The 109500-nt window shown below is 40.9% G+C and overlaps 7 protein-coding genes across 9 annotated transcripts; 6 read left to right on the plus strand and 1 right to left on the minus strand.

The window, feature by feature from the left end:
* Nucleotides 1-4739: 4739 nt before the first annotated feature.
* LOC130167306 (claudin-3-like) lies at nt 4740-26309 on the plus strand. 2 transcript variants are annotated; one of them, XM_056373322.1, is made up of 2 exons: nt 4740-5102; nt 24253-26309. In XM_056373322.1, exon 2 carries the CDS (start codon nt 24279-24281, stop codon nt 24912-24914), a length of 636 nt encoding a protein of 211 aa, XP_056229297.1. In that variant the 5' UTR covers nt 4740-5102; nt 24253-24278; the 3' UTR covers nt 24915-26309. The 2 variants fall into 2 exon arrangements, with proteins under 2 accessions (XP_056229297.1, XP_056229298.1); XM_056373323.1 differs by lacking the exon at nt 4740-5102 and adding an exon at nt 20599-21155 and having other exon boundaries at nt 24291-26309.
* Nucleotides 6402-11448, plus strand: LOC130167807 (uncharacterized). The gene is made up of 2 exons (XM_056374302.1): nt 6402-7143; nt 10020-11448. The coding sequence occupies exons 1-2, from the start codon at nt 6522-6524 to the stop codon at nt 10673-10675; spliced, it is 1278 nt and encodes a 425-aa protein (XP_056230277.1). The 5' UTR covers nt 6402-6521; the 3' UTR covers nt 10676-11448.
* On the plus strand, nt 13614-14869 carry cldnf (claudin f). Its single transcript, XM_056373319.1, has one exon. It carries the CDS (start codon nt 13702-13704, stop codon nt 14461-14463), a length of 762 nt encoding a protein of 253 aa, XP_056229294.1. The 5' UTR covers nt 13614-13701; the 3' UTR covers nt 14464-14869.
* On the plus strand, nt 15718-17029 carry cldne (claudin e). The gene has a single exon (XM_056373324.1). It carries the CDS (start codon nt 15884-15886, stop codon nt 16514-16516), a length of 633 nt encoding a protein of 210 aa, XP_056229299.1. The 5' UTR covers nt 15718-15883; the 3' UTR covers nt 16517-17029.
* A 144-nt stretch (nt 26310-26453) lies between the features above and the next one.
* Nucleotides 26454-28216, plus strand: LOC130167305 (claudin-3-like). Its single transcript, XM_056373321.1, has one exon. It carries the CDS (start codon nt 26953-26955, stop codon nt 27625-27627), a length of 675 nt encoding a protein of 224 aa, XP_056229296.1. The 5' UTR covers nt 26454-26952; the 3' UTR covers nt 27628-28216.
* Nucleotides 28217-28923: 707 nt separating this feature from the next.
* Nucleotides 28924-31620, minus strand: sbds (SBDS ribosome maturation factor). Its single transcript, XM_056373320.1, has 5 exons — nt 31407-31620; nt 31061-31190; nt 30733-30933; nt 29862-30026; nt 28924-29518 (listed from the first exon to the last, which is right to left on the minus strand). The coding sequence occupies exons 1-5, from the start codon at nt 31532-31534 to the stop codon at nt 29393-29395; spliced, it is 750 nt and encodes a 249-aa protein (XP_056229295.1). The 5' UTR covers nt 31535-31620; the 3' UTR covers nt 28924-29392.
* A 248-nt stretch (nt 31621-31868) lies between these two features.
* tyw1 (tRNA-yW synthesizing protein 1 homolog (S. cerevisiae)) lies at nt 31869-91656 on the plus strand. 2 transcript variants are annotated; one of them, XM_056374512.1, is made up of 17 exons: nt 31869-31986; nt 32281-32408; nt 32568-32699; nt 32942-33043; nt 34365-34559; nt 34836-35126; nt 37212-37334; nt 45895-46027; nt 50012-50064; nt 50156-50274; nt 52115-52224; nt 56226-56403; nt 58485-58620; nt 65037-65147; nt 81627-81794; nt 89979-90235; nt 90712-91656. In XM_056374512.1, the coding sequence occupies exons 1-16, from the start codon at nt 31923-31925 to the stop codon at nt 90198-90200; spliced, it is 2265 nt and encodes a 754-aa protein (XP_056230487.1). In that variant the 5' UTR covers nt 31869-31922; the 3' UTR covers nt 90201-90235; nt 90712-91656. The 2 variants fall into 2 exon arrangements, with proteins under 2 accessions (XP_056230487.1, XP_056230486.1); XM_056374511.1 differs by having other exon boundaries at nt 89979-91656.
* The last annotated feature ends 17844 nt before the right edge of the window (nt 91657-109500 follow it).

Raw genomic sequence — 109500 nt, forward strand, 5'->3', positions numbered from 1 at the left:
CCCTCTGTCATTACAGGCTTTTCTCTAATTAACAGGGGTCACCGGGGGTCAGCGGTCAGAATGAGCATCCCTGCTATCTTGCGGTCAACCTCCTCCACAGACACACATGTACACACACACACACACACACACACACACACACACACACACCCTCCCATCCTCCCACTCAAACTTAGACAAACACACCGGACGGGATCTTTGGTATCTAGATCATTTTGATTGCAAATGACATAATATTGCAATATTGTACATCAGTAAGAAGAATAATAGGCTGTCAAAAACGTTCTTCCATCAGCTTGAATATTTTCCCTCAGTTTAGAAAATTAGGCTTTTTAAAGCTTCAGCAAGAGTTCTGGTAAAAACACTTCCTGCAGGTGTTATTAACCTGTTGAGAAAAGACCTCAGTGCATCAGACGACAGAGATGACATCGCTATGACATCTGTTTATTTTAAAGAGCTTTGCTGAGCCGAAGAGGAAGAAGAGGACGAAGGTTAACACATCTGCTCAGAAACGCCGCAGGCTAGACTTCACTTCAACACAATCATTTGATAAGATTGTTTATGTGCATCATAATGTAGGTGTATGCTTTTACAGGCAGGGGGAGCCACTATTGCATTATACCTTTGTGTTGTTGACCATGTTTGACTGGATTTGCAGGAGACGCCCTGCATTAGGATTTTGGTTGTATCTGCTTGGTTCGTGTTGATTAGCATGTGTGCAATTCTGATATCTGAAAGTTTTACTGTTTCCTCACAGAAATCAGGTCGACTGAGACAGTAACATCTTTTAAAACATTTTTAAATCACTGGAATTGTTTGTTTGTCAGTTGAATCTGATAATTTTAAAATGTGTTTAATTGTTGCCTTGTGTGAAGCACTTTGTAACTTGGGGTTTGAAAAGTGATTTTCGAAGTCGATTTATTTCCTCAGTTACTTGTGAAATGAATCAAATGTTGTTTTCTCTCTTTGACTTTAGTTTGCACCTGGCAGCAGTCCTTGTGCAAGGAGTGCAAGGAGCAGTGTTAGGGAGTTCCTGCTTCCAAGGAAAAGTATTTGAATGCTGACCGGTGGAACGTGATGCAGCTCTGTGGATTACCAGATAAAGTCAGAAATAAACAGATACAGCTTGTGTGATTGGCTAATGCATCTGAAAACCACTAAGATTTGGTGTCTCCAGAGGTGTGCTCTGCTTTTTTAACCTTTTATGCAGGAGCAGTTTCTCACACCCTGATAACATGTTCCCCACAATGTATCTAAATACATAGGAATGCAAAAACAAGTATGCAAATGACCTGCTATCAGTGGTAAGACATGTAAAACAATAAACAAAATATCATAATTGACCTTTAAATCAGAGATGCATTTTAAATGAGGCTGGCAAGTAATGATAATAATAATAATAATGATCTTTATTATAGAGCCCTTTTCTAAACCCACGTTACAAAGTGATTTACAGAGGGCAGTAAAATCAAACATGCAGGTCATAATTAAAACAAGCAATCAGAAATACAACCAAAACTCAAGTGTCTCTGTGCAAATAGACCAAAGGCAGTGTCACCAGCAAGAGGGCGATCGGCGAAAATCATTAAAACCAAATAAAAAAATAAAAAGTTGTCAATAAAAGCAAAAGTAAAATGAAGTAATACCGGGAAAAGCTCTACGATAAAAGTATGTAGAGATTAAAAAGAGGCCACTGACTCTGCTGACCTGATTTCTTCAGGCAGCTTGTTCCAGAGTTTTGGGGCTCTGACTGTGAACCTGTCACCTCTGGTTTTTAGCTTTGGCTCAGGAACATCTAAAAGACCTCTGCCCGAGGATCTCAGGCTACGAGCTGGTTCATAAGCTGTTTAAAGGTCAGATGTAGCACGGAGAGAGGCCGTCAAGAGCTTTAAAAGTCAACAGTAGGATCTTAAAATCAATTCTGAAACATACTGGGAGCCAGAGCAAGGAGGCTAAAAGTGGGAGGAGTGGGAGTAAACCTCTCTCACTGTATCCTTACCATAGACCACTCATCATTATGAAACATATGATACAAACATACTGTGTGCATAACAAGTGGAGTGTGTAGTTACTCTGTAATAGGAAGGCAGAAAAGCACTTGTGCAACACACATTCTGCCTGAGGCCAGACATTTGGATGTTGCTAAGGACAACTGATAGTTTCAAAAACACACTGATAACCTCCCACTAACACTGCCTTTTTACTGAGAGTGATGAATGTTTGAGTTTCAAAATAAATCTGTCCACACACACTTCACTATAACACTTCTAACACATGTAAAATAGTGCAACTGGATTTGTGTTACATCTTGTGTGGCTGTAAGATTTGACTTTTAATTGGTATTATTTCTTCTGCTGTCAGGGTTTTGATTTGCACCTTCATACAACTTATTGTGTATGAAGTATAAAAAAAAAAAAAGACACTAGATTTACCCACATTATTATGTTCAAGGAGGCTGCTTTTGTTTTTGTTCGTATAAAGTTTCAGGAACAGCCTGTTGCATTGTTACATTAACTTCCCTTAATGTAATTTTGCATAAACAAAATCAAAACAAATTTATGCACAAATGTATTTACATTTTAAGTAGACCACAGTTAATGTTCACTGATTGTCATACTATATTCACTGTGAGTCATCTCGTGCACGTGCTGTTTGCTGGATACAACAGATTTATACAGTGAAGCTCTTTGTCCCTGAACAACAGGCCATTGTCTGATGTTCTGATCCACACCAAACATGACCATTACCGAGGGACTTCCCCACACCTACAGCAGGTGCACCTGGGACTATTACTTGCAGATATACATGTAGCTACTTGCAGAGCACCTTGCTAAATATTCACTTTTTTTCCCACTGTGTGGGAGTGCGAACAGGTCTGACCAGTTTCCATTAAGTACTGCTGTCTACTGTAGGTTGTTGTTTCTTCACAGTCCTGACTACTACTAACATTTTCTTTCTGACCTGTTGTGTCTTCATTTAATTCACACCTTTCTTTCTTTAGATTTTGTAATATAGTCGTTTGGCATTTGTGGTTGTTTCACCACTGATCTCGAAGAGTACAGGACAAGTTATTAAAGCCCACAGAGGGAAGTCCAATTACGAATGTCAATAACGACATGTATTAGGAAGTAAGACAATAATTAATTAATAAGTAAGCGAAACTTGCTTCTGTGTTTTGTTCAAAGACAGCAAAGCTCCGGTCCCTGCTGCTCGCAGTGCACACAGATGAAGCTCAAAGTTTCCACAGGCCAAAAAACAAACCCTCAGTCACTCCCTATTTAACAACCAGAACGGCTTGTATCCTGACTTGTGGGTGGCTTATGTTAGCCCATATTACAAGTAGACCGCTCGACTTTCACATATTATATGGCACTCTCATTAAGAAAAGCATCCAAATGAGATTTGCAGATGAGGAGTCCTCCATCAGAAAAATAACAATAAAAACAAGAGCATTAAGAGAATGATCTGAGCCAACGTGTTTTCAGAGAAAAAAGAACAAAACAGATCAGAAAGTGACACTATGTTGTTTGATATGTGGAGATGTTTTACAGTCTTGATGCTACTTCTCTAAAATATCTCTAAAACTCTCTCTAATCACTTCTGCAGACTCAGATTCTGGTTCCTGTTTTTGTCATTTGACCATGTGTCATGACTCACTGAGGATCCCACAGAGATACTTACTGTGCCTAAACCACCCACTGAAACTGTGACTGTGCCTGAACACTGGCCTCAGGGCTCACAGTGATGACATCACACACACACACATACTTCCCAATCTGCTACATGAAACTACAGCTTTTTTTTTCATATTTCTTAAAAAAAAAACGAACAATGTAGGAGGAAGATTTTCATTACATCACTAAATAATATTATTTCCATAGAGAACTGGAGGCACAGTTATGTTTCAAAACAGGATGTTCTTATAACTTTCCTTCTTTTAATTAATCAATTAATGAACAAAACATTACATTTTGTAAACTTAAGTTTCCTGCCCTGAACATTCAAAATAACTGGTGTGTTTCTGTATGTATGTGCAGTACTGTATATACACACATATTTCATTCATATCTGTTGATTAACGTTATATATATATTTAACCACGGGAAACTCAATAAACGTGGCTTATGTGGACAAAGCTAAACGGCCAAAATTATAACTTTGTATTGATATATGTACTGACCCAGCCAGTTTAACTGAAGGGTTGGACATCTGAGCAAAAGTCAAAGCCAGCCGTTACTGAGCAGTCTGGGCTTGCCTCAGACTACCTGTTGACACTTGTCACCTCTCCTCCCTCTGGCACTTTCTCATGGCTGCTGGAGTCAAGTCTTTTTCCTGCTTCTGTGAAGTTTGTCCTGCTCCCTTTTGCAACGTTGCCTCAGTGAGGAATGAATGCAGCATCAGCTCAACGTGACACTATCATTGACTTTCAAAAATGCAAACACTCTCACACAGTCACCTACATTCAGCCTTTAAGACTTTTTCTTTTTTGTACTTCATTGGTCTGAGTAAGAAAAAAGATTATTCAGTATCTGATATGCAAGGCCACAGAAGTTGTTGCATGTATATGAGCAACATGTTTACTGTATATGCATTTTCTTTTTAAAACATGAGGCATGTTCCCGTCTGAGGCCGATCAGGACCTTCCCATCAGGACTAATCTCACCCTGAGACCATCTCTCCTCAGAGTCTTAATTGTGGAAATTCCTCCCTGCTTCCTTGTGTGTGGAACCCAATCTCCATAGCCAGGCCACAGTAGCTTTAATGATCTTACCTTGGATAAAATAGAGGCATTATAGTCCTAACGGCCGTTTTGGCTCTTAAACACTGCCTCTATTCATTTCTGAAACAATCTGATTCTCTCTCTACCTCTCTTTGCCCCCTCTCACCATTCCCTCTTTTTGCAACTGTTTGTCGAATGGAATCACTTGGCATGGTGTTTGCCTTTTCTCCAACATCTCCCTCCTGATGTCTTCTCACTGCCGTGGAAAACTTTCAATAATTCAAGTGGGACCTGGGCTGCAGAGTGCACAATCTTCTCCAAAGACAACCTGTCAGAGAAGGGAGCAAAACATTCAGACTTTAAGGACTGACATCGCTGAAAGGTCAGTTTTGTTTTCTCTTTATTTTCTCCTACACTACATCTTTTTAAGTATAATTCTGTGATTGGTATCGATATATAAACTGGGTTTATATGGAAACAACAACTCATTTTATTGTTGTTTTCCTTTTTAATAGCATCATTATTAAATATCTTGCGGTCTGTTTTCTATTTATAAAAATATTTTCATGGGCATGTCCTTCGGCTGTGCCGTTGATGCGGTTCTGTTTCACTACTGTATGATAGGCCTGTTTAAACCAGTGCAGTCCGAACAGGATGTACTTCATTAGTTGTGCAATAAATACCTGAGGATACTGGGATTCATTAATACCAGAATGGTATGAGCAGGGATCCAACCAGCTGCACTTTTCTATTTTATAGTTTAATAAAGTCACTTATTTATGACGAACAATATGAGAACTTTAACAATGTGCTGGTTGTGGGAGCTGACATCGACAGTTATTCGACATATATAAGTCATTTTTTTAAAAATGTTTGCAGTAGAAGACTTTAGCTTCAACTACTCTTATCTTTTTCATAACATTGAGCCTGACTAAAATTCTGTGTATTTAATTCTAAAACCAAGAAACAGTGCAGTAAGGAAGAGAATGGTGTTGTTATACACTTATTCTACACTTTCGGATGGATACATATTTTCACTCGCACACCAGAAACTCCCTGAGCTGAGACCAAAGGTCAAATGTCGACAGACATAAGAAGCAAAATCCCAACAAGAACTTCTTTTGGTCGACAAAAAAACTAAACTTCAGATTGTTTTATGAGCAGCTTTTTTTCAGATCACAAATATGGAAACTATGGAAACGACAGGTAACTTGAAATAAGCATCGACTGTTTGTTTCAAGTTTCAGTTGGAAGAGCAATTTGCATTTTTAGGAAACTTTTTAAAGGAACTAAAAAAAAGCAAAGTAATCAATCAAAGGGTTCCTCATTGTTCCGGAAAAGCTAACATTTAATGCACGCATGATTTTCAGCTGATATTCAAGCAATGTCATGTCACCTTAAATTACAAAAAACATTTTGGAAAACAGGACCAAATAAGATATAATGGCCTACATCATCATTTTGAGGGTGTGGCTGATGGTATTTTGTAAAATCTCAATACCTGTTAGTCACAGTGTGGCTGATCCACCTGTAACGATTACCTGGCTGAGACAAAAACTGACATGATGACACATGTCCAGGCAGGGAGTGGGGGTGGTGAGGGAGGTCATTACGTCACAGCTCTATGTGACAGTGTGTGTGTCTCAAGCCCCTCCTGGCTTAAGTGTATAAAAGACCTGCTCCAACCTTGCCCAAACATTAACTCTTGGGCATCAACCAAGCAAGATTTTACTGACTTCCAGAGACACAACTTTTGGACCTTTTTTTTTTTACATCTGAGCAAGAAGCTTTTTGAGGAAACATGGTGTCAGCCAGCTGTCAGATGTTGGGCACTGCCCTGTGCATTATTGGCTGGATTGGGGTTATCGTTACCTGCGCTCTGCCCCAGTGGAAAGTAACAGCCTTCATCGGCCAGAGCATCGTCACCGCTCAAACCACTTGGGAAGGCATCTGGATGACCTGTGTGATCCAGAGCACAGGCCAGATGCAGTGCAAGGTTTATGACTCCATGTTGGCCCTTTCCCGGGACCTCCAGGCTGCTCGTGCCCTCGTCATCATCTCTGTCCTGATTGGCATCGTCGGCATCCTCCTGTCCATGGCAGGGGGCAAGTGCACCAACTGCGTGGAGGACGAGAGCTCCAAAATCAAGATTGGCATAGCATCTGGAGTGGTCTTCATTGTTGCTGGTGTTTTGTGCCTGATCCCAGTGTCCTGGACAGCAAACACCACCATAAGGGACTTCTACAACCCACTAGTGCCCCAGGCTCAGAAGAGGGAGCTGGGAGTTTCACTCTTCATCGGCTGGGGGGCCTCAGCCCTCCTCATCATGGGAGGTGCGATCCTCTGTGCCAACTGTCCTCCCAAGGATAACTACTCTGCCAAGTACTCGGCTGCCCGCTCATCTGCACCCAAGGACTACGTCTGAGGAGAGAGAAGCCAAACGAGGAACCCAGAGACTGTAAAACGGACTTGAATCAAAGGCTTTGTGATCAATGATACTGATCCATATCGCCACATTTAGTATGATTTGAATTTCACACTGATGTCATGGAGCTCACAGTTTGGTTTGATGCTGTCATGTTGAGTTACTGCACTTCTGGATTTGTTTCGTCCGTGCCAAGAAGAAGAGATGTGAACCACACCCAGACAACTGATCCTGAGACAGAAAAGATCAACATTTAACATCATGATTACTTTGATGGATTTTCTTTTCCTTTTACATATCATTTCATTTTAAAATGTGTTTTATACTTGATTGTCTAAAACTGTAAATAAAGATTTTTTTTATCAATAGTGAATCATCATGTTTCGTGTGTCCTTTGAAATTATTACATACATACATCTTAAACTAAAATTGAGCCTTCAGAAAGAAGACGAGGTTTGGCTCTGATATACACAACAAATATAATTAGCTGATTAATATCCAATTAGTAGTGATACAAAGTTCTATACATCAACTGGTCCCAAAATAAATCCTTATTATGATTGCCATTATCATTACTATACTCCTTTACTCATCAGCTCTGAATAATTTCCTTTTTGATGTTAGAAAAATTTGACTTTTTATTAAAAGTTATTTTATGATAAAACATAATCATTGAAAAAGCAATAAAAATAGACTCAATACAACAATATTACAATGTTGGTGGGAAAACAGTCTGTATGAAAAACATGTAATGAATATAGTCTCTCTCTCTCTCTCTCTCTCTCTCTCTCTCTCCCTCTGTCTCTCTCTCTCACACACACACATATATATATATACATGTATACATATACATATACATGTTAGCTCTGAAATGGGAACTAAAGTTCTCTTAGCAATTTAGTGAAGCGCTTCCTGTCTAAGCGATGTCCTGTTCAACACTGCCCCCTGCTGTTAAAAAGAAACACACACACACACACACACACACACACACACACACACACACACACACACACACACACACACACACACACACACACAGACATACACACACAAATCCTGCTGCTTCCTTTTCATTTCATTGTACTATGAACCAATATCTGTATTTTCATTTACAATTATGAGAATGTGGAAGTTGTCCTGGTTCCCCTTTTCTGGCAGATCTTGTGGTTTGTCTTCACGTCTGACGAGCTTTTGCACTTGGGCTCAATGCTGCAGTTTTCAGAATATTTAGAAGCCTGTTCTTTATCACATGCTCATGTAGGTAACAGTATTTTTTAAATCAATCAATCTTAAATGTTGGTCGGAAAACAGTCTGTATGAAAAACATGTAATGAATATAGTCTCTCTCTCTCTCTCTCTTCCTCTGTCTCTCTCTCACACACACACACACATATATATATATATATATATATATATATATATATATATATATATATATATATATACATACGTTGAAGAAGCATATGAAAGGAAAAAGCTCAGGTATGCAGAGTTAGGGGCAGAAGCAGAGCAGCGAGGATGGAAAGTTAGGATTTGTCCAGTGGAAGTAGGATGTAGAGGATTTGTAGCAAGGTCTGTTGTCTCTTTGGTAAGGGAGTTAGGAGCAAGTGGACAGAGTGTGAGGAAAATTGTAAAGGACATGTCAGATGAGGCAGCAAGATCCAGTCAGTGGATTGGATGAGAAGGAGTAATGGTAGCTGGGGGCCCAGCAGGGGGAGCACTTAGGATAGACAGACTCTTAGGAGAAGCAAGGAAGAAATCCAGGAAGAGGAAGTGTTTTTAAGTGGGGGTGTGGCCTGTGTGAGCCTCTTTGAGACCATGCGGTTAGTCCAGGTGAGGTGGCCTGTATTGTTTGTTTGTATTGAATTGGTTTGTAGTGTGTCTTTGGCTGTTTAGGTGAGTTTGATTGTTTGTGTAATGACTTGGGTTCAACTAAATTAACCTAAGCCACGGTGAGGGGCTGCTATCGGGATGCGTAGTTGACGCGTCGTCATGAGGTGGCTCCATATGATAAATCAAAACATCCGACTTGTGCTTCCGATTATGATGTATTTATTTACCGTGTAACAAAACAGCCTTTGGTCTTCACTCACATACGTTGTACCAATAACTAACATGAAAATAAACAAAAGGCTTAAACATTGGGCTCTAAACGGCGACGGTCAAAAACTGTGTGCTTCTCCCCGGTAAGCAACACACCTGAGGAGTAATTGCCTCCTCTTCTACTTATACATTTCATGTGTTGCCATTCAATACGCCACCTACTGTGGCAACCAGTGCATTACTCTAACACACACAAATACAAATGGCTCTAACAGTTTGTTTGTTTGATTGTTTGATGTCTTGGAGACTGGGGGAGTAGGGTAGGGTTCTGACTGAGCTGTTGCACTTGGGCTCAATGCTGCAGTTTTCAGAATATTTAGAAGCCTTTTCTTTATCACATGCTCATGTAGGTAACAGTATTTTTTAAATCAAGTTTAATTGTTTTATAATTAGAATTAAACTACAATTAAACCATAATCAAACTTGAATCCATAATTGGCTATCCGTGTTGATGGACAAAGTTATTAAATGTTTCTTTTTTCTGGTGAAAGTGGGTTAGTTATTCATCCATCACATGCCTGAATAAATTCAGTTCCTGGATAAGGAACCAGTATTTTTTTTTGTATCTGACCTTGAAGCTTTGGATTTCTAGCAGGTCAGCACAACTAAAGGTCACTGGGTCTCTGTTTGTGTGTAAACTCCTTCCAGCCAATAGGAGCTGAGGACTGTGGTATCACATACCCTCATGTCTCTGTACCTTGTTCTCACACATCAGCCTATAAATATGAGCTCACACCACTCCACTCGTCTTTCTCTCTGGATTCTAACTTGTGAGGAGCAAAACCGCCGAGATGGTTTCTCAGGGGATTCAGATCATCGGCATTTCGATGGCTTTGATTGGCTGGTTCATGGTCATCGTGGTGTGCGCCTTGCCCATGTGGAAGGTCACCGCTTTCGTTGGCGCCAACATCATCACGGCTCAGACCATCTGGCAGGGCATGTGGATGAACTGTGTGGTGCAGAGCACGGGCCAGATGCAGTGCAAGGTGTACGACTCCATGCTGGCTCTGCCTCAGGACCTGCAGGCCGCCCGCGCCATGATCATCATCTCCATCCTGACTGGAATCTTTGGAGTGGTCTTGTCAATCGCTGGTGGGAAATGCACCAACTGCATCGAGGAGGAGCGGTCCAAGTCAAAGACTTGCATCCTGGCTGGAATTTTGTTCATCGTCTCTGGGTTGCTCTGTCTCATTCCGGTCTCCTGGTCCGCCAACACCATCATCACCAACTTCTACAACCCGCTGCTGATCGAAGCTCAGAGGTACGAGCTAGGAGCGGCGCTGTATATCGGCTGGGCGGCCGCTGCACTGCTGCTGATGGGAGGGGGACTGCTGTGTTGGAACTGCCCGCCAAAACATGAACACCCCCACTATGTACCCACATTCACACCTGTGAAGTCAGCCTCCACATCAAGAGAATACGTATAAGATGGTTTGCCCCTCTACATGGACTCTCAAGTTCACAGGAATAGCAAGAGGGAAACTTCACAAACATATATTCACATGTGAAGTAAATATGGCATGAGTCCGACAAGCTGACCCATGAGGTTCTATTGCGGTTAGTGTTTCTCACGTTTTGTCTTTCAAAGCAGCGGTAACTAACGGCTGCATTCTGTTTAGCTGTGTCAGCGCCCTGGGACTGTGCATGCTGCTTGCCACATCTAAATGGAACAGCTGATGTTTTATAACTGATGTTACCACTGTGCTTTTCCTGCTTTTCTAATTCAAAACCAAAACAGGAACTTGGCTTATGATTATGTTTTATTTAAATATCTAAAATCTAAAACTGAAATAGCCTTTTGAAATTTTGCATTCACTGTACTCCTTGATGAATTACTAGGATTTGTATTGTGATGATAATTAATTTGTGTAAATATTTATTCAGATTGTTCCACAGTGTAACTATCTTGATTGTCATTTAATATCTTAACAAATAATGACAGAATAAATATCGCTTCCTTCATGTAGAACTTAAGCTACTTAAGCAGGATGAGTGATTACATCTGCCTGAATAACAAAAGAGGGTGTCAGTAATTGCTCTCTTTGTAAAACACTGTGCTTAGCATTTTTATTTATTGTTCGTTTGCAAATTCCATATTTAGGTCTATGAACCTCTGAATGCTTAATATACTGTATCTGTGTTTGCTTGTGAAAGTTGTAATTTTCTATCACTGTAAATAAAGCACATTTGTAATGGAAGGTTATTGTTTGCCTCATATTATTCTATTCAACACCATGCAAGGAGCAGGTTAGATAAGCCATCAATACAATAGTTTCCAAAGGAAACAGGATGCATGCACATGTACATTAAATATCCATCTTTCTTATGTCAGTGTTCACTGCTAATGGGCTTCTTGTTTTTGAAAGAGGAAACATTTAACACAATTGTGCTTCTCAGTATGAATTATCCTCCAGTTAAATGCAGGAATGGAAACAGTATCTTATATATTTATAATTTCTCCTCCATGAAAATTTAATTTAAGCTTTTAACAATCTGCTCTTTAAAGGTCTTTAAGGAGCCATCATGGGTTCTGTCCCCGTCATCAACAGATTTCACAAAACAACTTTAAATAACTTTCCTTACTGGACCTGAATGTGGAAATGATTGTTGGCACAGTATCAGGTTACTGATACTCACTGAGTAAGGCGTGTGAAAGTGTCACCAGTCTGTTTACACAACAAAGGTATCTATCATGGGATGTAGGAAGTGTTTTTGAAATGCAAATTCACAGTCTGAGTTTCATTTTATGCGACTGGCTTCATGTGTCTCATCACTCCATTAAGGTTTCTGTGTTTGTCCACAGTGTGATTCTACCTCACACATTACTTTTTACTTTTTGCACATTTGCATTTGTAAATCTTTTGGCAGGACCACAACAGTAGGGCCCGTCCTATAATCTGGAAGGTTCCTGACTGAGTGAGTGACTGATCATATTTCCACAGTCAGCTGAGTGCCACGTCACTGGAAGTTTCTGGTGCAATCAGACTCTATAAAGGGGTTTTTTACAGCCTGCATTGTTGTCAACTTAGCACATTGTTGCTTAATTTAAAGACTAACCGCTGTCTCCAGTGGTGTTGGTCGACCTAGCAGCAGCACCAAACAAAAAGTCAGTCATTTTGACAATTTGCTGCACCTGCCTGGAGCGACTTCTTTTTCTTCTCTTTCAACTTTTCAGTTCAACCCTTGCTTCATAGCATGTTTTTCATCCATGTTTTTTATGCACTGATACACGGACTAGGGGTTGGGTCCATGTTTTATCTGATTCATCATGTTCTGATGTGGAGCGCCTGATTGACAAAAACTGTTGCAATCATTTTACAAGTAAATATAGCCGAGACAACGCTGCAGTAATCAGGATTTGACCACAGGTGGTCCTAGGTTTATTATTATTACTACTTTATTGTAATTTTTGCTTTTTATTTATTTACTTCCACTTTGTACTAACTTTACTTGTTCATAAGGATTTCAGAAGTGTTGATCCATAAGAAGATATATTTGTGGTTTTAAGAACCAAAAACCATCTCAGTTTATTTTTACATCTCCTCTCTCAACAACAGGTCAGTGAGCCTGACTCTTTATTGAGTGATCCAATAAAAATACAGCAGATTTCAGGTAAACACTCAGAAAAACCAAATACTGCAAGGTTGTATGTGGGTCCAGGTGGGCGGGGCTAGGGATATGGATGAGGATGGTACCTGCTTTGTTGTGACATCACAAAGTTCTAGAAGTCCTGATGGCCGGTTTTAAGGCTCAGTTTCTGAATACACGCTGTGTGCATTTCTCTGTGGACTGAGGCTTTGATACTTTCACAGTATTAATATAGAACCTAGACCTGCTTTATAATCAAACAACACATGGACATCTACCTTTATACCATAAAAAAAAAATCTAACTTAGCCAGTGTTTCAAAAGCCTCTGCTCTGATTGTAGTAAAGTAAAGAATAGTAAATTATTGCATGAACTTTGCAGAACTTGAACTTTATAGTGAAATAATCTCATTAGCATTTTGTGGTACTTCATCAGCTGTGTGTGGAGGTTCAGTGTAATCTTAAACCACCACAATTACCACTACTCTCATTTCAAATTGGCACAGCAAAGAGCCTGTTTGACAAAAAAACAACTATTCACAATTTGATTATTTGAAGCTCTGAGGTGGTTTCAGGACCTTTGAAGTCACTGATTTGTTGTATCTCCATCCAATTACCACATCCACCCTGCAGAAATAGTGCATTCGTTTTTTCGAGAACAAAAGGAAGAGTTAGTGTGAAAAGGGATGCCACTCCTCTCGCTCAGCAGGAATCTTGTTTGGCCAGAAGAACCCGACGATGGGCCAGCCCACCTCCTATACGGTCTCTGACAAACAACAAGTCAGAGAGCTGTGTCACTCTGAAAGAAAAACGGACCTCTGCGCTGAAACACTTCTCTCTCCTGCCGCAGACAAAGCCTCTTCGCCATGGGGAGGATTGGCAAGGAAGTGGCAGGTCAGGTCATCAGCTTCATAGGCCTGATTGGAGTGGCGGTGACCTGCGGGATCCCCATGTGGAGAGTGACCACTTTCATCGGAGCCAACATCGTGACTGGCCAGATAGTGTGGGATGGTCTGTGGATGAACTGTGTGATGCAGAGCACGGGACAGATGCAGTGCAGCCTGAATGAGTCTGTGCTGAGGTTGTCCCCGGATCTGCAATCCGCCCGAGCTCTGGTCATCATCTCCCTCGTCTTCGGCTTCATCGGCTTCATGATCACCTTCATTGGAGCCAAGTGCACCGGCTGCCTGAATAAAGATTCATCAAAGGCCAAGGTGGTGATCATAGGCGGCTGTCTCATCATTCTTTCTGCCGTCCTGGTCCTGATCCCCGTCTGCTGGTCTGCAGCCATCACCATCTCAGACTTCGAGAGCCCCTTGACGGTCGAGACGCAGAAGAGGGAACTCGGAGCATCCATCTACATTGGCTGGGCCTCTGCTGTACTTCTTCTTATCGGTGGGATCATCTTAACCACGTCATGCCCTCCTCAAAAACCCATGTATGGATACCCAAGCTACCCACCAGCACCAATGTACCCATATGCAGGCCGAGTGGCAAACCCAGCAACATACGGTCCTATCTACGCTCCCCCATCCAGCCGACCATATACAGGGACAGGGACAGGGACATATGTACCCAACAAACCGTATGCAGCACCAGCCGCATATTCCCCTGCACAGTACCTATAGAGACTGAGAGGACGCACAGAGGAGAAAAGACTGAAATTTCTGCCACGATGGCTTCAGGAACTTGTTGTGCCACTAGAAATCAAAAATTGCACCAAAATACACATTGTATTAATAGAGAATGGTATGTATTCCAATACATTGCTGGAATGTAAAAGTAATTCACTCACAAACAATCGTTGTGATCTTTGATTTTAATGAATCTTTTATAAAATGTTTTTCTTTTGGTTGATTTATTGACATAAGAGGAATATTGTGTCATCATGGCTTTGTGCATTGCTTTTCATGAGGAAGTTTCTCTTAATATATTTATTTCCTTGTTATACAGAGCATATTTTGTAAATAGTGATGATATGTGATGTGTCTGTTTTCTGTAAATGCCACTTTACTTTTGAGATTATTCAAATACTTTCAATAAAATGTTTGTAGTATATTCACTTGTCTGTCTGTGGAGTCATTATCGCAACATGTTTTATGAAATATTGTCAAATATTATCTATAAAGATGAGCTCAGGCAAGGCAGAGCCCATCTGGTGATCGAGAAGCAGGGAATGGTAAATGGACTTGCACTTATACAGCGCCTTTCTAGTCTGACCACTCATAGCGCTTTGCAATACTTCACATCCACTCACATTCATACATCACACTCATACGCACAGTCATACACTGATGGAACAGCCATCAGGAGCAGTGTGGGGTTCAGTATCTTGCCCAAAGACACTCGACATGCGGCCTGGATCGAACCACTGACCTTCTAAATAGTGGACGACCCGCTCTACCTCCTGAGCCGCAGCCGCCCTTTTATTGAATCTTAATCATGATCCCAGCTGTGAACCATAAACAGCTCTAAATGCGGTTTTTGTTGTGATCCAATCAACTGCAACATTGATCAGTGTGAGTACTTTCATTCTGACAGGAAAAAAAAACAAATCATTTCCTTTAATAGCTTCGTAAATATGTGGTGACGGTTACACGGAAGTCATGTGTAAAACTGTGATGGCCCCCTTCTGTCAACGTCTGACATCCGGTGATACTCCGCTTCCCATGTTGCTGCTGTTTTTGAAGCTGAAACCAGTGACCGGACCTGATCTTCCAGTAAACCTGTCCAATCAAAGGACGGCCACTGGCAGAGCATTGTTTGAATGAGGAATGTAGAGCCTCATTTACATAGAGTCCTTCAAGACTGATGTTCATCTCATCGATACTACTCCCTGTCACACTCTTGATAAGTTGAAGAATCTGGTTGGATGAGTAAGTCGTTCAACGCGCTGGGTTTCAGCTCAGAGGGTACGGCATTCTGACTCCACCTTCAAGAACGACGTCCTTATAACTGAGGAAAGTGTGCCACGGTCTTCACTCAACTTTACAACCTGAGCTAAGCTGACCTCCTGAAACCTCCAAGTGACTCAAACAAGACCTGATCATGGTGTCTATGGGACGACAGATGCTGGGCTTTGCCCTGGCCATCATCGGCTTCCTGGGGACCATCATTGTGTGTGCCCTGCCCATGTGGAAGGTCACGGCCTTTATTGGCGCCAACATTGTGACAGCGCAGGTCATCTGGGAAGGCTTATGGATGAACTGTGTAATGCAGAGCACAGGCCAGATGCAGTGCAAGATCTATGATTCTCTTCTGGCTCTGCCTCAGGACCTCCAGGCCGCCAGAGCTCTCGTGGTCGTCGCCATCATTGTCGCAGCCTTTGGGATCCTCCTGGGCATCGCTGGGGGAAAGTGCACCAACTTTTTGGAGGACAAAAATGCCAAAGCCAAGGTGGCCATCGCTGCTGGAATTGTCTTCATTTGTGCCGGAGTCCTCGTCCTCATCCCCGTCTGCTGGTCTGCCAACACCATCATCAGGGATTTCTACAACCCAGTCATAATCAACGCCCAGAGGAGAGAGCTGGGGGCTGCGCTCTACATCGGCTGGGGCACGGCTGCGATTCTCATCCTGGGTGGTGCCCTCCTCTGCAGCTCCTGCCCACCAAAGGAAAGCCCAGAGTATCCAGTCAAATACGCCGGCGCCAGGTCCGCAGCCACCAGCCGAGCCTACGTCTGAGAACGCCACTCTCCTGAGAAAGACTGCAAACTGTTTTACTTTTCTTGAGCAACCCTCCTTCAATGTGAGTTTGTGAAAGCGCCAAAAGTTTATGTCTCGCTTTTTTAAAAAGTGAGGCAGAGTGAGAACTGGTTTTCTGAGTAACTCAGAATTCTCTGGTGGAAGCGGGAGAGAAAGTGTTTCTTGAAAAATGAGAAGCACTTCACAGAGAGGTGGTGAGAAACTACAGTACAAACAAGAAAGTCTCCCGGCAGCATGATGACTGGACTGAATGAAAGCTGTTCTATATTAAGCTTGTTACAAAGCTCATTTTCCTCTGAATGTTTGGCAAATCTCAGCTGTGCTAGAAGGTTAATGGTGAGCAAAAGCTAGGAAAACTTGTACAGTACCACTAATATATTGTGAATTTCTTGTATAAAATAGATTACAAATATGTTTGTTTCATTGCAATGTCAAATGATTACTTTTGTTTATTGAAATCACTGATTTTTAATAAAACTTTTATCAACCTGATATTCATGTGTCTTTTAATTCATCCAGTGATGTTCAAAAAGGAGTTGGTCTGTTTTCTGTTGTTTATATTCACAAGATCGACTTAAAATAAATGCAGCAGTAGAATAAAGTAGGTCAGCAACAAGTAATAACATAGAGATTCATAAGAGATATGAGAAAATATTTCTTTAATACAATGATTATGTTTTTAGTAAGTTCAGGGTATAGGCAACTTTAAAATAAAAGAAATAAATAGTATAGTATATGTAATATTTGTGATCTCATATAATGAGTGGTGATTGTGAGCAGTAGCTTTGTAAGGGCTGTCTCTTTTGTACATGTTAGACTGAAACTATAAGTTTCTACTTTGTTTTGTCAAAAGCTGATGCTGCCTGTCAGAACGGAAACCAAGCTGTCTGTTTCTGACTGGTTGCATTTATTTGAGAAACACTTGTACTAACAAAGTGTAGTGACAGTCTATTTAAAACCATACAGTTTATTTGATCCCTTCATGCAGCCATCTAACTGGTTCAACCAGTTATACAGTGCGGCGTGCCCATCAATGCTTTTCCTTACAACTGGTAACTATGTGTTAGTTTGAATAAACTGAGAGGAGCTTTACACACATACCAACAGTACAATCTGAATTTAAAAAAAAAATCTGGTAATAAACATCTTTTATTACTGTACAACACTTGCTTCTCCCATAGAAATCCTGTCTCGTTAAAGTATGTTTCTAAATAACTAGACTCCAAAAGCAAATATGTTTTGAAGCAAATGTAACTTCTGGAACTTTGTGATGTCACAACAAAGCAGTCACTGCTCTCAGCCACGCCCCAAGCCCCGCCCACCTGGACCCACCATCTCACCTTGCAGGATTTGGTTTCTCTGAGTGTTGTTACCTGAAATCTGCTATATTTTTATTGGATCACTCAGAAACAGTCAGCCAATCAGAAGAGAGGCTCAGAGCCTCTAAACAGAACCATGAAAAGGTTCAATAACAGTGTAGTAACTACAAATGGATATTATTCTGCAGGATCTGATATTTTGGCAGAAAACAAAGACGTGTGAGAAGTTTTAGGTGACATGTTCAAATTAACAACATGCCCATGTTATAGAAAACATTATGTTTCCTACAATATGTATTTGCTGTTACACGTTAGTTGTAGACAGGGTTATATTTGTATTTGGATGCTGATTTTGTTTGTGTGTGTGTGTGCGTGTGCGTGTGTGTGTGTGTGTGTGTGTGTTTGGGCTCTGCACTGACGCACACTGGTGCTGAAATTCAACAATGACTGATGTATAATGATGAGGATAAGGATGGTGTTGTTCTTTCTGTTCCATGAAAAGACCAAGACCGACACCATCTCGTAACACTATGACTTCCCTTCTCTGTCTCTGACTCTCAGGCCCAACTGATGTCATGAATCTCAAAAATGTACACTTTACTTACATTTACTAAAGGTTTGCTTAGCTAGTTGGGCTCTGTAGTTTTTAACAAATCTTCTCAAACATGAATAAATTGTGCATTTATTTTCAGTGGTGAATTAATACATATTTAGTGCTTTGAGCATTTAAGGTGGCAGGTCAGTGTGTAACTCAAAATCATTTTCAGTATTCCCATTCATAATAATGAAGAAATATGTCACCCATATCAGTGTGGCTCACTGATATTATATCATATATATATAGATGTATATATCATTGTTATGTCATGTCACTTCCAATGTGAAAAGAGTTACACAGAAAATGTATCACTGTCCCAAGAAAACAAACCTTGGTTATTCCACATGGTCATTATTATGACGTCCCCTTAACCTAACCAAACCTTGACCAGATTATTGTGACATCATAAATTCTGTTTATTTTACAATAGTGATTAGAAACGGAAGACTTCAGAAAAAAAGGTAGTTACACCTGATGTTTTTTATCTTCTACTTCGGATGAGTTGTTTACAAACACTTATGGTTTCACATCTAGGAAATGACCTCTGCATTTTCCCTCTGCTGTGAGTCACAACATGATGTCAGCACAGCATTGCAGGTTGTTTTACCGGTGTTGAACACACCCTGTTCTGTTTCTACTTTTGACCTGGTATCACATTCCTGAGCTGCCTGCTGCAATTACAGAGAGAGTATACTCACAGCTGTGAGATGAGGCAGCGGAGCAACGTCATCACACTCTAGTGCATCAGTGACCAAGCAGAGATGGAAAAACTGGTTTCGGTAAATGAATCATTTCAAAGTATTTTTCTACTTTCAGCATGAAATGCCATTCCTAACTAGGTTATACCTGGTCATATAATGTTTCAACAGTTACATTTGCAAATGTAATATATGTATACTATGTATTTCCATACATGAAATATATTTACATATAAAATAAAAACATAAATGTAAAAATTATATGTGAAACCCATTAGAAATTTGATCTATTTCATGTATTGACATCTCTAGCACATACAAATATGTATGTTTATGTAAGTATGTTGATACTTTAAACATGTTTTACAGAAATATATATCCATCATGTCAATATACTGTATGTTTATATTACAAACAGTAGAGTCCAAAAGTCTGAGACCACTTTCCTAGAATGTGAAGATAGACATGTTTAATATTAATGAGAAATCAATAAGAAAAACATATATAAGCATATAGAATTTTTATATGTATGTTATTTTGATAAACTTGCATTTATAAATTAAATACATATCTTTAACATATGTGGTTGCAACATATTATACCATATAAAAAAACATCAGATGTTTTTAATATATGTACATATACGAATTTTACTGCGTATTTCATACATGTTATTAACTTATATCGTCATATGTTGTAATTGATATATATGGCAACATCACTCTTGATATAGGGACATATACAGGTATGTAATATATTACATTTCTGTATACTTCTTCCACCAGTGGACCTACATGAAGAGACAGACATTTACACTATCGCTTCTGAGGTTGGACTAGTCGGCACAGAACAACACGTTACGATTCTCTTAAAGCCAGACAGTTATAAAGCACAATATGAGATGATTTCTGTAGATATACATGTGCATATACGGTAAACCTCCAAAGTGCATTTCCTTTTATTCTTCATATTTGTGTCCCTGATAATATTTCAGTGAGTTTAAGATGATACCTCTCCAAATATCTACAGTATGATTCACAACCAGGAGTGATTTATTCCCACTCACTCTCATCACATTGTGCACATAGACGTGTGTACATACAGAGACAGATCACTGTTTGCCTTGACTCATTTCATTCTCACAGTTTGCAGACTTGTGGCCTTGTCTTTTGTGTAATCACTGAATATACACTACCTACATTTGCAAGTTGGTGTCTTTTCTGTTACATACATCCTTTTCCTAGTTGAGAGTACAAACTAATCCTTGTGAAACACAATCTTCATATCCGTGCAGAAGAATAGTTGAAACCCCAACCTCCATTGTCCTTTCACACAAAGAATCCTGCATGGCTGGTATTCTTTGGCAGGGCCTTTAATATGTCCTTAATAGTTTGGTTTTCACGCCTCCTATTCTTCATTCTCCTTCTGCCTCAGATGCACATTAACACCTGATCAGCTCTTGATATTGTCTCTGAGACGCTCAGAGAAAGGAGACGATGGCCTCCATGGGGATGCAGATGGCAGGCTGCGCTCTGGCCCTGTTAGGTTGGATTGGGTCGATCATTGTCTGCGCTTCACCCATGTGGCGGGTCTCTGCCTTCATTGGCAGCAACATTGTGACATCACAGATCATCTGGGAGGGCATCTGGATGAACTGCGTGGTCCAGAGCACAGGCCAGATGCAGTGTAAGGTGTACGACTCCATGCTGTCTCTGGGTGCAGACCTCCAGGCGGCCCGTGCTCTGACAGTGGCCTCCATCATCACAGGCATCGTAGGGCTCCTCATAACTTTCGCTGGCGGAAAATGCACCAACTTCATTCCAGAGGAGAGGGCCAAGGCGAGGGCCTCAGTGGCAGCAGGTGTGATTCTGATCATCAGTGGATTCCTCTGCCTCATCCCTGTGTCCTGGACTGCCAGCGTTATCATAAGGGACTTTTACAGCCCTCTGCTAGTGGACGCCCAGAAGAGAGAGCTCGGGGCCTCTCTTTACATCGGCTGGGGGGCCGGGGGACTGCTGGTCTTGGGAGGGGCGCTTCTGTGTGCCAATTGTCCCCCCAAGGAAGATAGGAACCACTCTGTGAACTACCTGCTGAACAAGTCAGGAGGATACAGCAAAGACGCCTCATTGCGAGCTTCTACACCATCAAAGACGTATATTTGAGTTCCTTAAAGAGGCAAATGGAAATCTGGATGATGATTGTCTGATTTTGTCTTCATGAAGTAAGAAAAGGACACGCACAGAAAACTCACAATGAAGGAAATATGCACATCGTCCTCATAAAGGAATCAAACTTTGGATGTATGAAGATTGCTTTAAATCTGAATGTCAGCCTCAGTGATGAAGTAGATCTATATCAGGACTGTTTGAACTATAGAAACTCTGTTTTACATGTGGGAATATGGGAACTAATTTGTTTCAGCTGAAGAAAAGGTCTCTTTTTTTTGATATCTGTGATTCTATTTTTGCACAATAAATGAATTTTTTTTCTTCTCTCACGCTTCTTGTTTATATACATTTCAAAAAATGCTCTCGTGGTTATTTAATCCAAACACTGGGGGAACCTGTTTGTCAGGTACTTACCACTGATCACTATCCAGGAAACAAACAGGGTGACTCAGGGAATTGGACTGCTGCTGTCTAACGTGTTTAGTAATGCATGACATTCTTGTTTTTGTTTTTTTTTCGTCCAACAATTCAGCACAAATATTCTGCCTCTGTAGGAAGGAAATAGATTGGTTAATTAAAAGGTTGGTTTTTCCATAAAAGGCATGAATGTTAATAACAATCTCAAATTAAAGAGTTGGCTTTGATTTGTTTTTGAAAGATGTCAACACCAACAACAACATGGGAGTGTTGTATTTTCTCATGTTATTATGCTGCAGATCAGAGACAAGTGTGTGTGTGTGTGTGTGTGTGTGTGTGTGTGTGTGTGTGTGTGTGTGTGTGAGTGGGGGGGGGTCAAATGACTCAGATGTCACAGGAAGAGTCTGAAGAGCTTGAAATGTTCAAAACAACAAATTGCCCCACTAAGCATTCCTGCTTCTGTCTCACTGGTTTTGTTTCCTCTACAATTACTTTCTGTACTGTGAGTGCAACAGAGGGATAAAGATGGAGTATCTCCAAGGCCTACACTGATTCTTCCAACCAGTGACTTTAAGAGAAATTAAACATGTTGTTTGCCAAGGTGTTAATATTAATGTTACAATAATATTTTCAGTGTTTAACTTCTGTCTGGCTTGGATGTGGAGGTCAGACATGACTCCCACCTTTTCATTCTGTTAGTGGAGTAGTGAGACTTTACCTTGTAACATGTAAGACACATGTAAAAAGCTAAAAGGATGATACATCCCTCCAACACAAATGTTAAATCTGCAACACCGTGTAAACATTGGGATTTTTAAAAAAAGTTGACGCCATTTCAACACTGACTACTCACAAACACCAGATCTACTTGTGAGCGTCGGTCTAAACTTAAATGGTATATTCAACAGTTATTCTGTATCAGAAGATGAGAGGTTCTCTTCAGTTCCTCTTCCCAGATTCCTCATCTCAACTCAAGTCATCGAGTCTTTTGTTACTGTGAGCAGATTAAACCTTGTCATTGTTTTTTATCTTTTGTGACATGCTGCTGCCTAGTGGCCATTTGCTTCCATAGATTTTTATCTTACAACATCTGTTACAGGAAACAACTTTTCAAATTTTTTTTCCCACAATCCCTTGTTGTAGATTGAAGTGAAAAGCCACACATGCCTGTGTGTTGAAATGATGCAGAAGAACAAATTTCAGTTTTATACAGTGAACAAAAATATAAACGTAACGGTTTTGTTTGGGCTCCCGTTTTTCATGAGTTGAAATTTATCAAGATAATCCGTCCACCTGACAGGTAAATCAAATCAAGATGCTGATTACACAGCATGATTACTGCGCAGGTGTGCCTCGGGCTGGTCGCAATAAAAGGCCACTCTAAAATGAGCAGGTTTATTTTGAAACTAGAATTACAGCCTTGCAGTTTTTGCCTCCAACAACAACCAAGTTTCAGGAAATATGGTCGCAATCAAGTTCCTGACTTACAGCTCGAGCGTTTTTGCAGAACAATATGATGTCACAGTGAAGTTTACCTTTGACCAATTGGAAAGCCTATAAAATGTCATCATTTGATTTTATCCTCATAGACATTTGATTTGAATTGTGTCATTATTAGTGTATGAATTCATGAATTATGGCTAAAAACATGCTTTGTGAGATCACAGTGACATTTGACCTCTGAACAACAAATTCTCATCGGTTCATCCTTGAGTCCAAATGAATATTTGTGCCAGATGTAATCAAATTCCCTCTGGATGTTGATATGATATGATATATTGCATTCACAAGAATGTGAGATCACTGTCACTGACCGTTTCCCACAACAATCAAATCAGTTCATCTTTAATTCCAAGTTAATTCCCTCAAGGTGGTTTTTAGATTACTATATTCAAGAGGCCAAAACCGTGTTTTGTGAGGTCACAGCGACCTCAACCTTTGACCTTTGACGACCAAAGCCTAATCAGTTCATCTCTGAGGCCATGTGGACAATTTGTGCCAAATTTGAAGAAATTCCCTCAAAATGAGATATTGCAGCATTAACAGACATTTATTAGGTACTGAACTGTGTGACTTGTGGGGCTGCGGATCACAAAGTGAGTCAGTATCTGGTGTGACCACCATTTGCCTCATGGAGTGCAGCACATGTCCTTTGTACAGAGTTGATCAGTTGCCTGGGGAATTTTAGACTGCTCCTCTTCAATGGTTGTGCAAAGTTGCTGGATATTGGCAGGAACTGGAACATGCTCTTGTACACGCAGGGCTGGAGCATCCCAAACATGCTCAATGGGTGACATGTCTGGACATGTCCTGTGACCACACAGGACATGCAAGAACTGCGATATTTTAAGCTTTATTATTATTAAGCTTTTTTATTAAGGAATGAAAAAGATCACAGAGCAAAATGCCGTGTCCTGTTAACTGTTCACTTCTACCAGCAAAGCGTCAGGATGTGATAAAAGGTCAGATCACATCTGTCGATTCTGAATAAAACCTTGATCTGTTTTTGTTCCAGGGTGTGAGAGAGTCTGCTCACTGTCCATGGCTCTGCAGGAGCTGGGCATCAGCCTCTCCATGATAGGTGTTGCTGGGACCATCCTGATCTGCGCGCTGCCAATGTGGAAGGTGACGGCATTCATCGGCACCCATCTGGTGGTCATGCAGGTGTTCTGGGAGGGTCTGTGGATGACCTGTGTCAGTGAGTACACAGGTCAGCTGCAGTGCAAGCTTTACGACGCCCTGCTGGACCTGTCACCAGACCTGCAGGCAGCCCGCGGCCTCATCTGCATCAGCCTGGTTCTGGGATGTTTGGGATTCCTCATCTTCCTCCTGGGCGCACGCTGCACCAACTGCCTGAGCCACCCGGGTATAAAAGCTCGGGTGGTGCTGAGCTCTGGGGCCATCTTCTGCCTGGCGTCCTTCACCACCATAGTCGCTGTTTCCTGGACGGCCAACTCCATCATCAGTGACTTCCACAACCCGCGTGTTCCTGAGGTGCTGAAGAGAGAGCTTGGAGCAGCCATATATATTGGCTTTGTGACCTCTGGGCTGCTGTTCTGTGGGGGAGCCATTCTGTGCACGAGCTGCCCCCCACAGAGGGCCAGGTTCCCCTCCAGTGGGTACACACGGGCCAGGATCCCCACACACAACAGCTATGCCATCAAGAACTATGTGTGAAGTGAGGATCGAGGGTGGAACACACACATCTTACACTGTGTGATGTAATGCAATTGGCCATAAAGATATTGAAAAACATAAAGCAATATATTAAAGATCCCATATTTTATAAAGGTAGATGTCCATGTGTTGTTTGATTATGGATCAGGTCTAAGTTCTATATTAATACTGTGAAAGTATCAAAGCCTCAGTCCACAGAGAAAAGCACACAGCCTGTATTCAGAAACTGAGCCTTAAAACCAGCCGTCAGGACTGTAACTTTGTGATGTCACAACAAAGTAGTCACCACACTCAGCCACGCCCCAAGCCTCGACCACCTGAACCCACCATCCACCATTGCGGTAATTGGTTCCTCTGAGTGTTTACCTGAAATCTGCTATATTTTTATTTGATTTCTGAAAACCCAGTCAGCCAATCAGAAGAAAGGCTCAGAGCTTCCTCTCTTCTGATTGGCTCACTGACCAGTAGTTACTAGAGCTCCAGAGAGAACCCTGACAGAGGAGACGTTAAACTACATTAAGTAAAACGTGGGACCTTTAACATTTGCATACAATGAAAAGGATTGCAAAGGTATGCTTTACAATACATTCCAATATGTTTTCAGTTTCCTGCAGGATGGGACACAAGGATATGAACACAGTTACTTTAATTCTGTCCACAGTTGTTTCAACACCAGCCATTTGAAGATGTTTGTAAAAAAAATTTAAAGTGTTGTTATGATGTGCAGATGAATTATTCATATAAGGGAAATTTACAGTGGCCCTGAGAGCTCAACACACTGCAACGTAAGAAAACACAAGCAAACAGACAAAACACAAACAAATTCAGAAAACATCTTCATCAATTTGACAACACATGTGCTGCACATACTCACAATACAACAGAAGTGTTTCCAGGGGACACAACAAAGTGATGAACTTGGCTGGGATGCACTAGATGTCAAGTCAAAAGCATTGAACAACAATTGTGTCTGGATGTATTATAATACATTCATGCCTTCAAGGTGCGCAATCTACAAGCTGAGACCCTGAGGCGCCCCCTCAACACTTTTATGTGACTCTGTCGTGTTGTGAGTATTTGCAGAACATGTGTTGTCAAATTGATGACAATGTTCTCTGAATTTGTTTGTGTTTTGTCTGTCTATATGTGTTTTCTGAAGCGGCAGGGCGTTGAGCTGTCAGGGCCACTGCAGAAATATATTTCACTGTAAGTCTGATACAGCTATGATTAACTGGCAGCTTCTGAAATAGCTACAGTCTGTCCCAGTGACTCATCAGATGGACTTTCCTCATCTCATGAAATATGCATTTATTCCTTTCACAAAGAAAACTAATGAATAGCTTTGTAGCTCAATGTGCATGCATTTCGATTCAGTATTAAACTACATTAATCATGTTTTAGTCACCGTTCTTTTATGTGAAATTATTAGCAGCCAACATTTGCCGCTCTAAAATCTTGTGTGCTTATGAATTGCATCTTAGATTTCAAAATAAATGCTGCAGTGTAAATATGTGCCAGTTAATGACTATTCTGCTTTGAGAACTCCAGTAGTCATCAACACTCCTACATGTGAGAACATGACTTTATATCAGTAAGAACTTGAGGCTCTTTAAATCAAATTTTCTCTCAGAAAGACGACCCAGTGGCTGAAAAATCGCAGCACAGTGGAACCTTTGTTTTCCTCCGGGAGAAAAGGGATTGTTTTGAAACCATGGCAAACAGAGGGACTTCCCTCCTCCACCCAGCTACAGCCGTACCCTGCCTTCTTCTCTTCATGAATACCAAAGAACCGGTTTGTCCTTTCTGAACAGACATGCAAAATGGACAGGCACAGACACACACACAAACACACAAACACACACACACACACACACACACACACACACACACACGCACACACACGCGCAAATTGTCTGTGCCTCACTCATGCACACACGTTAAAATAACACCCCACCCCAGTGCGTTGTGCTGCCAGCTGTTTCTGGTTAGGCAGTTGGGCCTGCAGTGAAGAGGAGGAGCAGAGAGGCCGGCCGGAGTCATGGAGCGGCAGCTGGAGCTCGCTGCCCTCGGTCTGGCCTTCGCAGGGTGGCTTTGTGCCATTCTGACACGCTGTCTGGCCCTGTGGAAGGTGAGCGGCACCCTGGACAACACCACGGCCTCTCTGCCTGCCTACTGGGACGGGGTGTGGCTGGAATGGGATCACTGGGACTTGGCCCACGATGGCAGCCTGCACTGCTCTTTCTACCAGTCTCTCATGTCTCTTTCTGGAAGTTTTCGGACGTGGAGAGCCCTCATCATGGCCGCCATTGGAGCTGGGGCTTTCGCTGCGGTGATTGCTGCGGTGGGGGCAGTGTGGTTCCCTAAGCGTGGCCAGATCAAAGTGTTTTCTGGTGCTCTTTTTGTTTTGTCTGGAATCCTGCTGCTGGTTCCCACAGCATGGACGTGCCATCATAGCAGTCAGCCACTGGAGGGTGCTGTGCTGCTGAGAAGAGACTGGGGACCTGCTCTCTACCTCGGCTGGATCTCCTTTGCTTTGATGCTGGTCGGAGGGGTGTTTCTCACCACCAGATGCCCCACCAGTGAGAGGCAGGTACAGCAGCATGAAGGGAGCAGGTGCACGAATCTAGAGGAGGAGGCTAACCACCCACTGAACAGGATCAACAGGACTACGTTCACACACAGCCAGTATGAACGCAGATCAGAGCCCATCTGAGGGGGCTGTTTTGTAATATAGAACTGAGTGTGACTGATTAGACTGGAATATCATCAATATGTGAAATGGCTGTGGATGGATTTAACAGCAGAGGAAAAATATTGAGTAATGATGCACTGCTTTAATAAAGTGTGGATTTAACATTAGAGAGCACAGTAACGTGTTATTTAACTAGTTGTATTGATAAAGGTGTGTGTAGGACTTTGATTTGAAGTGTTTGTTTCATTTCTGTTGAAGCTAACACACTATTTATGCTGCGTAGCATTGCTTTGCATTCAATTCTCATTTCCCAATTCAATACCACTGCAACATGAAACTTCTGAGCTTGTTTGACTTGATGCAATAATTGATATTGAACTGATTCCCATATTACTGTCTACTGACACATGACATTACTGTTTGAGTGAGTTCATACTGTTCCTAGAACTAAATACTGTAAATATGTTACACTACATTATAGTATATTATATATATATACATATATATAGTACAGCAGTTTCCTATTTGTTTGGTTTGTTGAGCAGCAAATGTGTTTACAACTGAGATGAGACTGATGAGTCTGTGGAATAAAGCTTTGAAATGAATCAGGGTTATTTGTTTAGAAGTTATTTGACGTTACGCCACAGAGCACTTGGGGAGGAAATATGGTGATCAGTAATTTTGACTGATACTGTTACTGAGTATTCTTCTTGGAAAAAAACTTATCAGATGTGAAGCTGGACTTTACAGAATTCTATTTACATATCTTCACCAATTTCTAACAGGTATTTCATGAGATAGTCAGAACGATGCACTTTACAGGCTGAGGAACGCAGCACACTTTGTCCAGTGAGAATTTACAGTGGAAGTCCAAGTTAAACCCTGAGAGGGAAACATCTGTTTTTCCTGTTTCCTTCTATTTTTGGAACATATTTGGTCATGGTGTCCTGCGAAACTGTACTGTACAGTTGTAGCATTAAAATGCAGAATTTAACTCCACAACATCTGCAGGCTAAAACAACAAGGTCAGTAACGCTTGTAATTCATTATTCATGTTGCTTTCCCCACTGGTTGTCGAAGCTGATGAGAACCAATCAGGGAGCGACTGTGGGAACCTACGTCATCAATTCCAAAGGTCTCAGTTTCTGCCCATCCACACTAAAACCCAACCCTGGAGTTTTCAAACTAAAACATTTCCAAAAGTCTCTGTTTTAGGTGCTGGACAAGTAGTGTGGATGTAGCCTGTGATCTCATTTGTTTTCAAAACAGCTGTGTGCATATCAAGAAAAATCACATGTGCATATAGAAAACAGAAAATATTTTGTTATATATTTATTTGCTACAGAGCAAACCTATTCATTATGACAAAATATGTATTATTAGGTTGAAGAAATTAGCCATAAAATTGTGATATAGAGCATAGCTGCATGGCACACAACGTCTGATGAGAAAGCAGAAACGACCTTGTCCAGAAGTACTGCTAATGGTGCAGAGGTACTAGCATAAAAGCTATAATAAATAAGTCAGTGCAGGCCATCTGATCTGTTTACTGACCTAAAAGTTTAGGTATAAATGTTCAAACGCATTTTCAAAATACATTCCACCCAGATTACAAATAGAAAAAAAACTCTATATAGTCAAATAAATCCTTTAAACAAAGAGAAGCTGGGAAATAGGAATGCCTGAAATTAGCCTGAATCTGATCGTATATATAGTCTCTTGAATGAGTTTGCAGTGTGTGTGCTTATAGTGTGATTAAGGTGCAGAGTCCTGACTTGTTGGGTTACTATAATTTCTCATCTCCCTCCTCCACATCCCTCAGACTGAGCACCTCCAGAGAGCCTCTGCCTTTAGTCTCACAGCGGATCAGCTCATCGATCTCCCTGAAGCAGCCGGGATCCACCAGACACACCTGAGGGGGAGGAGGAGGAAGGAGGCGCAGAAGAGGAACCAAGGCGTCAGTTCAGTTTAGGCATCAGGGAAGATTTTACATAACAGGTGGTAGAGAAAGTAAAAGGTATGCAAAGGTCACATTGGATTTCATGATTTTAGAAAAAAACACAACTTTAATGTCATGGCTGGATAAAAAAAGTCAAGTTTTAAATTTAGCAGAATTTAGCTAATGTCTGATTGTAACTCCCACTGCAGAGATCCACAGTCTTAAACGTCTGTTTGTATTATTCAGTGACTGGAGAGATTACTCAATCACACTCACGAACACACTGCCATTTTAAAAAAACCTCCCTGCTCCTCACCATTTCCAGATTCTCATCAAAGTCTTCACTCTCCACGACCTGCAGTAGCGGCTTCAGCTTCTCCTTCAGCCTCTTGGCCTCTTTGGCTGGCAGCATCAGCCGCAGCCTCATGTGGGCTCTCTGGATCTCCATGGTCTCCTTCAGCTGCCGGATCACTTCCAGAGCCTGGGAACAGGACAAGAGTACAGTAAGATCATCATTCCCTGTAATGAAGGCCTGAATAAAGTGAAGGGAAAAACATCACAGACTCTCACAGTCTGATTTCTGCTGCAGAATCAAAACCTATGTCAGTAATAATAAACGCCATCTCAAGAGTGTTGAATTAAAGGCATCACTGCCGACTGTAATTACAAGAGCAGTCACATTACTATCTGATTTTTCCAGGTTTAGACACCAACAAGAAGTACTCTGTCACATTCAATTAATTATCAGATTTTGATTTTGAAGTAGATATATTATTGTGCTTTGAGACTCATAAATCAAATGTCATTGGGATCCACTAATCTGGAGTGAGCTACAACTAATATCTTCGCAGCTAACTAACTAGAAAAATCACACTCCAGGTGAGACAGATGATATATTTTATTGTATTCATTCATTTATGGACATAGTTCAATGTGTCTATTTATTGTTGGCAGTGTCTCCAACGGACTGAAAATGTATCTGGTCAAAAGCATTGGACACCATCGTCATATTCCCAAGCTAATTTAACAAAAAAAATCATTGTACCATGCTACAAACTTCAATGCACCTTCTCAGTGGACATTTCAAGCAGTTGGCATATTTGAGTGCAGACATACTGTTAAAACAAAATATAATAAATATATTAATACATTAAAATATAATAAAAATAAATCTCAGGTCTCTTCACCTGCTGCTTAGTGCTCTTATTGGCCTTGACAGAGTAGTGGATGTCCTTCATCGCCCGCTCAATGAGATTGACTGTGTAGGGCCTCTTGGTCTCAGGATTTACACACTTTTCTGCCACGGTAGTTGCAATGTCCCTGAACATGGTCTCCAGCTGGGACTGCCTCTCCTTGTCGGACACTTGAAGCTCTCCTTTGGTCAGGATCTGTCCAATAAATAAATAAGTAAATAAGTAGAGGAAGTAAAAAAACAGCAGATAAAATGTGACGGAGTGACAATGAATATTGTACAGGTCCGTGTTGCCAGGGAAACATTTAGGAACAGGTTCTTACCTGTTTACAGATTTCTGTCAGATCATCTGTCTCAAAAGCGTTAGTCAAATCGTCCTTCTTTGCCACCTGACCTTTGGACACATTAACAAAAACAGAGTGTGTCTGCAAAACCTCATCCAGGTCTTTCTCTCTGGAAGAAAAAACACAATGTTTGGACATTCAGACCTTTGCTCTCGCTGGTATTCGAGAGGCACTAAACTGACAGACTAGTGGATTTGATTGGTTATTTATAAAGCAAAACAGTAAATGTCAGTTCAATCGGACGAATAATAAACAAGATAATCTAGTAACTCATGTTAGTAAAATCATGTTAACCGTGCGGGTGTTGACATTTAACGTTACTCACGCTCCTGATCTCCAGCTCATCACTTTATTCTTGTAGCAGGCGATTTCAAACCGCTTCCCTCCTTTTTTCATCCTAACCACCGCCACATTTGTCAGCCGTATTTGATTTGTTGGCGTAAATATAGACATATTTCTGTTTATCGATAGAAAACTCTGCCCAGGTTTCTGCTGCCAAGAAATATCCAAGTGCGCTCCCAATGAGTGTCCCCTGTGAAACAGCAAAGATAAACAAGTGTTCCGTTAGTAACTTGTGATGATTAGAAATAGTAGAAATTATTTATAAAACGATTTCATTTTTTTTAAGAAAAAAAATGCGGGAATCAAAAAACTGATGGGTATGTGAATTTTGGCAATGTATCGATATATATTGTTTGTCCTAAGTCTGCTTTGAATGTCGCATTGACTGCTACTACATCGACATTACAAAAGACTACACTTCCCAGCATGCTCAGTGGCCAAAAAACATGGTTGCACACAACATCAAGTGCATAGGACTGTGTACATAGTATCTGCAGCAATGCTAAATTTCTTCTTAGTTATTTTGCTTTTCTTAAGACACGTATCTACCTCGGATACTAAAGGTGAGCCTATTTGTTGTTTTAACGTAACCTCACGTTTACGTTATATTTTAACTAACGTTAGTAACACTGCTAGCTAGCATGTATTGCTAGCCAGTCACCCGCCTTTGGTTTGCTGCAGGTGACCTAAGTTTGGGGTTTAACCCTGTTGTCTTGTCGCTTGTTGGTGCTTTGGGATTAGCCACTGTCTGGTACAACTGTTCCTGCGTTGCAATACACGTAGCGGTGTTAGCGAACCTTTATAGTTCATCACTCCTCTGTAAAGACGACTTGGTTTGATGCATCTCCTCTCTCCAGTCTCTCAGAATGAACACAGACCCAGTGAGAGCTATTTCATGTCGATATGGCACAACAGGCTGTACCTGTACTCAGCTGCTGCCCTTGTCTTCGGGATCTGGTTCTCCCTGAAGATGGCACTGAAGAAGGTGAGTGGTCTCTTGCTGATATCCCCCTTCACTCCTTTGTGGTCTGTTAGACATATTGTATTGTTATTCTTCTTATAAGTGCAGATTTCTGTCTTTCAATTTAGGAAGTGTTCATGTTTCCAAAATGTAAAATACATGTCTTCCTCTTTATGCTTTTAGAAAAGCTTCTCCAAGGATATTGGCCCCTGGGTCTACAAAGCTGTGAAGAACAATGACAGCTCTGACAGAGACACTGCAGTTCATGTGTCAGGAGTTAAAATCTTCTACGGCTCACAAACTGGAACAGCAAAGGTGCAGATGTTGTTTCCTGAATACTTGAACATCCTCACTGGCCCATAGTGTTAATATGGACACAAGATGATGCTATAGTTTGATGTAAAATCCAGAGATACAGACTAACAGTGTTATGTAAAGATTTGTAATTCAAAATTGCACACATTATATGAAATTGAAATGACTGACTGCTCACACATAGTAAATGTACCATTCTGAGATGTCTGATAAGCATCAAATGAGACTCTTCACTTGTCCAGGCCTTTGCAAAAGAACTGTCAGAGGAGGTGAAGAACTTGGGGATACCAGCTGAAGTGACTGACATGAAAGACTACGATCCAGATGATCAACTTGCTGATGAGGTGAGCCAAGTCCAAACAAAAGATGCTTTTTCATCTAATTAAGGGCAGAAAGATGGGAAAAAATAAAGCAGTGTGTGGAGACATATGTTTCTCAACTTGAGAGTGTCAGTTTCAAAAATCATGTCCCCATACAGGAGCCTAAACACCTGCAAACGTTAGAGCTGCTCCTCAGTGACGAACCCATAACTTTGTCATTGTATAAATTAAGCGACTAATTTATGCATCAGTTAATTGTTGCAGGAAGTGTATTATATATACTGTCCTCAGATGTTTCTCGGGACTGTTAATTAAATCCCTGAAATGTAACTTTAAGCCAATAAGATTTTGCACTGTGCGCAAGGCAAGGCTTAATTAGAACAGAATTAATCAAAGTATAATAAATCATAACTGTTATTTATTGAGAGCTTGACAACAAACAGTACAGTAATCCTGGACTTCTGTTGCAGCTCAGCCTTTTCTTTCATTTTTCACTGATTCAATTCTTCAGACGGCTGGCACAGGAGACAAATGTGTTACACTTATCCTGCTCAGCTGTAGAAAGATGGATTATTTTCATCAGTGTTCCCTTTTTATTTTGTGGGCACAGGCGCTGTGTAGTGCATTGAGAGATGAATAGGAGATTGGTTGGCTGGCACACAACAGGAGATAAAATAGCTATTTATTCAACAAGACAGTGATACAGTTTTCACAGTGATGGAAAATCTCCACAAGAGGAATGACCACAGGCACCAGTCGGTCCCTAGATTCAGCTGTTCCTCAGTGCATTGACTCTCACTGGCTAGCCATCAGTCAAGAAGGCAGTATGTGTCTGGCAGCTTACACCCTGTTAGACATGAGACAAGGCAGCTGTCTCACTCCTGAACTTTGCTGTTTATATCCACAGGGCTAACTAAACAATGTGTGTGTGTACGTATTTTAAATTTAATCTAAATGGATTTTTTTGCTGACTTTGTGCATTAAATTTTAGTCTTGGGGACCAGTTAGCAAAATTAATGTTGTGTAATTATTTATCTATTAGCTTCTATAAGTAATAATTGCTGAAAACATGGTAAGTCGCCTGTCCTGGAGCAGCTTGTTCATGGTGCTCTAGTGCATTGCAAGATTTGTCTTTGGTTATGACTTAAAGTAGGCGTGGACATTTTTTCTGAAGTTTCCAAATGATTTAATCATTTTGTTTCTCAAGTCCAGATTACCATTGGTGTTTAACATTGTTCAAAACATCCAGGAAAAGGTCTGAGTTCAAGAAACACTACATGTAAAGTGTATCCTTCTCTGACATCCTCTTACTTCACTTTTCCACTGTCTTCCATTGTTCATTCAGTGCACCAGTAAGTCAGTCTGTGTGTTTCTGGTGGCAACATACACTGACGGACAACCCACAGAGAACGCTGAGTGGTTCTGTAAGTGGCTGGAAGAGGCATCCACTGACTTCAGATATGGCAAGACCTACCTGAAAGGCCTCAGATATGCAGTGTTCGGTCTTGGAAACTCTGTTTATGTTGGCCACTATAACACGGTGAGAAATGGTTTCCATATTAAGTTTTGTCAGTTAATATAATAATTATAATAATAATAATGTAATACTGCTACGTTGTATTATTAGAATCAGTTGAAGAGTATCCAAAGCCACAAGTTTGACAGCTGTAGCCTGGCTGTGGGAAACATGATCTGTATCTAAACTTGACTTCACATGCAGCTCACGCAGCATTCAGTAACTAGTACAAAAGCCAAGAATGACCAAACTTTATTTGTTTAAACCCTGTTCAACCATATTTTCTTTTTCCTTCTCCAGGTGGGTAAAAATGTGGACAAGTGGCTTTGGATGCTGAGTGGCATGCGAGTCATGACCAGGGGAGAGGGTGACTGTAATGTGGTGAAGAGCCGTAACGGCAGCATCCAGGCAGATTTCCAGGCCTGGAAGGTCAAGTTCCTCAACCGCCTGCAGGCCCTGGCCAAGGGTGAGAAGAAGAGCTGCAGCGGGAACTGTAAAACTGGAGGCTCTTGTAAGAATAAGAGGAAAGACGGACACATGGAGGAGGAGGAGGAGGAGGAAAAGGCAGCTCCACAGAATCCCAGCCCTGAGGTAATGACAAAAAGAAACTGAAACTGAATTTAGATCTCTATTCTGTTTTACCTGGCGCACTATAAACATCTTAATGGGGCAGTAGGTTGACTTATTGTTTAAAAAGACTCCTTCAAGTTGAATAACTAACGTTCAGCCCCCTTTGTTGGCAAGTATTTGTCCTGCCGAAGTGTCCTTGAGTAAAACGTTGAAAGCTTTCAAGCTCTTGGATCAGTGTCCTGGCTTTTGATGATGATGATGATGATGATGATGATGATGATGATGATGATGATGATGATGATGATGATGATTATTTCTTGCCAACTGTACGTTGCTTATCATACATCAGCTGATGAATATTGCTGATCTAGTTTAAGTCTATAGTTTAGTTTAACTAATGACAATGTTTTTTGACATAGTGTTCTGATCAACTTAACATGGACGCAACAATTCAGTAACAAAATTTAAACAGTAAAATCCATGACGGCTGCATCACAGATCTGATGAAAAGTAGTTGCATTTTGTCACTGACTGGCCCCAGAACTACGTGTATTACTCTAGTGTACTGTGTGTGTCCATGTGTTCAGAAAAATGGATGATAGAAGGTCAGAGGTCAGCATAGTTAGTACTGTCCATGAGTGGTCCTAGATTTGGTATGTTGTTCTTTCTGTTTTCATGTAGTTTCCTTGACATTCTCCTGATTGTACATTTCACACAGAAAACAACTTTATAGATGATAGGACATCGGTGAGTTGTGTGTCCATTCTGGTCTTGGACAGAGAACCTTTCTAAAATGTTCCCCTGACGTCTGCCTAAAGTTGTAATCATTTACAATTTTGATAACATAGTGTTTGCTGTTCAATAAATACCGTCTTCCAATACATATATATGTATAAAATGCATTAAAAGCTCTATTTTAATAAAAAAGGATTTAGTAGCTTCTCAGCAGCAATAAAACACAAAACAAAACTATGTTCATCAGGATTTGAACAGAATTAATTCTTTAATTCATTCACCACACACTATCACAAGAATCCATAGCTCTGTTCTTGAAGGATATGATACAACATGGCCTTACTCCTTCCCACCGCACTGTTAGATATAGACTCTGGGCTCGTCCCCTTGTGAATACAAGAAGAAGAAGAAAGTGTGAGAAAGTGTGTAGCTGATATCTAATTACAAAAACGTCCCCTGGCTTATGATGATGCCTCTTAAAAGCAGAGGGGCACTTTAGATATCCAAGCAGCTCTTATCACTGGACATGGACTGGCTGAGCTTACGGCTTCATGTTGTACTCCCAGCAATGTGATTAAAATCAGATAAGGACTCTAAATGCCTCAGGAAGAGGAGTGTTACTCACAGTTCATCAAGTCTGTGTTTAGTGGCACAGATGTTGTGCATTTTGCATCGTTTCAAGAAAATGTTCTTCATGGCTTACATGCAATTTGTCATCTCTGTCAGTCACGTCGAAAAATGAAAATAGCTCCTTCATTTTTAACTAATTACTGAAATTAGAGATTTCTCTAGAAGACACGTACAAACACAGACATATAATATATACACACACACTCACACACTAACAGCTTTCGTACGCATCACAGCACACACAGATGACCAGTTGTCATGGTAGCGGGCACCTCAGAGCCAACTCTAGCTGAGACTCCGTCCCCTCTGTCTGCAGCACTCAGTGCACTCAGCAGAGGTGACATTCAACCGGAACCAAGAGCAGCTGAGGACTGTGGCGAGCGGACCATCATCTGTGATTTATCCACCCAGTGTAACGCTCATGCATTTCTATCCTGCAGCCGCACACGTGGGCAGAAGCTTCAACACTGGGCACACATTGTGATAAATCCTCTGAAACACCATAAACATGCATATGGTTTTCTTATTTAATCAGGCAGAGGATAATGATGTGCACTAAATTCTTTCCATATGGGCTCCCCCGCTTGAGTACGGACAAGTTTATAATTGGTTATGGGCTGGAACATATGTGAATCTCTTTGGAGAATCATTTACATTTTCCATTCAATCGTCTGTCTCATCGTACCCTTGACCCCTTTTTTTTTTTTTTATTCGAATAATTTTTTGTGGTTTTTGTTTCAGGACGCTCTGATAGAATCCAGCAGTGATGAGGATGAGTCCGGCCTGCAAGATGAGAAGAAATCAGGTTCAGTGGTGGACATGGAGGATCTGGGCAACATCATGAACAGCGCAAAGAAAGCCAAGGTCAGACTCCATCCACACATGCATATGCTTATTTCTCATTACACATTACCCAAGTCATCATGTTCCTTTACAGGTAAATTAGCTGATAATCTTGTACAAAAGGGACCTAGAATGAATTCATACCACCTTAACTTAGCCTCAGAAAACCACTACTACTGAAGGAGTCACAGGAACTCTTATACAACTGAGCATTCATAGAAATACGGTACCGTTCTACTTGTAAACATGAGGTCGACATACAGTACTTAGCTGCCTGCTTCACAGTGTTACAGTTCTGGAGTTCTCGCCTCATCATCCAGCAGGTTTATTTTCGGCGTTTCCGCTTCAAGGTCTACAAACGGACCCCATTGTAGCATTAAGCTTCCGCCCCCCCAGACAAATCTAAGTGTGTTGAGTAAAGAGAAAAAAGTGGTGTCACTGGAGGAGAAATGGCAGATGGGTTGATAGACACCAGACCCCGGCAGGCGAGAAGCAGAGGCTTGCGTAATAGCGAGGACGCCCACTTCACAGACTTGTGAGGAACGAGTGACTCAAAAAAAGCAGAAGAAAATGAGAAGGAAGAGGCATTATCAGCCCCTCTTTTTATAGGCTGTCATAGAAGGAGTTGGGCAAAGAAGTGAGGACTGAGAGGAATAGAAATGTATATATCCAACCCTGTCATGTACCTGTTGTTTTGAGTGGCAGATCCTCTTGTGTTTTAGATCAGAGTGAAATTACAATCACTAGTTTCATGTTGCATTAACGAAGGTAGAACTCAAACAGTCAAAGGAAACATCCGCAGGTGCGGTTAAGATAAGATGACTTTATTAATCCCAAAGGGAAATTGGAGTGTTCCAGCACCTTGCATTCAAAATAAACAGATACCAATAGAAACAAGAAAACAAGATAAAATAGAATAATAATAATATTACAATGGTAATAAAATAAATAGAGATCAAATGGAAATGTATTTACAATGGGATTATAAACAGATGGTATATAGTGTGTGTGTGATAGCATATGTTTACATGTACAAGTACAGTAGAAATGTAGGTTGGATTGACCACAGCAGTAAAGTGCCTGTGCAGTGTCACACAGTACAGTACAGCCTCTGCCACAGTCTGGTTTATACTACAGGTTGGAAAAAAATATAATTCTAATCTTGGTTGGTAATTTTCTTTTTAATACCAAAACATTTTTTTAATCTTTGGTGTTCTTGAATGTGTAATAGGAGTTCAATTAAAAACAGTCCCAGTGAACATCAAGCCTCACCTATCCACGTCTGTGTGTCTCTGATGGATATAATGAGTGTCCTATTACTTTACATCATTTGCTACTTTTAAATAATCTCTGTCTGCATTTTGTCCAACTGCAAACTTTTCTCTCAGTTGGAAATGTTAGGTCCTTACAATAAGATGCTCACAAAATGATGTTTTATTGTGGCTGCAACAAAAGAACATGAACAGCTTCTGACAAACGAAATCAAACGTTTGAGGAGGCGGCGCCCCCCCCCCCCCCCCCCCTTTCTGACAAACAAGCGAGTGAATATTTTCTCTTCTGTTCCGATTTGACAGGTGTGAAATTATTTTGATCTGTTATTCAGTAACTCAAGGGAACACCGAAGACAATACATTCGGTTTGACTGTAGCTGACGAGCCGTTCTGGTTCCTTAAATTTTATTTTCAAGTTAATGTTGTGGTTACAGTGCTGGAGAGGAGATGAAGTGTCCGTGTCTCACATAGACGTGGAACATAAGAATCAGAACATGAAAACAACAGATTCTCCCAGACTTGTCCCTTCTTTTGTCACATTAATATTAGTGTATTGTGTGTAAGCTGTGGGAGGCTTGGACAGACTCCTGCATGATGTGTTTACACATCACGGCTGGCTTGTTAAAGAGACATCAGCTGATGATTTAAGTTTCCTGGGAAGCTCAGAATTTAACAGTCATGTCTGCCACGGTGGGAAGAGCCAGACTTTGTTTTAAAATTACATATAGTGTTTTCCTCTAGTTTTTATTAGGAAGTCATGGGTTCCTATTGTCATTCTCAAAATCAGGATATTCCAATGCATATTTGTGATGGCCCATTGACCTCCATACTTCTATTTCTCCTGCTGCAAATGTATTTTAGTATTATTCAGTCTAACTTGTCTTGTATTATTGACGTATAATTATAATTATTTGCTGCAGTGACTTGTATCATCACACTTGCTGTGTGTCTGTGGTAACAAATTAGTGTTGTTAGCATAATTTGGTCACACAGAGCAGGCATTGTGAGATGTAATTAGTTTCTTTACATTAAACATTTGCTATTGCCATGAGACGGCTAGTATTTAGCCGAGCTGCAAATTAAGTGTGAACAAAGAGACTCCCCTCTTGGAATATGTTAGTTAGCTAATTTACAATGAAAAGTCAGCTGAGATCCAGAAGTTTAATATCTGTTTTATATGACTCCCTGTTAATAAGCTGAATATGTTGTAGGACCTTTTAAACTGAAGTCTCAGGTTATAAAGGCTGAATAAAATTTGCTCTCGGTGTTGCTGTGTTTAAAAAAAGGAGCTGGAGATCAACCATGTCACTAACCTGGTTTTTATCTGCTCTCGACGCCCCTCATTATAACTGCTGTTGGAAGCTCACTTGTTCGGCCACTAGGTGATGGCAGAGACTCTCAGTTGAAGGCAGCTCAAGTCTCTGAGTGAACCGCTGGTCCATGGCAGAGCTGCAGCTTCTGATATTTAACACCATACTGTTATTTCACTTCCTGAGCTTTTTGCATGGATTCTCTTGGCACATTAGGAAGACAGACCCTTAACAGATTTCATTACATTCCCAGTCTTTTCTCAAACTTACTTACTATCTTAGGCTGTATTCAAGTTCTTTGAGTCAGTCATGGTAATTGTTTTTAAGTGAATTAATCAGGATTTTGTCAGGATGTGCTCACATTGGTCAAAAAAATGAAGTGAAGACTCGTCGTGCTTATGTCCACATAGCATACATCACTGGCTTTTACTGCACCACTGGTATCTCTGAGTACTGTGTGCTTTCTTCTGTGGCTGCCTTCAAGACAAAATGGAGACGGGTCCGTTTTCACATTCTGTATTTTACATGTTACCACAGTGATTGATCATATCGTTTATATTTTTTTAATATTCATTACACAGCTATGTAAGCCCCCAGGCATGCACAGAACATGACCTCGCAGTAAACCTTAGCACATTTGCATTCCACCAGTGGTATTATGAAATAATTGTATATTTGTATTACAGCCAGATTGATAAATTGGCCGGGCCAGTATATCAGCTGTTAGCGGCTCATTGCAGATATAATGGTGTCGGTGCATATTTCAGCCATTACATGACAAGAAATTGAAATACAGAAATGCAAAAGATATTTTTTGAAACTGTGTCACCATCCCATGATTTATCCATAATAGAGTAGTGGAGACGGTCGCCCACCCTGAGTCTGGTTCTCTTGGAGGTTTCTTCCCGTTAAAAAGAATTTTGCTCTCCACTGTCACCAAGTGCTGCTCATGGTGGGAACTGTTGGGTTCCTCTCTATAACATTGTAATGTCTTAACCTTACCATGTAAAGTACCTTGAGACAATGTATGTTATGTATGTTTAATTTTTCAAATGTAAGATTTCCTGCTCACTCAAATATTGATATTGGCCTCAAGAAAAAAAATCAGTCTGGCTAATTTGTGAAATATCTTTCATCATTCTTCTTTTATTACAAGGGTCAGTCTTGACTGAACTCGATTCTCTTTAAAATTCTGACCAAAAAGGTGTCTGAGGTCATGTGGCATTAACTGTTGAAATGTCATTAAATTATTAAAAAGAGGAATGATTTTAGGGCTTTTATATCCTAAACTGAGGACTCATTCTTTCACTGAAGAAAAGATGGATTTTAAAAACAATTGTGATCAGTCAGAGATATGGGCTGCTTTCTCTCACTAATGAGTTTCACTGGTTGTGGATTTCATGGTCTCACACCCATCACACATAAATGTCTATTTTTTCTTAAATAAACCGTCTGTTTTCTTCAGGAATAATCTCTCACTTGGATAAGTAAGTCACCTCATCCATGCCTGTCGGTTGATGGAGACCAGCCCATACACAGCAGAATGCTGCTGAGCTAAATGTGGCACAGATGGATTTGTCTGTGTTGATGTCAGTGGTGCTTGTGGCCAGGCAGGACTGAGAATGACTGGATCACTGCTGAACTTGATGATGAGTACATCTTTCCCGCAACAGTTTTTCTTCAAATGTACTCGATAATAGACTGGCAGGCAGGCAGGCTGTGATTGGCTGCCAGATTGCAGTGCTCATATCGCCCAATTTTAGTCTATATCAGTCTTTGGCTGTAGTTCTGTTTGTATTCTGCCAAGTGCCAGTAAGCTTGATTTTCATTGTTGCTCTGATTGATTTTGCACCTTTCGAATTGGCTTCTCAACTTTGTCCTAGGAGGCTTCTGTTTCTGCCAGAGTGGTGTACTTCATGCTGTGGGACTGTTGCCAGATAGGAGTTAGTGTGGTACGGATCATTAACCTGAGCGGCTGCGTGGCTTTCTGGGCTGAGCTTTGATGTTTTTAACTTAGTGTCCAGATGAAAGAAGCAGAGGAGATGTTCCTACGAGGGCTTTTGTATTAACTCACAAGTTTAAAATGACAGGATCATGTGATGTGGCTAAGCCAGTCCTTTGTTTGCTGAATATGTGTCATTTAAGGGAGTTTGTCAGTCCGCTTACATACTGACCATCACATCTTCTACACAACAATGTAATACAACAACAAATATGATCTTTATTTAAAATGTAAACTGTTTCTATTGAGACACTACTTTAGCTGAGTGAATTTTGTGGTGAGTTTTGAGACTCTGATTTGTTGATAATGTATTAGTTTCCTTCTACAGTATTAAACAGATTTAGATCCTACAGTTAAGTCTCGCAAATATAGAACTTGTGTTTATTATCTTGTTTTTTTTTATATTTTATTTATTTTTCCCCAAGTCTTTTTTTTCTTTTTCTACTCGATCCCTCTTTTTTTCGTGCCTCTGCACGCTCATTTACTTCCATGTTTTCCTGTTTGCCCTGCGTGTTATTACTGCACTGTCCGTCGGCATCAGCCCCATGTTGTGTCATGGTTCCAGAGCACAACACGATGCTGTGAGATGTCCCAGTTCTGTTAGTCCAGACAGGCCCGGGCATGACTGTGAGCTCTCGAGCGAGGGTGAAAGCCGAGCAGTGGGGACCAGAGACCGGGGCCAGATGACTCGCTAGGGCTGCACGCAAACACCACAGGGACAGATTGTAACACTGTCGGCTACATGTTGCGTGTGCTTTCAGAATTTTGCATGTCAAGGATGCCATATGTGAAGGTGGACATTTGTACTGGCTGAGCGTGGTAAACTAGTCTTCGCCCATTATGGGGTTTAAAGTGCAGGTTACAGAATTTCCATCTGTGGTTTAGATATGTGGTGAACCTAAAGCTGACAGGTCGGCAGGTGCTGTCCCTAACTGACTGGTTACACCTGCACCGATAAGTGGAATAGAGCACCATTCATCGCATCCTTTAAACCACCCATAGGAAAGCAGCACATAATTTGCAGGGAGGTAAATTAAGTTTCAGAATGTCATCCAACACAATACCTAATCTTTTTTCCACCTGACAATGAGATGTCGGAGGACTCTGACACATCACAGTGGCTTGCTTATTCACATATCACCTGTCGACAAAGGACCTGCTCCTCTGAGGGTCCGCTGCTGCTGCTGTCAGGATGTTGAATCTCTACTCTACATGGCCTCAGCTGCATAGAGCTGATAGAGCTGATAGATATATACATGGGCTTACTTTTTTCCAGGTGGAAGGTGAAAAGACACCATTGTCAGTCGCGTCAGCAAAAACATGAGTGCTAAACAGCTGAGGTCATGGTCAGATTCACAGTGGACGGGCTGTGTATTTATTACACAGCTCATGTTAGAGCCTGGTCTGTTCTAGGTGATGTTATTACTTACTTACTTACGTTTGTGGGGTTCCTAAAGCTTTTACATTTTAGTTTACATTTTAGTGTCTTTGTTGTATTTTTAGTTTTTCCCATTAGATATTGATAGGGCTGGGCCTAATGATTATTTTCATTATCAGTTAATCTGACTGTTCTTTTCTCCATCAATTAGTTGAACTGTCCATGAATTGCAAGAAAATAATGAAAAAGCGAATCCTCACATTTGTGAAGCTCAAGCTAGTAACTGGTTGGCATTTTTACTTGAAAAATTACTTGAACAAAAAAATATCTAATGCGGATAATGCTTTTGTTCTTTTTTTTCCTCAGTAATGTTTTTAAAATATGAAGGACAAAGTACACAGGAGTAATAATGTTATCAAAACTACAAACTTTCTGAAAAAGATCTTTTCAATTTGGCTATAAAACAGCAATTTAATGACTATAAAATACTTAAAGTTGCTATAACAGGTATGTTTTTAATTACTAAAGTAACAATGTTTTGCATGACAAAGTGAAAACAATGTGAAAGGAGTTGCTCGTCTTGATGAACCTAGAGATTTAACACCTGAATCTGCAGCTCCCCTCGGCTTTACAGGACTTTATGCTGAGTTTCAGCTCGTTGTTTGGCTGTCTGGCAGCAACTTTACTGTTTTGGTTCATTCTCACTGCTTTCATAACTTCATTTTTGTCTGCAGCAAGCTGCTGTTTTCAACAAAATACCCACTCTACCCGACCTGCTCAGCACCTAACAGCAAACAGACACAGTTAGCAACTAGCCGAACCAAACATTTCCCTCAGGAGTCGGTCAGAGTAGAGAGGAAAAGGAAGGTGAATATTGGACTGCTAATGTTGGAAGCAACTGTTAACAAGGTCACCATATCAAATTAAAAGGTGTAAAAGGTGGCAGAAGTAACAGGAGCTCAGTTTGCTCTGGAGATGACTGACTCCAAACACACAGATCAGTGGGGAGTTATTTGGAAAAGATGGGAATTATGACACAAGATAACCCAGTCAAGTAAACATGGATGATGTTCTCACTACTTTAAATCCAATAGTGACCAGACTGGCTCGGCTGAAGTACATAGAGCCTATTTGCCCACTGTACTCAGAGCCATTATTAAGACTCCGTGGCACATTTCTATAACATTTAGAGCTGTGCGATTGATGAACAAGTGTTAGTGCCCCACAGTGAGCTACATAGCAGGAACCTCGGTTCTTCACGTATCAGCCTCTTACGAGTGCTGCTGTGCTGAGAAGGCGACATAGATCCCTATAGACAAGCTGAAGCAGTGGCAGCAGTACAGTTATTGGGTGGAGCTGTCACTTAACATGGTTAATTTCAAAGGCACCTCTTCTATCACGCCTTTCTCAAAAGTAATACCCTTTCCCATGCCCTGGGCAACTTTTCTAGCAGGACTTAATCAATCCTCAGTTGTATATGTAAACACCATATCTCTAAAATATTAAGATTTACATATAAATGCTGTACACTGCAATAATGTAATCCTAGCCTGAAGGAGGTCTTTAATCTTTAAGACAAATAGGCTGCAGCTGCTCAAGCATCAAAGACGCCGATGTGTAAAATAAAGTCCAACAATTCTCTTATTAGCTTTAGACCTTTTTTTTGCATTTCACCGGGCCCCTGAAGGGCCTTAAACCAACTTAAACTGCACCGTTTGGACTGGACGATGCCCATTTGTTCAAAAATGATCATGCCGTGCAGTATTAAATGGTCAAAAACATCATTGTACAGTGCAGTTTCTGTTAAAGTCTTTGTTCCATTGACCGTCTCTGTTGCTGTTAAAGTTTTGACATTTCAGAACCCTAACCCTAATCACTATCGGAAACACATTTATTGCAGTGGTGGGTGTGATTATTGCAGAGCAATGTCGTAACACATCTCCCCATTTGTTAGCCTTCCTCTGTGGGAATCCCTTGAATCATTCATTGATTCATTCCCATAATCATGGTTCTTGACCAGGAAAGCAGAGGACCAGTGAAGTGCTCTATCACCAGGTCTGCCCACATGAAACTGTATAGCCTGGACTCAGTGTGGTGACGGGTGATGACGGTGTTTTACTCTTTAATAACTCTTATACATTACTGTTGGGGGCAGCTGTGAGAGCACATAGATGCACAATTGACTCTAAAATGTATTTCTGACACCAAGATAGTAAATATGAATGTGTGTCACTTAAGTAAATGAATTGGTGTAACTCACACATTCAAAGTAGACTTTAAATATTACTCATTTTCACTTTCTCTGTCTTTTTGTTGTTCTTGTTCTAGTATTGTCCCCAAGTGTCCTCATGAAGTGATGTCAGTGTTTTTGTCTTTTCAAGTTCTTGTCATGTGGTTGATCTATGATTTTGTATTTATGGTCGTCTTAAAGATTTTGGTTTTTAGTGTTAAATTTTCCAACAAGAATTCTTTTTTCCCTCATAATAAAATTTTTAACATTGTATTCTATTGATTTGTAGTTATGACGAATGTCAGTCATAACACAACAACACAGCTTAATATTTTAAGATGCAACAGATGGTGGTTATAAACAGTAACTGACTCTGAGTGTCTGCCACAGAGCAAAGAGGAGGGTCGAGGAGACGGCCAGACAGTGAAGCTCTCCAAGTTGAATGGAGTGAAGAAGATTGGGGATGAAGAGGAACGACGAGAGATGATCACCCCGGCCCTTAGGGAAGCACTGACGAAGCAAGGTGAGGAAGAATAGGACAAGTTTTACATTTGAGAGCTGACACGAACTAAAACTGAATTAGAAAAATTTATGAATCTTTGACTTGTATGAGTAAAATGCAGAGCCAGTTCCAAAAGAACATCTGCCTCGTGTCACTGGTGACTGTGGATAATATATTCATATTATCTAGCCGCATTGCTCGGCAATAAAAAAATCACTTTACAGAACTAGCACACCAGCTGCTTGTCGGCGTATCCTTAACCTTGCTGATTCCACAAGGGCAGCAAAGTTGTAATTCACCTCAGAACATAAATTATGAGTCATGTCATTTTTTAAATTTCAGCAGTAAATCTAACAAACACACACAAATTGCCAGAAGAGAAGTCAAGTTAGTTTTTTTTTTTTTTTTGCTTAAATGTGTCCGGCCATAAGTCACTGACGGAGCTGTCGTTATTCTCAAACTCATGTTACCTGAGGGACTCAATGACGTCTTTTGTAAATCATCAAGCGTCCTCTGGCCTCAAATAATAATTACTTTGGCGTACCACGCAGAAAGAAGTAATATGCTGGAACCTCAGTTTGGATTGTGTTAACGTTAATTAGCAGCTGAAATTGCATCCTGTTCCGGTCTTTTTTCAAACATCCTGATGGAGAAATTGGTTAGTTAAAGCTGGTCATAGGTGCTGCATGAGGAGAGGCGTGAAGCTGAAGAGTGTGTGTCTTCTAATGTCACTGAATGATACAGCGCCGTTCAATTATCCTCTCTGCCTCCTCCTGTCCTCACTGTGCAGTATTCTTAAAGATCTGTGACCACACCATGTAGTTCAACTTACGTGCTTATCTTATTGTATTGGTACAAGTATAATAAATGTTATGTTTTCTGCTTATTTCATTTGGAAAAAACTTTGCTCATCTCAGACATTAACTCAGTGAAACGCCTCTGATTACGCATTCACACCTGATAATCACAATGTACGGGCAATATCACTTTCAATACAGTGTTTTTAAAATTGGATATCAGATTTGAATTGGATCAAGACAGTGTGAAAATATCCAGTGGGGATATCGTCTAAGAATAGTGCTGCCTGTGTGAAAGATTTGTGTTATGTTACTATTGTCTGAAGCGGAGCTCTGTCTCAATGCTTTCAGTTGATTATAGTTCAATATTCATATTCTGATATTGGAGCCTGTGCTTGGGTAAACGGGTGTTAAATGAAGCCACAGAGTCTCAGCTGTTGACTCATTATCTCTGAAACATTTTACTATTCTACCCTTCTACTATTTAGTTCATTCACTAGTATAACACAGGCCAGTCATTTTCAGGCAATGACCCCCCACTGTCAACTTACACAACACTCTATAAATAGGACTGTGTGAGCAAGACTTCACTTCATTTGACCAAATGTTGACCTATTTCGTGGTGTTGATGTTGGCAACCGTCGGTCCTGGTGGACACTTTGTTTCATTTGGAATAAAAGGATGAAGGATGAAAGTTTTGGCTTTGTTTTAATGATATTGGGTCTTGGATGGCTGCGTTTCCTGTATAGCCGCTTCCTGGCATGACATGGATGCAAAAGACACACACTATTGAAACTCTTGCATAAAGTCCAATAAAGTTTTACCACAGAGCTCCATATTTAAGCAAATCATGTTCCATCAACACGGCCCAGGAGAGTAGACCTTTCAAATGGACTCGGGATTGTATACCTGCATCTAAAATCTGATTCTGTACGGAAAGAATCAGATTTATGGTTAGGGTACATATATCTTGTCAACTTTAATCACTAGCAAGAACTGTATTTGTTTCTCACGATAGAAGAACTTGCACATCTGCTGTGTGTCATTTAATACTTGTCAGTGTTTGTCTGCAACAACAGATGAACAACAATACCAGGTTAATGGTCTGGAGTTGTGTTGTAGCAGGATTACACACAATCTAAGATATCCGTGACATGGTTGTAGAGTTTTAAGTGAAGGGACAACTAAATATTGGAAAAATGTTATTTCTCATTAGACTATTCAGACGAGTGCTGTTGAAATATTGAAAGACACTTTAGTTTTGATTAGTACATGGAAAATTTGTACCTGCAAGATCCTGAAAAAGAAGCTGCAAATGCCTCCAAACAAATTAGATGGATTTTTTTCCAACTCTTTGATTAAACAAGTCCCCTCCCTCCTCATTTTATTTCCCTCCGGGTCGAGTATCACAGATCAAAGTATAAATTGTTTGCAGAGTTGTCAATAATGTTTTACCCAAAAAGCTTGTATTTCAAGTTATTTAAGCCCTCAGTTTCTCACTAGGGAGACCATCACTGAATTTTGTGCTATACGGATTGAAAGCCTTATGGGTAAGTTTCTGTTTCGCAGCAGCAGAGTTTCTGTAAGCTTTCAGTTCATTAGCTCTGGTGCCAAATTTAAGTCCTCTTTAAAGAGCTGGTTGAGAAGCAGGTGGTCACTAATATAATCATAGAAACAGATGTTTGAGTAACGGGCTTCAATCTGTTAATTTTTTTTATTTTCTAATTTGAATGTAGTTTAATTTTTTAATTTTGATCCAGACTGATGTTGTCTCCTTACGCTCTTTTTTTCCTCTAAGACATTGCACAGGAACACACACATGCATTTTGATTAATATCTGTGCGTGTGGCCATGAACTTATTGTTAAAATGCCTCCTGGCGAAGCTTTGGGACATTTTCCCTTCGTCTCAACTACTGATGCCTCCAACATCTAAGTATGAGTATTCATAGCACATGTTGTACTTTTTCGGCAGATACATTTCTCCTCCTCCTCACCTTGGCTCAGTCTTCTCCACCGACACATTTAAGGACATGGAGGCATTGAAAATCCATTTCCCCAACAAACACAAGAGGGGAAACTTTGCTCACGTTAAAATTATTAATAGTTAAATAAACTGTCAGCAGGTCCAGGTCTTGTAGGCCTGGGACTATATAGTTTTATGTGTTATGCAGTTGCCAGGAGCGAGGTTAGAGGAGGACATGTGCTCTAAAGGTATTTTCAGGGTGGATGTCAACATGTTTTTGCCCAGCGAGAAAACCACAGCAAACATTTGGTGTTTAACCAAAAAAACAAAAAGAAATTGAATTGTTTGTGTGTTCGGAAGTAGAGAGATTTTTCTACTTATTAAAGGAACATACCTGATGAATGGCAAGCTGTTTCCATCAGTTGGTAAATCAAAAATGAGTATTTTTACCACTCAGCCTTTTCTACAAATATACGCATAAATAGGCTTGATGAATAACATTTGTATTTGACTCATCTAGCATCAAACCTGAGATCTGTTGAAGCAGTGAGAGCTCATTTCCACCCTGATACAAATTTCCTGCTGTGTTTTAATTAGATATTTCACTTACAACACATAAAGGGTTTCAAAAATAAAAAAGTCACTACCTGACTTCAACATCAGGCTCTTCAGCTGCTCTATGGCTGAAGTAGAAAGTATCTTTAAACGTTGCGGCTTTAAAAGTGAGCCATCCTTGACTCCCCTAGAAGCAACCTAAATATCATCCTCTGGCATTTCATGAGCAGATGAAATGATACAGATAAAAGCATTCTCTTTGACAGACATCACAGAGAAGGATGTGTAACGCCTGCAAGGACTTATCCAGTTTGTATCCAGTGGTATGAGGCCGTGATAGAGAGGCGGACTTGTAAAGAAAAGTGAATTTGAAACACTTTAGCCTCCTTTTGTGCAGCAAAAAGAATTGGAAATACTTTCCCATCCTTGCTGCCGTTGCCGTGTCCTTAAGCAGTCACTAGTGGCTTTATAAGAGATGTTCAGCAGCCTTTAGCAGACGACTGTGACTATATGACTTTGTGAATGCTGAGCGTCGCTTCATTGATGTACCACTCAAAGAAAATGAAATGGCCGCTTTCCTCTATATTAAGTATCTGCTGAATGTGGCCTACGTGGTTGTGGGTGGAAGAAGTGTATACTGAGTGAGAGCGTTATTCTTCTCACATGTTGTTCTTTATCTTTCTGCGCAGGGTACAAACTAATTGGAAGTCATTCAGGAGTGAAGCTTTGTCGATGGACCAAGGTAATCGAATTTACGCCTCTTAGTAGAGCATTAGATTCTCTGTCAAAGTGAATGCATGAATCACATTAAAAGGTTTGTTTCCTTTGGTTAGTCTATGTTGCGTGGGAGAGGAGGCTGTTACAAGCACACTTTCTATGGTATTGAGTCCCACCGGTGCATGGAAACTACCCCCAGCCTCGCCTGTGCCAACAAGTGTGTCTTCTGCTGGAGGTATGTACCTGACAAATAAAGCCACTGTGTAGCTCAGGTCTTAAAACGTCTGTGGACGATCGTCACCGCCTCTAGATGTCACACCAGACCACCAGCGTCTCAGACCATAACAAATGCTTCGTGGGCCTCCCTTCATGTTCTCAGTCAGCAAGGTGTTAGAAGCCCGGCCACTAAACACAACAAGAAGCAGAACTGAATTAAGTTACCGTGCACACCAGAGCCAGCAAAAATAAATAAACAGTCTAGCCACAACCATCAGCCCACACTAGCACTGCCGTGAAATGCTCCATGGCAGTGCTGACAGTTAGCCAGCTAGTGATAGCAACATTTGCCGGTAACAGCAAGTTAGCTAACATTATCATGCCTTCTGTGGCCGGTCACTAATGAAAACAGACATGTAACATTATGTAGTCTTCAAGTTACTTACACATGAAGGAGAAGAAAGGCCCGTTCCCAGTCCAGCTGGAGCCATTCTGGGAGCGGCAGCATGTACGACACTGACAGAGCTGATAGAAACTTTAAAAACTTTATGGATGTTTTGATGGTCCACCGGCGGACGGGGATTTCAGCCGGTAGTCCCCATCGCCAGTCCGCCTGTTCTCTGGTCTCATCTCTTTCTATGTCAGAGACATTTATAGCGGTTTCTTCAGTGGAAGAAATTCTGGCAGGTTGTTTTCACCTGAAGTCTGTAATGCAATATGTCATGTCGCATGTGCGCATATAAACGTGGGGAGGGCCAACGGTCTACCGAAACAAAGAACAGACAAACTCAGATTACAACACACACAGAGCGTTCTGTGCTCAGGACGCCATTAGTCCTCTACAGCTTTACATAGAAAATAGATGTTTGCTGCTATATTATTGTTAAAAATCTTGTTAACAGGACCTTTAATTATCTTTCTAGAAAACACTGGAATCTATCTCAGGTACACAGGGAATCTATTTTCATAGCATGTTGGGATTATTTCCCACATCTTTACTTGTCGCCTTGTCTAAAACTAACTTGTTTACCTCATTAGTCAAGACCACTCCCTGACATTGAGCAGTGATCTTTCCATGGCAAACAAGTTAATGATTTATGTGCAGAAGACTAATAGCCAGTATAACTGCGAGGCCTAAAAGGTGGACACTGATTCATGATGACATTGGCGAGAGACTGGGCTTTCTGCTCCCCTCAAGTTCCTTTTGAAAAGGCGACTGTGTTGAGCACTGAAAGGTCGCTGTCACAATGTGCTGCTGCGGTGAACTGCTTCCCTGTCAGCGCAGATATGCCAGTCTCTACTTAAGGCCGCTATGTGAGATGACGGGAAGTAAGCAGTTTCAGGGCACAGCTGTATTTCTGAAGCCGTCCTCACCATCCACCTCTGTGCAGCAACAGGTGGAATTAGATTTGATGGGCAAGGCCACTATGTGTGGTGTGAGTGTGTGCATATGCATGCAACAGACTGTCTGATGCAACAGACTGCGATGCCTCCGGATTTGTTGTTGCACCTAGACATCACACTTAGACGGTGAGAAGGTGTTATCAGCGCCCACAGGAGGTACAGTTTTTACAGGAGGATGCATTCTTTCACTTGATATGTTTTTCATGGTGAGAATACACATGATCCACCTTCCTCTTGATCTAGTGAAATATGTAACTGTGTTATTTGTGTTAATGACTTGATCTAATGGCCTAAATCTGTCTAAATCAGAGTAATGCCTTAGATCCATACTGGCGGTCAGTTGATGTTGTCCTCCTGCAGGCAGTGAAGAAGTTGTATAGTAGCGTTCCTGACCGACTGGTAACAGTTTTTCTGCTGTTCTTCCTTATCTGTTTATCCGTCTGCCCCACTAACAGACATCACACCAACCCTGTGGGCACGGAGTGGCGCTGGAAGATGGACCCTGCAGAGAAGATCCTGCAGGACGCCGTAGAGAAGCACCAGAACATGATTCGACAGTTCAGAGGTTGGTGACACATGCAAACATGAGTGTTCACTCCTGTCTCTCCACTTCTGTGTATATGTCTGTATCTCTTGCGCTCTGTTTATCTATCAATCAGTTATCCTCTTGAGTGCACATTATACATCTGAATTATTGCTGGAGAGATAAACACGGACACGGAACAACCATCTTCGCCATGCGCACTTTTGTTGGCTCCAGCTTACTGATAACGACCCCTTGTAACCCTTTGTGTAATGAAGCAGAGTGAAGATCAAAATGCTGATGGTTTGTCTGTTTGTTCATCACACCCTTGCTATAGTAGCCCATCTCATCAATCACTTCTCAACCCCCCCCCCCCCCCCCCAACACACACTCCACACACACACAATTTAATTTCCCCATCTGGCACGTTCACGTTTGTCACAACTTCACTCTCTTTATCTTCCCAAAACTTATTTGTGCTGTACCCTCACTGAGGGTCCGTCAGATATCCAGATAAACTGGAATTACACTATGTAATGGTTTGTAATAGAGAATTAACCCCGTCTCTACCCACATTTTTGGGCTCAGCTTGTACTACTTGTACTAATACTGCTGGCATGTGGGACTTATTTCTCTGGCTGCTAGCAGCATTGGCTGAGGACGACTGGTCAGACGCCCAAAGCTCAGTCAAAACAGAATTTAGTGATCATCCTGTGAGTATTCCCTAAGCAGATTTTCTTTGAGAAATATTGTCAAAACAAGACATTTATTAAAGCAAACAAGAACTGATTGGAAAATTGTTTGTATTCCACATGGATTTAAATGTTTAAAACAAGATCTTCACCTCATTAGAATTAGTACTTAAACAGCAGTTATCTCATAGATTAATTTATTGGTAACTTTTTCAAATAAACAATTAATCATTAAAGCTATAACATGTCAAAAAGTAACGACAGCACAGTTTCTCAGAACCTCAGTAGATTGTCTTCGGCTGTTGGACTGTTGGTCGGACAAAACACGCATTCAATTTACAGCGGTATAAAACAGAAAAGCAATACGCTCTCACATTGTTTGATCCTGCGACCTAACAGTCACATGGCTGCCTCTCTAACCTCAAAGCCACTGCTGATCCCATTATAAAACAGTACAGCTATTGTACTCAGGAAACGATACAGATGTTAATGTCAAATGCTAAAAACTTCTGAGACATATCCTCTTCAAAGCGCCACTTTATAGCTAACATCATTCTCAGAGCAGCAACTCATGATGTATTATAATGCAGGTCATTATTGAAAATGTAATTTCCTGACATGATAACAATGGAACAATAGTGCACATAAGGTTATGTTGACAGTAAGCTGCTTTTTAGTTCACTTAGTGATTGAAAAAACACATTTGTTGCTAAAGAGAATACAGTTATAATGTTATGTGCTGAAAATAAAGAAAAGTACATTTTAAAATGCTGTAACAAAGAAAATCTTTGCAATTCTAATTAGAAACATAGTTTAGCAAAACGCAGTCCTATATGGTTATTATCATCCATAATTTTCTTTCCAGTTGCACTATAAAATCAAATTAGGCAGCCCTCAACTCCATTTACCATCGACTGATACATTTTACAAGGTCTGGTCCAATGAACTCTCCAGACATTGCCTCTGAAAACTCTCTGTTTGATTAAACAGATTGCTTTCTGCTCTGACCACCTGATAATCTACTGTCTAAAAGGTCTCTTCAAATAGCAGTTTTAAATGTCATGCAACTGTTTATAATGAAAAGTTATTAGTCACCCTTTAAATGTAAAAGAATATGCAGTTTATTACCCTGCCAGCTGTCACATAAGTTTTGTTTGTCAGGTTCTAACTGTAAAAAGTTGAGTGTGTTTTCTTTTTTCTTTTTTTTGATGACTGGACAAGTCATCTAGGAACTAGGAACAAATATCTGAATCCCACGGCCTGACTGTAGGAGTCCAGCCTGGACCAGCTGATCGTCTTGGGTTGTTCAATGGAGTGCTGTGTCCATGATTTTCTTGTCTGTTGATTTATAACTTGAAAAAAAAAAAAAAATTGTAATGTCATTTTCTGTGCAACAACAACACAGCACTTTTAATTTTTAAAATGACTCACTCCTGTCATGCATTCTGTGAGCCTGCACTGCACCCTTTCGTCCAAGCACCTATGCACTTGTTTAATTTTGACCGAGTGAATTCATAGACACCACTGTAGACACCAAACACTTCCACCGGGAAGTGTTAAGTTTGTTTCTTAAATCACACAGACTAAGAAGTTTAACAGGGAGAAGTAGTCTGCAAACCAGAGATTGATGATTTGTTAACCATTTTCCATGAGTGTTGGTGTCACAACAAAGACAGTGCAGGTCAAGTCCAGAGGAAATTAAAGGTCTTTGATAATAGCTGTCATTTCTTGAATCAATTCTGTGGCTTCTAATTCAGTAACAATAATTATACTAAAGCTCGACCGATACTGGACTTTTGTGACCGATGCCGATACTGATATTAGGGAGTAAAAAAAATTCAGATATTGATATATTGGCCGATATATATATATATATATATATATATATATATATATATATAAATATGTATATAAAAATAAAGCTGTGTAATGAAAGCAGGATATTTTACAGTTTAACAATAAACTTTATTGTCCAAAATGACATCAATGCACTGAAATGGTAAATTTCACTGGGAATTAAATAAAATAACTATAAAAATAAATAACTATTAATAAAAACATAAGAACAAATATTGCATGTATATATATATATATATATATATATATATATATAACTTGAATGAAAAGAAAAGATCAAATATACATAAAATGCTGCCTATATAACTTGACTTGACCCAGGCATTTCCACTGCATTATTGCTTCATAATAAAAGTATTCATGTCAGCGCATATCGGAGAATATATGTGACGATACTGATATATCTGTGATAGGCCAATATCAGCTGATAACTCTAAATTATACATTCTGTAAGTCCCATTTCCTTGCTGATAGACTCAATTTTATCTGAGTGATCGACTTGATCCCACTTCACCCCCCAAGAGAGTGAACCATGTTAGAATTTAATGGAATTTCACATTGCCAAACTGTAAGATACATACGTCTAATGAGATTTCAGACACTTCAGTCTTCTCACACACACACACACACACACACACACACCTCATCCTTCATCCTCCTCAGCTGCCTTTTATGAACAGAGCTAAGTGGGATTTCTCCTGGGGGACAGCTTGCTTTTTGATGCCTTTGCATCTGTTGTGGGATGTAATTTGTCCTTGAAAGGCAGCGAAGTCACAGTTGCTGTTGTTCAACTATAGAGAATGTTGCAAACTTATCAATAATTCATAGACAGTTTTATAAAGCATATAAAGGCAACAGTCCAAAGTTTAATTTAATTAAGATTCACTGCATGTACTCTTAAATTCAATGGCATCTGCTGTAGCTCCAGCGATATCACATTAAATCCCTATCTATTCACCTGTTATGTATAATAAGTTGTTGTCTTTTTTTATTTAGTAATCTTAAATATTAAAAGCAATAGTCAATTAAACTTCATAGCATTAATCCCTCATATCTTTGTCCTTCTACTTAACCTTCCCATTTGAACTAATGTTAAGTAAAATTTTACAGCGTCCTGTAGTTTGTGGATCCACTGAACAGTGGGAGAGGCCAAGACCACCCAGTGGAAAGTAGGAGAGAGCGAGTGGAAGAGGGATGAACTGGGCTCTGGGCCGAACTCCCAAAGCTCATACTTAATATACTGTCTCTTCTCTCCCTCCCTCCCTTCCTCTCCCCTCTTTATTTTTCATGAGCAGCAACCGTCTCTCTTCTTTTCTGTTTGGTTGTGTGTAATTACTCAGTTTGACATCAGTTTTTTAACTTTGCATTGGTTGTTCTTTGATTTATGCCTCTGTGTGTGAGCTCCTCCATTTTATTGTTGGGAGACACAGATTAAGTCAAAGGTGGAATTGAATTCAAAACTATCTATTCAGCCACTGACCTCTCTCCCCTCAGGCGTTCCTGGAGTGAAGCCAGAGCGGTATGAGGAGGGCTTAGCAGTCAAGCACTGTGCCCTGTCCCTGGTGGGTGAGCCAATCATGTACCCTGAAATCAACACCTTCATCCGCCTCCTCCACTCTCAACAAATCTCCAGTTTCCTGGTCACCAATGCACAGTTCCCACAGGAAATCAGGTAGGGACATACCTTTGTTTCTGTGGATGTCACTATTTCTATCTTACTCTGAAAAATGTATTCCAGTCAGTTTATTTTGGCTATTTTTTTTGTAGTGTATTTTCGTTCACTGTCTTCACAAACCTTTCTCTTTGAAGTCTGGGGGGATGAATTAGAAAGTTGGGAGCTTGAGTGTGTCTGAGCAGTTACATTGTTGCCTAGCAGGAAGGATCAAAGGTTCAGTTTCTCAAAGAATAAGTGCTTGATGTCCTTTAACAAGGAGGGTACAGAACAGTGGTGTTGGGTTTGTGTGCTTTGAGCAACACAAACAAAATTCCATTAACTTCATCTGTGTTTGGGTGACGTCAGAAGTTTCAGAGGAGGACGTATCAAAAACTTGGCACATCAAACCAAAATTGTTTGCATGAGATGATACTAAGAATTAATGAGATGCCTTCTCTGTAATTTGGATGAACTGTTTCTTTAAACCAGTGTTTCTCAAACTCAGACCAAGGACTTTACCAATCAAATAAAACTCATGGATCACCTAACTCCCCAAACATGACAAACCAACAGGATGTTAAAACAGACATCAACTGTATTATTAATGACGTTAGCTCACACACTTTGCGCTTAGGTTTTATTCAGGAATGAATTAGTCAATTATATGTAGAATAATCCTAGTAACTTGTTTATTTCCAACAGATCATCAGTTACTAGACTGACATTTTAGGTTTTTTCATTTTATTTAACCAGTTGTTCAATAAAATGATTGTGAACAATCTTAAAAATACCTTGGAACAATTATTGACACCAACTGAAATGTGAGGCAAATTGTGAAGCTGTGTGCAAGAAGGGGCGTTAACATTTGTTTGTTGTGTCTGAGGAAACTGTTCAGTTTCCACATTGACAAGACCATGATAACCTTGTTCCACTTTTGTTGAATTGATTTTTATCTTTTTCTCTGGCGTCATGGTTTGGAAATCTGTCCTTATAGAGCAGGAATTCTCTGAATCAAATTGTTAAATGGTCCAGTGAGCTGATTGGTGAGTCACAACTTAACCAGACAGCTACGGCGGATAGCTTCTTCCTTCTGGACGAAGGTTCATAGTCCCAAAGAACAAAACAGTGTAAAGAGAGCTTTGCCAGTTTCCACCTATGTCTCTTCACCTTTTTGATATAAACATTAAGTTTTCATGTCCACATGTTTACCCTGGTGTCTGTCACTCTCCGTGCCCTTTCCCCCTCACATCTAGAGATGCCACTCTGTCTAGAGGCCTTGTCATGAAGACATACTGTGACATATCTGATATGTCAGCTAACTAGCCTGTCACAGGCTGACTTATTATACACTCATCGAACAGGTTGAAGGCAAGAACAGCAGGCATCAGTCATTTTTCTTCCTGTCTGCCAGAGCCACCTGGTTGGCGATGAGCTGTTTCAGTTGATTGAGTCTCTATTTCAGCACTGCTTCTGCAACTTCTTGAACTCAATTTCCTGACTTTCTGTCTCATTGCTCATTTAGCTAATCGTTTATTTTTGCATCTTTACATAATTGTCTCTCTTGTACAGCAGATACTTTATCTACCATCTAAAGTGCTCCTCTCGTTTCAGTCGTGTGAATCTTTTACAGTTTTCTGGTTGTGTTTACTACTCTGCTGCATCCTGCTTTTACAGCTTGTGTTAGAGTGTAGCTACACGCAAATAAGTTAATGTGTAATTATTATGAAGGAGAAGCACTTTTTAGTTTACCACAACTTCCTGTTGTCTTCCTATCTTCTGTCTGTACAATTAGTCTGTTGCTTTGTGAATGTTTGACGTGTTTTTGCAGGTTATTGTTCCTATTGAATAATCTGAGAGGAGCTGATTTATATTCAGCGCAAGTGTTTTCTGTCTTCTGTGATACTGAACTTCAGCTTCTTACAGAAATGCACTCATGTTTTCTGATAAATATGTTAAGGTTTAATGACATTGAGGGAGACCAAGATTTAAGAAAAAGAGAGTGATACCTCTAGGGTTTGTACCACATTTCTTGTTTCTTTCTCAAACTGGATCATTCTTATCCTCATTTCTTCTCATTTCTTCACTCCTATAATTTCCAGGAGCCTGGTCCCAGTTACCCAGTTGTATGTGAGTGTGGATGCGAGCACCAAAGACAGTCTGAAGAAGATTGACCGGCCACTTTTCAAGGACTTCTGGCCACGCTTCCTGGATAGCCTCAAGGCCCTGGGAGAGAAGGTAAACTGTCCCCTGAGCAAGGTTTAGTTTCCAGTCAAGAGTTTAGAAAAGTGAGCTTGTGAAAAAGAGGCTATGGTGCTACTCAAAAAGATACTGAAAAAAGTAGCACACTGGGTTAAAACTACATTTTTGAAATTATAGACTGTAAATAAAGATGGTTTCTCAAGAGTGGTTTTGAAGCTCAGAGTGAGCTGCCCTGGCGTCGCCATCTTGGCAGAGCCTGACTCCACCTAACTCCCAGCTAATCCAAAACTGGGCAAAGACTTTGGTACATGCCGTGTTGTGGCAAGCATACGCTCACCCACCTGTCACTCAAAGTGGCACACCCTCAATTATGCATATATTTAAGCCTCTATAGAAATTAAATGGGGGAATTATATAAAAATTCACCCCCTGTATAGTTGCCATGAAAGAGGAAATTAGCTATAAACCAAAAACAGTTTTTTATACCAGGCTGTAATCATGATTATTTCTGCTGTAAAGTTGGGCATTTTAACATGGAGTCTATGGAGACAGACTCACTTTTGGATACAGACTCTAGTGGTCGTTTGCTCCACTTTTTAGCCCTGGAGGATGTTGCTTGGTTGAAATACATTGTTCGTACACTGTTTATGTGTTTCAGGCCCCAGCCAGCCCACAGGGTTTTCCCATTTTACTTTAAAAAATGTAAACATGCAGTATTTGTTTCATTCTATGCTTTTCTAGCTGGGCAGTGACAATTTGCCAAATGTGCAAAAAGCAGGACTTGATCTTTACAGGAAAAGAAGAGCTGAAAGTTTGAACGATCTGAGCTCTTTTGTCAGGCATCTCACTGTTAAACACACTTGTGATGATAATTGGCAGTTTTGCTCTGTGTTAACAATAACAGTAATGGAGGTTATGCCAGGTTTACCGTCTATGCAATTAACCTAACTTCAGCATCAATGAAAATAAGACTTCTGTGATTGTTTCAGTGCCAATAAAGCTCTAACTATTGTGTTCCCATAGCTTGTTATTACCTCAAGCTTAATCAAGTCAATTTAATTATCTCGCCTTCGTAATTCTGCATCACAAATGCACAAATTGCACTGAATGATGATACTTGGAATATTTTCTGAGTGCATAATTAAAAGTAAAACTAATTCTCCCTTGGAAATGTTTGCGTGCTTCATTACTTGCATTCATTTTCTAACTGGGTATTTTCCTGTTATCATCATGTCACTGTTTGTGCCGAATTATTTTCAGAATTGGCGTACCTGTAAAAGGAAAGCCTCATAATATATTGATATGAAATTGATTTCATGATTGCTGTCAATGAAATGTCAAATTAAACCCTTTTCATTGAATGGATACACTGCAAGTGCATGTTGTTTATCTTGCTACATCATGAGGGGATGTGTTAAGCCTGTATGTATCAGCCATAAATGGGAAGCATGACCTCGATATTTTGTGGATTTTCTGCACTTAATGGCCTGCGTTTGTCACAGTTTCTTGTTCTTTCAGCTCTAAGAGAAAAGCTCTGGCCTGTGCTGGGCACTGGCTTAGCTTGATGTATGGTTGTTGATAAGCAGACGAGGGATGCTGCTCACCACCACAGTGTCTCAGTACTCTTAGTCCTGATAAGTACTAAAAAAACAGTAATTATTGTTTCATTTTTATCTGCATCTCTAGATCTGGGGGGAAGTAATATTAAACCTTTGAATAGAAAAGAAACTTGTATTCCTATCCACTTTGACTCTCTCCTGTGTCACCTCAAATGTAATCTCTTATATCCAACTCTGACGGATTGAGTCTTCTCAGAAATCACAGATCGAGATGTCCTCTGTATTTACCAAATTCCTATGTAATAACAGCAAGATACCAATAAATGAGAGAGACCACTTCAGCCCTTTACCACTTTACTCGAGTGTGGAAGAGTGGCTTTTCATTGATTCTTGAAACTTCTAACATCTTGGCTTCATCAGAGTTGATAATGCCACTGCCACGACCACAAGAGTGAAAACATCCAAAGGTGTACTTGTGTATTAAGTGCATGATCTGTGTCCACAGATACCCCTGCAGCAGTTAAAAATAGTGCATTCCATAACCTTGCAGGCCTTCTCATCATCTGTGAGTGAGGGAAAGTCCATTATCACTACCTCCATCTAGCCACTACTCCGCTTGTGTAAATCAATTCTTTTCTCTTCGTGTGTTTCCTAATAAGCTAAAGTGATGAGAAGAATGGTGCTTAGGTAACCCGCCAGACGACCTTGAGAAAGATGTGGGCTGTGAAGTCTCTCAGAGGAGCCTCTGTTACACCTCTGTGTAATGGGTCGGCTTCCTCTTGTTTAATGCCTTAGCAAACAATGAACAAATTCATTACCACTCAGCTTGAGGTGTTGGTGACTGCACAGCTCGAGGCAAATCACCAGCGACGGATCATTGCACTCTAATTGCATCCAGATCACCATTTTCACCACATGCCAACAAGCAAATATCAATGTGGGGTAACTGCAGGGTGGGCAAAATAATAGGAACATCTTAGAACTAAATTAAAGAAAAGCCTACAATAAACACCAACCACTGTGAAGTTAAGATGTTCAATTTCTGTCAGCACTATGTCAAGTCTGACATTTTTAAGGTCATTAGAGTAAAGGATCCACTCACCACATTAAATCATGAACTCTCCGCTTCCAACAGCCTCCTCAATCTTCTACCTTCTCTAATATAATATTATTAACATGTTTTATCATTTCAAGGATAATATCGGCTGTAATAAATAACTACATAACAGGGCTTTTGAAAAATGATAATGAAGTGTTTGATTTTACTAAATGAAATGAAAATTGCAGTTTGACTTTCTGTTTTTCTTCTTTATGGTTAACTCTCAATAGTTAACCAACAGTCTCAAGCATTTTTATAACAAACGATCTCAACACATTGTAACAACTGAATAGATTTAACACGTCCTTTTCTCTTTCTTTACCTCTTCGTCCCACTTTCTCCACTTATTGAGACAGCGAGTCTCACCGTGTGTGTCGCAGTGATTGGCTGAGTAGCGTCACGTGACCAGTGCCTTAAAGGCTTGAAAAGCATCAAAATTTTATAAAATGTATAGGTTGTACATCCAGGTCCAGATAGGCCAGTGTCTGTGCCTATTAATGACCTCTGATCTAGACTATAATTACTGTATGTGATATTCTCTGAGATAAAACATTATGACCATAATGTTGTCATTCTTTTAACTCGGTCAAGTTCTCTATCTCTGTCTGACTATTTATGGAAAACATAACAACAACTAAACACAACTTGTGGTCATTAAAAGTATCTAACGTACAGTGGGATGCTGGTAATGATGGCGATGTCGGTATCACTGGTTTCTCACTGTCTACTGTGACTGCAGGATCAGTCCATTTTAGGACAGATGAGTGACAGAAGAGTCCTGCTGGACCACATAATGACACTTTTACCCACCGGCACATTTACCACTTACTACCTAGAATCTCATTAATTTGAATTCTGCTTCACAGTCAGTCAGAGGAGCCATCAATCTCTTGAATTACTTTTCAACTTAGTGTCAGAAAATGTCCAATGATATCAAGATTTCACACATTCTCATTTGAGACATATTGAGGATGACACCCAATTTAAAAACTCTGTTTTATGAAAACATTAGCAGAAACAATCATTTTCAAAACTATATGGACATGTTATACAGCTTCTTTTCTCTAGAATGGATTTCTGGCATGAAAGTATCATGTCCATATATTTAAAAGTAAACACTTCCAAAGAAACGAGACACCACTGCAAGGTTGGGTGGCGGGTCCAGGTGGGCTGGTCTTGGGGCATGGCTGAGGATGGCAACTGCCTTGTTGTGACATCACAAAGTTACAGAAGTCCTGACAGCCGGTTTTAAGGCTCAGTTTCTGAATACAGGCTGTGTGCATTTCTCTGTGGACTGAGCACTTTGATACTTTCACAGTATTAATAAAGAACCTAGACCTGATCTATGATAAAAAAAAGACATGGAAATCTACCATTATAAATATGGGAAACTTTAAGTGTTGTGTGTTGGCAAAGCAGTTTTTGCCTTTGATCTGTCAGTGGGACAGTTGCTCACTGTTGCAGCCAGCACAATGTGACCTCTAGTATTTTGCTGTCTCATGATTATTTCAGAGATATGCTTATATCCATAGCAGAACATAGTTGGCCCTTAGCATATTCAAGCATAGATAAAAAGAAATGGAGAGCACTGGTTGTGTTTTGTGCATACTTTATAAATACTTTGAATATTGTATCTTAAAGCAACATTTGCAGAACAAACAAAATTTTATGACCAGAAGTTTTGTCATTTTAAAACCCAACACCAAAAATCACAGACATTAGTGCACACAAGTACACAGTTGTTGAGCATTAAACATTAATATGATTATACTTGTCCCTGAGGGTTGTACATGTACTTGTGTGTATGCGTGTGTACACCTCACTGTGACAATATGGTTTGTCTGTGTGCAACTTCCCAGTTTCCAAAAATAAACTCTCTGTTCCCATCACCTCCCGCCTGTGTTTCACAGCTCCATATTCCTAAGTCTCCATTTCATGGTGGGCTCTATCTCCATCCTTCCTAAGCGCTTATCCCTTTCTGTTCTCCTTTTGACAGCTCTCCTCCACCGGGCCTCTGTGCCAGTGCACTGTGGGACTGATAGAGTTGTGCTTCACCATCGGATTTGGAATAGAGGCAGCTTGAAATACCTCACCTCCCTGCTTCCACTGGCCAATTATCTCCTACCCTACTGGGCTGAAAAGACCTAGTGTTATAGATAACCTTCCAAAGAGAGAGAGGGAGCGGGAGAGAGAGAACAAATGAGGGAAAGAGTACGCTCTCTCCTCCCCTTGTCATTTACTGGTTTCTTTCTATTATTCATTTCTCGTCTTCTGTCCTCGCCATTCTCCTTCTTTCGTCTCCTCCACTTGTCTTTTCTTGCCCCTCTTCCTCTCCATCACATTCGCAATAATCCTCTTTCTCCTGCTATACAGCAACAACAATAGCCTGAATCTGCACCACTGAACTGTGAGCAGGGCTTTTTTCAGTCCTTTTCTTTACCCAGGGAAAATTAGCTGAGCACATATAATGGGGTTGTCCAGACTTGGCTTTGATCTCGATCCAAATTTGTATATAAAGTATTTTCCAATACACTGTCCACACGAAAAGTTGTGAAACCTACTGACAGTTGATTACAGTTACACTGAGGAAAATGAGGCCTAGGGTCCTATGATGTTTGTCGGAGTGGATCTGTTGTGGCAGCAAGGATGGAATAATTGGAAACAAAATCCTTAAGTTCAAATGAGGTTTTCAGCTATAAAAGCAGAACTTTAGAGGAGTGCTGCACCTGCAAACTGAAGCTTTAAAAAAAAAAAAAAAAAAAAATTTGATCAAGTTCTGCTCGCATAGTTTGCTTAAACATTCATACTGGAATGATGGCTGATGGGTTCTCTTTGTTTATTTTGTGAAATCCTCAGTTCCCTCCCTGGAGTTCAAATATTCTGTGGATGCACAAAGGAGCATTATTGACAGCTTGTCTACCTAGAGTAAACAAAGTATTGGAAATGGAATTGGAAAAGGTGTTATGTAGTAGATGCTATTAGAGCGGCTTGAGAGATCCTTAAATATTCAGTTGTACTGCAGCACAGCAGTTTTCAGATCATTAGTAAACACACAAACCTTCCCCTAACTGCTCTGTTATTATTCACAAAGAAAGTAGGTTGTTGACAGGACAACTGTGCGGCCGCTGTGTTGCTGGTGGAGGACAGATGTTGGTAACAACAAACTGCCAGAAATTTGAGTTTTGACTCAAAATAAATGAACAACATCACAACTGGTGATTTTATTTAATGTGTGTCAGAGGAAAGCAACATACTTGTCTTCCCTGACTTGAATGAAAAACAAAGAGGTCAAACTGACCTTTTTATTTTGTAACAAAACTACAGTATGAGCTTTAATCAGATGTGGTGTGTGTGAGTTGTGTGAAATGATGATTGGAACACCCCGTCCGAAACAGAAATCATTCCAGTTATGGCAGCACTCAGTGTTATAACACCTAATCTAATTCTGGTTGATAACAAGGGCCAAGAAACTGTGTGAATTCACGTACAAAGATGAAGTTTTTTACTCAGCTAGAGGTTTACATTTCCTCTTAATATCTATACAGAAATGTCACAGAAAAGTGTTGTTGGATCTTTTTAGCAATACCAGCCTGTTGAACACTACTTTCATTGGGTTTTATATGATCACACTTATGTGTGTGTAGTCCAAGTATGTGTACAAGTATGAGTAGTCTTAATTGAATGTAGTTGTTTTTAAGAAGAGGAATATAGAAAAAGTAGTACAGCAACATAATTTTCATGCCTTCACATTGACTTTGACCTCTTTCATCCCCACCCCCCATCTGTCCATCCAGAGACAGAGGACGGTGTACAGACTGACGCTGGTGAAGGCCTGGAACGTGGAGGAGATGCAGGCCTACTCGGAGCTCATTGCTTTGGGCCAGCCGGACTTCATTGAGGTTAAGGTAGGTGTTCTTGTGCATTTTATCAGCTTGTGTTTTCTTCTTCCCTTCTCAGTTAATGTCTTATTTTTCAGTAGTTGTCACAGTATAATAATTCTCATCGTCTTTGCGCCAGGTTTAGTTTTTATTTCCCTGTCTGTGTCTCTGTTTTCCCATTATTTATCTGTTCTGAGCTTTGATGTGCGTCTGGAGTAAACCCTCCTAAAATCAAAGCCTGTCGCATTTGCTCCTCGTTAATGAGTTCCCTAAAAGCAAATGAGCCAGTAACACTGGCTATCAGGCTGCTTGTTACCGCAGAAATTCTTTTAAAAGAAAATCTTAGCACAAGATATCACCCAGCACATGATATACACATCAACTGAAATTCCTGAAGTCATGATATTATATAAGGGCAGCCCCAGACATGTTTAAATATTTTAAATGAAAGTAAATCATCCGCATGTTCCTTGCTTGTCTTTGGGGCACTCCACCAGTTTATACATGAAGGGAACAAGCTGAACAAACAACCTGATATTTATACTCAAAGCCTCATTTTCTTCAAGGTACAGTATGTAAATTTTGTTTTATTTGAAAATATAAAAGCAACACCAAATCATATTGCATATCATGATTCCTCTCACTAAAAGCCAAAACAACTTTTTTCGTTTCATTTAAAGCTTTTATGATTTAAGAACGTCTGGGTCCTTTAAGTGTCTGGGGGCCTTTATTGGTGATAGAGTTCGTTTGTGAGTCTTTGAGCTTGTTAATTGTTAACTTAATTGTTTGTACCCCAACTAAGGGACAAGGCAAACACTTCCATAACCTACCTACACAAGGGTGTCTTACTGACATCTATAGTGGTTCTGTGCCAAACACCAACACTGCTGTTATGTTAACACTCTGTGGGTTTTATGTAACCTGTGTCCATATAAATGTCACTAGATAAGTGGGATAATTCACTGGAACAGTGGGCTGTACACCACACTGACCTTATCCGGTCATTTGGCGGAGAAGGTATTAATAGTATGGGGAGGGAGCACCTGGTTGTGGTTGTCATAGTGACAAACTTGCCTGAGACCGTTCATTATTTAGTCTATCAGATCAAGATATGATCCCAGTAATAACGGCAGCAGACGTAGTTGTAGTAGTAACAGCTGCTAACAGTTTTTCCTGCCTAGAAGTGATTGAGCCAGAACACCAAATTCAACCAGCCTCCCTTTACTTATTTTGTTCTAATAGTCTCTGATTATTTTGGCAGAGTGAGTGTGTTGCAGCTTTGCTGCTTCACTTTTTGGGGTGGGGCTGCATCTCTGCAAAGTCTTTGGAGCACAACATCTTGGTTATACCTCAACTACAGGGTTCAAAACCTGCCATTTTCTCTCCATTTTCTCTTTAAGTGGTGAAAAGGTTTTGGGGGATAGTTGTGCAAGAAAACAGCGTGACTGACAGGGCTCATTAAAAAAGGGAATCAAAAGGGAATCAAGTGCAAAACAGAAATCATCTATGGCAGCCGCTGTATAACAAAAGGCTCAGCTAGTCATCTACAGTCATTTTCAACACTGTTTAAGTAATTGTGTCTGACAGTAACATTGTCCTAATCCTAAGTGGCACAAGTGGAAAATCATTATATAACCTATATATAATAACTAATTGGTTGTTGTGTCATTTAATTTCTTTATTTTTAAGTTTAATTAGTGGTGAAATTACTGTGCTCTAATCTCTGTCAACTTTTAAGCTTTTACTCCGGCTTACTGCTTTGGACCTGTGACCACACTGCGGTCTATATTCATTTTTATTTTTGCCTCACACATGAGCTTCTGCAGCTTATTTGTCAGTTCATGTGTTGCATGAAATAAATTCTCTAAAAACACAGAAATCTCATTAAGCAGCTGTGTTGTGTGGTGGCTTCATATTGAAAATAATGGACAACGTTTGCTTCTCTGTCTGGTGTGACTGCTGCATTATGGTTTTGTTGTTTCAATCTATTCTATGTCACAGCTCTCATTATGCTGTAGTATGATTATTAATTTGTTTGTGAAAGGTCTAACATGGTTTTTCAATTACAGTGAGCTTGTCTAAATGTGCAGTGAGCATTAAGGGACTCCGCAGTGCATTTCTTCCTATATAGCTGCTGAGTCTGTTCATGTATGGACTTAAAAAAAGAATAAAAAAAGCATTGTGCACTATGATGATCTTTATTATATCATATAGTGCACTTTTTAAGTCGCCCTCTTTATGCCTCCAAGAATTGTTCATGATGTCACATGTTTCATGCAAATAGGCAGATGTGTGTTGTGTGTCTGGTACCAGTTGAACAGGATTATATTGAACATAAGGGTCACATGTTTTTTCCCATATTACTGCATTGACACATAGCTTCACCCATGGACCCAAATCTTGCCATCTGTCTTTCCTGTGTTTGGCAAGTGACACGTGTGGATATGAACCAGGAATGTCAAAGAATCCGAATCACTGAAAGAGAAATATGGTGAAAATTCATCTCTTGGCTTTGGTTTTGTTAGTTTGGGTAAAGTTGCTGAAGCTGCACATCTGTGTTTATTCCAAAACATTCAACTTAACATGAGCTTTTCTGTCAGACGGCCTTCTTTGAACCATCGTTTCTCAAAGTCTGCATCTCTCCCTTCATGCGTTTGTGCAGTGCAGTGTAGGTCTTGTGGTTTCATGTAGTCTGTGTCTGTGTTGAGTGTGTGTGCTTTTTCAACAAGAGCAGGAGTTACGGAGGTCACAGCTGATGTGCAGAGCTTCCATTCATACACATGAATCAGCGTGTCAGCGTTGTGTATTTCACAAATACGTGAGTGTCGGGGAACACAAGTTCACTTGTTCGAGTATTAATAACCCTCCAGACAAATACCCAATAAACACATTACATCTCTTCCCATCAAATTAATTAGGCAACAGTTTGACAGCAAAAATGAATGCTTAAATTTGCCTGTGACATCATCAGTGCATGATAATGGAGTTGTGTATTTTTGCAGAACTGTTTCACCTAACGTCCCTACAGACTTCGGGTATCTTCCACTCATCTTTGGAGGTGTTGGAAAAGTGTCAGCTTTAATAACAGATTGTGTTGGCACCTGCATCTACAAGAAATGTTACACGTTCGACATGTACAAGGAGTGTGTGTGTGGGCATGCCTGTACACACACACTCCTTGTACATGTCGAACGTGTATTTAGCGTATGTTCTTAATGGCTGTGTGTTCACTGTCCCCTGATTCTTCTCTAACTGAGCTATGGCGTCATCAATCAGTGTGTGTGTGTGTATGTGAGTGTGAGGTGCAATCACCAGTCTGATGTGTAGGTTGTCTCTCATCGTGCGTCAGTGTGGTCAAAGTTAAGGCATTTGCTTGGAACAGGCATTTGCTTGGACGCAGCCATTTGCAGATCTTTTTTTTCTCCTTTCCGCTTCTGGCCCTCTCTGAGGACTTTCCCAGCATGCACAGCATGTGCTTCAATGAGGCTTAACTTGCCTGAGTCCCAAGTGATGCACGTATGCTTCACCATGCTGGAAATCTCTGGTTTCAATCTATTCAGGAAGCTGTTTTTCAGATGAGCTTCCCATGCTCTAACAGCATTATCATTTGGTCCAGCTGGAGGTGTCAGCCCACTGTGTGTGTTGTGGACTTCTGTCAGACGAGTGAGATAGTTATGAACACTTTCATCGTCCTGTCTACATGAGATTTTGCACATGTCCATTTCTCACAGGGAATGCTGTTTTGCTGCACCCACTGAGATCTGTGATGTGTCCTCTGTAGACTGCGTTGTCATTGTGAGCCCAGTGGGGGTTGGCAGGTCTCACATCACTCTCTGGATATCCTGCTGAGCCTTTGGCCCAATTATTACCCATTTTTACCATCAGGAGTCGTCTCAGTTCAGAAGTTGTTGGGCGGAACTCTCTACAGTCAGTTCAGCTGCAAATTTCACACACCTCCATCTGATGGTGGTGGGAGGTGAGTCGTTGCCTTTTTAATGTCCTCAATAGTCCATGGTCTGTGGACTAACATCGGATGTCCATCGACACCTGCTACCTCCACCATGGGGAAATTCAGGACCTGGTGAATGTTTTCCTCTGTGTCAGTACTCACTGGTGATGGAGGGTTGAATGGATTTAGAGACTTTTTGTACACCAGACCAGACCTGGGATGAGAAGGGGAGGCTGCTGGTTCATCCTGTTGTTGTGATGGGTTTTGGCGTCTTCTTGGCGGAGCACAGTCGAGGTCGGAGTCCTGTATTTGGACACACTGAGACACAGATGAGGTTTTATCTGTCCCGGCCTGTGTTTTTCTTTCCCTCCTTTGTGCTTCTTCCATCCATAAACTACATGCTTTCCAGTCTACTATGAATTTACTCTTTCCTTTCTTATTCTCAGTCTCTTTTTCCTTCGGTTAGGACTAAGCCTTTATGGACCGTGCTCTGCCAGGTGAGCCACCCAGAAAGGGCAGATCTACTGGTACTAACAATGTCTCCTGCAGTAAAAAAAAAAAAAAAAAAGAGGTAGTGTACCGTTACATCCCTAATGGTAATTCTAGTAAGTTTATGTTGCCTTTGAGCATAAAATGCTGTGCTCATAGGGATGTAAACAAGAACATGAGTTCTTTGTTTTGATTATATATTCTGCCTCCTTAGAGTAAACTGTAGTGGAATGTGCTGTGTGGTGCGGTTTCTCCTCTTCATTTTAATCAGTGCCTACTCTGTAAAAAATGAGTCCAGCACAATTAATCTAGTCTCCACCTGAGATAGAAGAGATAAGAGAGAGGTTTGACCTTGGAAGTTAACCAAAGATGAGATTCAGTTGTATTCTGTTTTTATTCCACTGCAGGGGTGCAAACTAATTGGTTTGAACAGGTGATCTACTCACTAACCCTAACTCCTCTTGCACATGAATACTCACACTTCACCCATCCCCTTGTGTGTCTCATTACACGTGCTCCTCCTCCTAAACGTCCTGCTGTAAAGAATAAGTGAAAAGCTTCCCACAGACAAAGTAAGCATACGTGACACACCTCTTGCCACATGGGAATCGCTCCCTACGTTCTCTCATTCATAATCCAGAGCACATCTCGCTCCTGTGCCACCTGGCAACAGAGTGCCACCACCGGCCAGTCTCCACTGGGATCCCACTGCTCCCAGCTATAGCAGCTATTACTTTCTTTAACATTCATTTACCCAGGCTATGTTTACTGAGCTCTGTGGTGTTTTTCATCAGCAGCCTGTTCACAGTTACACAGAGTCACACTTGGGAGCTGCCCAGCACAATCGTGTCTGTCGGCCAGCAGCAGATGGGAGCATCTGGGGGTCAAGTGGCTCACTCAAGGACACTGTAACAGTGGGTAATGAGGGAGAGCAGAAGATGTTACATAGGTGAGGCTCATACTATCACCCAGCATTATCTTATCTCAAACACAGATCTGTGACAGATTTAAGGAAAAAATATCAAGGTGAACCACGGAAGACATTCTTCCTTTGTTGATAATTGTGGCGATGATTGTGTTGGAGAGCACTGTCTGATACATCAGTCCAAACTTTTCCTAGGAGTTAAGTTGGGTTGAAACTTGGTGATTGTGAAGGTCGTTGGGAACTTTATACAAGTGTTTGCATTTGTTAAATTTCTCCACTCATTGGCTTTTTCAGGGTTTTCCTGATCACTCATCCATATAGTAGTATGAGATTTTATTTTGGCCCATACAAGAAATCCCAGTAGCGAAATATGTCTGTGATAACTCAGAAACAGTGTTGTCATTGCATAGCTTCTCCACTGACAGGTTTATTTTTGTTTAACTGTTAAATGCCCTCTCTCAGTACAGATCTGTGTCACAAATCTTAAATAACCAAATATAAGGGATTCTAATCAAAAATATTTGTTCGTATTAATGTAAAAAAAAACTAAAACAAAAACCACATAAACAAATGAGATATTTTCAACCTTCAAATATTGACGCCAGCCTTAAGAATTCTGCTCCTGTTAGGCTGTAGAGATGGGATAGCCCCAGATTATGCCACGTTCAACCCTCTTCCTTCCTAGAAAGGTACATTCTGTACAGATATCCTGTAGCTCTAGATAACATATTTAAGCAGAGCTGGGGCAGGAGTGTCGATAGTGTAGCAAAGACAGTAAAACGTGTCTGTTTTGCTGTCTCAGTGCACATCGTTGACATCTACATTGGGTGAAGTGCCATGGTCTCTAAGGAAGGAGAAAAAGATGATGTTAAGCAACGTTCGGTAACAACTTGTCTTCATCCTTTCTATGTTCTTTTCCTCCGGTGCTGCATCACGGTGCTGATGCTGCAGAAATACGATCACACCACCCACACTAGAACTGGTTATGACCCAACTTATCCTGTTGAAAATGTGCAGGTGAATGCAAGACTGGCAGTGAGTGGAAGTAAAAATGTTGTAGCACTGAGCAGCTTATTGCACACGAGGCACTGTGGAACTATCTGCAGGTTATCAGTTAGCCAACACTGCAGCACTGACAACAGAAAGCCAGACCAGTGAAGATAAAAGACACTCACCTCAAGCTAGTGTTGCCCACGGTTCACACTGATGCAAGACTAGGTCAAAACTAGTGTATGGCTGGACAGTGTGTGGTCTGTGCGAAATTGAGGATGTAGTTGAAAAACAACTGAAAACACCTGCCGTCACTTAAAAGTAGCTTAACCCTCCTGGAAAAGTCAGTTAATGCCATTAGATGTATACAATATGCTAATTATCATATGATCATATATCACTTATGAACGTTATTGTGTCATATTTGCGTTCACCTTGGTGTCAGCCTTCATATCTTAATCTGTTTGCTTCTCTCCTCCTCTCTGTGCTCACATATATAGTATTGTAATACAGCACAATCCACAATAAAGCTGTTCTCATTCACATGTTTTCTGTTTCTGTTTTCAGACAACGGAACAAGAATGAAATAGTGACTGAAACACAAGACTCACCAAACACATAAATTAAAGACAAAAACTGTGCTGTGATTTCAGCTATACAGTATTTACATGTAAGATGATCACTCAGAGAGAAAGTTAGAAGTTCACTCTTGTCTGTGTCAGCTGCCGTGTGGTCAGTGGAATGAGAGGCATGGAGAGAGAGTGACTGTGGAAGGAAAGCCTGAGCTCATGCTCGCGGGGCGGGACCGGCGACTCTTCTACAGAAAGTAGCTAATGTTTCCCCAAAAAGTCTCTAGATTCATTGCTCGGTGATTCATTGAAAAAAAGTTGCTGAGTCTTAAAAGTCGGTAAATCTATCGTAACAAAGGCGTTAAGTATGCAACACTGCCTGTAAACAGCCACTGATGGCGTAATAGAAACTGTTTGCACCAATTCATTTTGAAAGAAGGCCAGTGGTTGAACTCCAACACAGCTGATGAATGGTGTAACATCAGTCAGTCAATCAGTCAGCAGCAGACATTTGCATTTGCAGGGCTGGCCCCACAGTTGTAGTCCAGCCAAAATATTAATAAAAGCACCAGAGTGTAGGTATTGCTTTAATTGATCGTTTCTCTGCACTTACTTGAATCATAAAATCCGACACATTTATTCTGGTTGCCAGTCACTGTGTATTAACAGCTCCACATGCAGATGACAAATTTTTGAAATATTTTCCGTAATTAAAACAACAAATGGGAGGATTGTGGATTGGGCACCCTGGGTTCGTACTGAAAATAAAAATGCATCCTTCATTTGGCTAATTACACAACAAAGGTTTGGCCCACAGGCACAAAAAAAGCAAACAAATCATCCAGCTCATCGCAGTGCAGACAGAGACTGACTGCCACATTCGTACTAAAGATTTGCTCAACTTTTACTACAAAAACAATATTAAACTTTCCCCGTCAGAAAACTGCAGCAGCATACAAGTTTTCAGTTCAAAATAATGAGACGAGGGAGCCAGTGCTGTAATGAGGGATCTCTGCAGTCCGAGGGTGGAAGCATGTTGGGGGGGGGGGGGACCAAACAAAACTTTCTGAAGGGCCAACAGGCAGCAGGAGTGTGTGTGTGTTTGTGTTTGGGTGTGTGAGAAGGTGTTTTTCATTTTCCCCCTAATGAAGTGTTTTTGGCAGTGTGCTCCCATTTTAAAACTAACTAAACTAACAAGCTCACATTCTTATTAATCATCCTCCCCCCTGTGCTTCCTTTGTGTACAGAGATGCGCTGTGTTTGTCTTGTACTTTCCTTCCATTGTCTATCCACTGAAATATCTTTGCACTCATTCATGGCTCACCTGACGGATGGGATGCAGTGTGACAGTTTAAGCTGGAGATATGCCTTAGGGAGATAGATGTAAACGACTTTGCAAACCTACACAGAGGTGGGTTTACCCACAAGCACCCTGGAGAAGCATAAATCCTGCTGTGGTGGTGGTGGTGGTCACGCTGGTGACTGAACATCTGTTCCCTTCTTTGTGATTCTGAGGTTGTGATCAGCGGGAAAAAAACTGATGGTGGAGTTATTGTCTGGCTGGTTAGTAAACTGACTGTCTGACACAGGTTGGGCTTGTTGAGAGAGTTAAAGGGTAACTAAAAACATCATCACCATAACATAAGAAAAAGACGTGCTGGAGGGCAGTTCACTGAGTGATTGGTCTGGATACAAGCACACAGACCATAGAAATCTAACAATTATGTCTGATATATCTGCATACCAACTTCTTTCTCTTTTATTTTCTAATGTATGTTCCCTGTCTCTTATGACTTTACACTGTTGTGTAAAGATGAACCGATGCTCAATTCATCTCCACTTGTTTTCTCTCTGTCTCTCTTTTGATTCTGTTCTTTGTGTTCGAATATGATCTTTCACTGTGTGATGTAAATGTCAAAGTAATTTTTTTGCCATCTGTGCAAAAATGAATTGCACCAGCTGTGTGACAGTTAAAGGATCCCCGTGTCTATCTCCCCTTTTCCCTCTACATTAAGCTATTTTCACCTACTTACATGTTGCGTTTTATTGCTACTAAAGTAATCCAAAACTTGCTTGAAGCAAGCCCAGCTTTTAATGGGTGAAAAACACACACTTCTGAATCTAGGTTGTCCCCTGAGACTTGACTATAGCTTCTCTATTAAACATTTCATATTGATCCACCACTACGTGGCATTTCATTATATTAGAGAGCGTGCAACACTAACAAGACAGCAGGGAGCGCTGGACTGGACAGAGACTCCCATCAAATATGACACAGGAACGGAGATGTTAATATGATTAAGCTACACTCACATTTTCCACTTTGTTCATGCGTAACTGCTTTGTGTTGCTTTTATCACACAAGGAAAGAAGCAAAGAACAAAACTAAAACACAATGTCTAATATTTTTTTAAGGGGGTGAAGTTGGATCACATGCAGATTCTACATTCATTCATTTATTAGTTCTTATGGACATTGTTCACAATTTTCTTTTTTTTTAAGAATATTTTTTGGGCTTTTATTCAACAGCACACACAGTAGAGAGACAGGAAATGGGGAGGCAGAGAGAGGGGGAATGACATGCAGTAAAGGGCCGTCCGATGCGGGACTCGAACCGACTGCAAGGACTGTAGCCTCTACACATGGGGCACCTGCTTAGACCACTACGCCACATGACGCCCCTGTTCACAAGTTTCTGCCATGTCATCAACTTATATAAAGAGAAATTAGAGAAATAATTGATAACATTGACAACATTAGTTTCTGCCTTACTCCCTCATTAACACATACACACAATGAGTGGTTGTTGTAACGTTTCATATTTGATACCCATCCTTGCCCCGCATTTGTCCAATATCCTGCTCTACAGTAGGTGATGATTTATCTCCTTCTCTTTAAGTATTTCAATTTCTCAAAGTTTGATCTTCAGGACAGTGTAAAAAACAGTGTAAAAAATGATTTAACGTGACTCTGGCGCAGGTAAAGGGTCACCGTCAGAGTGAAGGCGCCCCTGCCTTCTCATCTCTTTCTCAACACTATAAATTATCTCCTCTGTCTCTCTCTTATCTCTTGGCCCCCACTTCCCTTCCTCCTGCCCATGAGCAGTATATCGTCCTTCACTGAACAGATGAACCCCTCTGGCTGCTGAGCTTTGGGCAAGCTATCGACTTCAGCATCATGAGCCCAGTAATGGACCCAGGATGGACTGGTGACAGTATGACGGAGCGAGTTGCTCCTTCACTACACCAGCTCTCAAATTAGCCCTCACTGCTGACTGATGGGGGACCAAGGCATTAGCACGTCTGTGAAATGGCTTTCATAGTAACTTTACTTTTTACTTTTACCGGGTGGCGGGTATTGTCTTCACCTTGTGAGTCTCTGTGTGTGTGTGTGTGTGTGTGTGTGTGTGTGTGTGTGTGTGTGTGTGTGTGTGTGTGTGTGTGTGTGTGTGTGTGTGTGTGTGTGTGTGTCATCAGGGCAAAATATGATCCTGGAGACGCCTACTGTGGCGGTAACTACCACTGAGGTGGTTGTAGGACTTTGACAGGTGTTTATATATCTGTCTGTCTGTCTGTGGCAACCGTACAAGATATCATGACATTTTACAGTACTTGAGATTAAAATGAAGGCAACGAAGAGTTCGAAGATGGGTGTGGTCCAACCAATGAGCGTACTGAATACTCATGTAATATTGTAGCAATAATCTACAAATGAAAACTGAAGCTTCAACATGTTGAAAGACATCAGAGTCAGTGTAATCCCACTGTCAGATGGTCTCTGTAGTTATTTTATTCAGTATACTATATAAAGCCCCTTTTCCACGGTTCAAAAAACCTGCTAACATCTGGCTTTTGTCAGCAATGGAAAAGACTACTATCAGCGTTCACACCTGGTTCAAATGACTCTGCAGTAGACACAGGTATTCATCGGCTCAGGCTCCGATCGCCAGTGATGTCCGCAAGGAGCAGCTAGCAGCTTTCTCCCCTATGTGTGTGTGTGCGTGCGTGCGTGCGTGCGTGCGTGCGTGCGTGCGTGCGTGCGTGCGTGCGTGCGTGCGTGTAACTGCATGTGACACTTCTGCCTGAAGTTGTGTGCGTCCTCTCTGGCAAACTCGGCTGGTAGTGTAAAAGGGCTCAATCACCTTTTGCAAGTTTACCAGCGTTTAAAAAAACGGCTTATACCTGCTAATTTTGGTGATTTAAGGTAGTAATTTAAGATTACAGATGACACCAGATATTTGGGTCTTGAGCTGTAAATTCAGTTTCATCTCTGGTCTTTAGTCCAACTCTAGGGACTAAGGAGAGATTACAGGTAGGAGATGAAGGACATAACAGCTCAATAATTTATGCAGAAGTGGAACAAATTGATTTTCTAAAGTAATTAGTAAGATGTGTGACAAAGTGTCTTGGCAAGATGTTGGGCAGCCAGAAGAAGAGATTCAGTGCTCCTTGGTTGAGTCTCTGGACTCTACAGGAGGTAGAAACACCATTCTTCCAAAAGATATTCCCACATTTATTGTTTTGATGGCGGCGATGATAGAGAGCTCTTCTCTTTCCAACACTCCCATAGGTGTTTAATTGGGTTGAGCTTTAGTGACTGTGAAGGCTACAGCACGATTCACATTATTTTCACACTCATTAAACTATTCAGTGAACCCTCCTGCCCTCTGGAGAGCCATGCTCATCATGGAAGAGACCTTTTTTTACAGATTTGAAATGTTTCATGGGAGTATAAAGGTAATCACTCAGAATAACTTCCATTGACTCGCACGGACCCTTCCCTCCAAGGGGAAGAGTCGAGTCGAACCACGCCAGCAAAACGCTTTCTCAATTATTATTGAGAGCATCTGTAATTTATGTTTTCCCCTCATTTATTCAGGTTCATGTTTTTCACCCTTCTATATGTATATATGTAAATGTATATGTGAAGTGTGGATGTGTAAAAATGGTACATCGCACAGGTGTTCGCGTGTCCACCGTCGCCAGCAGCAACACAATTGTTATTGACCCATTCATCTTTAGTCCGTCATCTTATGTGGCGCAACACATTCTGCCTGCGCTATTTACCATACGCTTGTCTGATTGTTGTCCGAGGTGTTATTTATCATCTCAGTGCAACATCAATACCACTTACCTGCCACTGGTCCCTCTCTCGCCCAGGAAGGAAATGGATTACTGAAAGAGAGAGAGAGCGAGGGAGAAGGGATTGGGCCAGAATGTAAATGTAGAGATAAATTTGGTCAGACGCACACAGCTGTATGTTGCTCATGGTGAGGGGGGCCTTCAGGATCTGCACTTATGATTTCCATTAAAGGCAAAAGACATAGATTATCTGTGAGCAGGTGAAGGGTTCTTCCTCATTACCCCCATCTCTCCCACACTCTCATACCATCCTCAGTGATACAGTACATTCATTCCCTGTTTGTATCTCAAAGATCTTTTCCCATTTCCTCCTCTTGCTCCCTCCCCCTGCTTTGCCCATTCCTGGTGATTTATGCTGAGTCCTGGATAGTTGATCTTTATTCAGTGGGCCTCCAGGCAAGGCTGATAACACCAAGGCCCCTCATAAATTCTGTCTAGCATCTCTGCCCTGACTTAGCCCCAAACACCTTCTTTCTTTCTCTCCAAACTCAACCCCTAAAGAGAAAAAAAAAGTTGTGTTGGATTTCTTTGGTGAGTTGAATTCTCAAGTAGCCCTTCAAGACGTATGTGGTTAAATTACTGCAGAAATGGCTGCAGTTCACTGAAGTCAGAGATCCCCTACGGCACTTGAGTGGACAGGCCTGAATTGATGTGAAGGGCAGCCTTGAAATAGCCAGGCCAGTCAGAGACAACGATCAGTTAGAAGAATGTCTTGTGTAGTCTGCCACAGAGGAAAGCAAGTAAATACTCCAAAAGGAAGAAGGGGGTTTTCTCTTTCCCAAGAAAAAACACTTTTTTCATGGGTATAAGTTCTGCTTATTGGATTTAGGAAATGGCTCCTTTGGTATCATGTAACATCTGGTTTTTCATCTTCCCTGGGCATGTCGCTTTTTCAGGGGTCAGAACATTTTAACTGACCGGAGTTGAGAGTCATAGAGATAATCTGCAGTTGTCCTGAGGGGCTTCTTGATCACCTCTAACTAAAGAACGAAACGGGGCAAATGTGAGATATGCAATGACAAGTAATGAAGCAGAATTATCTTATTTTTAAAGGTCCCATATAGTCTAAAGGTAGATGTCCATGTGTTGTTTGATTATAAAGCAGGTCTAGGTTATATATTAATACTGTGAAAGTATCAAAGCCTCAGTCCACAGAGAAATGCACACAGCCTGTATTCAGAAACTGAGCCTTAAAACCAGCTGTCAGGACATCTGTAACTTTGTGATGTCACAACAAAGAATATTTAAGCCAGGTTACCCAAGTAATTGTGGGTAATGGGCCTAATATCCTAAGGTGCAATCTGTAATTGTTAACGTCATGACCATTCAGATTCCTTTTGTTTTTGAGAGTAGCTGGCCATCACAGCAATAATACAGTATGTGATGTATAAAGCCGGACAGCAGGGGTTGACTGGATGTCTGGCTGCTTGGATCAATGGCCTACTGCAAGTATGTTTACATTTACAGCACTGAGTTTTTGTTCACTGCTGTTTTGGAGATACCGTTACAGTTACCAGGGAAACAGAGGGGAAAATGGCTAGATGCTTGACTTCATTTTTAACATGCTCTCTTACTCCTGTACTTCCCCGATGAGATACCTGGGTGAGGATCAGACAGTGCTCCTGGCCAACAGAATTAAGGTGGCACAGCTGCTGCCTTGGCTCTGTAACACCACGCTGCCACACAGGTGGCCTCTGTGTGTGTGTGTGTGTGTGTGTGTGTGTGTGTGTGTGTGTGTGTGTGTGTGTGTGTGTGTGTGTGTGTGTGTGTGTGTGTGTGTGTGTGTGTGTGTTGGAGATTAAAACTTGGTAAGAAATACTGAAGTGAGTGAACCAACTTTTACTGATTAAATACACCATGTTTGCACCAACTAGTTGTTGTAGCAAACTTTCACTAGGAATCCCAAACAAGCAATCCTGCCTTTACTACAAGCGCACACTATAGCACTATAATGTTGGGCAGCTTTGTGCAGAACACTTACTATCATCCACCTAAATGCTACACATTGCAAAAAGCAGTAAGCATTCTATATGGGGCGGCTGTGGCTCAGGAGGTAGAGCAGGTCATCTGCTAATCAGAGTGGTTCGATCCCCAGCTCCTTCAGTCCGCGAGCTGAAGTGTCTTTGGGCAAAATACTGAATCCCAAATTGCCCCCGATGGCTGTTCCAACTCCCAAGGGCACGTGTAATTCTTTAAAACTTATTTTCCCACTGTTAGTTTTTGGCTGTATATTTCATAAATGGAAGAGTTGTCTGTAGCAGATAGATATGACCATCCAACACTTTGGTCTCTGGAGAGATTCCCTCAGAACAAAATTGTTATACTGCACATTCTTGGTTTTACCTGGTCCCATGGCTCCGGTTGTGTTTGGAAAGGTATGTGCTGACTGCATGTCATCCCACCCAAGCTTTCTCTTCCATTTGTTTAGGAGACTAAGCGGCTGATTCAATGTTGACGCTCACAGAAAGGCTGAAAAATGAAATACATACCACTTCTGCAGATCCTAGATCAGTCGTGTCTGCCACCTCTACAATATTTTTGTTGTGTAATTCAGGAGCTCCAACAATGACAGCGATTTATTAACTCAAAGGTCAGTTAACTGCCTTAGTTTATGGTGGCAGCTTCACAATGAAGTACAGTAAACAATGACCACTGTGTGGTCTGTATGATTGGTTAGGGACTGAAACCTGAAAGTCCAAATACTCTTGAATCTATATTAAAGCTCAGCTTCAAAAAACTGCTGATAAATGTGATTGCTGGTGCAGATCTTGCATTGGACCCTGCAGCAGATTCCCTCAGTTCTTACAAAATGTACATCAAAGATACACACTCCGTGCCTCCATCACACCTTTCTGCTCTCAGCTCTCAGTCAAACTCATCAATAGTTTGTCTCTGCCAAGGGGGGGTGTAGTTCTGTCAGTGCCCCTCCCTCCTCATCACTTGTAACCACAGCCCAGATTTGCCACTATTGATCAGAACACAACCAGCGTTCAGTCTGCTATTTCGATTGATTTCTGTGGCCAAGGCCAGATGGTTTTTTACTTGCTACCCCATTTCTCTCGACAGTCGAATGGGAAATTATATGTCAGCTGCCAAGATTACTGCTGATAATCAGCAGTTGTTTCTGTGTATGAAGCCTTTTTGTCATCCAGACGCTCCAGAATAAAAACAACACTTTGTAAAAGTAAAGGCAGCTCTTTCATCTAATTAGTTTCATTATTTGTGTTCATGATATCTTTAGTTGTTCTGATCCAATGATTAGGATTAACACATTTCTGCATTTCTCCAGCTGATTTGTTTGTCATTCTGTCTTTCACCAGAGAGGACAAAGGCTTCAAGAGAAGTGAAGTGATTTAAACCTCCACGAGTTGTTTGTTAGTTTGTAATATGCACAGAGCCTCAAGTGAAATGTTTTTCCTAAGCACTGTTAGTGATTTACCACCCACCACGCAGAATTACAGTCATCCAAGAAACTTTAAGGTTTTGAATGAATTTCTCCATCAAGCAATCAAGACTTAATGCTACAAACACCAATATTTAAAACACAATACATGCAGTACAGCTGCACCAATGCAAGTCATGATGCTATCATCTTTAATCTCATCTTAATATTTTAGTGCCGTTATCTCATGCCTGAATTTGAGAAAACTGAGTATCCACTGTCAGGACAAATGTGTTGTAAGGCGCAGTAAAGGAAATGTCATTGAGCGGTTGTCAGTCATTTTCCTGATGCAGCTGAAAGAAAGAAACACAGGTAGCTGGGTAGCTTTAGTGTGACATCAATCAGCAACCTGTTTGTCAGAAGCCACTTGTCAGACCTCCAGACTATGTTTTCCCTTAAAATCATGAAGTCCAACTGTGAAAACAACAGAAGATTTTTTCAGAACAACTTTGATGCTGTGAAAACAGCCCAATTTATTCTTTTAAATCAGGGGTTTTCAACTGATAGTGAGTCAGGGACGACCATTCAGACTATCATTGAGTGCATGGTCATGGACCACCGGGGTGGTTGCAGACCTCTGGTTGAAAACATCTGCTTTAAATCACAGCTCAGAATGAGATGGTGTTCAGAAATCATGTGTGATACCAGCTGGGAATTGTAGTTTCAACCCTTTATCTGAGGACTTAAAAACTTTTAAATGCTCATATTGTTGGCTGTGGATTTTCACAGATATATTGGTGTTGGTATAGAAGTTGGCAGATATAAAAAGAAAATGCTCTTCACGAATGTTTAACGGCCTGCATTTTTATGTTTGAATGTTTGACTCTTATTTTGAAAAAAGATTGTTTTTGTTTTTGTTGTTGTTATTATCTAAATGAATTTACTTCCCAGTTACAGTCGGTTTGATGTTCCAGATGTCTGTTGTTCTCCTGGGGTCAGTTCATTGTAAAGCTCTGTCCTTTCTGTGCTTTGGGTCTGATCGTGTGCTCGTGTGTGTCCAGGGTGTGACATACTGTGGGGAAAGCTCTGCCAGCAGCCTGACCATGGCTAACGTCCCCTGGCACCAGGAAGTGGTGGCCTTCGTCCAGCAGCTGGCTGACATGTTGCCTCAGTATGAGATCGCCTGCGAACACGAGCACTCCAACTGTTTGCTCATCGCACACACCAAGGTAAGCGCTCAGCTTCAGGGGGTCACACATAACTACATCACGTACCACACCTGCAGCGTATGGCATTAAATATAATGAGATTTGTAGATCTTGCACCTGCTGAAACTGAAGTAGTTCAAACACATAAACTTAAACTCTCTTCTATTTGGTGTTTAATCCTTCATACAGGATTTATTGACATGGGGCATCTGCTTATGAAATTGTAAGACTCTTTTAGCCCAGCACATTTTATATGGAGAACACAAAATGCAGAAAACTGAACTGATGAAGAATCAATACATCATGTTAGCTTGCTTAGACAGGAGGTTGCTGGTGGTTTTACTAACAGTTCCCAGCATGAATTTTCTGCTCAAACTTATTTTTTCTTCCAAAAGTGACAAGAATTCATTGGTTCCAGCCTCTCTGCTTGTAAACTGAATGTGTTTAAGCTTTAGACTGTTGGTCTGACAAAACAAGCAATTTGAAGTCATCTTGGAAATACTGATGGCATTTTCCCTTTTGTCTCTGATGAATGATTTAGTGGGAAAATCATCAGCAGATTTATCGATACTGAAATTATTCCTTTTTTGCAGATATGGTATAAAAGGCCAAAGCATCTGATGTAATTAATGTTTTGATGTAACTAATTTCTGTTGGTGATTGTCAAGTCCCGTAATATGTATGGTTTGCTCTAGATTATGTGTCTTTCTTTGCTTGGCTGTGTTTATATTGTTTTTAAAACTTGCTATCAGGTAAGTTTGCTAAATCAAACAAAGATATAATATATATTTTATATATATATATATATATGTATATATATATATATATATATATGTATATATATGCAAAAACAGAAGAAGCAGGTAAGCTACACCTGATAAATATATATATATAAATATAATGGTAGTATTAGTGTCCAACTAGTCCCTAATATTTTTTATTTTAAATATTATATATTTTATATATTTATCAGGTGCAGCTTACCTGCTACTGCTGTTTTTGCATATTAGCATTTCTAAGTTTTCAGCGTTATCAGTGGACCTGCACAGTGGATACTGCATTAGCATCCCTTCACACATACTAACGAATAATGTGTACCTGGTGATCTTCTTTGCTTCTGTTGTGATTCTGTAGCGGTTCTTCTCAGACACAAACACACACATCCTTTATCTCCATTTTCTCTCAAAGTCGGTTTCCAGACAGCTCATAAACTTCGCTGCACGTTCATAGTTTGTAAATTGATGTTTTGATTTTTGTCTTGTTGTATTATTTATATAATTTATTCTCCTGTCTGCCCCCCTCTGGAAATACGCAACCATCAGAGTGGTTAACTCTGGCAGAGGCTCACCGGCCCAGAAAGCATCACTCAGTGGGGGGTTCTGCCAAGGCAACTGTCCGTCAATAATTAATGAATGATGATTAATTGCTGTCTTGGCTCTCTCTGACAGAATAGAAATTCAAGCCAGTCAGCTAGGCACACACACCACCTCATCACACACACAAACACAGAAAGTCCTAATCCTCCTTTGTTTTTATTTACTGGATCTTTGTTTTCATGGGATTGCTCTCAGATTGATTTACCTCTGTGGTCTCTGCACGCTCTCTGCACGCTCTCTGGGCTCCTCAGTGCCTGCAGGGATAACAGGAGAGAGACATCATGTTTATCATTTATTAGACAAGTTTTCTCCTGCACAGTGAAATGTTTATTTCAGGTCTACATGTAAAATGCTGCACAAATTACTTTGCTAAAAAATCACTGGTTTTAAAGTCACAGGGAATCACAGTTCAGTAGCATTTTGTTCCTGTAAGTTCAAGCAGGAAGTTGGCAGCACAAATCTTATGAAGTTGCAGAATCATGATGGCGGAGACAAAGGGAAGTTGAGGGAATAAATCTGGTAGGAATTTTCATTTTGCTTAGTGCTGCTGTATGTGACAAAGTAATTACTAAAGATGGAAAATATATATCATATATTGTGACCTACCAACAATAATATTTGGTGTTTAATGTTTATTAAATAGGCATATGTTTCCAATGGGGAAGTTGACTTACTGACTTTGCCTTTTCCCTCCTGTCCAAAACAAATTAAAAAAATGTAGAAACTGGAAATGCGTTGCAGATGGACTAAAGATAATATTGGGGCGCCGCGTAGCACAGTGGGTTACGCAGGCGCCCCATATATAGAGACCACAGTCCTCGCTGCAGCTGGTCCCCAGTTCAACTCCCGCTTCAGACAGTCCTTTCCTGCGTGTCATTCCCCCTCTCTCTGCCTCCCCATTTCCTGTCTCTCTACTGTCCTGTCCATTAAAGGCCCAAAAAGCCCCAAAAATTCTTAAAAATAAAAAGATAATATTACATTCCCATCAGCTACAGCTGTGTTTTGTGCTAATTAGCAATATTAGCATGCTAATTTGCTAAACTAAGATGGTGACCACGGTAAACATTAAAGGTCTTAAACATGAGCTTTAGCAGAGCTGTAGACTCTTATCTTGTTAAAGAAATGATGCACACACGTTCAGCAGTTCAGGTTATCATAGATAAACTGGCATGCACACCCAGGTATAACCTCAGATCATCATCATAACTATCATTACCCTCCTGGTGATGAGACACACACACACACACACTGAGACAAAGAAGGTGTTAAAAAGCCATTTGTGCAGTATACATTACAGACGCCTTAATTTATTTGCACCTTCTCGCCTACAACTGACAGTATTTCTTAATATACTCGCTCACTTCCTGCATCAGTCTTACAGATACAGCAGTATTAGTGCTCGATGCTGTGAAGCGGGATCTGTCTGTGTGTTAACTAATGGCTAAGGCTGAGCCACCGTGAGAAGAATGAACAGCGTTTTTGCACTCACTGCGTCTTGTGAGGCTTTTTAAGCCTCTGTAAAGGCCTTTTCAAGAAGAAACAGAAGAGAGAAATGTCTTCACTGTACCTCTAATTATGCTTATTTTCCCGCAGTGTGTTCGCCTGTTTCTCTTCATCCATAGGGAAATTCATGTACACTTAAACAACTTTGTCACGGTGTTTCTGTTTTCACTGAGTGTGACAGAGAAATGCACGAGGAGAAAGTGTATTAAGTTTATCATAATTAAATGAAACTGGAGCAGAAATGAAAAACATCAACAATTTTTTTAAAATCCATTATAGCATGGGAGCGATAAACTTAAAACTTTAGCCTAAACAATTCATTTTTTCAAACATTACACTAATTCTGTTCACAGAATGAAAAATCACTGCAGGATGAAAAGTGAGTCGAATTCAGCCTGGGTTCATCTCGAGATTTTATTAATCATGACTATTGTGGCTTAACATAAACACTGATGACTTTACTTTGTAATTTGACAACTTGTGCTGAATTATTCAGTCTTCTCGAGATGACAATTGACCACTCTGTCATGAACGGTTATCATCACGGCTGTTAACAGCGTGCGAGCACAGTGTGGAACTAATTCATGTCCGAGTCAAAATATTTGGTTGTTGAGGACAGTGAGTTAAATGATGCACATAATGAGATAGAAGGCCCTGAATGCCTAAAGCAAAATGATGATGTTTGAGCAAAAATTACTAAGAAGTGTCTGTTATTTAATCTATTCACTTCAGATGCGAAGTCAAGAGGGCAGATGGAACAACTTGAGACGCTGCACTAAAAAAAACTAGCTGTGAAACCTTGTTTGGATTGAATTGCTTCTGCACGTGATCGATCCACATTAAATACTATTCCTGTGTCACTGCCTTTTATGAATTGGAACAACATGACTTTATAAACCACAAGAACAATCTAATTAAAATGTGCAAAACCCCCAAAGAACAGTGTGTGAACGTCTCAATATATGATCACCAAGTCACATGTTGTTACAACCTAATATTTCCTCAAATGATTACAATCATTCCTCTAAATGTGTTGGAGTACAGGTTTAAAATCGGCGCCCTGTATCAGCTGATACATGAGTTTATGTATCTGTAGAGAAAGTTAGGAGTCGGTGCATCACAATTAAAATGTAACCACAATGAGGACACAGACACAGGAAATTGAGAATGGGATGAAAATGAAAGCTTAATCAAAAACTAGAACCTTCAGCATGTGCGCCTCCCTATGTAAATGTTGACAGACGCGTGTGCGCCGGCACACCGCCGTCTTTGTTCGGTCATCAATAATCCAGCAGAGTTTGGGAACTGGAGGCATTTTTAGGTTCCTCCCGTGAACAGAAAGCCTGATGTTATTCTGTTGAGTGTCTTCAGCGTACTGAATGTCTGTGCGGCACAGGCTCAGCAGGAAGAAAGTCCAGAATATGAAGTCCTCCAGGTTTTAATGTTAACTTGCATAACAGCAGAGTTTGAAACACATCACAGGGAAGCACATCAGTCGTGCGTGCTTGCTTACTGCACAGTCCTCAGATCTTAGACTTCCACTTAGATGATATCACTGTTTGATGTAGTCCTTTAAAAGACATCAGAGCTGTGCGTGCGTGTGTGTGTGGCAATAGATCCTTCATGCACTGACACATCATCATCATTAGTTCCTTTTCAGTCCCTGGGATCCTCCCATTGATAGGCATTTCTCTTTCGTTCTACACTCTCAGCCGTTTCCCTCTTTCATCTCTCCTCTTTTTTCTCTCCTTCCCTTCCCCCATCTTTTTTTTCCTCTCATTTTCCACCCCCTTCCATCCATCTCATTGGCCTTTCTCTCACAGGACAGTGTAAAGAGAAAACAGATATGACACAGTTAAGACACAAACCTCCCAGATCTTCCTGAAAATCCTATTGACTTAAGCCCCTTTTCCACTGGTCAAAAGACAAGTTAACATGGGGCTTTTATCTGTGGTGGAAAAGGGTTCGATCATCATTCACACCCAGGCCAAATGACTCTGCAGCAGACACATGTATATATCAGCTCCGACTCCAATCAGCAGTGATGTAAACACAACACCCGGGTGAACCCACAAATCTTCACTCCTTTTCCGAGCTATTCAGAGCACCTGACCAGCAGGGTGCTGTTACAGCAGAAACACCACAGCTACACTGCGCTCGGGGGTGAAAAGGTGAGGACAGCCCCGAAATTAGTTTTAAGAACACACAATCATCAGTTGAAGCGTCTCACACGGAGGCTGCAACGCACCAACGAGATGAGACACGATGGATTGGTTTTACCACTCTGCACAGCTGCTAGCAGCTCACTGTTTCTCCCCTGTGTGTGTGTGTGTGTGTGTGTGTGTGTGTGTGTGTGTGTGTGTGTGTGTGTGTGTGTGTGTGTGTGTGTGTGTGTGTGTGTGTGTGTGTGTGTGTGTGTGTGTGTGTGTGTGTGTGTGTGTGTGTGTGTGTGTGTGTGTGTGCGCGCTCCTTGCAGTGGTGTGTGTCAGTGCAAAAGTCAATCGCCTTTTTTAGTGAGTTTACTCATATTCATATTATTAGTATAGGGAACAAAAATGTCTCCTTTAGCCTCTTGCTGGGAGTCAAACATGACGTGAAACATATGTTAACATGGAGAGGTGCTGTCAAAAGCTTTGCAGCATTGCAGAGATATTTCCTTCGAAAATTTCTGAGTGAGCCTCGCCCTTCTAACCAATCAGATGAGGCCGAAGTCAGGGGTGGGAGCTCGTGGCCGTCGATTGGGCGGAGACTGTCAAGTCTTATGGTAGCAATAGCTTGATTTTGAACTTGCATTTTTTAGCTTTAAATCTAAATTTGCTATTTTTCCATCAGGTTACAGACAGTATTTACAGTGGTTTGTTGGCACATGAAACCAGATACAGTGTATGACTCCTCCTCAGTTGGTTGGTCGTGTAGATATCTGTGGGTATTTAACTGTAACTGCTGTCTTAACTGTAAGTCTGGAACTATTTGATTGGCTGTTGACAAAAATAAAATAAATTTATGCAGACAACATGGGCAATTTGTTGACTATTACACACAGACAGGACGTGCATCACTGGAAGAAAAGATAACATTTTCTTCCTTTTGAGCACTGACTGTTTCTCCCTAAAGACAGAATGAGACATCAGTGTGAAAGTAGCGCACAGCTCATTGGCATGTGGTCATACATGAAGGCACCTCCTGTGGTGCTCAGTGAAGAAGCTGTCCTCAGCATCCCCAGTGATCCTCAGCAAAGTCGCTGTTAGTAAAAACAACAGGCCGCCTCGTTCTCTCCCCGTACAGCACCCGCTTCGCTTTGTTGCTCAGAGACTGAAATTGTTTGCAGAGATGCCAGCTGAATAAATATCATCCCTTCTCATTACCAGGAACATTAACAATAGACGCTGCTTTAATCCCCTCCTTTCTCAGGCCTCATTAGCAATGCAGCGGGCAGCGTGTCTCTAATGGCTGAAGCAGGCGCAAGGCATCTAAAGGCTAACACTCAAACGCTTAATGCCGTTCCTCCCTCAGCAGGCCATCATCTCCAGCAGCAAAGTCTTTAACTGGTCGAATAAATGTTAGTCCTTCATGAGTACATTTTGCCATATTGAGCTGCTGTCTTTTTCTGAGAACGTCAGTGATGTAACTCTAGCTTTTTCCCTCCCGTTGTGTGAATTACACTTGTAGAAGCAGTTTGGTATAAGGCTCAGAATTAAAAAGAAAAAAAGCAAGACCCAATGCACACGGGGGGGGGGGGTGTCTGGCGACAGCAGCTATGAACCTGAAAGAGCTTTAAAATGCTAAATGCTGAAAGCTAAAAGCACAGCAGCCGTCCCCAGTGACAACTTTGTGCCATTTCTTATCCAGTTACAGCCTCCAAACAATACCCACGAGTGAGTTCAAGTCAACAAGGGCTGTTTTAAAGATCAGACTTTGCTACACGCTGCCATAAACAGCACTAATCTTCAGAGGAAAGGTTGTGTCCTATGTTTAGCATGTTCTGTTTCTCTCAGTTCTTTCCCACCTGTAGACAAGGAGGGAAACGTGGTACTGTATCAGCTGGAGAGCACTGTTGTGAGCTGGGAAAAGCAGAGGTCATGCTCTTCAACCCCCGCTGCAAACGCTGGTTTGGAAAAATCAGCAGGATTAGAGAGGCAGAATGATGTTAGATGTCTTTCCCTCACTGTCGAACGCATAAGCTCTTCTTTCTCTCTCTGGTAGTGCCTCGCACGAATAATCACACACACACACTTTTTCTCTCCTTCTGTCCATTTATCTCCCTCTTTTTTTCTCTTCAATAAAACGGATGGCGAATTGGGTGAAGGACTAAGAAGCAGTGATTGATAAAAGAAGAGATGTGAGGAGAAGGGAGGAGGTGGAGCTGGAGAACCTACAACAATTGTTTTTAAAAAAAAAAAAAAAAAAAAAAAAAGGCAAAGCAAACAGCAAGTGGTAAATGTGGAGCGAGACGCTCTGTAATCACTGCGGGTGTGTTTGATCACATGTGCGTTACTTTCTGTTTCCTTGCTGGGATTGTTTGGGTTTATTTCCTGTTCCATTATGGGTCACAGTAACAGGTGGGTGTTTCATCATTTGTGACATTTTATAGACCACAATTCATCAATTAATCAAAAATAAGTCATGTGAGATAAGATTTTGCTTGGTTTCTTTATTCTAGTCATGAAACAGGGACCCATTGCACAAAAACACCTAAAGTTTTCTACTGAAGTATGACACTTGAAGTTTTATTTCTCCTTAGCTGGGGGAGTTACTTCAAGGTGTTACCCAGAATCTCTTTAAAGGTTTCCTTAAATAAGGAAAAAAAAAAGTTGAATTATTTGCAGCAGTGAAAGAGATTTTACAGGAAGACATGAAATACCTGGACTTTACCTGACCGGAGAGATCATAGGGCTTAAAACCGTAGAGCAGAAAGTAGAGGGATCCACCTCTAGACAGTCGGACATAAACTGACTGCTGGTCAGTAAAACCAATGTAAAACCAATTCCTCAGCATTAAGGGTGTCTCCCGGTGCCAGAACACTCTTCATTTCCTTCATTTATCCCCATGAACTCAATTAAGAAGGAGTCAGAGGTACCTTTAGTTTTTTTTTTTTTTCCTCCCTTTAGTCGCTAAGGTCTTTTGTGCAATGGCTTAACTGACTTTAAGGGATTCCTTAAGTATAAGAGCAAGTTAAGAAGAAAACCTTAAATACTTAAGTGAACCGTAACTCAGACTTAAAGGAGAATCTTAACTTAAAGTGTTTTGTGCAGCCAGCCCCAGAAGAAGCCAGCAGACATGTATATACAGCCTCTCTCACTACTCTCTCTTCCTCGTGTGCTTTCAGTTCAAGGTGGATGGTGAGTGGTGGACGTGGATCGACTACGAGCGTTTCCAGGAGTTGGTCCAGGCTCACGAGGAGAGCGGGGGCCAGCGGAGCTTCTCGGCGTTGGACTACATGGCCAGGACCCCCAGCTGGGCTCTGTTCGGAGCCTGCGAGCAAGGCTTTGACCCTGCTGACACACGCTTCCAACGGCGCAACAAAACCAAAGACATCTCAGGATGCTGAAAGAGAGAGAGAGAGAGAGAAAGAGAGAGAGAGAGGTAGTGTGGACAGAGCGAGTACTGATATCTGTAGCAAAAAATAAATAGGGTTCAATGTTATTATTCCCAGTCACTTTGAGAGGACAGTTAGACAGCTTTTTACTGCCCTCGTTCTCATGTGAACTGAAACTCTTTCTCCCTCTTTTCATTCCTCTTCAATTTGGATCTTTAATTTTACTGGCATGACCCCCCCGAGATCAGCCAGAAACTGACAGAATCAATTCTTTCACACTTCTTTTCTAGACATTCCCCTTCACATCCACTTTAAGTGCTTTTTTTTTTTTGCTTCGTATATATTCATAGATCTTTTATATTTCCCTCTTTTTTTTGTCTTTGAAAGGGTCATTATTATAAACGTCTTTGGCTTTGATCTTTATAATCATCTGGCAGCACTCGGGAAGGTTTTACACTGTTGGAGTTGAACCTGGCAGCGGTTTCATCACAAGCCTCATTTCTAACGTTTCTTTATAACGCAGGTTCCAGTGAGGCAGCACAGGACATGATTAGCATGTGAGGAACAGCTCCTTTCCTCCTCCTCACGTCCTCCGTGGGAGTTACACATCTTTCCCAGACACCTTTTGCTCTTCCACCCACTCACTAGGACGGTGGCTGTGTTTACTTGGCAGTGAGAGAAGAGCATCAAGGCTGGGAGAGTCTCTTCACAGCACACGCTTCTTATTGCTCTCCTGGTGTTTTGGGGTTTTTTTTTCCCAGTACAAATGTTGCACTTTTACGCCAGAGTAGTCTCAGCTTTGCCTGGAGAGTAGAACATATTGCAGGTTTGACAGATAGTTCCACTATTCTGATGTAGATTAGTTCAAAGTGGGCAAAATAAATAAAAAAATTAAAGCTTCTTTGATTACTTTTATTAGGAAAATATTACATTTTTGACCATTTGAGCTTCACTAGGGACAGGTGACATAGTCTCAGTAGGTCTAATACAGTAAAGTAGGTAAGGACATGCCTGTTTTGTGTTGCAGTCAAAATTCATATCACACGTCAATATTTCTCCCGGCTCTTAGTTAAATAAACACGACACTAGGCACAAAGATACACACACTGTTCACTTACAAACCATTTAAAAAGTCAATATTTATCCTGTCTGATCCACACTCACACATCATCCAGGTTAAGACATGAGCACTGTAATTGGTGATGTACCGGAGCTTCACATTGGTCTGAGAACTCGCCACAATTCTTCCCCCAAGTCCGGCGTGTCAGAGAAAAAGCCTCGACTAATGTTTTAGTAAATCCAGATGTATAAAATGAAGTCCATTTCAATTTGTTGTATTTGAATGTAAATCCAGATGTGAACGTTTAATTTAGATTTGTTTTTGTCAGGTCTTTAATGTTGCAGTGCCTCCCTGCTGGCACACAGCAGGTGTGTGGATAGATCACTGTAATAAATGTGTTTGGAATAATCTGCTCTGTCGATTGTTGTTTTTTACATGCAGCATACACACAGGCACATTAAGGCACATGTGTCATACTGTATTTCTGGCTGACATGGTATTGTCACTTTTTCTTTTTTTTTTTCACTTTTTTCTGGCGACAAAGTGGGAAGTTGACATTTTAAGACATAATAACTGTGGTGAAAGCTTTCTGGGCTGCACTCTGAGGCCAGCAGAGGTGCTCTAATTGAACAGGGATAGAGCAGAGGTGAAGTCCAGGAGTGAAACAACAGTACAGCGGCTCCTCTTATTCCTTTTTTAAGTTTTCTCAGATGTTTGTTGCTGCTGTTCTAGTTATTCCTCTTAGTGATTGAGGCACATTCTTTTTTGTTTCTTTGCAATACAGAATTACAAACCCCGTAGAATAGAATTTAACTTGATGTAGAGAAGGCATGCATTCTCTCTTATATAATACAATTTACCAATAACATCATAACAGTGGGAGGCACACACACTGTTAAAAATTCTATTATTATTTCCAAAAATCTTGTCTTTCTCTCTGCAGTGTTTTCTTCAGTCTGTGCAGCAGCTCAGCATCCTGCCCGCTCTGGAAATCTGACAAAGGTTTGACTTGTTCTCAGGTTTTTTTGCATCACAAATTCAGGCGGCACACACAGCCGGGTGCACAGCAGTGGAGACACAAACCGACACGGCATCCGTGAGGACGGTGAGGTTTGTTCCGGTTTTAAACACAATTTTGGGTAATTATATTAATTGCTTCATGTGACTTAACCCTGTCAAAACCAACAACCGAATTCTGTCATGCCCTCATTGGAAAATGTCCAGCGCTTTTTGAAACACACCCAAGTATGCAGCATGTGTTCCAGGCGGATTATCTAATTCTGTCATGGATTGTAGTTTTATTTAGTTTTGAGGCTTTATTTCGTGCGGGGGAACTAAAAGACTGTTGAAGAGGGACTTGATCTTCACCTCCATACACAAACCAAAAACAAGCTGGATGACTGCTGCACAGAAAAGGAATAGTTTTTATTTTACAGCTAATGAAATGTTCCTCACGTAACTCCATAATACCAAATGCTTATTTCGTTCCTAATTGTAAGGACCCCTCAGTGGCTCTTGTTCTTGCAGTTGCTTTTTGAAAAAAAAAAGACAAAAATCAGAAAGCACCATCGTCCTCTATGCAACTCCCATCATAAATCTCCTCATCATAAAATCTTTAGAAAATTGATTGATCGAATTAACAGCCATCAAACAGAAGTTCCCATTCGTCAAAGTTCAGCATAGATACAGATATAAACTGTCCCTCACTGAGCTGTCTGACATTCAGATTCACACGAGAGAACACACTCCCCGGAGGGCAAACTGTCCATGATTGAAGCTGCCGAGTGTGAAGTCGTGTAACCATAAATATGTAGCAGCTGCCTGTTAATATGTCTGATAACGTTGATGAGTAAAACGCTCTCATCCTGCAGCTGCTGGGCAAATGAACAACACAAACAAAACAACAAGCAAACAAACCTTCCTCAGATAAATAAGGGTTCAAAAAAAAAAAGAAAGAAAAGAATGGGTGCTGCTGTAGTTTACACACGGGAACAGTGTTTCATCAGACACGTGCCAGCTCGCGTAGTGAGATAAATGACAGGAGCAGGACAGAAAAGCTGTCGGGGAGATTGTGACAGGGCCCCAGGGGATGATGGGTAATGGCACAGTATAATGTGTGTATATACATGTACATGGTGTGAAACTGTGTAACGCTCAAGTGTATCAAAACCACAACTGCTAAAGATATACAGATGTGTGTGATGTTAAACACGTACTTCGACACTGGAATTCAACATGTTGTTATTACGTTCTAGGCGATTCCAGTTTTAGGTTTTACCATCGTGGCTGGTTTGATCTCGACTCATCGCACCTTTGATCTGCCCTTCCCTCTCGAGCTCTGAAGAATATTGGATTTTCAGGGAGCTTACTCATCCTCACGGGTGTAGCACCTTCAACACAGGGCCAGAGTCCTGCTGGTCTGCTGGTCAGATACGTCATCTGCAGTGCTACAGAGAGACACCACACACTTCTATAGAACAGGAAGGAAAGGACAGTTTTGTTATATTTATTTCATACCAAATGTTGTTGTCTAACACTTTTCTAATTGAAAACATACCTTTATTTTAAATACGTTATTTTGTCCACAGCGGATGATGAAAATGAGTGAAGGATTCAAAATGATCATTGTCTCATGACTATGGTGTCTGTTGTTTGCTGCTCTGCAAAAGCTCCACAGAATCCAATCATTGTGTAAATGACCATTTTCAGTCCATTAATCTGTACTGAATGCAGAATGGTGAATGATGTTGCAAATGGTCATTTACTGTAAATGATGAAAGTGCAGCTTTATCCACCAATAGAAGTTGGAAGTATCTCTGTGAGATGTTTATCTGATATTGTTACTGCGGAGCAGGTTTTCTTGCTGCAACTGAGCCATTATAAATGTCTGATAAAATCATTAAAACAGCTTCCATTAGCATTCAGTAAATATGTCTCTTTAACTTTGTCAAAGAAAGTCTAGAGACCAAGAGGAGGTTATATAAGCACTGGGTGTGTTCTTTACAAAGACCATGCCGCCACATCAGTAAGTTGTTTGTGATCACTTATTGTTTATTTCCTTTGAATCCTGTTTACATGCTCTGAATCCTGATTTATAGTGTATTTGACAGATCCTGAAGTATTGTTTGAAGTGATTTGATACTTTGAGGCAGAAATGTGTGGAAGCAGATCATATGTCGTGTTTACAGCTACTTAGTATATTTCCTTTGAGATCAGTTCAACACTGTAAGTGAGGACAATTGTTTTCATTTAGCAGAGAAAGTCGTTGATTTTTGTTTCTGGTACAGAAAAATCATCCGTTCACCCATTCCTCCATCCATTCATTGACCAACTCCCCTCATTCAATAAATGGTTAAATAATAGTAATGATAATAATCTTTATTTATAGAGCAATTTTCTAAACCCAAAACGGCTCTTGGGTGCTTGTGTTTAAATGTGTATATCAGTTAGAGGCTCTATGGTCCAGTTATCCTCATAGTACAAGGCAATAATAATGTTAAATAAAGTTTTACTGACTTTTTACTCTTTCTGTTATCATTATTATTATTATCATTATTATTGCATGGTGGTCTTTGCCTCTGCTCTCTCTCTCGCTCTCTCTCCTTCACTCTCTCTGTGTCTCTCAACCCTACCGGTCGAGGCAGATGGCCAGTCTGCTTCTGCTCGAGGTTTCTGCCTCTTGAAAGGAACTTTTCTCTGCTTGCTCATGGTGGCCATTGTTGGGTGTCTGTAAATAATATTAAGAAGAGAACGGTTGAAAAAGTGCCTGGAGATAACTTCTGTTGTGATTTGCGCCTATATAGATAAACATTGACTTGACTTGACTTTTACAAGCACGCTACACTGTTACTGAATATATGTCTATCATCCAAATATTTTTCTGGGTGTGTAGACCGCAGGTCCCAGAAGTGTAAGGTCATTTTTCTTTTCATAAAGTGAATACATGCAGCGATCATTTTTGAATTTGGTTTTATCATCCTCCAGTGATTCCTCTGTGAACACCAGAGACACATAATTAATAATTGAGACCGAACAGAAACAGAAAAGATTGCAGTCGTTGGTTTCAGAGAGAGTGAGTTTGCTTTGTAGGACGACTCAGTGAGGGACAGGAGGACAGATTTTGGTGTCTTCCATATTTTTTTTTTCCTCTCAAACAAGTATGTATCACACACAGATTCTTTTTTTTTTCTTTTCTTTCTCCAAATTTTTACAATCCCACATCACAAGAACTGGATCCCAGAACCCCAAACCCTCTAAATAAGCATTTAGCTGAAACATATGTGACGCTAAATAAAACACGGACACACTTGGCTGTGCCCAGGCGATGACAGATGGAGAGTTAAATGGCTTCATTTCATCCAAAATGCTTTGTACTGCAGGTCCTTCGCTGTGTTCACTGCTCTGTCAGGTGTCATTTGAAAGCAAGGACTCTATTTCTTTATTTCTCTATTTTTTTTGGGCATTTAGAAAATGCAATTTATTTATTTAGTTTAGAAGTGTGTAGTCCAGGATGTGTCTCTGGAGGCCTACAACGTAAGACAGGATATCCATTAAAGGTTGAACATATTCCCACAAAGTAAGCCATATTCAGTCATATTCTCACAGGTCGATACGTCTGGTGTGCAGAGGTCAGCTCGGGCGGGTGTCATTATTTCAGCAGGGTGCCCACAGAACTCAAAAACCCTCACTGCCCCTGTAGAGATGGTTGAACAATAGCTGTAGGTGGTGATGTTTTTCTCTGCTTTTTGTCCCGGAGGCTTTTCTCATCCATTTTTAAGCGGCTGGTGGTGAGTACAAGCTCAGAGGCAGCCTGCGATGGTGCTGCTGTAAACAGTCTCTGTGTCGCTCTGCCTGTCAGCTTCCACTCAGACCTGAGGATAATCTGTATATTTATGAGCATGTTGTAGGATGGTATCTGTGTGATTTTGTGTACATCAGATAGAGATGGTGGGAAAAAAAGGCCCAAACCATTACTCAATGTCCCTTCCTCTCCTCAGCTGCTGTTGGTATATCTGTGTGCTGTTATAACAGTCTATTCAATTGCATCTGTATGTATGTGTTTGTGTGTTTGTGTGTGTGTGTGTGTGTGTGTGTGTGTGTGTGTGTGTGTGTGTGTGTGTCTTGTTTGGCCCAGATGTCCAGAGAATCTGGGCTACAACCAGTCCACCATTCCTCGTCTCACCCTGCCTGTGTCCGTCTGTTACCCAGCATCCCTCCTGGCTGATGTGGGTTGTTTCCATAACCTCCTCCTGGACGTGGTAAGCCAAGCCTCTGATAGCATCACGGTCAGCAAATGTCCGGTTGCTAATTCACCATCATTGTTCACAGACTGTCTCTGGGATCATATTGGGACGATATGATCTGTGCTGTCATTTTACAAAATTCAGTCGTCCAAGTTATGATTCTGAGTACAAATTTTAATTGAAAACTAACAAAAATATTATTGTTTTAATTTTGGTTTTACTTGGAAGAAGAAGAAGTTTCCTTACATCAGTTACATCAGTTTTATTATTTTGTTTTATTTGAAGTGTTGATCCATAAGAAGATATATTTGTGGTAGTATGAACCTCTCTGGAGCTCTAGTAGCAACAGGTTGGTGAGCCAATCAGACGAGAGGAGGCTCTGAGCCTCTCATCTGAGTGGCTGACTGTTTTCTGAGTGAAAAGCCAGATTTCAGGTAAACACTCAGAGAAACCAAATCCAGCAAGGTTGGATGGTGGGTTCAGGTGGGCGGGGGTTGGGGCATGACTGAGAGCGGTGACTGCTTTGTTATGACATCACAAAGTTACAGAAGTCCTGACAGCTGGTTTTAAGGTTCAGGTTCTGAATACAGGCTGTGTGCATTTCTCTGTGGACTGAGCGCTCTGATACTTTCACAGTATTAATATAGAACCTAGACCTGATCTATAATCAAACACGTGGAAATCTACCTTTATACAATAGGACACCTTTAATATCATATGATTCGATACAGGAAAAATCTAATATTATGATTTGTGAATGAGATCATTATCATTTTTGCTGAATGGGACTTCACATGAGTTGTTTTTCTGGAGGTCTTGCAATGTATGCGTGTGGTTTATGTCCATGCAGTTCAGTCTGCGTCTGTGTGGATGCATCAGTGCTCGCTCGTGTTCAGGTGCATGTGTGACTTTGTATCTGTAGTCTACACACAGGATGAGCTACAAACTGGACGAACTAAGGATTTGCATCTCTGTCTGTACATGAATTCACTCAGACGTGCAGGGATGAGTTTGTCGGCACTCTGTCAAACCAACAGATTTGAGGGGAGCAGAGGCCAAATACCAGGCTGCCTTCTGCCAAAGAGGAAGTTACTGAAAATGACATCAACAGCCCAAAACAAATGAGAACACAATTTACACCCATGTCTCCTGCCACAGTGAGGAGACATAGATTTATTGGTCATTGTTTCATTTGACTCAAAAGCTACAAAATTGTACAAAGCAAGGTTATTAACGTTAACTTAAACGAACAAAATAACTATATATAGATGTGAAAAAACATTGTCATTAACTGAAATAATAATAAAAAATGAGCACTCATAGAAAAACAATCACTAACTGAAACTGTACTGTTTACAAAACTTACTGAAATTATAGAAGAAAAGTCTTTAGTTCTCATCTTTGTCAATTTATTTCGTAGATAAGCCGAGTACTTTGGGTGAATATTAAATCTATCTTCCATTTTTTTGTCTGTGCAAATGGAGCAGTATCTTACCAGCTGACCAGTACATGTGCACTTTAGGCGTCCAAAACATTCACCGCACATTAATACATGTATTAGTGATGAGCCACAGAGCTGCAGGACGCACGACTCGTGCTGGCCAGTCGGTTCATTTAAATAAATCAAACCTCTAGAGTTTGTTGGGTTTTTGATTTTCTTCAAATTTTTTTCTCACATTGACTCGACCTGCATCTCACCTCAGACACAGAGTTACACACATTTTGCCTCTTGTGTAGACTGTTTACACGTTTGTGCTCATAGCTACATGTTGTTGTTGTAGCTGCTGTTGCTGCGTCCAGGTGAATTTTTATGGTAATGACACAAGCACACTGACTAACACATATCTTTTATAGTTGTCTTTTGTTGATATTGTTCATCCGTCCAATTCTATATTATAACCTTGGTACATGGAAGTTGCTAAAAGCACCTTGTTGTGGCTTTACACTGCATCTCCTCAACAAGCTTATATTATATATACTGAAGCATTTTCTATTTCAGTTGAATTCCATTTACTTCAGTCTTAATAATAGTTTCCTATACCATAATGTGGTAAATAATTGATGCAGTGTAATGAGATCAGATCTGAGTGCTGCAGCAGGAAAGCACAGTTTGTATGAGAATGTGATAGTGATCAGATTTTTTCTGCTCCAGCTGTGTTGATGCCTCTTTTCTCTTTCTGGACCAAAATCCATTTTTCACCTCACTTGAAGCATCAGTGGAGCTCAGCTGTGATCACAAGCCAGCAGCATAAATGTTCTGTCAACAGACAAACACACCTGACTTCCTGTGTTGTGGTAGTTCACTCAGTGAGTTTTGCTCGCTCACTTCTGTCACTTATCATCCGGTGTTGTTGTCTGCATCATTCAAAACATGCAACTGGCTCAAACCTGACCTTTGCCCCCAGAAGTGTGAGTCTGCGGCATCGTTTTCCCTCCTCTGTGTGAGCCAGGTGTTTTGGGGAGTGACCTTCATTAGCTCTTATGCTAATCCCCTCTTTAAACAAAGTGAATCAATTAACCAAATGACCGTCTAATGAAGGCATCGCCTTGCATATTGATGCTTTATTTTTGAACGAGCATTTGCATTCGAATGGCGTAATGAATTCTCGCCTGACAACTGACTGGTGGTAAATCACAGCAGTGCGATGAATCATAGAAAATCTGTCTCAATAACGAGTGCTGAAATGCATGTGGGGTGCGGAGCGATGAGGAGAGATATGTGCTAATTGCCTGCTGTGTGTCCTGGTCCTGGATCATTCTTTCTTTCCTCAGGCTCAGCTGTCATATGGTCTGTTTCACAGCTCATCGAATAAAGGGAACAGTCCACACAAAAGCTTTGCACCATTGAAAGCAATAAAAAAGATCACTTTAAAGGTGAAAGCCTTCTCTATGTGCTGCATAATTTTTTTTAATGTTTTTATTTTCAAACTTTGCTTACAGTGAGTTTGTTGTTGAGGATTTGCTGTGAATTAACAGTAAATCTTGCGGTATGGTATTAACAAGATTTCTGCTGGCAACAAACATGAAAGTGGCAATTAACATTTATGTGTATATGTGCTGAAAGAGGAGATGTGTTTTCACTTTTGCTTCATTTGCATAGAGATAGAATTTACAAAGGCCAAAACAAAAACAAAACAAACAAGCAAATAAATGATGGACCCATTTAAACCATAATCTGCCTGTCCCCTCATTATAATGAAGGGGAGTGACACATTGCGTTGATAATCAATCTGCATTAAAAACCAATTGTCAACTATTATTCATGTCCACACATTTTCAACCAGCCATATTTGCATTGGAAATGAAATTTACTGGTTGTTGCTTCCTGTTTTAAGCATGAGTCTTTAATACTAGTTGTTGGTTATGAATAAGTTAATTTTACAATTACAACTACAGGTAAGAACAATATACAAATGTTTAAACCCCCCGAACTGTTGTTTTTACTTCTATTGGGGGATTCCAAGTCTTAAGCAGGGGTGTCATACCCCCCCAATCCTCTCCGTAATTCAAACCCTGGTTACATCATAAAATTTGATTTACAATAGCCCTGGAGCTGTAAGTGATATAATTTTGTTTCTTTTTCAGATCATGATTGCTACTAAATTTAAGTGTAGAAAGCACTGAAAGGAGAAGTGGGCCTATTGCATTCACTCATGAGATGAAGGAGGACATAAAATAAATATGAACCTTGTGAAGACACCAACCAACCCCCGAGAGGTGAATGAAATCCAGACAGATGATAAATGAAACTCCTCTCTGTCTCCCTCACTTACTCACAGTACATCTGAGGATGTTACCGTCCCACAGAGACAGGGCACATGTGCGCATGTGTGACAGAGATCATTGGCGGGTATCAGGTGAAGCATATTTTCTTGTAACCTCTGTGTCCTGTGGTCTGGCGTATGCTGTGGAGCCCAGAGAGTGTGATTGATGAATGAACCACAGGCAGGATCTCAGGCGCGAAGCCAGCTCGGTCTGTGAGCTGAATCACACCGAGCTGATTATTATCCATCACACACAAGGCCTGAAATAAAGACCTGTGACACTTGAATCAGCTCTAACTGAGAGATTTCTTTTTATTGACCCTGAAACTGAAGGCTGCTGATGCCACTTGTGTATAACACAGGTTGTGTAATACACAGGTGTGTTATTTTTTTGCCACAACCTCTTGTATAAAAAAAAACTGTAACACCTTGTTCCAGAGTCAGTCTGCATGTGTGACCCACACTGCCACTGATGGAGGATCACTCCAACAGGAACTGTTTGTTCTGCACATTTTTAGCCACACACCAGTGATCAAAGCAGCTTCCTGGCGTTGATCAGTCACAGGGAAATAAAATGACACACACCGAAACTTCACATTTTAGCCTCTCAGGATCCAACATGTTCTGGTTCCAGTGTCACAGTGTCCAGAGTCGGGAAAAGTTTCATTTGATTAGTTTATAGGGGTCACGTGAGGTGATGAACCCTACAGATCACCATCACTTGTAGCCACATTTAGCTCTTTGTTCTTGTTATACTGCAAATTTACTGTACGGTTGAGTCCCACGGTTTTCACTAGACCCCTTTCCAGCAGCAGTAAAAATCTGTTTTCAGCTTGAAAACCTCTTATAAACCCAGTGTACAAGCATCAAACTGCAGACAGACTAAAGCAAGTGGCTAGCAGGTGACCATAGTGGAGCATTTAGCAGCTGGAATCAGATATTTTTCTCCGGAGTTGATGGAGGCCAAACCAGAGCTAAAGAATTTAACATCCATCTGATGGGCATAAATATAACTTCACATGAATGAGAATTGTGAACACGCACCCTAACAAGGTGATCATTTGTCAGGCCTTTGTGTAAATCAGTGTTTTGTGAAGTTTTTCTGCCCCTGAGGAGCCAAGAATTGATTAAAGGTTGATTTGAGGGAAATACTCGCATTAGCAGTGTCAGCAGTGCAGCGTTTACTGTATCCGGCAGCAGCAGCAGCATCATCACCATCACCATCATCATCATCAGCAGCAGCAGCAGCAGCAGCAGCATCAGCAGCAGCAGCATCATCACCATCAGCAGCGGCAGCATCATCACCATCAGCAGCGGCAGCAGCAGCAGCAGCAGCAGCAGCAGCAGCAGCAGCAGCAGCAGCAGCAGCAGCAGCAGCAGCAGCAGCATCATCACCATCAGCAGCGGCAGCAGCAGCAGCAGCAGCAGCAGCAGCATCAGCAGCAGCAGCAGCAGCAGCAGCAGCAGCATCATCACCATCAGCAGCGGCAGCAGCAGCAGCAGCAGCAGCATCATCACCATCAGCAGCGGCAGCAGCGGCAGCGGCAGCAGCAGCAGCAGCAGCAGCATCATCACCATCAGCAGCAGCAGCAGCAGCAGCAGCAGCAGCAGCAGCATCATCACCATCAGCAGCAGCAGCAGCAGCAGCAGCAGCAGCAGCAGTGGCCCAGATGTAGTGAGATTATCCTTGTTCCTGCTGCTGTTGTCAATTAGAGCGCAGTAAAGTGCCGCTGTATAACCTCAGCCTTCATGAGCATGCATAAAGACGTCCATCCATTTTGTATTATTTATACAGTCCAGCTATCAGTGGCAACAGACTAGTCATGTCCTTGTCCACATCCTCCAGCTCCTCCTGGGGGTCCCACCCAAGCCAGATGGGATATGTAGTCCCTGCAGTGGGTTCTTTGTCTGCTCTGGGGTCTCCTCCCGGTTGAACATACCCCAAATACCCCCAACTCCACCTGTAAAAAGCCATGGACATTTGGGCTCAATCTTATTCGTCCCTGACATTTATTGTCCCTGCTGCCTGTTGTTTGGCGCTCAGCCTGCGTTACATGGTTGAATATATGGATTTCAGGCAGGATGCCAAGCAGAAAGTCAAGTCTTAGAGCTGAATCACACTCCCCTGATCAATTCATCAAATAACACAATAAAGACATATTCCCTGTCACAAGTCACTTGGCAACAGTTGAGAGAGTGCCAACTTTTTATAATTTACTGAAATTTGACACAACTGTTGAAGCCTCAAAGGTCAACATTGTGTTGGCTGTGTAATGTTGCGGTAAGTCCTGTTATGCTTTATTGCATTAGAACAACAACTGTTACGCAATATATAACAGTTACTGCATCATATACTGTATGTTTGTGCACATTATGCTACGGATGGAAAGCTGATGAGAGAAGGCTACACGTGGGGATTACCTGTGCTCTCGCTAACCTTTTCCCGAACTCATCTAAAACATGCTGAGCTCTGTATTTGCTTTGCTGTATAGATTCCCTACAGCCCAGACGGTTTTATTCAACCTGGAAAAAATCACTTGGGGCCTAAACAGGTTTATTTGTGAGGAAAAACTTGGACCAGCACCCAGAAGATCCTTCCTCTGGTTCAGAATCAGGCCTGGTCCAGGTCAGATACTGTATGTGCATTTTATATTTGATTCATAATTATATGTTATATATATATATATATATATATATATATACTTATACGTTGCTTTGACAGCCAGTAATGAATATATTATATATGTATTATTTGTAATTTGTAATATATGTAAATACTCTTCCACTACCATGCACATCTGTAAACAGACAACATTTGTTAATGTGCAAACAGACATTAGCCAATATGAGGATATTTATTTCACTCTAGCAGGACCAGAGTGTTAATATAATGAAGCTGACACGTCTTTAATCTTCAGTGAGCGCCGCCGCTAATTCACCTGCATCCTTGTCTTTGTTCCTGCTGTGATGAAGTTTCCTCTGGGATCAGGGAGATGAATGTCATCGTTTTGTTTCCTAAATGAGTGGCTCTGACACTGCTACAGCAGGTTTAGTAGTTTATCTTCCACTGGGCCAACAACACGTCATATAACATGCTGTGATTTATTATGGAGCTGTGGGATAGCGAGAGTGATTCTGTTGAAGAAAAAGAATGCCAGAGGGATCATGAGCGCTTTTGTGAGTGTGTAGAGATTGTGTCTCTAACACTGTGAAGCTCTAGTCTCTGCACATGGACACAGTGTTAAACACATGAGCAGTCACAGAACACAGACGCCTCACGTTCAGTTGTTGTCTGGAGAAACTGTGCGTACTGTATGCACCGAGTCTGTGAGCAGCCAGCTTGGCAGAAATGCGAGGGGCCAAATATAGGAGCGGGAGGACTGTGTGATTATGAGCCATTGACCAGGTGTGAGGAATGTAAAGGAAATGTCAGCGTAGTAGAGGCTACTGATGGTGACAGTGGGCAAAGCTTTGTAAGATACAATCTCAACATCTCCTGCAATACCTCACTCTGCGTCATGATTGTTTCAGCATACGGATGAGGTTGCTGACCTTTTCCGCCAAACTCGCTCTGAGCTTTTGCAACACGTTGAAAAGCTGCAGCCAATCCAGAGAAATACCGCTCCTGTGGGCAGAGCAGCTAAACATAGGATGATGGTTATCATACCGAATAAAATGCACAGCCCTTGTGCGTGAGTGACTGACATGATTGCATGAGTAAGCAGCATATTTCTGTCAGCTGTTTTGACTGTTCAGTAAGAGATCTCTATAGGGATCTTTTTGTTTTGTGAAGATGCACAATAGACTCTTTTTCTACTCAAAGTTATTCATTCTATAAATCAGTCTGCAGTCGCTCTCCTGCAGCTGAAAACTGCACCAAATGAAAAAACAGAAAAACTGCAATAGTAGAAACAATAGAAATTAGAGCTCAACACAGGTAAAAGTCCAGTTTCCAATCTGCCCGAGGAAAACAGGTTGGCGGAATCTGCGAGCTCCTTAAATGACTACAGTATATATTGGTTTTTATACACCTAATTGTTTTAATTGTTTATCTTGTAATTTCTTTTCTTCCCTTTGAAATCTACTGATGATTCTATTTTATTGCTGCTTTTGTCAAGCACTTTGTAAAGTAAATTTTGAAAAGTGCTCTATAAGTAAAGATATAAGTATAATAGAATACAGTATCTCCTAGGTAACACGTCTGCCTCCAACATGCTTAAAATGCTGCAAACCAGGAGAACGTTGTGACCTTGTGTCAGAAGAACACCTGCACCTCTCTGTCTGCACAGCTGAGCCTCGGGGTTTGTCCTGCTCTCACTTTAATTTTTGGCAGATCATTAAAGAATATTGTCACCGGGTGTCGCGTAGCGCAGTGGGTTACGCAGGCGCCCCATATATAGAGGCTCGCTGCAGCTGGCCCCCGGTTCAACTCCCGCTTCGGATGGCCCTTTCCTGCGTGTCATTCCCCCTCTCTCTGCCTCCCCATTTCCTGTCTCTCCACTGTCCTGTCCATTAAATGCACAAAAAAGCCCCCCCCCCCCAAAAAAAGAATATTGTCATGATAAAGGAAATAAGTGATGTAAAGGTGTATGAAAAGGCTTTTGGTTACCTTTGCATTTCTGAACCTATTTTTGTTCTTTGTCTGTGGATGAGTGACAGGTGAAACAACAACATAAAATTGCATGAGAAATAAAATTGCAATTTCTTGGACTAAAGTTAAGAAGAACGCTCTTTTCACGTCACTGCTGTGAGCCATCGAGCCAGCGGGAGCCCACAGACCGGTCCTTGACTGCCACAGGAGGCCTTTTCTTTGCTGCAGCAGTGGTGAGTAGATCTTATCCACTGGCTTCTGGGTTTACTTTGAATGACAAGGCAGCCACAGAGCAATGTGTGAGGACTGTGTCTCCGCAGTCCAGTAAACACAATTATATGAATCTCATCATCAGAAGGATAGAAGATAGTTTCTGACAGTTTTCTTCCATCTTCGCTGCTCGTTTCAAGTTTTTATTTCAAACAGTGGATGTCATCTCTCATTTCATTTAATATGGACAGTTGCATTAACAAGGCAGGAACTCTGAATCATGGTGGTCATCATGACAGACAATATATCACCAGTCAAATATCATTAGACTATCTTCATTAGACTATCTTCTGGAAGTTTGTTGCTGACATTGTTTGTTGTTCTTGTTTTTTTAGAGAATCCATAAATTAGTTTTAAAAAAAAAGCCAAACATAAGAAACAATTGTGAAAAAATGCAAAGTTTTACATGAATGTTTGCTTTTGAAAATCTGGTTTAAACTGGCTTGTGAGCTCAATAAATGCTTTGCCAGAACTCTGTTTTGTGTGTATTTTCGAGGCACAGTCTCATTTTCTGCACTTCAAATCATATGGAGATTCTCTTTAATTCATGATTCATGATTCTCGGGCAACAGGAATATTTTGTCACATTATTTGTTCACTGCAAATGAGCCCACTATTGTTATTCTGGGTAAGGATTTCATTTGAATGCCTAAAATATGTGTGTAATACAAGTTAAATATTATAAAACTACTTAACAATACTCAAATGTACCTGTCTATATCCCAGCTGGGCAGCTGCCACCTTGTCAGTCACCTGCTCCATGAATTTACATTGGGACATTCAGTTAGCTGCCCAGCTCCATGAACTCAGACGTGATGTTTTCAGCAGCTGCCTGCCTCCGTGCAACGGAGGAGGCTGGCTCAGTGTTGTTTTGGTTGAACCTCCTCCTGTCAGTAACAAGGTAAACAGCAGCAGGATATGAACTAACTAACTTCCTCATGAAACCTATTCACCCCCTAACTGTCCATAAAAATGAGTAGGCTACTTTTCTAATTGATTTATATTTACATATTTATTTGTATCGCCTCCTCGCAGCAGAGAGGTCCTCATTCACAAAGCAGTCCGTCTTTGGACTGTGGGAGGAAGCTGACTTTGAACACACCAAACTGCTCATAGGTGTGAATGTGTGTGATGGTGTGAATGTGTGTGTGATGGACACGGTGAAATGTCCTGGGTGTTCCAACAACTCCTCCAACCCCAACCTGAACAAATATGTTGTTTTGTCCGACCCTCTGGTACGACCCATAATGTCTACGTGTCTCCTGGAATAGTGCAGGCGTACCACATCTTGGGTTGTCATGGTTACAACAACAAACACTTTGCTACTTGGTTTGTGATTTTGGTTAAAATAAGTACTTCCTCAACATTAGACGTTCTTTGTTGTCATGGTTACAATAATAGCAACGTGGTTAACTTTGTCCAATGCTCATGGATGATAGAACCAACATGCTACATTCACATGGGAATAAAACACCCCTCTCCTGTGTCACAGACCTGTGTTTTGTTGACTCACCGTCCACGCCATCATCCTCAAAACACGGACTCCATATAGGCCACTATCTACTACAGCTGCTGGTTGTCACGTAGCAACAAAATGATGACTATGGGTCATAACGACCTGCTGCACAAACAGCCTGTGCACTCGGTTTTTTGTTTGTTTGTTTTTTTTACTTTTGCACAGTACATTGAAATGGCTTTAGCCTCCATGACCTTGAATGGGAATAAACTGGTAGTAAATATACAGACTGGTGAAGCATTTGTATTTGTTGTTTTAGTAATGTTGTTGATGTTGTCATTATTTCTCTTATTTTTTCTGTATAGCTGCCATGCTATTATTGTAATCCTTGGCAAAGAATAACATCATATTCTCAACTGAGACAAATAAATAATTAGACCAGTTTCTTATTGGCAGGTTAACTGGTGTTTCTTTTTGACTTTGCCTTTAAGGCTTTGTTTTATTTCGGTGTTGTCCAGGATCACACTTTTGACAATAAACATTTAGTGTTCACTGTGTGAGAACGTGTCACAGTGGTGTTGGTTCAGATCCCTCAGCATCTCCGTGGTCGTCAGCAGCTGTCGGGTCATATCAGTCTGGACTTTAGTTTCACTGCAGCAAATCTCACACAGACGTATTGACTCATTAGATTCCCCTTTGAAAAAATCTAGATGAAGCAACAGCAGGAACAGGGACACTGTGACTCATTCCATCAAGAACACACACACACACACACACACACACACACACACACACACACACATATATATATATATATAGAGAGAGAGAGAGAGAGAGAGAGAGAGAGACACCCAGAATTGCAGTCACGCTCACACACATGCACATACACACACCTCATGACGATGAGCTTTCCGAGGCTGAACTGGTGTAGGAACCGAGCACAGATTGGATATGTGAAACATGGTGTGTGCTGCATGTGTGTGTGTTTGTATGTGTGTAGTAGTCTGTATAGAAGGAGGAGATCAGAATAGCTCACAGTGTTCCCTGCATGAGGCACATAATAAACCCAAACCTAGTAAAAGTGCTAAGGCTGCACTTTATTTCAAAGTTCTCTGTCTGACTTGCTTGAGAAATTATTTACCAAGTTCACTTGTTTACTTTCTCTTACACCACTGTCTCCTTAACTAACTATGGTTATTCATTCATTCATTCATTCATTTATTAATTTATTCATTCATTTATTCATTAGCCATACTGCTTAGCCTTATAGGGTCGTGCGGGTGCTGGAGCCAATCCCAACTGGCATTGGGTGACACCCTGGACAGGTCTAACTATGGCGATGTGCATTTTATTAATAATCTTGTGGAACATGTCATTATCGAGGTAATCCATGATTTAAATGAAAGTTTCCCTCGTGTTCAGACAGCCACACAACCAGAATAACTTCCTGCTATAAATGAATGAAATACTGGCTCTCTCTAATGTCGGTATCATGGTGCATTTAAACTCCAAACTGGTTTGTCAAACAGAAACTGGACTACAAAGTTACAGGTTGCTCCTACTAAAAATATGCATGGATGCAATGGATGCATTCATAACAGCACGACGGTCACATGACCAAATCAATCTGAATGTGAATAACAGGCCTGGGTGATTGGAACCTACAATCATGTGAGTGTTATATAAAAAGGAGGATAAATTGCTGCAGATTGGTTTACAGTACACCAAGCATCAAAACATATGGAGCAGTGATTTCTCTTTTCTTGTTTGTTTTATGCATCGTATCCTCCGGGCTTTATAGGTCTGTATTAGTTGATTTACTGTGCCCACGATCTTTTCTGCTGTATTTACTATCATGTGATATGTCATACACTGTCAATAAACTCAGGACCTCCTTGAAAAACACCTACACTGACCTCAAGAGACATTCCCGCTGTAAAGCTTAGAGAAAATAACACATTTACTGTGATTCATTCAAAGGTACTTGTTGCTTATTGGAGACTATACAGACTATACAATAACCAAAGGGTCACAACCACATATTGTATCCATGCCGGAGACGTCTGACTCCTACCTGCTGACTCACGCTAAGTCACGCCGGGTGAGATCCCTCTAAATGCCTCAAAATATGAAAAATAATGGTTGTAACTATGACAGTAAAAATGTGGGTGGCATTTTGGCAGGGTCTTTTTTTTTTGTAGTCTGGCGTTCATAGTGGGCACATTACCCTGAATTTAGATTACCATCGTTAAACTTACAATACCCTGTTAGACATATGCATTCATCTTGATTAAACTGACAGGAATAGGAATAAAGAAGGAGAGTGGGTGTGTAGAAAAGTGCTCTGACATCAACCTCGTAGCCTTCAGGAGAAATCAACCACCGGCTTCTAACAGGTATTTAGCCTGCAAATCTCTTTCAGTCGTTCTTCTTTTCTTACTTTTTCAAGACTTTTTTTTATTTCTAGGTTTTGGCTGCACCTTTGGTGATAAGCAATCATTCCTCTGTGTGTTAAAGAGTTGAATAGCAGGTCAAAAGATGTCGAGATGTGCAGGTGAAAACTGGTTGAAAAGTGAACATTTTTTTAGACTTGTACTCTGCATATAACCAACAGCATTTCACTGACAGTGTTTGTTTGCTTATTGATAAGTTGGCCAGTGTAAAACCTTTCATTAACTGTTTAATGACTATATACTTTATGCTAAACAGCAATTTATTTACATGAAGGAGTTATAGATCCTCAGCCTAACAGGTACTTTCCTCAATGTGAACAAATTTCAGGAGCATGATGAGTAAATGCTAAATCAGGGGAACTGTGATATGTTTGTTGGCAAGAGCAGAACCACCTGTCAATGCGTTTGTTTGGTTCTTATTTAGGTCAGGGTGACAGGACAGTGGCAGGAGGGTGAACACAGCCACAGTGACTTC

This window comes from Seriola aureovittata, chromosome 4, assembly GCF_021018895.1.
Source record: "Seriola aureovittata isolate HTS-2021-v1 ecotype China chromosome 4, ASM2101889v1, whole genome shotgun sequence".
NCBI lineage: Eukaryota > Metazoa > Chordata > Actinopteri > Carangiformes > Carangidae > Seriola > Seriola aureovittata.

Excerpts from the sequence above, each read along its gene's own strand:
- LOC130167305 (XM_056373321.1), top strand. The coding sequence starts at position 26,953 with ATGGAGCGGCAGCTGGAGCTCGCTGCCCTCGGTCTGGCCTTCGCAGGG.
- tyw1 (XM_056374511.1), top strand. The coding sequence starts at position 31,923 with ATGCTAAATTTCTTCTTAGTTATTTTGCTTTTCTTAAGACACGTATCT. Across the intron at positions 50,065-50,155 it reads AGCTTTGTCGATGGACCAAG|TCTATGTTGCGTGGGAGAGG; the intron begins GTAATCGAATTT and ends TCCTTTGGTTAG. Across the intron at positions 50,275-52,114 it reads AAGTGTGTCTTCTGCTGGAG|ACATCACACCAACCCTGTGG; the intron begins GTATGTACCTGA and ends CCCCACTAACAG.
- cldnf (XM_056373319.1), top strand. The coding sequence starts at position 13,702 with ATGGGGAGGATTGGCAAGGAAGTGGCAGGTCAGGTCATCAGCTTCATA.
- LOC130167306 (XM_056373323.1), top strand. The coding sequence starts at position 20,649 with ATGGCCTCCATGGGGATGCAGATGGCAGGCTGCGCTCTGGCCCTGTTA. Across the intron at positions 21,156-24,290 it reads CTCTTTACATCGGCTGGGGG|GAGCTGGGCATCAGCCTCTC; the intron begins GCCGGGGGACTG and ends ATGGCTCTGCAG.
- sbds (XM_056373320.1), bottom strand. The coding sequence starts at position 31,534 with ATGTCTATATTTACGCCAACAAATCAAATACGGCTGACAAATGTGGCG. Across the intron at positions 30,934-31,060 it reads TGACAGAAATCTGTAAACAG|ATCCTGACCAAAGGAGAGCT; the intron begins GTAAGAACCTGT and ends TTTATTGGACAG. Across the intron at positions 29,519-29,861 it reads TTGATGAGAATCTGGAAATG|GTGTGTCTGGTGGATCCCGG; the intron begins GTGAGGAGCAGG and ends CCTCCCCCTCAG.
- LOC130167807 (XM_056374302.1), top strand. The coding sequence starts at position 6,522 with ATGGTGTCAGCCAGCTGTCAGATGTTGGGCACTGCCCTGTGCATTATT. Across the intron at positions 7,144-10,019 it reads TGCACCCAAGGACTACGTCT|TGAGGAGCAAAACCGCCGAG; the intron begins GAGGAGAGAGAA and ends GATTCTAACTTG.
- cldne (XM_056373324.1), top strand. The coding sequence starts at position 15,884 with ATGGTGTCTATGGGACGACAGATGCTGGGCTTTGCCCTGGCCATCATC.